This window comes from Microtus pennsylvanicus, chromosome 1 (assembly GCF_037038515.1).
Source record: "Microtus pennsylvanicus isolate mMicPen1 chromosome 1, mMicPen1.hap1, whole genome shotgun sequence".
Taxonomy (NCBI): Eukaryota; Metazoa; Chordata; class Mammalia; order Rodentia; family Cricetidae; genus Microtus; species Microtus pennsylvanicus.
This window is the reverse complement of record NC_134579.1, coordinates 27,043,482-27,187,660: the sequence shown is the minus strand read 5'-3', so window position 1 is coordinate 27,187,660 and position 144,179 is coordinate 27,043,482. Positions and strand designations below refer to the sequence as shown.

General features: G+C 38.0%; 11 protein-coding genes across 15 annotated transcripts; 5 read left to right on the top strand and 6 right to left on the bottom strand.

Moving 5' to 3' along the window:
- Positions 1-3,616: 3,616 nt before the first annotated feature.
- On the bottom strand, positions 3,617-5,805 carry LOC142854697 (keratin-associated protein 13-2-like). Its single transcript, XM_075984560.1, has 2 exons — positions 5,350-5,805; positions 3,617-3,658 (listed from the first exon to the last, which is right to left on the bottom strand). The coding sequence occupies exons 1-2, from the start codon at positions 5,803-5,805 to the stop codon at positions 3,617-3,619; spliced, it is 498 nt and encodes a 165-aa protein (XP_075840675.1).
- Positions 5,806-19,132: 13,327 nt separating this feature from the next.
- LOC142847909 (keratin-associated protein 13-1-like) lies at positions 19,133-19,750 on the bottom strand. The gene has a single exon (XM_075973115.1). The coding sequence runs from the start codon at positions 19,748-19,750 to the stop codon at positions 19,133-19,135; it is 618 nt and encodes a 205-aa protein (XP_075829230.1).
- Positions 19,751-23,613: 3,863 nt separating this feature from the next.
- On the top strand, positions 23,614-24,267 carry LOC142838517 (keratin-associated protein 13-2-like). 2 transcript variants are annotated; one of them, XM_075953991.1, is made up of 2 exons: positions 23,614-23,867; positions 23,958-24,267. In XM_075953991.1, the coding sequence occupies exons 1-2, from the start codon at positions 23,665-23,667 to the stop codon at positions 24,265-24,267; spliced, it is 513 nt and encodes a 170-aa protein (XP_075810106.1). In that variant the 5' UTR covers positions 23,614-23,664. The 2 variants fall into 2 exon arrangements, with proteins under 2 accessions (XP_075810106.1, XP_075810097.1); XM_075953982.1 differs by having other exon boundaries at positions 23,665-24,267.
- A 13,637-nt stretch (positions 24,268-37,904) lies between these two features.
- LOC142838501 (keratin-associated protein 13-1-like) lies at positions 37,905-38,564 on the bottom strand. Of its 2 annotated transcripts, XM_075953973.1 has the most exons (2): positions 38,317-38,564; positions 37,905-38,226 (listed from the first exon to the last, which is right to left on the bottom strand). In XM_075953973.1, the coding sequence occupies exons 1-2, from the start codon at positions 38,517-38,519 to the stop codon at positions 37,905-37,907; spliced, it is 525 nt and encodes a 174-aa protein (XP_075810088.1). In that variant the 5' UTR covers positions 38,520-38,564. The 2 variants fall into 2 exon arrangements, with proteins under 2 accessions (XP_075810088.1, XP_075810086.1); XM_075953971.1 differs by having other exon boundaries at positions 37,905-38,519.
- Positions 38,565-47,738: 9,174 nt separating this feature from the next.
- LOC142838491 (keratin-associated protein 13-1-like) lies at positions 47,739-48,266 on the top strand. Its single transcript, XM_075953961.1, has one exon. It carries the CDS (start codon positions 47,754-47,756, stop codon positions 48,264-48,266), a length of 513 nt encoding a protein of 170 aa, XP_075810076.1. The 5' UTR covers positions 47,739-47,753.
- A 12,831-nt stretch (positions 48,267-61,097) lies between these two features.
- LOC142838480 (keratin-associated protein 13-1-like) lies at positions 61,098-61,757 on the bottom strand. The gene is made up of 2 exons (XM_075953955.1): positions 61,492-61,757; positions 61,098-61,401 (listed from the first exon to the last, which is right to left on the bottom strand). Exons 1-2 carry the CDS (start codon positions 61,710-61,712, stop codon positions 61,098-61,100), a joined length of 525 nt encoding a protein of 174 aa, XP_075810070.1. The 5' UTR covers positions 61,713-61,757.
- Positions 61,758-70,739: 8,982 nt separating this feature from the next.
- Positions 70,740-71,222, top strand: LOC142838471 (keratin-associated protein 13-1-like). Its single transcript, XM_075953952.1, has one exon. The coding sequence runs from the start codon at positions 70,740-70,742 to the stop codon at positions 71,220-71,222; it is 483 nt and encodes a 160-aa protein (XP_075810067.1).
- Positions 71,223-84,717: 13,495 nt separating this feature from the next.
- LOC142838455 (keratin-associated protein 13-1-like) lies at positions 84,718-85,377 on the bottom strand. Of its 2 annotated transcripts, XM_075953941.1 has the most exons (2): positions 85,130-85,377; positions 84,718-85,039 (listed from the first exon to the last, which is right to left on the bottom strand). In XM_075953941.1, the coding sequence occupies exons 1-2, from the start codon at positions 85,330-85,332 to the stop codon at positions 84,718-84,720; spliced, it is 525 nt and encodes a 174-aa protein (XP_075810056.1). In that variant the 5' UTR covers positions 85,333-85,377. The 2 variants fall into 2 exon arrangements, with proteins under 2 accessions (XP_075810056.1, XP_075810048.1); XM_075953933.1 differs by having other exon boundaries at positions 84,718-85,332.
- A 5,415-nt stretch (positions 85,378-90,792) lies between these two features.
- On the top strand, positions 90,793-116,800 carry LOC142838437 (keratin-associated protein 13-1-like). 2 transcript variants are annotated; one of them, XM_075953913.1, is made up of 4 exons: positions 90,793-91,068; positions 91,159-91,326; positions 93,220-93,229; positions 116,685-116,800. In XM_075953913.1, exons 1-4 carry the CDS (start codon positions 90,838-90,840, stop codon positions 116,798-116,800), a joined length of 525 nt encoding a protein of 174 aa, XP_075810028.1. In that variant the 5' UTR covers positions 90,793-90,837. The 2 variants fall into 2 exon arrangements, with proteins under 2 accessions (XP_075810028.1, XP_075810018.1); XM_075953903.1 differs by lacking the exons at positions 93,220-93,229; positions 116,685-116,800 and having other exon boundaries at positions 90,838-91,443.
- Positions 115,260-115,766, bottom strand: LOC142838444 (keratin-associated protein 13-1-like). Its single transcript, XM_075953925.1, has one exon. The coding sequence runs from the start codon at positions 115,764-115,766 to the stop codon at positions 115,260-115,262; it is 507 nt and encodes a 168-aa protein (XP_075810040.1).
- Positions 116,801-139,175: 22,375 nt separating the features above from the next.
- LOC142838433 (keratin-associated protein 13-1-like) lies at positions 139,176-139,715 on the top strand. Its single transcript, XM_075953889.1, has one exon. The coding sequence runs from the start codon at positions 139,188-139,190 to the stop codon at positions 139,713-139,715; it is 528 nt and encodes a 175-aa protein (XP_075810004.1). The 5' UTR covers positions 139,176-139,187.
- The last annotated feature ends 4,464 nt before the right edge of the window (positions 139,716-144,179 follow it).

Below are 144,179 nucleotides of genomic sequence, written 5' to 3'. Positions count from 1 at the left end.
GGCTGGGAAGTGAACAAGTTGCCTCATACAAGAATCAGCAGATTGTCATCACCTCCAGAAATCAGTTTTTTCCCACCTTAGTGTCTGCAACTCTCCTTGCTTGTACTGGGAGATGAAGTACAGAGATATTCCCACAACTGTGGGAAGAAGAATACCGCCACTAATCCAACCAGAACATGTGTGTCTTTGAGGTGTTTAAGGGTCACATTTATCATGGCTGGAAGTTACACCTCGATACTAAACTCATACAATTTTGTCTATATAAAGACTTAACCTTGTGAACTATGATGTATCTTATTATAAATGTTTACATTTTACCTCAAATACTAATTATATTTGTTGTTCCGTGTTATTAGAAATACAAGGCCATGAATCTCGGGCAATTCTGATTCAATTGAGCTCAACCTGCAGATTTAAAGGCAAATAATCCTAGACTTGAATATTCCTAGTAAGAAACATAAACAAATACAGAATTATATATTTCCGAATACAGTTGCATACTCATATGGTAATTAACTGAATCCCATAAAACCCCTAAAAATAGTAAAGTGGGAAATATATTGAGGTATCAGATTACAGAAATTTATTAGATCAAAATTTTATTTTTAACAATTCTTGGAAGAAAATAAAAATCACATGCACATATCACTAGTATAGAGAGTAAAATAAATTTATTTTTAATCTTACAATTACAAGAATCTGCCCAAAATTGAAAATGGAGAAATTTTTAATGGAAGAATGAAAAGATAGTACTTGGGAATAAGCATCAAAACAATGGCTACAGGACATACAGACTGGTATGCATCTTGTGAGAATATATTTGCCTTAGCAGCCGAATCATAGAGGCCTAATAAACAGGTTTGCCTTTAACAAGAAAGTTGATAGGAACTTAGTAGGCTGGGCAACAGAATGTGATTCCATATCTCACAATAGGGAAATCAGACACTTCATAATTCAGTGGTCTGAGGCCCCCAAGAAGAAGCTTCTAGATCTATTGCCTAGAGACTAGTAACTGCCAGGCTAAAAGTCCAGAGACGCAGTATTTGTCCCCTGGCAGGAGATGCAAGGTGTGGAGCTCCTGGGGTAATAGCAGGGCAACAGGCAAGTGTTGAACATCACAAAATCTCTGGCAGCTGGTGGGCTCAATGCATGTCTCCTGACAGTCACTGTTTAGAGATGTTTCCTGCTGACAGGTTCTGCGAGAGAAGCAGTCAGGGTTGTAGACCAGGTTGCTGGGGTAGGAAGAGCCACAGGAGGAACCTGAAGAGGGCAGGCATCTCCTAAGTGAGCAGGAGGAGAAATTTTCAGAGCAGCAGCTGCAGGCCATGCTGAGAGGAGGTGTGAGCTCAGCTGGATGTCCCTGAGAGGACTCTTGAGTTTGAATGTCATCCTGTGGAGAGCTGGGTTTATATACTCTCAGCAACAGGTGTGGTACCCAACAGGGTCACCCTCCACACAGCTACAAGCTTCCTCCTTTAGGAAGGTACAGCTCGAGAATCTCTTTGTAATTACAGTTACATTTGCATAGTTCTCTGTACTGTATATTTATGGGTTTTGCAATTTCCTTGTTATAGCAGAAGGCAATGAGCCACAGATGTCAGAATTGCCATGGATGTTTTACATTAATGCTTACTTTGTCATGTCTGGGACCATCCCTCCTTTTCCTCTTGACAAAATTTTGTGTGTGTTGTCATAGAATATTATGAGGAATACATGCTTGTGTTTCATTGCATGGAATGAAAGTAGTGCACTTTTTCCATTTATTAATAAACTGTACACATTGCTTAGGGTTTCATTTGAAACCTGCCAAAGATTATCCATACATGTCTCCATTGCAGTTTTTCATAATTATTTTGAAATTAACTACACAGAATTAACTATGTGTTTTACCTTCTAGTAGCAAGGAAACACTATAATCCAAGATAAAATAAATATTAATGAACATAATAAGAAAACAAGGTAATGGTTAAATTTCTTTGATGGTAAAGGACAAAACTAAGATAGCCTCACACATCATGATATTTTGGACCATTATAAAAATTCAAGGCTTAGGGATCGGTTCAGAAAATGAGGTGGAAAACTGTGAGAGCCAGAGGTGATGGATAAGTGTAAGGAAACATTATCTTCCACAACAACAGAGAATGTGGAACCCATAAGACCTACACAGGTCCCAACTAGACAGGTTCTCATCACTGTGAGGGAGCAACGGGCAAAGGCTCCCACCCCTAACTAAGAATATGTTTATAATTGGTACCACTGGAAAAGGGAAAATCACCTTTCTTCAATGAAACTCTTAGTTATATCAACTACAGTCCAGGGCAGGATCCATGTACATTGTACATAGGTCATCGTAAGCCAACACAAAACCAATTCCATGGTTTTCCGTGGGCTTTTGGTTTCACTTTGGCATTCTTTTGTCTTATTAGCTTTTTGTTGTTATTTTTAGTTTTGGTGTTTTTGTTCACTTGTTTGAGAGAGAGACAGGCATGCACGCACATATGCACACGTGTACTTCTATACACACGGAGGAAGAGATAGAGAGGATGTGAAGGTATGTGGATATGCAGATGGGGAATAACTATTAAAGGACAAAATATCTAGGAGTAATTATTAAAGGAGAAAACATGATCAAAAATATTGCATAAAATGTTAAATAAAAAGGAACAAGAAATAATTAATATAGTTAAAGTGTGAGCCACACAAAATATGAGAGCATGAAACACATATTGGTATCAGAGTGTCTTCCCTGAGGTCCGAGGAGGAAACAGGTCTCATCTGTGTTTGGCAGTGTGGAGCATTTACATCTAGCCCCTTGAGGAAGACCTTTGTGGAAAACCTACAACTTGTATTCTGCTAAATGGGCACTGGATAAAAAGACTACTAATGAATTGCTATATACCCATACATGAATGTATGTTTCAACCCTCATTAGAGAAGTTTCTGTTTGCAGTAGAGACATCTTTGTCATGCTGTCTTATGTCAAGTCTCAGGGGTCATTCTCAAAGAGAATGGCAGGAAGAGCTGGAAGCAGTGGAACGACAAGAAAATGGGCTTTTACAGACAAAGCATGGCTTTTGCACATATGAACTCAGAATGGTTGTGACCACATACTCAGTGCCTGTGAGAGCTCTAGCCAGGCAAACCACAGTGTGGAGCAGAAGAGTGGGCATGAAACATCACCCCTATCTGAGGAGCTGTTAACAACTGCCAGCTGCTGGGTAAGAGGGTGTCAAGTCTTCTTTAAGTGGTTAGCCCCTAATACGTCAACCACAGCAAAACATTGAGCTTGATAGATTAATAAAATATAGTGCTAAAAGACAAAGTAGAATGGGTAGGGAGTGGGAACTGGAGAAGTTTGAGGGTTGAGTATAGTGAAAACATATTGCACGAAAGTTTTTAAGAACTAATAAAAATGAGAAAAAAAAGAGATTTCTTCATAGGATGTCATTAAATACGTTACTATTAATCTATCATTTAGTGTATTAGTTAATAAAATATCTTTAAAATGAGTTAGATTATTCCCTTTTAGCTCTTTGCCTAAATCTGCTTATTTTTATTCTTTATTTTGAGTTTTTCCTGTGAGGCTAATGAGATAGAGGCAATAGGTTAAACCTGTTCATGTGAAACAGTTTCCAGAAAGGCAGAACCGTGAAGATTCCTTGATTGCACTAGGAGCTCAATGTTTTAAATTAAGTGGTTCAGGAAAGAAAAAAAGTATGTAAATTCCTTTAAAAATTCAGCATCTGTGATTAGTGGATCTATAAAAATTGCAAAGTTTTAAGCACTTTGTGGGGCTCCTTTAAGCCTAAAATGGTTAAAACACTTTGTCTCTCTCATATTTGCTAGCATTAAATGGATATTCTATGTCAATATTACTGTGTTCTGTGCAGCATGCAACATGGATGACCCATTGACCCGTGTCAGGACTACAACAGAACACATGATATTTTGATTTTGGAAGGTTCAACATTTTGAATAAACTACCTTTGCTCTCCCTCTCTTTCCTCCTCTCAATATAAATATATATGCATATATATTACAGATAATTTATATGTAGCACATGTAAATGTATATTATAAATATAAAATAACACATATTTTGTGAATATATATATATATATATATATATATATATATATATATATATATATGATTTCTTTTGGTAAGTAGCTGGATATCTTAAAAGTTACATTAAACCAACATACAATAATACCTCCTATTAGTCTTCATTCATAAGATTGGGAGGATACAGGATGTCACATACCATCAATCACTAAAAGATAAAGCTCTCCCCTGGGAGTAAGAACCAGAAGTCCACAATTCCGTGAGTGACCTAAATGTCCTTGAAAGTCCCTGGGATTTAGAATATAAATTGCACCTTATAAATGCAACTCCAGAAAGCACTTCCTCATCACTATTTTTACCAGAATTTTCTTTCTAAGGCTAGATTTCTAAAATACTTGCCAAATAAATTATGGCTAAGCTTCTGAGTTCTCCTGTGTTTTGTGACTCAGACTAAGAATAATAAGACAAAGCTCTTTTCTACTTCTCATGTACATTGGAGGTGAGGCCTGGATAACACTGAAATGAGGGAGGCAGGGAAGTCAGCGTGCACATGAGCCAGGAGGTGTTTGGCTTTAAAGTTGTTCAAGGCTCACCTCTCTCTTGACTAAACATATATACTCAAATACTAATTGTAGATAATTCTGTCCACATAAAGCCCTTACATTATGAATCCTACAACATCTCACTCTTGATGTTTATATTTTAGACACATCCTAATTACTTTGTTTATATGGTTCAGCAAAAAAAAAAATCTGATGCTTCAATAACAAGAAGCTCTCACCTTGCTGCTGATTAACCCAGTCTTCAGATACATATGGCAATCTTTCTAGAACTGAATGTCACCTATAACTAAGGTGACAAAAGAAAAATTATACATTCTCAAATCCATCTGAATAATTATTTTGATCTTTAGTTAAGTTTCTTAAAAACAAATGAAAAAATATGTAAAAATAATAAAGTGGACAAAATATGGAGGCATCAGAATGCACACATTTATTAGACTATTTTTTTTCATTTTTAACTGCTCATAGATGAAATGCAAACAGCACATGTATATAGGTATAGAACAAAGAGCAAGACACAAATTACAGTTAAGCAAAATATCAGAATATTGAAGATGTGGAGGTTTGTCGATGGAAAGATGAAAAGTATCAGTGGCGTAAGCAGGGAAACAATAAACTACAAGCTTAGAGACATTGACATTGATACTGTAAAGATTTGACAGTTAACAGTTGAAAAGCCAAACCAAAATGTCTGTCTAACAACAAAGGGTGACAGGAACTGCCAAGTAGGTTGGGTAGCAGATTCTAGACCCATCACTCAGGGAAGGGAAGTCACAGAATCTGTAATTCATAGCTCTGAAGCCACTGCATCCACAGCCCCCTGAGTAGCAGCTTCTAGATCCACAGCCCAGGGATTGGCAGCTGCTGCACCCAAAGCCCAGAGATCCAGCATATGATCCCCGGCAGGGACTGCAAGGTGTGGAGCTCCTTAGGGAGTAGCAGGCTGTCTGGCAGGGCCTGAACACCATGCAGGACCTCTGGCAGCTGGTGGGCTCAATGCAGGTCTCCTGACATCTGGTGTTCACTGAAGATTCCACCCGGCATGGGCTGGGAGAACAACTGGTAGTGGTGTAGACCAGCTTGCTGGGGTAGGAAGAGCCACAGGGGGAACCTGAAGAGGTCAGGCTGTGCCTAAGGGAGCAGGAGGAGAAGTTTCCAGGGCAGCAACTGTAGGCCATGTTGAGAGCAGATGTGAGCTCAGCTGAATGTAACCTGAGAAGATTCTAAAGATTTTCATCACAATGATGGGCTTAAATAAATCAGAAAAGGGCGTGGTACCAGGCTCAGCCTTGTTCATTTTTTTGCCCTCTCTTTTATTAAGTAAGAATGCTGTCATCTTTCTGTAATTCTATAATTTCAATTATTCTTAAATACTTTCCTGTACCGTATATTTAGAGATGTTGTAATTTCCTTAACACACAGAAAAGCAATGAGCTACTCCTATCTTAGAAATGTCATGACTGTTTTACAGCAAAGCTTATCCCATCACATCCAGGAAAATCCCCTCTTCTCATATATATGAGAGAGAGCACTTATAAGAAATATGTTTGCCTTTTATTGTAGAAAATAACAATAATCTTCCTTTCTTGTTGTTAAGAGATTTGAAGCATTACTTTGGGTTTTGAATAAAATGTACTGAAGATTGACCATACTTGTCTTCATCTTTTCTGCTTTTTTCGTAATTATGTATCAGGGACACAGTGTATTGGCACATGGTTCATCTTCAATAGCAAACAGACAATGTATGTCAATAAAACTGAATAAGTTTGAGCTTTAAATGAGATAGGTTTCATTCAGTTTGCTGTATGGCTCAGAACTTCTAGATGTGGCCAACCAGTTACTGGTCTAACTTAAGGCCCGAGCCATGAGACACAATCCGTGTCTGACGGTGCTTGGATGGCCAAGAAATGAACACTAGGTGAGCACTAGATGGCTGAGACACCTAGGGTAGAACTAAACATGACTACCAAAAACAAAAAGTCAATGAAATGATTCCTAGCGATATTCCACTATACTCGTGGTTTGATGCCTAGCCCAATCATCATCAGAGAGGCTTTCTCCAGCAGATGATAGAAACAGTTAGAGAGACCCTGAACCAAACATTAAGCAGTTCTAGGGAACCCCAGAGAAGAGGGGGATTCAGAAGGATCAAAGGAATCAGAAGAACACAGCCCACAGGATCAACTAACCAGGGCTCATAAAGAATCACAGATACTGAAGCTGCAATCATGGAGTCTGCATGCGTCCACAATAGGTAGGTCCTCTGCATTTATGTTGTGGTTGTTTAGCTTGGGGTTTTTATGGAACTCCAGACAGTGGAACTATATGGTTTTCTAATTCTTTTGCTTGCTCTTGGGACCCTTCTCTCCTACTGGGCTGCCTTTGTCCAGCCTTGATATGAGGGCTTGTACTTAGTTTTATTGCATCTTTTTATGCTGTGTTCATTTTATATAACTGCCAGGCTGCTCTTTTCTGAAGGGAAAATGTGGGAGCAGTGGATCAAGGGGAAAGGGGAGGTAGGGGGCTGGAGATGTGAGAGGAGGCTGTGGTCAGAATTTAATGTATGAGAGAAGAATACAAGAGAGAAAGAAAGGTACTTTTGATCCTAGATCCTGCGTGTCTGACATGTGGCCTGAGGTTGTATGGTTCTCATCTATGAAAGCATGGGGGCTTCGGTTCTAACACTGCATGATACAGGAGTTTCCCTGACTGTGGATCACCCTGAAACCGTTTTCATAGACATCACTTTGCATGGGCTTCTGAAGGCAATAACTGAGGCTGGAGAAGATATGGGGATTCCTAGGAGAGTCTGACAACCAGCCTTAACACAGGGTTTTGGTGGGTAACTTGAAGCTACCCCTCCACATATGGGGAGGATTTGCTCTTCCTCCTGATCCATCTCCTATAGAAGATTTTGGAGATGAGAAATAAAGATGAAAAAAGTTTGGCTGGATGGTGATAGCACATGCCTTTAATCCCAATACTTGGGAGTCAGAGGCAAGTGGATCTCTGGGAGTTTGGGGTTATCCTGGTCTACAAGAGCTAGTTCCAAGACAGGCTCCAAAACTACAGAAAAACCCTTTCTCAAAAAACCAAAAAAAAAAAAAATCTGAATATATCAAATCATACTTACAGTGTTTAAAATAAAATCCAAGTTTGGTGAATAACAGAAAATTCAGGTGCTTTTTTCCCCCCTTGGGGACATTAGGTAGGGTTAATGAAGATATCATTTTACTTGTGTATGCACTTATTTCCACTTGCTTCTTCTGTAGTTATACAGCTTCTGTGACACCTGTTTCTACTTATTGTCTGCTAAACACAGCTAGAGTCCATTCTGGTATGGCAAAATAGAGTTTATCAGAGGTAAAATAAAATAAGTTGTCTTTGGAAGATGATCATCAGCCCCAGCAGAGGAAAAGATGCATCAACTCAGAGCTTACACCTACACCTGAAGCAAAGCTTTGAGAAACTAGCATGTGTCGGTCTTACCAAAAGCAGAAGAAAGTATCACTAAAGGAAGAATATAACTAGTTCCATGTCAGATTTTTAAAGTCATTCAAATACATAATTAATTCAGGTGATTTGATTTCTTAATCTGACCCAGACTGTCCAAATAATGCTTTATAAACCTTTATTGTTCCTGCAAAATTGATAATAAAGTTCACCATCTTGACAAAGGATGCTATCATAGTCAATAATATTGTATAAAGCAAGAATGACAATGCCAAGGTATTGTTGAGCAGAAAGTTTTTATTGACTATGCATATATCAGAGATAGAAGAGAGAGAGAGAGAGAGAGAGAGAGAGAGAGAGAGAGAGAGAGAGAGAGAGAGAACAGTCAGAGCCATCTGGAAACGTCCAGAGCATGGAGAGAAAATAGACTGAACATTGGACTTGGACACAAGAGGGAAGAGAGCAGGGAGAGTGAGAGGGGAAGAGAAAGAGATGGCCGTGAGAGGAGGGGAAAGAAAGCACAGAGCTGATACACAAGAGGGTTATAAGGGATGTGAACCTGGGGAAGGGAGGCCCCTGAGCTTGAGAGGCTTAGGATATGGACAGGGGAGAAGAGCCAGAATGCCAGCATGGACTCTGAAATGTGGAACAGGTTCTTGTGAAAGTGAGGGAGTCTGGATGCCAGCACTTTGGGAAGCTAGTAACCACGACAGACAGGCATTTTTCCCTTCTGCCTGTGATAAGGAAATGGCTTCTTTGGTATAGGGGAACCAGCTTCCTGAGGAATGCTGGCTTTTTTCTAACTGCTAGTATATGTAACTGACAAATATAAATTAAGAATCCTATAAAGAATGCATTTGTGACTATGCTAAATGCTGGAATTGGTATTATTCCCAAACAATTTGAATTATTCTACCATTTAGGGTGGAAATGTGTGTGTGTGTGTGTGTGTGTGTTTGCATGTGTTTAAACCATGTTAGTAAACCATGTTGGCAGGTATAGTATTCCTAGCTTGTCAATCACTGTCTTCATCCCTTCTGTGGCATCATTGCTATTGAAGGCTTATTTCATTGACTTTAAATTTATAATTGGAATAATCACATCCTACTTTTTTTCTTTTTCTTTATAGGAATAATTGTAAAATATTGTTTCAACATTAGAGTAAATGATTAAAACAATGAAAAGTTACAATCAAATCTGTACATCAACATATCTTTTCATTAGATAACACTAAGTGATCATCTTGAAATCAGCCATTTCATATTAATTTTTACTCTTTCAGAGTATACACTGCTAAATGTGGAGAGAGGACATTCAGATGTATGTTAAGCATACTATCTACAATTAAACACCTAGTTTTGACAAAATATTACACAACTGAATTAATTTTATTACTGAATCCACTTAACATGCTCAAGAGAAAATATCCGTCTTAATTCTCTAATATCTGACAACAATTGGTTTTATTCTCCAAACAATATAAACAAGATTTGACATTCATTTATCCTACATTTTTCTCTTCTAGATTCTCCCTAAAGAGGATTATGAAAACACAAAGACAACTCTGTCTGTTGTCTCTGTTTCTCTCTCTACATAGTTTCAAAGTGTTCAGTTTTCTTTGGCTTAGTTTGTGCCTTTGCTACTGCAGGTAAAACGTCATGGTAATGCTCTATAATCACACAGAAAAATTAGTAGAAAATGAGGAATCACATTGAGAAGCATGTCTTTAGTAGATTTCTTGGGAAACACAGAGTTACACTCCTCAACTTCAGTAAAGAAGTAAGGACATTGCTCTCATTCTATATCCAGTAAGACAGGTGTGTTCCTCAGAACATTGTAGCAGAACACTAGGATCAAAGTCAAGAGGAAAGGGAGGATTTCCTGGACATGATGAAATAAGTGTTACTTTAAAAGTTATCATGCATCTATATCAAGAAAGTTACAACACACATAAATACACTGTGCAGAAAATGATTCAAACGCAACTACAATTACAGAGATTGATGAATTGCACATTTGTAAACCAGGAAGCACGCAAATAAGGAAAGGATGAAAAAGCTGGGCACCACACCCATTTCTGAGAGTATAAAAAAATGCCTCTATCCACAGGGTGGCCTTAAAATTCAGAACATTTTCAGTTAATTCCAGCTGAGTTCAAATTTCAACACGGCCTGTAATTGTTGCTTTGGAAACTTTTCCTCCTCTTCCTATAAGCACTACCTATCCTCCTCTTGTTCCTCCTAATGCTGTTCTTGCCCCCAGCAATCTGGCATTACCAGCTGTTCTCCCAGCACCACCAGCTGGAATTATTTCTGCACAGGGGATGTACCACCAGCTGCCAAAGGTCGTCAAGCCCCTGCCAGATGTCCAGCTTCTACCACAGAGGCTGCTTTCTTAGTAGTCCCTGTCATCAGCCTATGCTGATCTCTGGGTTTTGGGTTCAGCCACTGTTACTTGCTGGCCTATGGATAAACTACTCAGCTTATCAAGTGTCTTCGGGTCTCTGAAGTATGGAGTCTCTAACTTCCCTTCCTTTAATTATAGATCTCAATCCTGCTAGCCAGTCTATATGGTTCGTGTATCTGCCAATGTTCGTGATAGAGACCCCACTTTGGTATTTGCTTCTATAGAATTAACTGTTGGGTTTTTAGGCTCTTATTGTAACAAAGTTGATTTTGTCCTGTAGCGTTGGTTTCCATGTTCAATCTCGATCTTTTTATCTTCTCTGTAATGGCTTCTTTCGTCCTCAACTTCAATTAATGTAAAACACCAAATTAAGCCTTACTGACTGTACTCTTTAGCTATACATATGTTATTTGGTTTTCTTCCAAGAGTTTTTGGAAATTAAATATTTAATTCAATCAATTTATGTGATCTGACACATCACTATATTGTTCCCGTTATTACTAGGTGGATTTTAGTTTCTGAATTTGCATATTTAGGAGACTTAATAAAGATGAATATATTGATTTTGGAACCAAAGTAACGAATTATTTGTTATTGGTTATGTTCCTTATTGAAGGAGTAGTTAATAATAGGAAGATTATTATTTCTATTGAAAATTATGCTCAAAAACAGTGACAATTGCCTAAAGATAAAAAGTATTACTTTTTGCTATCTAGGAAAATAAAATAAATAAGTCTTGAATTAAAAATTCCATCATCAAGAATAGGGTATATAATTTATTGGGTTATGAATAAATATAAGCAAAAAAATTTAAATGTGTTTGAATAGAAGTTCAACAGAATGGCCAATAGAAAAGTAAGATTGGAAACCTTCTCAATAAAGACATAGATTTGCACAAATGCTGATAGCCTCATCTGCCATGGTGTGGGCATCAACCTGAGCCTCATGTCCAAAAATGTGTGAGGAGAAGCATACTGATCTCAGGAGAAGAAACTCGGTTTAGGAAGTGTGATGACTTCCTACAGCTCCTTTGAGGCTGAGATGGAATAAAATCAAAACTGATGTAGTTTTTCCAGTAGCTTGTATTTTTCTGTCATAATTGGAGTATAACAGTCAAGTTGAAGTCAAAGATGAAGGTGTGGTTTATTTGAAAGAACTAGGCGAGAGAGAAACCAATCAATACAGTAGTGCACTTTCCATAAGTTTATCATGTTGGGCAGGAGGAAGTCATGGTTCAGGCATGCAATCAGAACTGGCCAGAGAGATGAGCACATATGTTGTAAGTTTGTCATAATAAAAATCATAGATCCAGAGTAGTGATCAGAGATAGCACAGAATGCTGGGACACAGACCAAGAGTTCTAAATCATAGAGCAGAAGCTGCGGACTCAGGGTGGAAGTAAGTTTTTCAGAGTTCAAAGTCTGACAAAAGTTATCAGAGTCAGGAGAATTGAAGATCAGAACAGAAAAGAGTCAACGTGTGACATCTATGGCTGGGAGGTGAACCAGAAGTCAATGGAGAAGAAGGCATGCCATCTGGGTACTGAATCTTGAGCACATGTAATAACACCCTCAAAATCCCATGGGGGATGGTGCTACTGAGACTAGTCAAAGCACTCTTGAGTGAAAATTATGCTAGAGAAGATTTTACACTAGCTATAGAGCCATATAATATGAAGAAAATAAGATTCTGTTTTTGCTTTTACACAAAATAGATACAAGATGAGACAGAATAGATGATGCAGGCTCATCCCTACAAGAATAGCTACTGAAGTTTTTACTAAGGTAGCAAAATCATGATTTTGAAGCCAAGGCAACATCTTCTACAAGTAGTACTGAGAATCCTGGTTCTAAACATGCAGGAAAAGAAAACTAGATTGTCCCTCATCTCCCATCCTGCATTTAACTCCATGTGGATCAAGGATATAATCATATAAGACCTGGTATATACTCTAAAACTCAGAGTATAACATGAGCATACATTTCAATTCATAGGCAAAGGCCTATATATTTTGGATAAGACATCCATACTGTTGACCCTGTGGTCAAAAGAGTGGGAGAGCTATCCCTGTCCCCTACCAGCTGCAACACTTTATAGGGTGGACACTGATCCCACCAGGGCAGCACAACGGAGTCACCGTTGTTATTGGATGTGTACGTGAACCAGCCCCAGATTCATGAGCATGGGACAGCTGTCTCTATTACCAATTTGCATTGTGGTGGCAGAGGAAAGTTGTCCCACCCTCATCCTTATAATGCCTAAGGCATGTGGGAAAGGTGGATCTGTAGTCATAAGTATTGGAGATCTATCTCTGACCCCCACCAGCTACAACGCTCAGGGGAGCAGCCCCTAAACCTTGCCAGGGCAACACAATTGAGCCAACGCTATTATAGTAGAAACTGTGACCATGAAGGAGCTTCTCCCATTACCCATCTGTCTTGTGGAAAGAGGGGCAAGAGAGAAGTGCTTCCCTCCTATCAATGCTGGAAGAAGGTAGGAGAGATGGCCCTGTGGTCATAAGAGTGGGAGAGCTATCCCTGATCCCCATCAGCTGTAACACTCGGAAGAGCAGGCCTTGCACCTCACCAGGGCAACACAATAGAGTGAACACAGTGCAGGTGTAGAAGATCCAGACCTGAAATTGTGACCATGGAAGAGCTGTTCCCATTTCCCATCTGGTGGACCTTCTCTATAGTTGCCCAGGGTTATAATTTAGAGTGTCCCAACATCCGCCTCATCTATGACCTGCTGGAGTGTGTGAAGGGACCTACCTGCATACCTAAAGCTGCAGGATCTTCACAACACATGGTGCCAGTAGAATGTCCAGGAAAAGTCCTAGTAGAGGCCCAGCATCAAAAGTGAAGTGGAGACCAGGGGACTAGAACCAGACCAAACACTCTTTGCAATTAACACTTGAAAGTAGATGTATAGACTAAGGGGTATATGTTGAGACTTGTTGGGTCACACTGAAGCTTCCATAATGAGCTTTTAAAATTCCTTTCCTTTTTTATTTTTTTCATTTTGTTTTCTTCGTTTCTTTCTCCTGAATTTTGTTTTCTTTGAGGTGGGAGAGGTACAGTGCAGGGGCACAGGCTGGATGGGGAATAAATGGGATCAAGATACATGGTGTGAAAAACATAGAAAAAATAAATTTTATTTTAAAAAAGACATCAACAGTGTAAGTTAACAATGTACAAATATGAGATCATGAAACTCAAAAGCTTTTGTTTAACAAAGGACAATTTCAGTTTAGTGAAGGAGAAGCCCACTAATTGGGATAAAATCAATGTCACCTATCCATCCGATATTTGATTAGATTCTATACAATAAAAAACAAAATATAATAAAACAACCAATTAAAACTGAGATGTGGAAATAAGAGGTTCAATACAGTAGGCAATGGAGAGCAAGGGAAAAGAAATGCTAAGGCGTTTGAAAGAGCCACAAGGAATCATATTTTTTGATTTACCTAAAATTGCATTTAATATATCTCAGTGTATTACATATATCTACTTAGATGTATAAATTAAACATAATATACCTAAGTGGATGATTATATTTATATATCACATGACCCTCAGGACTAGTCAGGAAAAACCCTCTTTTCCAAGAAACTCCCAGAACAATAGGGCTATTGTTTTTGTCCTTGTTTCCTTCCAAGGAGCTAAGTTCCTATTTCCGAAGTCATGATGAACTTTGGGCCCACAGCTTAGATAATTTGAGGAAAATCTTGCCCGAAAGTCTGTTCTGTGGTTATTGGCCTTCAGACCACAAGGAGATGCTATATACGTTGCTAAGAGAGGGAGAAATCCAATGTCCATACTCAGTTGGGACACCTATAAACTACATGAAAGACCAACATGGTAAGATGTCTCTAAAAGCTGAAATAGTGGCATTCAAATCGTGGTGACAATCAACAGCAGTCTAAGTGAACTTAATGTTTAGTAAGCAGAAGGGAAATCCTGGGATTGGTGAGGACTTGGTTCTTACAGGAAAATCTACTATTGCTGTTATTACTCCAACACAATTCCTAAAGCATTCTAAAACCTGACAGTAACCTCGGGCTAGTGTAGCTCTCAACCATCCTGAAAGAAATGTCTCATTGTAGCAGACAGAGACCATTACAAAAAACTACAATGAGTCAAAACATAGAGGATAACTGATTTTCGGGTGCCCTGGCTCAATGTATGATGTAGGATTTCCCTCTGTATGCTGTGATTACTATTAATTAATAAAGAAACTGCTTTGGACCTATAGCAAAACAGAATTTAGGTAGGCATGGAAAACTAAACTGAATGCTGGGAGAAAGGAAGGCTGAGTCAGAGAGAAGCCAAGGAGCTGCTAGAGATAGATACTGGGAACTTTACCTGGTAAGCCACAGCCACATGGCAATATACAGATCAATAGAAATGGGTTAAATTAATATAAGAATTTTCCAATAAGAAGCTAGAGCTAATGGGCCAAGCAGAGATTTAATTAATGCAGTTTCTATGTGATTATTTCGGGTCTAAACTAGCCAGGTGCCCGGGAACCAACAAGTGGCCTCCTTGCAACAAATGTATACATCTCCAACAAATCTCTTGTTACTAAGGCTTAGGAAATATCATAGAAGAGGAAGTGAAAAGATTGCAGTAGACATATGGATAACAAACTGCTCTTGGACCCTGTCTGAGATTCCTGAAACCACAGGGAAGCTATACCCATGACACCTCAACAATAATATTGCCCAAATAGGATCTGAACATTAATACTAATAGACATGCTACTTTAACATTCTTAAAAGAAAACATTCTTTATTTTACATACAAATCCCAATTCCCATTCCCTCCCCTCTTCCCATTCCCTCCACCTTCCCCTCCACCCCATCCTCTATTTACTCCTCAGAGAGGGTAGGGTACATTGCTTTTGGGAAGGTCCAAGGCCCTTCCTACTATATCTAGACGGAGAAAGGTATCCATCCAAAGAGAAGGGTTCCTAGTGTAGGAGGATCTTCTGTCTATGTGTTACTTTCATTGGTTAAATAAAGAAGCTGCCTTGGCCTTTTGATACGTAAGCCCTTAGGTGGGTGGAGTGAACAAAACAGAATTCTGAGAGGAAGAAGGCAGTGTGGCAGATGCCATGGCTTTCCTCTCTGAGATGGATGCTGGTTAGACTCATGCTGGTAAGCCACAGTCAAGTGGTGATACACATTAATGGAGATGGGTTAAACAAATATGTAAGAGTTAGCCAATAAAAGGTTAAAACTAATGAGCCAGACAGACAGTTTTTAAATAAATACAATTTGTGTGTTGTTATTTCAGGGTATAAGCCAGCCGCACGGCAGTACACAATCTACCGTTTGTCATTATAACAGGTTCCCAAAAAGCCAGTACAAGCAGTAGGGATAAATATTGCTGCTATCACCAGTAGCCACGCAATCTGCCCCAGCCATACAACTGTCACCCGCATTCAGAGGGTCTAGTTTGGTCCTATGCTGGTTCCTTCCCTCTCCAGGGAAGAGTTGGTGAGCTCCCATTAGCTCAGGTAGACTGTTTCAGTGGGTGAACCCATCACGATCTTGACCTCTTTACTCATATTCTCACTCCTCCCACTCTTCAACTGGACTTTGAGAGCTCAGCTCAGTGCTCCACTCTGGGTCTCTGCCTCTGCTATTTTAAAAGGGGGAAATCTTTTGGGCCCCAATCCCAGACAAAGAAATATAGGCAAACAAGGAATGTTGAGGCAGGGAGAAAGGGTCTCCCTCAGCTATAATATCCCTAACTGACTACCCAACACCAAATGATGAGTCCTGATAGTATACCTGCAAGAAGCATGCAAAGGACTAACAGGCTATATTTACATATTTATGAATTATACATATATATAATAATAATACAGTTTTAAAAGGCCATGGCTTTGAGTAGGAGCTAGGGAACTGGAACATGGAAGGGGTTAAAGGCAGAAAAGGAAAAATTTATGTAATTATATTTTAATTAAAATAAAGCAGACAGAGGGAGAGAGTACAGGGTGAGATGGCTGGAATAAGGGGCCATTTAGGGGTCGACGTGGAAACCTAGTACAGTAGATGGCCTGGAACCTACGAGGGTAGCACTAGCGCGAACTCTTAGTAAAGGAGGGTGTGGACCCGAACAGGCCATCTTCTGCAACCAGGCAAGGCTCCCAGTGGTGGAACTGGGACACTAATCCAGCCAAAAACCTTCCATCATACCTCTTCTGCCTGCAAGATGGCCTGGGGCCATGGTGGCTCAGAGCTTGTGGGAGTGGTTAACCAATGGCTAGTCTAACTTGAGAGCATGGCGGAAGAGGCAACCCATGTCTGACACTGCCAGGATGGCCAGGCACTGGAGGATGGACAGAACTAGACCTGGGATATAACCAAACACAATTGACCCTTCCCCTGCAAAAATCAATGAAATAATTCTTAACGATCTTCTGCTACACTCATAGATCTGTGCCTAGCCCATTCACTATTAGGGATGTTTCCTTTAGCAGCTGATAGGAGCCAATGCAGTGATTCACAGTCAAACACTAGGCAGTGTTCCTGCTGTGAAGGTGGAGGAAGAATTTTAGAAGCTGGAAGAGTGGAAGACACCAAAAGAACACAACCCACAGAATCAGCCACACAGGTCTCATAGAGGTCCACAGAAACTGACACAGTCGTCATGGAGCCTGCAAGGGTCTTCACTAGGCCTTCTGCATGCAGTTTGGTTTTTTAGCTTGGGGTTCTTATAGGACTCTTAATAGTGGGAGTTGGGGGTGAGTCAACTCTTTTGCTTGCTCTCGGGACCTTTTCCTCACCCAGCGTGGCCTCATCCAGCCTTGACAGGGGGCTTGTGCCTGGTCTTACGCTGTCTTGTTATGCTATGTTCGGTTGATATCTGGAAGGCCTGCTCTTTTTTGAAGGGAAACAAGAGCTGTAGAGCAAGAAGAGAGGGGAGGTGGGGAAGGGGCTGAGAGGAGTAGAGTTTACAAGACGCTGAGGTTTAGATTCACTGTTGAAAGAAGAATAAATAAAAAGAAAATAAATAAAATAAAATAGATGCATTTTGAAAATGTCATAACCAGAAACACAAATGACTAGCAAACACTTAAACAATTGTTCAGTGTGACCTGGGGTGAAGGTTCAGTGGCTAAGAGTACTTGCTGCTCTTGTAGATGACCCAGGTTCCATTTTCAGATCCCACATTGACACTCACAGCTATCAATACTTTGAGTTCCAATCTATCCAGTAGCCTCTTCTGCCCCTGCAGGTGCCAGACATCAGGTTGAGCAAATGCATACACACAGGCAAACACTCATACATAGACATAATCCAGCAAATTATATATGTATTTTTGATGGTGGAATTTTTAATCCAAACCTAATTGCTTTCTTTCTGTGGACCAACAGATACATGTGTTTTTCAAAATGCCCTCTGGGAACCCCTTTGATAATGCATTTCAATTGTTTTTTATAAAAACACTAAAATACACACTTTTTAAAAAAACAGATTCATTTCTTTTTCAAACCTTTTTAAACCTTTAATTCCCATAATACCTGTAATGCCCTTTCTCCCCCCTCAGGCGTTATTTCAAAAAAAATTGCACACAGGTGCGGAGCTTCAAGTCTTCTTTGAAGCTTAAGGTGACACTGAATATAAAATCAGAATTTTATAGATACACTGCTCTTTTGTTGACTGAAGTTGTGGGCCGGAGAAGCATCGGGCAATTCCAGATCCTTCTAAGCACAGTTCAGTGGATTTTTCAAACACCCATTTGAAGATGAGGTACAGGAATAATACCCCAAACTTGAGAAGCAGGGATACCAGCATTAACACAGTATGAGGAAACGTCCAGTGTCCTGAGATCTGTTTAAAACTCATGTTGTCTGCTGTCTAAAAATCTACATTCATATTCTAGAGCAACATAAATTTTTGCCTTTGTACAAATTTCACCCTTTAAATTATAGAATATAATATTCTTGATACTACTTGATACTTGCCTTTCTGGCTCAGTAGGAATTCATGTCCTTCAACCTGGGGCCATTCTCACTGCAGTTTGAGCCCTGTTTGCAGATGTCAATGAATATCTTCCCAGAACCGACTATTCCCAATAACTCATACTTGTGCACAAAAGGAGCACTATGAATCCAGATAAATAGTCCTGCTGGTTATTATATAAGACTTCCAAATACTTAATTTAGGACTATTAAAAATAATAACATAATAATAAATTGAGGGGTCAGATTGATTGCACAAATCAATTTTATTTGATTAAAGTTTTCAATTTTACATACTCTTGGATGAAAACCAAGTATATATTTGAGAGTACAGACAGTAAAGCAATTTTTTTTTTAAATTTTTTGAGACAGGGTTTCTCCGTAGTTTTTGGTTCCTGTCCTGGAATTAGCTCTTGTAGAACAGGCTGGCCTCGAACTCACAGAGATCCGCCTGCCTCTGCCTCCCGAGTGCTGGGATGAAAGGCGTGAGCCACCACTGCCCAGCTTAAAGCAAATTTTTGAATTATCCTTAATCTGAGAATCTGGCACAAGTTGAGGACAAGAGAAGTAGTTAGGAGAACATGCAGACAAAATGGGGAGGGCTGAATTTAGAAACAGCAGCTGCAAGACACGGAGACCTTCACATTCATAGTGCAGGACTACAGAGATTTAACAGCTGTATCCAAAAGGGCAAGACCCACAGGTTGAGGTATAGCAGTAAGGCTGAAATGCAGTAGAAGGCAAGTACAGTGGGTAGCAGAATTTGGACCCATAACTCAGGGAAGGGAAGCCATAGATTCCACCATTCAGGGATTTGAAGCCACCGGATCCACAGCCCCTTGAGTAGCAGCTTCTAGATCCATAGCCCAGGGAACGGCAGCTGCTGGATCCAAAGCCCAGAGATCCAGCATATGTTCCCCGGCAGGGACTGCAAGGTGTGGAGCTCCTCGGGTAGTAGCAGGCTGTCTGGCAGGGTCTGGACACCATACAGGACCTCTGGCAGCTGGTGGGCTCAATGCAGGTCTCCTGACATCTGGTGTTCACAGAGGATTCCACCTGGCATGGGCTGGACATCACGCAGGACCTCTGGCACCTGGTGGGCTCAATGCAGGTCTCCTGACACCTGGTGTTCACAGAGGATTCCACCTGGCATGGGCTGGGAGAGCAACTGGTAGTGGTGTAGACCAGGTTGCTGGGGTAGGAAGAGTTGCAAGAGGAACTTGAAGAGGGCAGGCAGGGCCTAAAGGAGCCGGAGGAGAAGTTTCCAGAGCAGCAGCTGTAGGCCATGTTGAGAGGAGATGTGAGCTCAGCTAGATGTACCTGAGAGGATTCTGAGTTTAAATGTCACCCTGTGGAGAGCTGGGTTTATATACTCTCAGCAACAGGTGTGGTACCCAACAGGGCTATCCTGACATATTTGTTTGCTTCCTGGTTTACAGATATGAAACTAAGTAATCTCTATAATTGCATTTGCATACTTTTCTGCACATCATGGTTGTGGGCGTTGTCGTTTTATTAAAGTAAAAGATGATGAGCCACTGCTGTGCCAATTGCGTCATGACTCCCTTGCAGTAATGACTATTTTATCACGTCCTGCAAAGAAATCGCTCCTTTTCCTCTTGACATAGCATTTATGTGTTTCATCATAGAATGTTACAAGGGAAATACTTTTCTCCTCATTGTCTGGCATGACAGTAATTTGATGTTCCAATAATGAATTGGAATCATTATATTGTGTTTCCTCCTGAAACCTCCTACGGAACCTCCTGAAGATGGACCTTACTTGTCCATCCTTCTTATTTTCCAACACTGTATGTGGGTTGTATCACACTCCCTATATGATTGAGTTCTAGTATCATGGGAACAACATAAGTCAGGAAATATCAAATTCTATAGAATCCATGAATAAAGAAAGGAAAACAGTGATTGGAGTTTTAGGATTGTAAGTGACAGATCTGAGGCTGAGCCACAATCACTTCACTGCTTAGGTCTCTGACTTTGTCACTTGGTCCTGAGTCTTCTCAAAGGGGAAGAGTCTGAAGATCAAAAACAATGTGCAAAACCTGAGTGCATCAAGTAATGCTTATACTACTTAAAAACAAAATCAGTTTCACTTGGGAGGCAGAGGCAGGAGGATCTCTGTGAGTATGAGGCCAGCCTGGTCTACAAGAGGTAGTTCCAGGACAGGCTCTAAAGCTACAGAGAATCCCAGTCTTGGAAAACGAACAAACTAACAAACAAATAAATAAAATCAGTTGTGAAATATTAGATAATTCAGATGGAGTCTTTTTCCTGGCCATATTTAATGAGGATGATAAGAAAATTTCATTCAGTTACATATATACTTTATATTTTTTCTTCACATTTACATTTTGAGAGAGAGAAAAAAAGAAATTGAAGTTAGATGAATAGGGCAGATCTGTTTGTAGGTGGGGAATAGAAATGATCAAAATATATTTCATAAAATTTATAAATAATAATTTAATTAATAAAACAAAAGAAAGGAATGAAAGTTTCACTTTGGAGCTTATATGTAGTCTGTAAATAAATAAAGTTTGTTTAGGTAAATTTGACCCTCTTCTCATCGCAATTGTACAATTCTTACAAGTAAAAATTAAATGAGAATGCTTTAAAAATTATCACTTATTTTATTAGAGGAGATAATGTATTGATATTTCAATAGAAATTTAATTGTTTTAAATCATTTTAAATGGTATTTTTTTACACCTTTACCTAAAGGAGAAATGAAACAATCTTCAGCCATAGCAAATAACACACCAGTCTACTAGTGGAAAATAATATCACCTAGGTTAATGTAAAATCAACTTCATATTAGACATAGAAAGTTTGTCAAAAGCATAACTCCAACAACTGATTTCATAATCTGGTCCAAGACTCCCAATAAGCTATTCAGAGCTTTACGACTGTTGTCAACATGATGACAAAGCAATCACACACCTTGATGGCAGATTTAAAATTCTGTGAGCACGTCTTGTGATTGTGTTACATATATTACCTCATGATATTGTCAGCCAAATGGCACCATTCCAAAGATTAACATGGAAAATAGTTAATCTGAAAAAAAAATGTGTATCCCAAGTAACATTGGAAACCAAGGTTTTCCATAGTTCATCAGTAACTACTTTCACCCCTGTCTGTTTTATCCTTATTAATATGTCTTGGTTTCATTGTCTTTTAACTTATAATTTGATTATATTTAATTATAATTAGCACTTTAGTCTAATTTTTAGGTATATTTATAGAAAACTTTGCATTGCCATGAATAAACATGATTTGAAACAAAAGCCATAAGCATCGAAATTGATACATCAACATGTCCTTTCATCTGAGAATATTTTACAAACTTTCTATATTATTTTTACTCTTGGATATATTCTTTAGTATGTGTGAGAGCAACAGAGGTGGGCTTCGTAGATCTTATTTACATGTAGCCTGCACACAGCTTCCAAAATAAAACTCTGAGATTTTACAAATAAGCAAACAATTGAAATACTTTTCTTTCTCAACTCTGTTTGACATGTTGAAGACTAAACGTATCAGAATTCGTTGATATCTACCAATCATCGTTTTTATTTTCAAAGCTATATAAGATTAGATACATTGAGACTTCTTGCATTTGTTTTTCTTTTCTTTATTTTTTTTCTTAAAGGGAAGACTACTTTTATTTTCTGGGGTGCAGTTTAAATAGCCTGTGGGAATGGTTTTTGACCTTTCCTGGTAAGGGGCCAAGGTTTGGCAGCATAGCCGGGGGCTGGGATTACAGAGGCCATGGGGGATTATTTCTTACTGACTTGCTTCTCAAGTCTTGCTCAGTTTGCTATCTTCAACCACCAGGTACTATTTGCCTGGTGGTGGTGTCACTGCCTACAGTGGGATGGAGCCTTCCACATCAGTCATTAATTAAGAAAATGATCCATAGACTTGCCTACAGGCCAATACGATAGGAGTATTTTCTCACTTGAAGTTCTGCTTCCCATATAAGGCCAACTAATATCAAGTTGAAAAAAAATAGAAGAAGAAGAAAAGAAAAGAAACTAGTCAGGACCACTCACCACTTCTCAGCTATTACTATCACAATTACTATTAACCTTCCCTTTCTAGCTTATCCCCAAGATCCATATTGATATAAATATCACAATATAAAATACATTTCAACTTTTAAGAGTCTCACATTCTTTAAAAATTCAAATACTTTAAATGTTCACTCTCTTTATGATTTCAAGTTTATTAATTGTAGGCTCCTGTAAAATTAGAAGTTTTGTACTTTCTATTGCAATAGGAAAGAACCAGGGCACAGTTGTAATCAATGTAAAAACCCAAGTCATCTCCGTTCTTGCAAACCAAGGTCTTTACAGAACCCACAGTGTAGAGGACAGTAGTCACCCAGACCTCCTGTGGTTTAAATTGTTAGAACTGACTAGTCCATGCTGCACGAACTCAGATGAGAACTCTTTGACCTCAGGTCAGATGCTAGATACACAGGCTATGAAATAGTTTACTTCTCTCATTTCTTTGACTATTCACGGGGGCCAAATGCCCTGATCTTGGGACTCTGCCTCAGTGCCGTCTTTGTTCTCACCACAGTTGCAATCACTCACTGCATTTTCTTTCTGATATCTTACATTTGATCTCATTCAATTTACTGTGCTCCTATTCTGCCTGGGATAGTGGTGGTGAAGTTTATGGGAAATGTTACGCATTCACAAATGATATTGGAAAATGAGAAATGATGGCAGAAGATAAGGTTACTTCAGTAGGCTTCAAAGGGAACGTAAGTGATGCTTCCAATTCATTAACAAATGATAGGAGCAAACTGTGGAAGAAAAGTATAATCTTCAGAATATTCTGACAAACACATACAAGTCAGGGAAAGAGGAATAAGGAGAAATTATCCTGGACATAATAAGTATCAGTGAAAAACAGTCATAGCATCTATGACATAGCAATAGCTTGTCGTCATAACTATAAGACAATTGCAACACCCATAAATACACTGTTCAGAAAACTATTCATATGCAACTACACATTTGTAAACCAGGAAGCACATAGAATTATCAAAGATGAGACAGTAGGGTACCACACCTGTTGCTGAGAGTATATAAACCCAGCTCTCCACAGGGTGACATTCAAACTCAGAATCCTCTCAGTCATATCCAGCTGAGCTCACATCGTGTCTCATCATGGCCTACAGCTGCTGCTCTGGAAACTTCTCCTCCCGCTCCTTTAGGCCCTGCCTGCCCTCTTCAGGTTCCTCCTGTGGCTCTTCCTACCCCAGCAACCTAGTCTACACCACTACCAGTTGCTCTCCCAGGACCTGCCAGGTGGCATCTTCTCTGAACACCAGGTGTCAGGAGACCTGCATTGAGCCCACCAGCTGCCAGAGGTCCCGTGTGGTATCCAGGCCCTGCCAAGTGGAATCCTCTGTGAACACCGGCTGTCAGGAGACCTGCATTGAGCCCACCAGCTGCCAGAGGTCCCGTGTGGTGTCCAGACCCTGCCAGACAGCCTGCTACTACCCGAGGAGCTCCACACCTTGCAGTCCCTGCCGGGGAACATATGCTGGATCTCTGAGCTTTGGATCCAGCAGCTGCCGTTCCCTGGGCTATGGATCTAGAAGCTGCTACTCAGGGGGCTATGGATCCAGTGGCTTGAGATCTCTGAATTGTGGAATCTATGGCTTCCCTTCCCTGTGTTATGGGTCTGGATTCTACTACCCAGAATACTTGGCTTCTGCAACATTCCAACCTTCTTGTTATAGATCAATCTATGGTATTGCCTTCTAGGAATTTGACTGCTAGGTCTCTATATTCCTGTAATATCAAAATCAAATTCTCTAAGTCCTGTAGATGATCTATTATTCTCATCTTCTACCATTTGTCTTTCCACTACCAATCATTTCATTCTCAAGTTCTGTTAGAAACTTAATGTGTAATCCCATATTATGCCTTAAATTTTGTGCTATTGATATTCTGCTTTTTGCTGTTCATTCAAACATATTTGACAACTAAAATTTTAATCCAATAAATTTAAGCAATCTGAGGCCTTAATTCATTGTTCTTACTATTATGATGTTGTTATTATGTTTGTGTTAATGGATACATGGGATTTATAAAGATCAAAATTTATGTAATTTATGTTTGAGAATAATTAATTTGGTTGGGGGAATACTCCTTATTTGTAGTAGTTAGTAATTGGAAGAGTGTAATTTGAATGCAAATAAGACTCATAAATATGAGCATTGCCTATGACTGAAGTATATGACTAAAATGTTATCCATCAAGAGAGTATTATTATATACTTCATGGAGTTTATGTATATTATCAGAGAAAAAACTATTTAAGTCTATTATGTAAATACGAATTTTAAACCAAGAGAATAGAATAGTCAATTTCCAAAGAATCTCAAGACAGATACTTCTATTTATCTGAAATTCTGATATCTCTTCCACCCAGAGTTTAGGCACTATTTCTGCCTATCTTCTCAAAATATTTGAAAGGAGAATGACAACTGTCTTAAGTGGTAATAACTGGGTCTAGGAATCAGGGTATGTTCTTGATGCTTCTCCAACTCAGCTTCAGCCAACCTAGAAACATTGCTGAACAGTTCTACTCATTTGTTTTAGCCTGATTGTCAACATTAAAGATTTGGGTGTAGTTTGCTTGCAATAAGAGCCAGGAAAAGAAAGCAATAGTGTATTGTCCTTTAGTGTGTCAGCTTGGTCCAGAAGGTAGTACTGGTGTCCCGGAACAGACCATAGATGACCAGGGACAGGTGCACACAGACTACAACTTTAGGGCTGTCTCAGTTGTGACCCAAAGGGAAGTGCCAGGGCTGGACCAGAGCAGGGATTCTCTAACAATAGAGTCCATGGGCTGGAGAGCAGGGTTAAAGTACTCAGACTTCAGGAGTTCCACAGCAGGAGATGGAGGGAGGAGAAGTGAGGACCAGATCATAGCTGCCTCAGCAAGGAGCATTCATATCTGGAAAGCCTTGGAAAAAAGCAGCAAAGTAGAGTGTCTGCCTATGGACTTCACCAAACTGGGCTCAATTTTTGCTTGTAAATTTGGTAGAATTTATTTCATGAAATTAGATTCATCTGCATATTGTTTTTGTTTGTTTGTTTTTTAAAAAAAATCCCAATCCTTTCACTTTGCCAATAAAGTCTCAGCAGCCAGATGTTATGCTGTAAACATGCTTGTTCAGAGAGGCAAAGAAATCACCCCGTTGACATTCCTCCTCTGCCAATGTCCCACAAAATGGGGCTTTCTCTTACTTCCTGTGGTGTCTCAAACCAGAATCCTCCAGCACAGTTCCCCTCCATTCTACTTCCTGTATATCTCTCTATCCGTCCTTCTGACTCCCTCTTACTATCTATGATTACTTCCTGTCATAGGGTTGATTGCTCTGCCTCTTGACCTGTAGAATGTTTTTTTTATTTAATCCTGTTTACAATAAGCAGAAAGCTCTTGGATTAAAGGCGTTTGCACTGGCCAAGGGATACTACAACTAGAAATAGGTTTTTCTAATAAATACACAACCTTAGAGTCCAGAATGTGATCAAACATCCTGAAACCTGTCTTCCGTTTGCTAAATGAAAAGGAAAGGTTTGAACTCTACACACTAAAACTATTTACAATAATGAAGCTATTCCTGCCAAGATTTCCACAGTGTCTAACTTGGTTGTATTTGGCAGTATAAGGATTAAGTATTTCTGAGTTCAAAGTACTATAAAGTGTTTATATTATCCTCATATGACTCAACTATTAGACTATTCTGAGCAGTTTGTAGGCAAAAGATGAACTTATGGCTGGTGTTTGTCAGCTTAGTGACAATGCAAGGTAGCACACAGCATTCAGCATCATGTGGTCCTCCATAGGAAGTGGCAGGCACTCAGGCAACATAGTGACATGGGTGCCAGTGCTAATCTCGGGCTCTGAGCTGGGATTTCAGGGCAATCAGCTGGAGGTTGGTGGGTGATACCATTTGGCCAGTCTACTCTTTTTCTTGGGATTTGTTGCTTGATGATTCACTTGTTCAGTGAAACATCTCTAATTTTTCTGGATTTCTTATCTTTATCTGGAATGATAAAAGCAAAACCCTGCCCCAACCCTAACTCTGGGGAGTTTCTTTTTTTTTTTATTTTGTATATTATATCTTTCCTAGGGCAAAATGATTTTGTCAAAAGAAAATGTATTATCTTTCAATCAGAAAAATTCTTCTGAAAGTTTGAAATTAAACATGCCATAAGTATGCACAGAAACATCCCCACACACCCCCACACCCAAACCCCCCATATATACATATACATATATATATATATATATATATATATATATATATATATATGCTCAAGGTTTAAGTGTATTTATTTTTAGACCACAGTGGACATTTACTTTGAATTTCAGCCTTCCTTTAACAGTGGGTTTTAAATTTAAAACACTATAATTCTTATGTGCCTGCTTCTGTTTGCCAAGTGTTGGGATTAAAGAAATTGACCACTGCCTACCTATGGTGTCCTTAAAATATTTATTCTCATAGAGTTGTCCTTGTTTAATTTGCTTCTCCATTTCCCCTATATTTCAGTGTTGTAGGGATAAGCCCAGCCCATTAGGGAGAGTGTACTACAACACAGTGTTAAGGGTAAACTGCCAACTTTCTCTAATGAGTAATCTGTCATTCTTAAAAATTTATTTTGAATTTGTTACCTAGAGAATTCAAATATGATAGTTTTAATTAAGATGATGAAACTCTGTCAATTATTTCATTATTTTCAAACATGATGTTGATCTTGCTTTTGTGAGCTATATAAAATTTGACGTCTTTGCTGAGTTTTGCTAGGGTGTGCCTTTTCCATTCGTGCCTCCCATGACCAGATATCCTTGTCCTTTATCTGCCAGTTAGTGCTTTTCTATTTTGATGATCATATATCCATACCATTGCACATGCATCATGAATTGGAGAAAATAGAGGTTTTTCCTTTTGTTTTTCTACTTGTTTCTCATATAGGCAAAAGTCCTTCTATTAGTTCAGTGTGTTGTGCTGATTTTGTGCTTTCTTCCTCTGTATTGGCCATTTCATCTTCCTGTGTATGGGCTACAATTTTTCATTAATTTTCGTTCTATCAGTGGTTGATAAACCATGCCTTAGCCAAATGTTGTGACCATTTCATTGATCCCCACAGTCCAATACGTGTCTATTTTGAGGAAGGGGTTGCTGGTTTAGGGATGAAGAATACAGGCAACTGAGCTATTACCTCAGTTCTCTGTGTGGGAGGACACAAACTTCTTTCTTGACACATCCTGGTGATAAAGAAATCCAGATAGATACCTGTTCCACTGAAATACCTTTGCATGGCTGAGCCTGCAAAAATTCTGTCTAAGAATAGATCCTATCCATCATTGTAAGGACCCTATAACCATAGTGTGGTTGACAATTGCTGAATATAAGGTACTCCATGCCTCATCTCAAAGAGCAAATACATTTTCTCCATATATGGAAAACATTTGCAATAGAAGCCAACAAAAAAGTGTTGGTGGGTTGCTTTTTGCTTCATGAAAAATTTCCAGTTGCCAATGCACCAATACATGTGATATCCATAATCAGAGTATCATCGTGTTTAATACTGGCCAGGGTTGCATGAGTGGAGAAGATCTTACCAGCACTCACAAAAGCTGCTCTTTTTTTCCTGTCCCTAGTAGAAATTAGCCGCCTTTCTAGTAACTTTGTAGGGGGCTTTTATAATAATCTGTAAATATGGCATGTGCTTTTTCTAGTGCACAAACATACCAATTAGGAACTGTATCTGATGTTTGTCCCTGGGTGTGTTGGGATAAAATCCTTGCCCTCCCCCACATTGCTCACTCTATCCCTAGAATTTAGAAAACAACTAACTTAGAGAGATGAACCAGTCTCTGTTGGTATTAAAGACATGAGCTACCACTGCCATGCTCAAATATTTTATCTTATCTCCAAATCACTCCAACACTTACAGATGTAGAAAACGTGTTTGAACTGTAGTAATCTTTAAATTTACTTAAAAGAATTTAAATCTCTTAATTTTTTAATACCAAAAACCAAAAATATGCTTTTTATTTAAGAAAACTCAAAAGCGGATGTCTATAATTACTCCTCCAGTGTGTCAGAAGAGCTTTTGTCTACCTCCTACACTGTCTCAAACAAGACTCCTCCAATTCCATGTCTCTCCATTCTACTTCCTGTGTATCTCTCTCTCCATTCTCCTGATTCCCTCTTCCACTGTTTGGTTACTTCCTGTCAACTGGTTGCTTGTTTCACCTGTTTACCTATGGAATGTTATTTTTTATTTAATACTGTTTTTCAATAAGCCAAAAACTCTTGTATTAAAGAAATATATTAGGGCTAAGACACACTATAACTAGAAACATATAACTAGAAACATGTAAATAATGTAATCTGTAGGTTCACAATTAAATTTCCAAATACAGTGTTTTTTGATATATTACAATTGTAATATCCTCTTGATGACATTTCTTCAATGAATATGGTGACCTTCATCTTCTAAAGAGCTTTAGTTTAAATTTTATTTTGTCCACTGTAAAGTTATCGACAACTGCTTATTTCACAGGTCCATATATTTGATAGACTGGTTTCTATCCTTTTACATAAATGTGATATCTATTGCTAATGGCAAGATGTAGTTACTAGAGGCAGAGAAATGATGGATTTTGTTTTTTAAGTCAATTGGCTTGCTCGTCACATCTTCTTTGAAAATTGGAGGTCAATGAACTATACCTGAGAGTTTTGCATTTTTATCATTTTGTTGTTTTTCAGGGGGGATGTCTCTTTGTACTTAAAATTTACTCATGTGTTATTGATTATTAATGGCTTATGTCCTTTTCAGTTCATCCTTCTCTGCAGTCCAACAAATTTCTTACAGCATGCCATGTAGATCAGGATTACAGATCATAAATTACTTTATTTGCTCTCTAATGTAGATGACTTGTGCTTTTCTTTCAATTGAATAGATAGTTTTCTGGTTGCAAGAGAATGAACTGGAAGTTCTTTTCTTTTAGAACTATAAATTGGATTACAGATTTCTAAGAACTCAAAGTGTTAAAGTTTTCTATGCAATAATCATGCATTATTTTAATGAGCCTCCTGTTATCCCTTACAGATTTTAATATACTTTCATTAGTCGGTTTATTTGGTGACTTACTTATGTCTCACGGTGCTTCTGTACTTATCTTGCATGCGTGATACTATTCAGTAGGCCTCTTGTACCTGTCTGTATAGGTATCTCATTATTAACATTTAAAAGAATTTCTGACTTCCACAGTGGTTGCACAAGATTGCATTCCCACCAGCAATGGATGAGGGTACCCCTTCCTCCACAGCCTCTCCAGCAAAGGCTATCCTTGGTGTTTTTGACTTTAGCCAATCTTACAGGTGTAAGATGATATCTCAAAGTTGTTTTGATTTGCATTTCCCTGATCGCTAAGGAGGTTGAGCATGACCTTAAGTGTCTTTTGGCCATTTGAACTTCTTCTGTTGAGAATTCTCTGTTCAGTTCAGCGCCCCATTTTTTAATTGGGTTAATTAGCATTTTAAAGTCTAGTTTCTTGAGTTCTCTATATATTTTGGAGATCAGACCTTTGTCTGTTGCGGGGTTGGTGAAGATCTTCTCCCAGTCAGTAGGTTGCCTTTGTGTCTTAGTGACAGTGTCCTTTGCTTTACAGAAGCTTCTCAGTTTTAGTAGGTCCCATTTATTCAATGTTGCCCTTAATGTCTGTGCTTCTGGGGTTATACCTAAGAAGCGATCGCCTGTGCCCATCTGTTGTAGGGTATTGCCCACTTTCTCTTCTATCAGATTCAGTGTTTTCGGGCTGATATTGAGGTCTTTAATCCATTTGGACTTGAGTTTTGTGCACGGTGATAGATATGGGTCTATTTTCATTCTTCTACAGGTTGACATCCAGTTGTGCCAGCACCATTTGTTGAAGATGCTTTCTTTCTTCCAATGTAAACTTTTAGCTCCTTTATCGAAAATGAGGTGTTCATAGGTTTGTGGGATAAAGTCCGGGTCTTCTATACGATTCCATTGGTCGACTTCTCTGTTTTTATGCCAGTACCACCCTGTTTTCATTACTGTAGCTCTGTAATAGAGTTTGAAGTCAGGGATGGTAATGCCTCCAGAAGATCCTTTATTGTATAGGATTGTTTTGGCTATCCTGGGTTTTTTGTTTTTCCATATAAAGTTGATTATTGTCCTCTCCAGATCTGTGAAGAATTTTGATGGGATCTTGATGGGGATTGCATTGAATCTATAAATTGCCTTTGGTAGAATTGCCATTTTTACTATGTTGATCCTCCCAATCCAAGAGCAAGGGATGTCCATCCATTTTTTGGTATCCTCTTCAATTTCTTTCTTCAATGCCTTAAAGTTCTTGTCAAATAGATCTTTCACTTCCTTGGTTAGATTTACCCCAAGATATTTTATGCTGTTTGTGGCTATCGTGAATGGAGAAGCTTCTCTGATTTCCCTCTCTGCTTCCATATCCTTTGAGTATAGGAGGGCGACTGATTTTTTGGAGTTGATCTTGTATCCTGCCACATTACTAAAGCTGTTTATCAGCTGTAAAAGTTCTTTGGTGGAATTTTGGGGGTCGCTTATGTACACTATCATATCATCCGGAAATTCGGGATCAACCTACCCCTGGACCCAGCAATACCACTCTTGGGAATTTACCCAAGAGATGCTCTATCACATGTCAAAAGCATTTGTTCAACTATGTTCATAGCAGTATTATTTATAATAGCCAGAACCTGGAAACAACCTAGATGCCCTTCAATGGAAGAATGGATGAAGAAAGTATGGAATATATACACACTAGAGTACTACGCTGCGGTAAAAAACAATGACTTCTCGAATTTTGCATGCAAATGGATGGAAATAGAAAACACTATCCTGAGTGAGGTATCCCAGGCCCAAAAAGACGAACATGGGATGTACTCACTCATAATTGGTTTCTAGCCATAAATAGGGTCCACGGAGTCTACAATAGGCGAATCTAAAGAAGCTAAGTAAGAAGGTGAACCCAAGGAAAAACATAGAGTTATCCTCTTGGATAAGGGAAGTAGACAAAATTGCCGGGGGGAAAAGTGGGATCTTGGGGGTGGGGTGGGATGGGGGTTAGGGGAGATGGGGAGAGAAAAGGTAGAAGGGAAGGAGGGTGGACTTGGGGAAACAGGAGGATCAGGATAAAGGAAGGTTGGATAGGGGAGCACGGAACCACAATTCTTAGTTAAGGGACCCACTTTAGGGAGGGCAGGAGACTTGACCCTAGAGGGGCTCCCAGGTGCCCAAGCTGAGGTCCCCAGTTAGTTCCCTGGGCAGCTGAGGATAGGGAACCTGAAATGACCCTACCCTAGAGCAATACTGACGAATATATTGCATATCATCCTAGAACTTGCATCTGGCGATGGATGGAGATAGAGACAGAGACCCACACTGGAGCACTGGACTGAGCTCCCAAGGTCCCAATGAGGAGCAGAAGGAGTGAGAACATGAGCAAAGATGTCGGGACCACGAGGAGTGCACCCACCCACTGAGACAGTGGAGATGATCTACTGCGAGCTCACCAAGGCCAGCTGGACTGTTACCAGAAAAAGCATGGGATAAAACTGGACTCTCGGAACATGGCGAACAATGAGGGCTGATGAGACGCCAAGGACAATGGCACGCGGTTTTGATCCTACGCAATGTGCTGGCTTGGTGGGAGCCTAGCCAGTCTGGATGTTCACCTTCCTAGATATGGATGGAGGGGGGAGGACCTAGGACGTACCACAGGGCAGGGAACCCTGACAGCTCTTTGGACTGGAAAGGGAGGGGGAGAGGAGTGGGGGGAAGGGGAGAGGGGTGGGAGGAGGGGGAGAAGAGTGGGAGGAGGGGGAGAAGAGTGGGAGGAGGGGGAGGGAAATGGGAGGCTGGTGGGAGGAGGTGAAAATTTGTTTTTTTTTTCTTTTCTTTATCCTCCTTTTATCAATAAAAAAAATCAAAAAAAAAAAGAAAAAAAAAAAAGAATTTCTGTTAGTAGTCTCCATCTTCTATGAACATAATTTGAGTGTTCTTCCCTCTTGTCTTGTTCCAAAGCTCTTCCATGCTCCATTTATATTTTTAAAAATTTTATCATTGAAGTCTACCATATGATCTATTTCCTACTGTTTGTCACTGATCCAACTTTATATTTTCACCTTGTTCTATTATTTAACGACAATTTTCACTGAGGTTTTAATGTAGCATATTGTGATTTTTTAACATCATTTCAGCCTAGATTTTCTCCAGAAATTCCATTTCTTTATTGCATTCTGCTTTCATATTTGGAATTTGATTTCTCATTCTACTCAAACATTTTCTTTTTTAACTCATGGAGTATATCTATTTCTTTATTCCATTGTTTCAACACAGCTGAAATTACTACACTGAATCTTTTCTGGAATTTTTACAGGTTTTTCTCATTAGGAAGTTGGTAATATTGTGTTGTTTAAGAAGGTAATATTTTGTTGCTTTTGATTCTGCCCTCAAACTTAAGCATATAGAACATTTTGTAGGATACATTACTTTTTACTTCCTTTTTAAAAGAATGTATTCTTCATGAGAGAGTCTTCTAGGACTTGTACTTTCTCACCAAATATAGGGAAGTCAAATAAACTTCCAATTATTTTACTTAATCACGATGATGTAAATTATCTAGATACAAACAATCATAGAACCTTAGAAAGTAAACAAATGGAAGGAGAGTGTACAGCAAACACATAATAATATAATAATTGTGACACTGAAGAAATAAATATGATAAAGAATCCCTACAATCACATTGTACAAAAACCCAGCTTGCCAATTCTTGGAACATAAAGGATACGCTACAAGAAATTATATATTACTATGTGTCAACATAATTTTTAACAATTTAAAACTATTAGCTTATTAATGTACCTTAGAGCTTTAGAAACAACAATAAAAAACTAAACTTAAACCTAAATGTAATATATTGAAAGATAATTAAAATTAGAAAAAATATATAGAAAAAAGAAAAATAACCATAAAATTCAATAAAAACTAAGTTAGTTATTTGCTAAAATAAATAGTGTTAACAAACTCTTAACTAATCTAAGAAAAATAAAAATAGAGAATACACAAATAAATACAATTAGAATTGGAAAGGGAGACATTTCAACAAATGCCAATGAGATCCAACAAGAAATACTGAGCACAAAAATATAGGACACTGTGCTCTATTTCACTGCATTGGAAAATCTAAAAGAAGTTAAAGAATTGAAAGGAACACATGACATATCAAAATTAAACCAAGAAGAAATAAATGATATTAAAAGATCTGTGACCAGCAATGAGATTGAGGCTATTATAAAAATTCCTCAAACAATTAAGGCATAAGACTAAATAGATTTATTGCAGTATTTTATCAGAATATCAAAAAAGTGTTAACAGCACTAATATTACTTAAATGGTTTATGAAATGGAAAAAAATTGAAGGTTACAAAATCCTTTTCTTTTTGAAGCAAGTGTTACAGTGACATCATAATCAGAAAACGTCACAAAAAACTTTCCTTTATGGTGAACATAATGATGAAGTTAAAGATGGGACTATATTTCAAAATAAAAATGTTCACATATGAGAAGCCTACACCCAACATATTTAATGGAGAGAGATGGAAAGCATTCACTATAGTCGAAAAAAGAGAAAGGTGTCCATCCCTTTACTCCCATTCAAAATAGTGTTTAAAATCTTTGAGCTATATGAAAATAAAAATAAATAGGAGGATGCAAATAAGAAGTCAGTCTATTCCTATATTCAAATAATATGATTCTACACCTAAGAAACACCCAAAGATTCTATATATAGTACCTTTAGTATAGAGCGGTAATTTCAGAAAAGTGACTAAGTAATAAAATAACACATGCAAATCAATATATACTTCCTACATACTGATCACAGAACACAGTAAAAATCATATGAAGTTGCCAACACACCCAGTTTCAAATTATACCACAAAGTCATAAAATATAAAACAGTTTGACACTGGCATATAAACATCTTATGGCAATACTGACGAATATCTTGCATATCACCATAGAACCTTCATCTGGTGATGGATGGAGATAGAGACAGAGACCCACACTGGAGCACTGGACTGAGCTCCCAAGGTCCCAATGAGGAGCAGAAGGAGGGAGAACATGAGCAAGGAAGTCAGGACCACGAGGGGTGCACCCACCCACTGAGATAGTGGAGCTGATCTACTGGGAGCTCACCAAGGCCAGCTGGACTGTGACTGAAAAAGCATGGGATAAAACCGGACTCTCTAAACATGGCGAACAATCAGGGCTGATGAGAAGCCAAGGACAATGGCACGGGGTTTTGATCCTACTTAATGTGCGGGCTTTGTGGGAACCTAGCCAGTTTGGATGTTCACCTTCCCAGATATGGACGGAGGGGGGAGGACCTCGGACTTTCCACAGGGCATGGAACCCTGACTGCTCTTTGGACTGGAGAGGGAAGGGGAGAGGAGTGGGGGGGAGTGGGAGAAGGGTGGGAGGAGGGGGAGGGAAATGGGAGGCTGGGAGAAGGCAGAAACTTGTTTTTTTTTTTTCCTTTTTTCAATAAAAAAAACAAACAAAAACAAAAAAAACAGAGGCAACAATCAATAAAAATTAAAAAGAATATTAGATGCAGTTTTTAATACAAACAAATACAGCCACCTGGGTTTTACGAAAGCAACAAAAACTAGAAATATAAGTACAACAAAAACCGAGCTATATAGTCAAGAGGCAGTAGCCTACAATAGAGATGGTTGCACATCCATATTCCCTGTGGTTTCATTCACAACTAGTAGGAATTCAAATCAGTCAGATGCTTATCAAATGATGGAAAAATACTGCACTTATACACATGGGACGATACTCAGCTGTAAATAGAATGACTATAAAAAGTCTGGATAAGTGGAAGAAAATGGGAACAAATCAAATAAAGGGTGAGAACACTGTGACACAAATATATAATCCCCATATGTTGTCATTCTGATTGACTCTAGCTTTGAAAATACTCTTTTATATACTTAACATACAGAATGCATGGAAGGCAAGGTACTCGAAAGGGATCATCTTGAATTGGCATGGATAAAATAAGTACGAATATTGAGGTGGCAGACTTGAAGAATAGAGAGGGGTATAGGCATGAGTAAATAAGACTTCATAACACTTAACCAAAATGAAAGGTATATAAGAAATCTTAATAAATAAATAAATTTAAGAAAAAGAAATCTTTATGAAAATCTAGGATCTTCAACCCAATGAAACAAATAGAAAAAATGCTATAAAAGATGATCATCTATATTAGAAAATGTAAAGAGTTGTTGACATACCACTTTGATACACATTTAATATGTTTTCCATCATTTTCACTCACGTCAACAAAATATCTTTTATTTACGTATTTATGAAGTAAATCAAGACAAAAAACACTACATAAATAAAACTCACCGAGTATATGTTCCTATGTTACTAGCAAAAGAAAAATATCACTGAGGATAAAATACAGTCAGTTTCACTTCAGGCTTGCCAAGCATGTTAAATTCATTATTTAATTCTAGCAATTTGGTTTCACAATCCAATCTTAGGAACCCTCATAAAACTCTCCAAAATTTTACTACTGTTGTTACAGTGATGATACTAGCCACACGTACTGATGATGTCATGGAAAATAAAGTAGTAATCTTACGATGGGATGTATTTACAATCATGACAGACACACTAGATGGTAGTGCTATTTCCAGCCAAGGTGCAACATTCTAGCAAAATAGAAAATAGAATTGTAATATAACACGTGTGTGTATGCTCCAAATAATGTTGGCAATCAAAGTTTTCCCTAGTTACTGAATCATTGACTTTACTGCACTCTATTGCATCACTGAATTTTTAGTCTATTTTATAGAGGCTGTGTAACTCCTACATAAGACTGTATGCCATTGCCTGTGGCTGATCATCTCTTAGAGCATGCTACATATGAAACCCCTAATGCCAAAAGTCTCTGAGACTTCAGCGATTACAAAAACTCTTCACGTGGCATGATTTACTGTATCACACCTATCTCATTAGCTTTAATGGAAATTATTTCACGTGGCATGATTTACTGTATCACGCCTATCTCATTGGCCACATTGGTTTTGTTTGTTTTGATTTGCATTTATTATGGATATATACTCTGTATAGCTTTGAGTACATATCACCTTATCTTAATTTTTACAAGGAGGATCTGCTGTCATTTCTCCCTTTAACAGTTGTGAATATCCAGGAAATTATAAATATCAACCAATAAAAATAGAAGATAAGGAGAAATGTCCTTTACTGTCTCAGACACAGTAGTAGACAATTCCAAGACTCTTTGCAAATGGCCCAAATGTTTCTAGAATGCTGCATTCCAGTAGTTCATTAAGATGCAAATTTTGAGTGATTTTTTTCCTCTTTTTCCCCTTTGAATGCCCATAACACATGTAATTTTAAATTTTCTTTAAGATATTACGTATGTTAACTGAACCCAACTCTCTTTGAGACACAGAAAAAGCCTAGTAAATTAAATCTCTTCATAGAAGTGTTGCCCTTCCCTTCAGTTGATTGGAGTTGAGCCTGGGAGGTGGTAGGAGGCTTGTCCTTATGTGCGCAGAAGAGGTGCAGGGTTCCTTAGGCAATCACAGGAGGCAGGAAGATTAGCATGTACACCAATATATAAATGTCTATCAGCCCTGAGAATTTTTAAAAGTTACTTTCTCCTGACTGAAAATCAACATTTAAATACTAGACTTGTTATTTTTCTTATATAAAGAATTCAGATTGTAAATTATGTAATATTGTTTTCTTTGTGTTGGCATTTCGAGGTCTGTTTTGTTTTCTTGGCTCAACAGAAATTCATATACTTTAGTCTCAGGCAATTCAAACTAGTTGAGCTTTATTGTTTGGACATGAATAATGATCATCCTAGAACTGACAACGTGCAAATGAAGAAAAGCAAACTAATGCCAGATCATATACCCCAAATTCAGCTGGACGATCCTACTGATCTTAAGTCTTCCAAACCACAAGCGCAGAAACAGAGTAAAGAAACAATATGTGAACAATGCATGAAGATATCAGATTGCCCAACTTTATTACATGAAATTTTCATTTTTCAAATGGTTGTAGAGAGAAAGCAAATAGCATCTGAATACATCATCAGTACAGAGAGTAGAGCATAATTTTGGGTGACCCACTGATGTCATAATCTGCTGAAGTTCAGAGAGGAAGCTGTTAAAGGAAGGATGATATGGTATCAGAAGGAGTTAGGCAGGGAAGCAAGAGCTTTAGAGCATAGATTTGACATAGGAAAACAAAGACTTAGCAGCTGATTCCATAGAGGCCTGATCCACAGATTGGTCTGTAACAAGGTTGACAGGAAAGAGAAACCGAGTAGCTTGGATAGCAATATCTACTTCCAAAACTCAAGGAAGGGAAACCAGAGACTCCACAATTCAGAGATCTGAAGCTACTGGATCCACAGCCCCCTGAGTAGCAGCTTCTAGATCCATAGCCCAGGGAACGGCAGCTGCTGGATCCAAAGCCCAGAGATCCAGCATATGTTCCCTGGCAAGGACTGCAAGGTGTGGAGCTCCTCGGGTAGTAGCAAGCTGTCTGGCAGGGCTTGGACACCACGCAGGATCTCTGGCAGCCGATGGGCTCAATGCAGGTCTCCTGACAGCCGGTGTTCACAGAGGATTCCACTTGGCAGGGCCTGGATACCACGCAGGACCTCTGGCAGCTGGTGGGCTCAATGCAGGTCTCCTGACATCTGGTGTTCAGAGAAGATGCCACCTGGCAGGGGCTGGGAGAGCAACTGGTAGTGGTGTAGACCAGGTTGCTGGGGTAGAAAGAGCCACAGGAGGAAACTGAATATGGCTGGCAATGTCTAAAGGAGCTGGAGGAGAAGTTTCCAGAGCAGCAGCTGTAGGCCATGTTGACAGGATATGTGAACTCAGCTGGATATATCTGAGAGGATTCTGAGTTTGGATGTCACCCTGTGGAGAGCTGGGTTTATATACTCTCAGCAACAGGTGTGGTACCCAGCCGCCTCATCCTTGATGCATTTGTGTTTCCTGGTTTACAAATGTGAAACACTAACCTCTGTAATTGTAGTTGCATTTGAATAGCTTTCTGCACCGTATATTTATGGGAGTTGTCATTTTGCTATAGTTAGGACAATGAGCTACTGCTATGTCAGAGATGCCATGAGTGACTGTTTTACACTGATGCTTATTTCATCATCTAGAAAAATCCCCGCTCTTCCTCTTGGCACAATTTTTATGTGTTTTGTCAGTTGTTATACAAAAATATTTTTTCTATGGTATTTGATGTTTGTAACATGCATCTCCTGTGTTAATAAACTGAGTGTTATTTTGAGAATCATGTGGAACCCAATAAAGCTAACCTTACCTGTCACCACTGATGTTTATTTTCCAAAATTATTCCACATAGATTACAAGATATTACCTGTATATTTCTCACAAAGATATGTTAGGCACAAAGGCCAAGAATACCCGTGAAAGATTGAAAATGGTCAGAACAAGGACAAGACAATGATGTGTCATGATTTTAAGGAGCCAAAATGTTAGAGAATCACAAGGCTAAGTGTTTGTGGAAATGATTCAACGTACAAAAGCACCGGAGAATAGAGGAGGGAACAAATGTCATAGCCAGTGTGTGATAGGCGGACTATGGCACTGGATCCCATCTGTGTGGGATAGGAGAATGGAGATACTGGATCTCATCTCTGTAGCTGACTGGAGGTTTTCAATCTCAATCATTTAGTCACAGGGGATTTATTCACTAGGGTTCTTCCTGCTCACATCTGAAATCCAGCCATATATGTTCATGACTGTGTTTTCCATGGTCTGTTCCAAGTAGTGACTAAGCCCAGAGAAGGCAAAGAAATTCCTAGTGGGCTGTGAAGCCCAACCTTTGCACAGGTTTTCCCCACCCCTAATGTAAAGATCCTGTATCTTTATAGGTCAGAGGGACCATTTCTCTTCTCTTGAGCCCTCAGTTTGAGGGAGAAACTAGTGAAGAAAATTAATCCAAAGACTTGGAATACCTCAAATTTGGTTATAATGTATTATAAAGAAAGCCTACTTATAGTGGACCGCACAAAATTCAGGCAGATGTATTCTCTTGGAAATGTCAAGTGGGGCTACCAAGAAAATGACTGAAATTCTGATATGTGTTCGAAATCTATATCTAAATCAGGTCTGCCAGATCCATGTTTGATCTTCTCCTTATTGATTAGGCACATTAAGTCACTTCAATTTTACTATTTCCTCATTGATTTTTGTTTAACACTTGCACATTCTCAACTGAAGTCTCCTCGAATATAAGCACTACCTCATTCCTCTTTTGTTACTTTCAGACCCAGTTATAAGTAAGGCATGGATTCTAACTGAGTTCTTCAAGTACTTTCTCCCTTTTAAATCATTTTGTGACAACCTTTAGTTTGGAAATTCCCTTTACTCACAATTTATTGCACTGTTTTAGTGGCTGTGATTAGGATCCTGATGAAACCCATCCATATTTTTTTCAAGATAGTTGCTTTATTTTTAGTTAAATTTAATTGAATTATTTTTATTTTCCCCACAAATTTCTCAATCATATCTTTTGTTCCCAGGTGTAATTATTTCTTGAACATAAAATGTTTCTGCTTCATATTGTTAGATTCTTCACATAGGTGTAGTCCTGAATGATGGGTGTGGGTTTTGGAAAATGTGCTGTTAGCAAGTTTCATAATTTCTAATATCAGGGTGTATTTAAACAAATATGGCTCCTTTATCATTAGGCAACATAATACGACAGGGTCCCCATCATCCATGCAATGTGCTGCTGACTGAATTAATGCAGTGTGAGACATGACTGCTCTTTGATGTTTCCTTCTGCTATACAAGAACCCTATGATCCACATTCTAATTTCTGTCACTCTCTTGTGTTTCAGGCTTCTTACACTCCTTCCATGCTCTGAGAAGCAACAGACATTCCACATGGAAAAAGACTTTGTCCTCCTCTAGAGATTGGTTGCTGTGAGTTCTGCCAGGCTGCTAGAATAAATTCTCCCATAGCCTAGATCATTTCAATCCCATCAATAACTGATACAGGTTAAACTTCAGTTTCTGTCTTGTGTCCTTATAAGGATCTTCCCATTAGAAATTCAGTTTTGCCTGTCAGAATTGGCTTTCTAAGATCTGGGGTATTTCTCAGAGCCCTAAGTCTTTGAAAGGCCCAGAATTCCAAGTTTGTTTTGTAGTCTCATAAATCTGTCGAAATTTCTTACAGCCTTAATCACAGATACCCAAATCAGGATATAACTTTAAGGGCATCCCAGCTTCAGGTTAAGTAGATCAGTTGTAGCTCATATAAGATTTTTATCATTCTGAAGTGTTTCAATATGTCCCTGATAATGTGTGTGTGCATTCACACATCTATATGAACATATGCATGTACATACATATTTATATGTTTTCTCTATTTTTTCTATTTTCTTGGAAAATTCAATTAATATTTTAAGCAGTCTGCAAGTAATCACTTTATAGAACCTTTAATATTTATTTATACTTACATGACATAGAAATGATTATTGCTGCCATCAATAAGCTGTGCTTAACTCTATTCTTTATTGACTTAATTACTTTCCAAGCTCTCTCAGGCTTTATGTAGATCCAGTTGTCTATGTGGGTGCCAGTTGTTGGAAGGGGCCCGCTTGTTCTTCCCAGCTGTCTGGATAGCTTAGCCCCAAAATAACCACAAAGAAACTGTTTTAATTAAAAAGACAGACTTCTATGAATTCAAGGTGTGGTGTCACACACCTTAAATGGAAGCACTTTGGAGGGGGAGACAGACAGATCTCCCTATGTTCAAGGACATCCTTGTCTACAGAGTGAGTTCCAGGACAAAGATTAACAGAAACCCTGTCTCAAAAAGACAAAAACTTAAAAATAAAAATAAAAGAAATATTTTAAATTTAAATAAAACCATGTAAAGATGGAAAGCACACAGAGAATCTGGGTACTGTATGTTGTTATATTCTTTTTGAATTGTTTCAGTGCTGAGGATGGATCAACAGCTACTAAAAGGTATTTGTTTATAAATGCTCCTGAATTGATCCAAGACAGGTATTTTGAAAATGCCTTGATTTCAAAATTGAAGTCAAAAGGTATTACTTTGGAGAAGAGGATTTGCTTTTGTTTCCACAGGAAATGAGAGGCTGTAGATTCATTCTGAGTTAAGAAAAATCAGGTTTGATAAAGGATGACCACCTGAGAAATCTCTGGTAGGAACAGATGGCCCAGATGTCTGAGTTGTATATCCAGAACAGATTTAAGACTGCTGCCTGTGAAGATCAAGACTCACAGGATATTTCAGTCAGTACTTGATCATAACCTAAATAATTTTATTTAGGTTTCCATAAGATTATCAACACCTGAAACCAGCAGGAAGTAGCTTGAAAAACTATGCCCACATTCCCAAATATGGACTATGGATATTTTCCTTTGTTTACAATGTTAGTTACAAGCTGTTATGGCTAATGGTAAGAGAAAAGGTAAACAAAGGATAGTAGATTTAGAGTTCTTGTTTTTAATTTTTTTTTTAAAAAGAGGAGGAAGTGGTGTGGGACAATGGTCTGTATTCTGCCAATTATATTTCAAATAAATGCTGGTTGGCTAGTAGCAAGGCATGAAGTATAGGAAGGACCACCAGACATGAAGTAGAGGTGGGACAATGAGAACAGGAGAATTTTGGGAAGAAGTAAGTCCTAGTCTGTAGTGGTGACTTAGCCACAGAAGAAGTAAGATGTATCTGACTTGCTGAATAAGGTACTGAGTCAGGTGGCTAGCATAGGGAAGACTAATGAGCTAATATAAATTATAAGAGTTAATAAGAAGCCTAGGCTTATGGGCCAATCAGTTTATAACTAATGTAGACCTCTGCGTGATTTCGGTGGGACTAAACAATTGCAGGAATCGGGCAGGACATAAAATTCGACAACAGATTACAATGAGGGTGCAAACTCAAAGTCTACCACCTTAAGTTAATGACACATTTTAAGATTGGACAGGTTCAGATGCTAAGGCTATGAGTGTCTGGCTTCTCTGTCTAATGCAAACTATCATCCTTATGCCACATATCTCTGCTTTCCACAGAGATACACAAGGTCTAATTTCATGGTTTCACATTATTCTTTTTCCTTGTCATTCTAAATTATCCTTACATCTTTCCTTAATTTTTTCATATTTATTGTAGTTGTGAATTTCATAATACCATCTCACACCTTCACAACCAACATATCTGTTAGCATATCTGTTGCTGGTATCCCATGAGATGTCTTAAGTATACCCTGAACACTGAGACTTCTCGAGTACACCCTCAATACTGAGACATCTTGAGTACACCCTGAACACTGAGATGTCTTGGTTACACCCTGAACAATTAGACATCTTGGGTATACCCTGAACACTGAGACAAGGTAAGTACACCCTGAACACTGAGACATCTTGGGTACACCCTGAACACTGATATGTGTTAAGTACACCCTGAAAACTGAGCTGTCTTGTTTATACCCTGAACATGAGATGTCTTAGGTATACCATGAAGACTGATTACAAAAATGTCTATACAATCCTTCCTAAACATCTTTACCTTCCTCAAAGTATACTGAAACCTAGTAAAAGAGTTTATTGGAATTGAGCTCAGGTGTTGACAGTAGATTTGTTTCCTTATTCCTAGCACATGTCCTGTCTGTAGAATCATCTCTCAAACAAATAGTGTGGATTGGAATCCATGTTTTAAAAATCACTGTTATGTTTGCCTAAATATCTGTGCACCAGGTACATGCCTGTGGCATTCAGAGGGCCAGAAGGTGATGCTGTGAATCTATGGAACTGTGGTTACAGAGAGTTGTAAGCAATCATGTATGTCCAGAGAACTGAACTCTGTCCTTTGGAAGAGAAAAAGTGTTCTAAAACATGACCAATCTCTCTGGCTCTGGAATCCCTATTTACAACTTACTTTAAAACAAATTTAAGAAAGCACAGAATGTCTTAAGATTAATTTTTATTTTAGTTGATATGTTTATATATGTGAGCATGTGTTCTTATGCTTGTGCATGTGGGTAACCCTCTAGGCTAGAAAAGGGTGTTAGATTCCCTGGCACTAGAGCTATTAGTGGTTGTGAGCTGCCTGACATGGGTGCTGGAAATCAAACTAGTTCTCTGGATGACTAACAAGTGTTCTAACTGATGACCTGTCTATCTAGCCCAAGAATTTATTAATGGGTTTATTAGACACCAAACAGTATATCTCTGGTCTCATATAAATTTTTAATAGTGGTAACTTGAGAAAAATATTAAGAATTTATTAAAGGGGGAAGTAGGCTTCAGAATGGCATGTAGGAATGTTTCTGTCATGAGCAAATTTTGATTACATGGAGTCAAATGTTCTTTGAATTACAGAGTTCTAATTTAGTGAAGTATTATGAAAAGAATACACTCTGTGACCCTTACTAGTGTTAAAATAGAATGTCAATACAAGAGATAATAGCTTTGCTTATGGAGATTCCAATCTAAATCAGCTTTAAAAGCTAGATCCTGAAACTGTGAGTGACAGATTCATTGACATTTTTTATAGGTATATTAAAAGCCATGATTTTCTATGTGAATGGGCTTCTTTGGAAATACCTCAAAGATCAAAAGACATATTTTCTTCATCTACTGGTGAGAATACAAACTCAAATATAAGAGACTTTTGTTTGAGCACCCTTCCAAGTCTTACATTTTATGTGAATTATTCTAGTTTCTCTGTTTCTATGGATAATTAGGTAAAATAATCATAGAGTGCTATACAGATGAAACAATTCAATCTCAGGTAATTTAGTTCAAAGGTAGGGATTTTTAAAAACTTTAAACATTCTCTCAAATTATGAGGGCAAAATTATATATCTACAAACACAAAAGTAAGATATACTAATCATATTAACCAGTTAACCTTGAGGTTATCTGATAAATAAGGTAACAAATTATTTCTCACCTTATAAAATTACTATTTGTATTTGACACCTATTTGTTCTCAAGAATAATTAAAGAGTTATTTATGGAATAACAGTGAAAAACTAAGTGGAAAAGAATACTTCCATCGTAATCTTATTGATAGGCTCTTCAGCCTGAAACACAAAATAGCAAAATATGAAATTTATTTAAAAAATAGAATATCTAAATTTTTATCTTCATATCTTCCCTCCTTGAATTTCATAAAGTCTATATTATCGTTACACTATTTTCCATATTACTATACACTGATCATTATGAGTATTGCAAATGGATTATGTTTAATAGAGAAATGTGAAAAAAATGCCATAAACTGTAGTAGTACATCCACATTCTATCTGAATATTGTTTCTATATAGTTTAACACAGAATATTCTATCAGTGAGCATAAGAAATGCTGGTTATACAGTGAGAACTTAATAATATTATTAATCATATTTTCAACTTTAAGTCTATGAAAGAACAAATGAGCAAATAATAGTAAAAGAAAGTTATGATGAAAATAGAGAGCAAAGTAAAATTAAGCACAGAACAAACAAAAAAGAGGTAGGAGGGAGGAAGAACACATGGGAAAAGAAAAGGATTACATGAATAAAGAAAGCGAGGAAGAGGAGGAGGAGGAGAGAACTTCCCCCATTCATGTACTTCATACTTGGGCAGATAAATGTTGATGTATACAGGGATATAGTCCTGAAAATGTTCCTAGGATATCCACATACCATGAGAAATGGTAGCATTCTGCAAAGGCTAGAAATCTCAATGAGTATGAATGCAGGTAATGGAAGGAGAATAAGAAACTTTAAGTAAGCTTAATTTGCAAAAAAAAAAAATATTCGGGCATTGAAACTAGACAAATCAGTGTGTAAAGTGTAGTAGAAAAGATGTCATATATGTTCAGTCTCATCACTGAGGATGAGAGGGCAGAGGAGAGAGAACACATTCCAAGACAGCCTTACAATATTCCAAAATCATGTAGGGCGGTTGTGGCACATACCTTTAATCCCAGCACTCAGGAGGCAAAGGCAGGAGGATCTCTGTGAGTGTGAGGCCAACCTGGTCTACAAGAACTAGTTCCATGACAGACTCCAAAGCTACAGCGAAACCCTGTATCAAAAGAACCAGAAAAATAAAAAATAAAAAAATTTCCAAAATCTTCCCTTTAAAAATACAAATAAACCTTTTACGGTCTAGTTTCTTGTTTTCTTTATATATTTTGGAGATCAGACCTTTGTCAGTTGCGGGGTTGGTGAAAATCTTCTCCCAGTAAGTGGGTTGCCTTTTTGTCTTAGTGACAGTGTCCTTTGCTTTACAGAAGCTTCTCAGCCTCAGGAGGTCCCATTTATTCAATGATGCCCTTAGTGTCTGTGCTGCTGGGGTTATACGTAGGAAGTGGTCTCCTGTGCCCATGTGCCCAAGTACTTCCCACTTCCTCTTCTATCAGGTTCAGTGTGTTCGGACTGATATTGAGGTCTTTAATCCATTTGGACTTGAGTTTTGTGCATGGTGATAGATATGGATCTGAATGGATGAAGAAAGTATGGAATATATACATATTAGAGTATTACTCAGCAGTAAAAAACAAGGACTTCTTGAATTTTGCATACAAATGGATGGAAATAGAAAACACTATCCTGAGTGAGGTAAGCCAGACCCAAAAAGAGGAACATGGGATGTACTCACTCATATTTGGTTTCTAGCCATAAATAAAAGACATTGGGCGTATAATGCATGTTCCTAGAGAAGCTAAGTAAGAAGGTGAACCCAAAGACAAACACATAGGCATCCTTATGAATATTAACCTGCATCAGGCGATGAAAAGAGACAGAGACAGAGGAGCACGGGACAGAAATCTCAAGGTCCAAATCAGGAGCAGAAGGAGACGGAGCACGAGCAAGGAACTCAGGACCGCAAGGGGCACACCCACACACTGAGACAATGGGGATGTTCTATCGGGAACTCACCAAGGCCAGCTGGCCTGGGTCTGAAAAAGCATGGGATAAATCAGGACTAGCTGAACATAGAGGACAATGAGGAATACTGAGAACTCAAGAACAATCTCAGTGGGTTTTTGATCCTACTGCACGTACTGGCTTTGGAGGAGCCTAGGCAGTTTGGATGCTCACCTTAGGAGACCTGGATAGAGGTGGGCGGTCCTTGGGCTTCCCACAGGTCAGGGAACCCTGATTGCTCTTGGAGCAGATGAGGGAGGGTGACTTGATCGGGGGAGGGGGGGGGAAATGGGAGGCGGTTGCGGGGAGGAGGCAGAAATCCTTAATAAATAAATAAATTTAAAAAATACAAATAAACCAACAAAAACACAATCAAAGTGCTCAATGGAAAGAGTGTGAATCCCTCCCTGTTCCTTCATTTTTATTATTATGGATATTTCCTCCCTTCATTGAACAAGTGGAGCTCTTTCATTTGAGATAATTTTCAACAACCTCCCTGTGAATACCCAATACCTGCCCCCAGTTTCCAGCTCCCCTTGTTAGTATGCTGCTTTAATCTATTTTGTATCTTTAGCTATTCAATTTGATACACAATGTGTAACGGTAATCCACGGTAAAATTGTGTTCTTTTCCCCCACACTGAATTACCATAAGGAAATTTGACAGGATGGCAATAGAGGTTGATAAGATGGAACAATCTTGTGAATGTTCTCATTCATATAGAAACAGATCCAGTATCCAGATGACTAACATCATCTCCTTCTCCAGTTTTAGGGAAGAAGCATTCACTAGCAGAAGCAAGAATATACCACCAAGTACAAGCAGGTAGCCCATGGTAGAGGACTGGGAAGGGCTGCTATAGCTATGATGGGAAAGGAATTAATATAAAATAGTTATAGCATTTTGTAGATAGGAGTAGCTCTTTGACTTTTGTTACAACACTCATAAATATACTGTGCAGAAAACTATTCAAACACAACTACAATTACAGAGATTACTGTTCCACATTTTAAAACCAGGAAACACATAGATGCATCAAGGATGAGACTGTTGGGTACCACACCTGTTGCTGAGAGTATATAAACCCAGCTCTCCACAGGGTGACATCCAAACTCAGAATCCTCTCATTGCATCCAGCTGAGCTCACATCTCCTGTCAATATGGCCTACAGCTGCTGCTCTGGAAACTTCTCCTCCAGCTCCTTTAGACGCTGCCTGCCCTCTTCAGGTTCCTCCTGTGGCTCTTCCTACCCCAGCAACCTGGTCTACACCACTACCAGTTTCTCTCCCAGACCCTGCCTGGTGGAATCCACTGTGAACACTGGCTGTCAGGAGACCTGCATTGAGCCCACCCGCTGCCAGAAGCCCTGTGTGACATCCAGGCCTTGCCAGAGAGCCTGCTACTACCCGAGGAGCTCCACACCTTGCAGTCCCTACCAGGGAACATATTATGGTTCTCTGGGCTTTGGATCCAACAGCTGTCATTCCCTGGGCTATGGATCTAGAAGCTGCTACTCAGGGGGCTGTGGATCCAGTGGCTTCAAATCTCTTAATTGTGGCGTCTCTTACTTCCCTTCCCTGTGTTATGGGTCTAGATTCTACTACCCAGCATACTTGGCTTCTACAACATTCCAACCTTCTTGTTATAGATCAATCTATGGAATTGCCTTCTAAGAATCTGACTTCTAAGTCTTCATATTCCTATAATATCAAAATAAATTTCTCTATGTCCTGTAGATGATCTATTATTCTCATATTCTACTGTTTCTCTTTCTACTAACAATCATTCAAATTCAACCTCTGAGAGAATCTTAATGTGTAATTCCTATTATACCTTAAATTTTGTGCTATTGTTATTCTGCTATTTGCTGCTCATTCAAAGTGTCTGATAACTGAAATTTTAATCCAATAAATTTATGCAATCTGAGGCCTTAGTTCATTTTTCTTACTATTATGATATTGTTATTATGTTTGTATTTATGGATATGTGGGCATCATTAAAGATCAAAATTTATGCATATTATGTTGAGAATAATTAATTTGGTTGGGGAATACTCCTTATTTGTATTAATTAATAATTGGAAGATTGTAATTTGAATGCAAATAAGACACAGAAATGTGAGCATTGCCTATGGTTGAGGTATATGACTAAAATGTTATCCATCAAGAGTAATTATTATATATTTCACAGGTTTTTGTATATTTTCAGAGAAAAAAACTATTTAAGTATATTATGTATGAATTTTCAGCCAAGAGAATAGAATCATCAACTTTCTTTTTTTTTTCCAAAGAATCTCAAAAAAGGTACTTCTTTTTATCTGAAATAATGAAATCTCTTCTACCCAGAGTTTAGGCACTATTTCTCCCTATGTTCTCAAAATATTTGAAAGGAGAATGACAACGGTCTTAAGTGGTAATAACTGAGACTAGAAATCAGGGCATCTTACTGATGCTTCAGCCAACCTAGAAACATTGCTGAACATTTATAGTCATTTGTTTTAGCCTGATTGTCAACTTCAAAGATTTGGGTGTAGTTTGTTTGCAATAAGAGCCAGAAAAAGAAAGCAATAGTGTATTGTCCTTTAGTGTGTCAGCTTGGTCCAGAAGGTAGTACTGGTCTCCTGGAACAGACCATAGATGACCAGGGACAGGTGCACACAGACTACAACTTTAGGGCTGTCTCAGTTGTGACCCAAAGGGAAATGCCAGGGCTGGGCCAGAGCAGGGATTCTCTAACAATAGAGTCCATGGGCTGGAGAGCAGGGTTAAAGTATTCAGACTTCAGGAGTTCCACAGCAGGAGATGGAGGAAGGAGAAGTGAGGACCAGATCACAGCTGTCTCAGCAAAGAGCATTCATATCTGGAAAGCCTTGGAAGAAGGCAGCAAAGTAGAGTGTACTTATTGACTTCACAGGCCTAGGCTCAATTTTTGGTTGTAAATTTAGTTGAATTTATTTCATGAAATTAGATTCATCTGTATATTGTTTTTTTAAATCCCAATCCTTCCACTTTGCCAATAAAGACTCAGGAGCCAGATGTTATGGTGAAAACCTGCTTGTTCAGAGAGGTAAGTAAATCACCCTATGGTTACTTCCCAGTTGATTCCTCTGCCTCTTAACCTATAGAATGTTGTTTTTATTTAATCTTGTTTACAATAAGCAGAAAGCTCTTGGATTAAAGGCATTTGCACTGGCAAAGCCACACCAGAACTAGAAACAGGATTTTCTAATAAATAACACAACTCATGGCCCAGAGTGTGATCAGACGTCCTGAAACATTTCACCGTTTTGTCTAAATGAAAAGGAAAGGTTTAAACTCTAACACTGTAGCTGGAGCAACGGGCCCCTTCCCGCCGCACGGCTCCCACATGGCTGGCTAGCTTATGCCCCAAAATAATAACACGGAAACTGTATTCTTTTAAATACTGCCTGGCCCGTTATCTGTAACCTCTTATTGGCTAATTCTCATATCTTGCTTTAACCCATATATAGTAATCTGTGTAGCACCACGAGGTAGCTTACCAGGAAAGATCTTAACCTGCCTCTGTCTCGGGTGGAGGAATCATGGTGACTGCCTGACTCAGCTTCTTTCTCCTAGCATTCTGTTCTGTTTACTCCGCCTACCTAATTTCCTGTCCTATTAAAGGGCCAAGGCAATTTCTTTATTAACCAATGAAAGTAACATATAGACAGATGACCCTTCTCCATCATAACACAGTAAAACTATTTACAATAATGAAGCTATTCCTGCCAAGATTTACACAATGTCTAACTCGTTTGTATTTGGCATTCTGAGGATTAAGTATTTCTGAGTTCAATGTACTGTAAAGTGTTCGTATAATTCTCATAGGAACTCAAACATCTGACTATCCTGAGCAGTTTATAGGCAAAAGATGAACTTATGGCTGGTGTTTGTTAGCTTAGTGGCAATGCTGGCTAGGTAGAACATAGCATTCAGCATCATGTGGTCCTCCAGCAGGAAGGGGCAGGAGGCACTCAGGCAACATAGTGTCATGGGTGCCAGTGAAAATCTGGGGCTCTGAGCTGGGATTTCAGGGCAATCAGTTGGAGATAGTTAATACCATTTGACCAGTTTACTCTTTTTCTTGGGATTTGTTCCTTGATGATGTTTCACTTGTTCAGTGAAACATCTCTAATTTTCTGGATTTCTTATCTTTATCTGGAAAGATAAAAGCAAAATCCTGTTTCAACCCTAACTCTGGTGAGTTCCTTTAAAAAAAATATTGCTTTATAAATAATACCACTCAAAATTTCCACTTCCTCCCTTTCTTGCATTTTCCTCTTGCTCCCCAACTCACCCTACCCATTCTCCTCCAGTCCCGAGAGAAGGCAGTGGACCCTGTACTGTGGGAAGTCCAAGGCCCTCCCCCCTCAATCCATGCCGAGGAATGTGTGCATCCAAACAGACTAGGATTGCAAAAAGCCAGTACATTCAGTAAAAACAAATTCCAATGCCATTATCATTGGCTTCTCAGTCAGCCCCCACTGTCAGCCACATTCATAGTGTCTGGCTTGATCCCATGCTCGTTCAGTCCCAGTTCAGCTGGCTTTGGTGTGATCTTATTAGATCAGGCACACTGTCTCAGTGGGTGGACCAACCCCCTCGCAGTCCTGACTTCTTCTCCGTATGCATGAGGTCTCTCCTGTTCAAATCTAATATACTTCAATCTTGATGGTATCCACAGCTTTTCTTCTCCTGTGGAAACAAAGGCAAAACCTCTTCCCCAGCATAACACATATCTTTGTTTCCATTCTAAAGTCAAGATCTCTTTAAAATATACAAGATGATTTAATTCAGCAATTTTTTTCTACTATTCAATGTCTCTCCATAGCTGTTTTTACTTTCTCATTAGCATTTAAAATATTTTAAGTTAATAAAACACTGTGTAATCTATCACTGTGTTTTTTTTCTGTTTATTAAGTATATCTTAAAGTTCAATTAGTTCTTTCTATAACTGCTTGCCATGTATAACAGTGTAGTATGCCTGTAATATGCTTTATATTGTAATATGTGAAAAACTACTTTATTTTACTGGAGACATATGCTAGAATATTGTCAGTTTTAATTTGTGCATATATCTCCATGATGGCCATAACTTCAAATAAATGTGTAATTGCAGAATCACAATTTTCAGAAAGAGACGTTGTCTATTGAAATCTTCAATATGTATGGTATGCTGCAATTTAATTTTCCAAACTCTGCAAACAAATTGCCTTGCCTGTCCATTGTTGATCTGCATTCATTAGGCCAATGCTGGCTTTTTCCATACCTTCTGCATACTCCAAAAACCTCAGGCCTTCTGTTTGGATTATCACTAGAAAAAGCATTGTCTCTAGAAGTGCCTTGCCTACAATCCCTTTTCAAATGACCTTGCTTATTGCAATTTATTTATCTGACATTTTGATGTTTTTGTTAAAACTTTTAGAAATTATTTTTCCTTACAGAGTAGCATCATAAATATGATACCCGCTGTCAGATGTAACTCCAATCCATTCACCTATTGGGGCTGGTCTCGCCTTTAAAGGCCTAATCACCATTTTGCATTCTAAATTAGCATTTTCAAAAGCCAAAGATTTAATTAATATTTGACTGATTTCTAAATCTAATACAATTCTATTCACAGATAAATATGTCTTTGCAAAATATTACTGAAGGCTTTTTTGGCCTTGTAATGTTCTAGTAAATGACTCAGACCTCCTTCCTAATTCTTCAACCATGTCCCAAATGTTTAAAGGGACTAATCTACACAGTGCTAAGGAACGGCCATCAAATGAAAGTTGCCTTTGTACCTCAGCATATTGACTTAAACCTAGAAACTTGTCCTGGGAAAAACTAACACCTCTAACCCTATTTTGTCATTCTATGGTCTTAGCTCCCTCTTTTAAAATGTTCACTGTTTTAAATGAAGACTAGCTCACAATATTGCTCTTGTCAATTCTTGTAAGAGTCGGGGAAAATTCTATTCTGAGTTATTCATGAATTTGACATCTGTTTAGCATAGAGTGGATGAATACCCTATAAAATGACCACTTGCTTAAACCTCCTAAAATCTAATATTTCTAAGGGACTCCATTCAATTTCCGTTTAAGCTCAGGGTTATTTATAATCTGCTGATAGTTTCTGTATTATAACTGGATAAACTAAGATTTCTCTTCTAACCTTAAGCCACCCCTCTTCAGTTTTTTTTAAAAAGGTAGATTCTTGTCTAATTTCGTCTGTCTGTGTCCAAGAATTTTTCTTATTTTCATTTATAATTCTTTCTAAGGCTTGAATCTTATCAGTCCATCTTTCACTTTTTGAACAAAAAAACACTATGGCTATTAGGAATGAAGTATGAATTACCAGATTGGTAGTAATTATAATCGATATTCTTTCCAGCACTGTTTGTCATTCACCTCAGTTATGTCATGGTTGATTTTTATTCACTTTCTGCTATTTTTACACCATGTAAAGTAGCATTATACAGTATCCTCACACACTGTATAATATTTCCTATCCTAAACATGGGAAAGTTTTCCTTTTAATTTTACTTAACTTTCTCCTTGAGAACTTTTTACCAAATCCAATGGCTTCTCAGTTAGTCAGTGTGATTCATCTGTCCATGTAATAATAACATGCAATTGTGTTATTTGTTTTTAATGATATTTCAATCAGTGGGATGAACCAATAAAGAATATTCAGCCAGGTGCTATGGTGAAAACCTGCTAGTGCAAGGAGACAAGGAAAGCACCAGGCTGACCTTTCTTTTCTTCCAGTGTGTTAAAAGAAGTATAGACTCCTACACTGTCTCAAACAAGACTCCTCCAATTCCATGTCTCTCCATTCTACTTCCTATGTATCTCTCTATTCTTCCTCATGACTTTTTTTTACTCTGTTTGGTTACTTCCTGTCAACTGGTTGCTTGCTTCACCTCTTTATCTATGTAATGTTATTTTTTTATACTGTTTAAAATAAACCAAAAACCCCTGGATTAAAGAAATGTGTTAGGGCTGAGACACACTGTAACTAGAAACATATAACTAGAAACCAGGTACTCCCCATCAGGAAATAATGTAATCTGCATGTTCACAATTTGATTAAATATCCTAAAATAATGTGTTTTTATATGCTAGAATTGTAATATTCTCTTGATGACATTTCTTCAATGAACGTGGTGACCTTCATCTTCTGAAAAGCTTTAGTTTAAATTTTATTTTGTCCATTGTGGAGATATCGAAACCTGCTTATTTCACAGGTCCATATATTTGATAGACTGGTTTCCATCCTTTTACTTAAATATGATATCTATTGCTAATGGCAAGATGCATTTACTAGAGGCAGAAAAATGATGGATTTTGTTTTTTAAGTCAATTGGCTTGTTCGTCACATCCTCTTTGAAAATTAAAAGATCATTGAACTATACATGAATGTTTTGTATTTTTTATCATTTTGTTGTTTTACAATGGGAGATGTCTCTTTGGACTTATGATTTACTCATTTGCTATTGATTATTAATTGCCCATGTCCTTTTCAGTTCGTCATTCTCTGTAGTCCAACTAATTTCTTCCAGCATGCTGTGTAGATCAGGATTACTAATTATAAATTACTTTATTCGGTCTTTATTGTAGATGATTTGTGCTATTCTTTCAATTTAATAGATAGTTTTCTGGGTACAACAGAATGAACTAGAAGTTCTTTTCTTTTAAACTCTAAATTGGATTACCGATTTCTAAGAACTCAAAATGTTAATGTTTTCCATACAACAATCATGCATTATTTTAATGAGCCTCCAGTTATCTCTTACAGATTTTAATATACTTTCATTATTCTGTGTATTTGGTGACTTATGTCTCACGGTGTTTCTGTACTTATCTCGCATGTGTGATACTATTCAGTAGGCCTCTTGTACCTGTATAGGTATCTCATTATTTAGATTTAAAAAAATTTCTGTTAGTAGTCTCCTTCTATGAACATAATTTGAGTGTTCTTCCCTCCTGTCTTGATACAAAGCTCTTCCATGTTCCATTTATATTACTTTAAAAATTTTATCATTGAAGTTTACCGAATGATCTATTTCCTACTATTTGCCACCCATCCCTGACTTTATATTTTCACCATCTTCTATATTTAATGACAATTTTCACCGAGGTTTTAAGGTAGCATATTGAGATTTTTTAACATCATTTCAGCTTTGATTTTCTTCAGAAATCCCATTTATTTGTTGAATTCTGCTTTCATATTTAGAATTTGATTTCTCATTCTACTCAAACATTTTCTTTTTTTTAACTCACGGAGTATATCTATGTATTCATTCTATTGTATCAACATAGCTGAAATCACTACTCTGAATTCTCTGTCTGGAATTTTTCCAGAATTTCTCATTAGGTAGTTGGTAATATTAAGCTGGTAATATTGTGTTGCTTTTGATTCTGTCTCAAACTTAAGCATATAGAACATTTTGTAGGATACATTTCTTTTTATTTCCATTTAAAAAGAATTTATTCTTCATAAGAGAGTCTTCAAGTGCCTGTACTTTCTCAACAAATGCAGGCAAATCAAATAAACTTCCAATTATTTCACTTAATCACAAGGATGTAAATTATCTAGATACCAACAATCATAGAAACCTTAGAAAGTAAACAAATGGAAGGAGAATGTATAACATTCTATTATATGATAATTGTGACACTGAAGAAATAAATATGAAAAAGAACTTTTTGAATCACATTGCAATGAAAACACAGTTTGCCAATATCTTGGAACATAAATGATATGCTACAAAAAATTATATAATACCATGTGTCTACATCATAATTTTCAACAATTTAAAGCTAATACTGTATGAATATACCTTACAACTTTAGGAACAACAATTTAAAACTAAATCCAAATGTAATATATTGAAAGATAATTAAAATCAGAAAAAATATGTAGAAAAAAGTAAAACAACCATAAAAATCAATAAAAACTAAGTTAGTTATTTGTTAAAATAAACAGCATTAACAAACTCTTAACTAATCTGAGCAAAATAAAAATAGAGAATACACAAGTAAATACAATTAGAATTGGAAGGGAGACATTTCAACAAATGCCAATGAGATCCAAAAAGAAATACTGAGCACAAAAATATAGGACACTGCATTGAAAAATCTAAAAGAAGATAAAGAATTGAAAGGAACACATGACATATCAAAATTAAACCAAGAGGAGATAAGTGATAATAAAAAATCTGTAGCCAACAATGAGATTGAGGCTGTTGTAAAAATTCTTCCAACATATAAGCCACAAGACTAAATAAATTTATTACAGTAATTTATCAGAAAATCAAAGAAGTGTTAACAGTACTATTACTTAAATTGTTTTATGAGATGGAAAAGGATTGAAGGTTACAAAATTCTCTTGAAGGATTGAAGGTTACAAAATTCTCTTGAAGAAGCAGATGTTACACTGACATCATAATCAGAAAAAGTCCCCAAAACCTTTACTTTATGATAAGCATAATAAGGAAGTTAAAGATGGGGGACTATATTTCAAAATAAAAGAGCTCACATATGAGAAGCCTACACCCAACATATTAGATGGAGAAAGATCGAAAACATTCACTATAGTCGAGATAAGAGAATGGGGTCCATCCCTTCACTCCCATTCAAAATAGTGTTTAAAATCTTAGAGCTATATGAAAATAAAATTAAGAAGTCAGTCTAATCCTATATTCAAATAATATGATTCTACAACTAAAATACCCAAAGATTCAATAAACAGTACCCTTAGTACTGAGAAGAAATTTGAGAAGTAATTTCAGAAAAGTGACTAAGTAATAAAATAACACATGCAAATCAATAACCTTCCTATATTCTGAGCACAGAACATAGTAACAACATATGAAGAAGCCAACATACCCAGTTTCAAATCATACCACCAAGTCATAAAATTTAAAACACTGGCATATAAAGTTTGGCCTGGCATATAAAAGGTGCAATAGTCAATGAAAAATAGAAAAGGATATAAGAATACAAGATGAAGTTTTTAAAACAAACAAATATACCCACTACTTTTTTAGAAAAGCAACAAAATAATACATTGGCACAAACTCAGCATCTTCAACTAGTGGTGCCTGAAATCCTGGTTTAAAACTTGAAGAAAATTAATACATACCCTATATCTCACTTTTCACAAAATTCAGCTTCCAATGGATCAGGGACCCCCAACATATAGTCTGATACTCTGAAATTAATGGATAAAGTAAGGAGTGGGTTTTAACCTAGATGCACAGGAATTGACATTCATCATAAACTCCCATTATACTAACACTCAGCTGACCAATCAGCAGATGGAACCTTATAACTTTTGCACAGCAAGGAGCATCATCAGCAATTGAAGAGGCAACTTAAAAAATGGGTGAAAATTCTTTGCAGTAGCAGTGCCTACATATCTGATAGAAAGATATAAAGTATATAGAGAACTTTAAACACCAAGGAAAACAACTGATATAGGAGTTCCTTCTGTCTATGTGCTGCTTTCATTGGTTAATGAATAAAGAAACTGCCCGGGCCTGTTGATAGATAGGGCAGAACTTAGGTAGGCAAGGAATACAGAACTGAATTCTGGTAAAAAGAAGGCAGAGCCAGAGAGATGCCATGGATCCACTGTCAGAATAAGACATGCTGCCGAAACTTAGCCAGTAAGTCAATGCCATGTGGCAATAAACAGATTAATAGAAATGGTTTCAACTAAGATATAAGAGTTAGCCAATAAGAAGTTAGAGCAAAGGGCCAAACAGTGTTTTAATTGTATTTAGTTTCTGTATGATTATTTCAGTTCTGGGTGGCTGGAACAAACAAGTGGCTTCCTCCGCTCTTACGAACAACCAATCAATTGAAAATTGGCCATGGTAAACATGAATTCTCAAAGCAAGAAATACACATGGCTAGTTCAAACTTAAACAACAATAACAAAGACATAACTATCGATATACTTAACAATCAGGAAAATACAGCATAAAATCACTTTAAGATTTAATCTCACCCCCTTTCAGATATGGTGGGATTAAGAATAAATGACCATAAATGCACCCACATGGATAGATCTAAGCTAAACCATTATACACCGATGGTCCTGGTGTCACCTAGTACAATCACTGTGGGACTTGGTATGGAGATTTCTCAAAACCTGGAAATAGAAGTACAACAGAACCCAAGCTATGATCATTCCTGTGCATATATTCAAGAGGCAGTAGCCTACAAAAGAGACAGATGCACATCCATATTCCTTGTGGTTCCATTCCCAACTAGTAGGAACTCAAATCAGTCAAGATGCTTATCAAATGATGGGAAAAATACAGCACTGATACACATGGGACATTACTCAGCTGTAAATAGAATGAAATCATAAAATGTCTGGGTAAGTGGAAGAAAATGGGAACAAATCAAATAAAGGGTGAGAACACTGTGACACAAATATATAATCCCCATTTGTTGTCATTCTGATCTATTCTAGCTTTGAAAATACTGTTTCTATATTTAGGCTAGAGAATCCATGGAAGGCAAGATACTCGAAGGGAACCACTGGAGTGAGCATCTTGAAATGCCATGGATAAAATAAGCAGGAATATTGAGGTGGAAGACTTAAAGAATAGATAGGGATATAGGTATGAGTACCTAAGATTTCATAACACTTAACCAAAATGAAAGGTATATGAGAAATCTTTATGAAAATCTTGGCTCTTCAACCCAATAAAACATCTCAATTTTATGGAATAATAGATCACAGTTCCTGTTTGTTCTTTAAAAGAATAAAAATAGAAAAATTGCTATAAAAGATGCTCATCTAAATTAGAAGATGCAAAGAGTTGTTGACATACCACTTTAATGCACATTTAATTTGTTTTCCATCATTTTCACTCATGTCAATAAAGTACCTTTTATTTAAATATTTAGAAAATACTAAGGCAAAAAATGCAAAATAACAAAAATGAAGCTCAATGACTATATGTTCCTATGTCACTAGCAAAAGAAAAATATCACTGAGGATAAAATACAGTCAGTTTCGCTTCAGGCTTGCCAAGCATTTAAAATACATTATTTAATTCTAGCAATTTGGTTTCACAATCCAATCTTAGGAACCCTCATAAAGCTCTCCAAAATTTTACTACTGTTATTACAGTGATGATAATAGCAACAAGTACTGATGATGTCATGGAAAATAAAATAGTCAACTTATGATGGGATATATTTACAATCATGACAGACATACTAGATGGTAGTGCTATTTCTAGACACATTGCAACATTCTAGCAAAATTGAAAGTAGAAATGTACTATAATATATGTGTGTATGTCCAAATAATGTTGGTAATCAAAGTTTTCCCTAGTTACAGCCTTTACTGTACTCTATTGCATCATTGTGTTTTTAGTCTTTTTACAGAAGCTCTGTAACTCCTACATAACACCACATGCCATAGCCTGTGTCTGATTATTTCTCAGAGCATGCTACATAGATCAAGGTAATACTACCTGAATGATTCTCACTGAAACATTAGATGTGTGTGGGGGGTGGGGGGAAGACTTTGCCTTTCAGACAGGAGGGGAATGGGATGAAGTACAAAATGAATTGAAGTTTGTCAAAGATTTAGATCAAATCCTGGCAAAATTTCTTGATCATGTAAAAATACATATGCAACCCCTAATGCCAAAAATCTCTGAGACTTTGACTATTATTACATAAAGCCCTTCATGTAGCATGTTTTACTGAATCACATGTGTCTCATTAACCTCACTGGTTTTGTTTGTTTTGATTTGCATTTATTATCAACTCTGTATATCTTTGAGTTCATACCACCTTATCTCATTTTTTTAATTTATTTATTTATTAAAGATTTCTGTCTCTTCCCCACCACCGCCTCCCATTTCCCTCCCCCTCCCCCAATCAAGTCCCCATCCCTCTTCAGCCCAGAGAGCCATCAGGGTTCCCTGCCCTGTGGGAAGTCCAAGGACCACCCACCTCCATCCAGGTATGGTAAGGTGAGCATGAAAACTGCCTAGGCTCCCACAAAGCCAGTACGTGCAGTAGTATCAAAAACCCATTGCCATTGATCTTGAGTTCTCAGTATTTCTCATTGTCCGCTATGTTCAGCGAGTCCGGTTTTATCCCAGGCTTTTTCAGACCCAGGCCAGCTGGCCTTGGTGAGTTCCCAATAGAACATCCCCATTCTCTCAATGTGTGGGTGCACCCCTCGCGGTTCTGAGTTCATGCTCTTGCTCTCTCTCCTTCTGCTCCTGATTCGGACCTTGAGATTTCTGTCCAGTGCTCCAATGTGGGTTTCTGTCTCTGTCTCCTTTCATCACATGATGAAGGTTAATATCTCAATTTTTACAAGGAGTATCTGCTGTCATTTCTCCCTTTAACAGTTGTGAATATCCAGGAAATCATAAATGTCAACCAATAAAGGATAGAAGGTAAGGGAAAATGTCCTTTCCTGTATCAGACATAGTAGTAGAAAATTCCAAGACTCTTTGCAAATGGCCAAAATGTTTCTAGAATGTTGCATTCTGGTAGTTCAATAAAAATGCATATTTTGAGTGGTATTTCCTCTTTCTCCCCTAGAATGCTCATAATCCATGTAATCTTAAATTTTCTTTAAGATACTATGTCATGTTAATTGTACCCAACTTGCTTTGAGACACAGAGAAAGCCTAGTAAATTAAATCTCTTCATAGAAGTGTTGCCCTTCCCTTCAGTTGATTGGAGTTGAGCCTGGGAGGTGGTAGGAAACTCCTAGCACCAAGATTATTGCCCTTTTCCTTATGGGTTTGGATGAGGTGCAGGGGTCCTTAGGCACATGAGGCAGGAAAATTAGCATGTACACCAATACGTAAATGTCTATCGGTTCTAAGAATTGTTTAAAGCTACTTTCTCCTGACTGAAAATCTACATTCAAATACTAGACTTGATATTTCTCTTATATAAAGAATTCAGCTTGTAAATTATGTAATATCGTTTCCTTGGTTTTGGCATCTCTATCTTTGTTTTGTTTTCTTGGCTTAACAGAAATTCATGTACTTTAATCTCAGGAAATTCACACTAGTTGATCCCTGTTGTTTGGACATGAATAATGATCTTGCTAGAATTGACAACTTCCAAATATAAAGCAAAGCAAAATGCCAGATCGTATACCCCAAATTCAGCTGGATAATCCCACTGATCTTATGTCTTCCAAACCACAAGCCCATAAATTGAGTGAAGAAACAATAAAGTGGGCAATGCATGAAGATATCAGATTGCACAATTTATTAGATGAAATTTTCATTTTTCAAATGATCTTTGAGAGAAAGCAAATAGCATCATCAGTATGGAGAGAAGAGCATAATTTTGGATAACCTACTGATCTCTTAATCTGCTGAAGTTCAGAGAGGAAGCTGTTAAAGGAAGGATGATATGATATCAGAAATAGTTAGGCAGGGAAGCAAGAGCTTTCGGGCTTAGATTTGACATAGGAAAACATAAAGACTTAGCAGCTTATTCCATAGATGCTTGACCCACAGATTGGTCTGTAACAAGGTTTAAAGGAAAGAGGCACCAAGTAGCTTGGATAGCAATATCTACTTCCAAAACTCAAGGAAGGGAAACCAGAGACTCCACAATTCAGAGATCTGAAGCTACTGGATCCACAGCCCCCTGAGTAGCAGCTTCTAGATCCACAGCTCAGGGAACGGCAGCTGCTGGATCCAAAGCCCAGAGATCCAGCATATGATCTCAAGCTGGGTCTGCAAGGTGTGGAGCTCCTCGGGTAGTAGCAGGCTGTCTGGCAGGGTCTGGACACAACACGGAACCTCTGGCAGCCGATGGGCTCAATGCAGGTCTCCTGACAGCCGGTGTTCACTGAGGATTCCACCAGGCAGGGCCTGGACACCACGCAGGACCTCTGGCAGCTGGTGGGCTCAATGCAGGTCTCCTGACATCTGGTGTTCACAGTGGATTCCACCTGGCAGGGGCTGGGAGAGCAACTGGTAGTGGTGTAGACCAAGTTGCTGGGGTAGGAAGAGCCACAGGAGGAACCTGAAGAGGGCAGGCAGGGCCTAAAGGAGCGGGAGGAGGAGTTTCCAGAGCAGCAGCTGTAGGCCATGTTGACAGGAGATGTGAGCTCACCTGGATATATCTGAGAGGATTCTGAGTTTGGATGTCACCCTGTGGAAAGCTGGGTTTATATACTCTCAGCAACAGGTGTGGCAGGTGTGGTACCCAACAGCATCTTCCTTGATGCATTTGTGTGCTTCCTGGTTTACAAATCTGCAACAGTAATCTCTGTAATTGTAGTTGCATTTGAATAGTTTTCTGCACCGTATATTTATGGGTGTTGTCATTTAGTCATATTTATGACAATGAGCTTCTGCCTTTTCAGGGATGCCATGATTGACTGTTTTACACTAATGCTTATTCCATCATGTCTAGCAAAATCCCTGATATTTCTCTTGACACAATTTTTATGCATTTTGTCGATGTTATACAAATAATTTGTTTCTATGATAGTGGATATTCGTAACATGCATTTCTCAAGTTAATGAACTGAGTGTTATTTTGAGAATATTTTGGAACCTACAAAAGGCTAACCTTGTCTGTCACCATTGATGTTCAGTTTCCAAAATTATTCCACATAGATTACAAAGTTTTACCTGTATTTGTCACACAAAGGCACATTAGCCATAAAGACCAAGAAAACATGACTAGGATTGAAAATGGTCAGAGCAAGTGCAGGACAAGGATAAGTGTCATGATTCCAAGGAGCCAACATGTAAGAGAATCACAAGTGTAAACCTTTGTGGATTTGAATCAATCTATAAAAGACACTGTAGAATAGAAGAGACAACAAATATTGTAGCCACTGTGTGATAAGGGGACTGAAGTATTGTGGATCTCATCTGTATGGGATAGAAGGGCTGAGATACTGGATCTCATCTGTGGGACAGGAGGACTAGGATCCTTGATCCCATCTATGTGGATAGGAGGAATGAGATACTGGATCCCATCTGTATGGGATAGGAGTACTGAGACACTGGATCTCATCTGTGTGGTAGTAAAAATGGGACCCTGGATCTCATCTGTGTGATAGGAAGATGGAGATACTGAATCCCATCTGTGTGATGGGAGGACTAAGATACTGGATCTCATCTCTGTAGCTGACTGGAGGTTTTCATTCTCAATCACTAAGTCACAGGGGATTTATTCACTAGGGTTCTTCCTGCTGACATCTGAAATACAGCCATATATATCCATGACTGTGTTTGCCATGGTCGGTTCCAAGTAGTGACTAAGCCCAGAGAAGGCAAAGAAATTCCTAGTGGGCTGTGAAGCCCAACTTTTACACAGGTTTTCCCCACCCCTCATGTAAAGATCCTGTATCTTTATAGGTTAGAGGGACTATTTCTCTTCTCTTGGGCCCTAAGTTTGAGGGAGAAGCTAGTGAAGAAAATTAATCCAAAGACTTGGAATACTTCAAATTTTGTTTATAATATATTATAAAGAAAGCCTACTGATAGTGTACAGCACAAAATTCAGGCAGATGTATTCTCTTGTAAATGTCAAGTGGGGCTAACCAAGAAAATGACTGAAATTCTGTGGTGATTTATTACAAAAATGACTATAGGTTTTGTTTTTGAGCCTGTTCGAAATTTATGTCTAAATCAGGTCTGATAGGTCCATCTTTGATTTTCTCCTTATTGATTAGGGAGATTATATCACTTCAATTTTACTATTTCATCATTGATTTTTATTTAACACTTGCACATTCTCAACTGAAGTCTCCTTGAAAATAACCCCTGCTTCCTCCCCCTCTTATTACTTTCAGACCCACTTATAAATAAGGAGTGCATTCTAAATGAGTTCCTCACATGCTTTCTCCCTTTCAATCATTTTGTCACGACCTTTAGTGTGGAAATTCCCTTTACTCATAATTTAGTTCACTGTGTTGCAGCTGTACTTAGGATCCTGATGAAAACCATCCATATTTTTTTCAAGATAATTGCTTTATATTTAGTTAAATTCAATTGAATTATTTTTATTTTCCTCTGAAATTTCTCAATCATATCTTTTTTCCCAGGTGCAATTATTTCTTGAACATAAAGTGTTCCCGTGTCATATTGTCAGATTCTTCAGATAGGTGTAGTCCTGGATGATAAGTGTGGGTTTTGGAAAATGTGCTGTTAGCAAGTTTCATAATTTCTAATATCAGGGTGTATTTAAACAAATATGGCTCCTTTATCATTAGGCAACATAATACGACAGGGTCCCCATCATCCATGCAATGTGTTGCTGACTGAATCAATGCTGTGTGAGACATGACTGCTCTTTGATGTTTCCTTCTGCCACACAAAAATCCTATTATCCACATTCTAATTTCTGTCACTCTCTTCTGTTTCAGGCTTCTTACATTCCTTCCATGCTCTGAGAAGCAACAGACATTTCACATGGAAAAAGACTTTGTCCTCCTCTAGAGATTTGTTGCTGTTAGTTCTGTCAGCCTGCTAGAATAAATTCTCTCATAGCCTAGATCATTTCAATCCCATCAATAACTGATACAGGTTAAACTTCAGTTTCTGTCCTGTGTCCTTATAAGGATCTTCCCATTAGAAATTCAGTTTTGCCTGTCAGAATTGGCTTTCTAAGATCTGGGGTATTTCTCAGGGCCCTAAGTCTTTGAAAGGCCCAGAATTTCAAGTTTGTTCTGTAGTCTCATAAATCTGTCGAAATTTCTTACAGCCTTAATCACAGCTGCCCAAATCAGGATATAACTTTAAGGGCATCACAGCTCCAGATTAAGCAGATAAGTTGTAGCTCATATAAGATCTCTATCATTCTGCAATGCTTCAATATGTCCCTGATAATGTGTGTGCATTCACACATCTACATGAACATATGCATTACATACCTATTTGTAAGTTTTTCTCTATTCTTTCTGTTTTCCTTAAGAAAAGTAATCAATATTTTAAGCAATCTGCGACTGATAACTTTATGGAACCTTTAAATATTTAATTATATTTACATGACATAGAAATGATTATTGCTGCCATAATTAAACTGTGCTTAACTCTATTCTTTTTTTTTTTTTTGGCTTAATTACTTCCCAAGCTCTCTCAGGCTTTATATGGATTCAGTTGTCTATGTGGTTGCCAATTGTTGAAAGGGGCCCATTTGTTCATCCCAGTCGCCCAGATAGCTTAGCCCCAAAATATCCACAAAGAAACTGTATTAATTAAAAAAGACAGACCTCTGTGAGTTCAAGCTGTGATCGCACACACCTTTAATCACAGCACTTTGGAGGGAGAGACATGCAGATCTCTGTGTGTTTAAGGACAGCCTGGTCTACAGAGTGAGTTCCAGGACAAAGATTAAAAGAAACCCTGTCTCAAAAAGATAAAAACTTAAAAATAAAAATAAAAGAAATAGAGTTTAAAATAAAACCATGTAAAGATAGAAAGCACACAGAGAATCTGGATACTGTGTGTTGTTATATTCTCTCTGAATTGTTTGAATGCTGAGGAAGAAGCAACAGCTGCTAAAAGATATTTGTTTATAAATGCTCCTGAATTGATCTAAGACAGGTATTTTGAAAATGCCTTGACTTCAATATTGAAGTCAAAAGGTATGAAACTTTGGAGAAGAGGATTTGCTTTTGTTTCCACAGGAAATGTGAGGCTGTAGATTCATTCTGAGTTAAGAAAAATCAGGTTTGATCAAGGATGACCATTTGAGAAATCTCTGGTAGGAACGAATGGCCCAGATGTCTGAGTTTTACATCCAGAACAGATTTAAGTCAGCTGCCTGTGAAGATCAAGACTCACAGGATATTCCAGTCAGTACTTGATCATAATCTAAATTTTATTTAGGTTTCAATAAGTTTGTCAACACCTGAAACCAGCAGGAAGTAGCCTGGTAAGCTATGCCCACATTCCCAAATATGGACTATGGATATTTTCCTTTGTTTAGAACATTAGTTACAAGTTGTTATAGCTAATGGTCAGGATAAAAACTAAATAAATGATATTAGATTTAGAGTTCTTGTTTTTATTTAAAAAAGAGGGGGAAGTGGTGTGGGACAATGATCTGTATTCTGCCAATTATATTTCAAATAAATGCTGATTGGTCAGTAGCCAGGTAGGAATTGTGGAACGGACAACCAGACAAAAAGAAGAGGTGGGTCAATGAGAACAGAAGAATTCTGGGAAGAAGAAAGTCCTAGTCTGCAGTTGTGACTCAGCCACAGATTAAGTAAAATGTAACTACCTTGCTGAATAATTTACCGAGCCAAGTGGCTAGCATAGAAAAGACTAATGAGGTATATAAGTTATAAGGGTTAATAAGAAGCCTGAGCTTCCCTGATCCAAAATGATGAATATGGTATGTACTCACTCATAAGTGGATATCCTAGAGAAGCTAAATAAGAAGGTGAAGCCAAAGAGAAACTTATGGTTATCCTCCAAGATATTGGAAATAGACAAGATTCCCAGGCAAAAAATGAGAACTTGGCAGTGGGGGTGGGGTGAGGTTAAGGGGAGATGGGGAGAGAAAAGTATGAAGGGTAGGGTGGGGAGAGCTTGGGAGAATGGGAGGGTTGGGATGGAGGAAGGGTGAATATGGGAGTAGGGAAGTATATCTTAATTAAGGGAGCCATTTTAGGGTTGCCAAGAGACTTGACTCTAGAGCTGTTCCCAGGTATCCAAGAAGATGTCCCCAGCTAGTTTGTTGGGCAGCTGAGGAGAGGGAGCCTAGAATGGCCCTATACTATTGCCACACTGATGAATATCTTGTATATCACCATAGAACCTTCATCTGGCGATGGATGGAGATAGAGACAGAGACCCACATTGGGCACTGGACTGAACTCCCAAGGTCCAGATGAGAAGCAAAAGGAGGGAGAACATGAGCAAGGAAGTCAGGACCATGAGGGGTGTACCCACCCACAGAGATGGTGGAGTTGATCTAATGGGAGCATACCAAGGCCAGCTGAACTGGGACTGATGGAGCATGTGATCAAACTGGACTCTCTGAACATGGCAGACAATGAGGGCTGACTGAGAAGCCAAGGACAATGGCACTGGGTTTTGATCCTACTGCATGTACTGACTTTGTGGGAGCCTATTTTGTTTAGATGCTCACCTTCCTAGACCTGGATGGAAGGTGGGAGTACCTTGAAGTTTCCACAGGGCAGGGAATCCTGACTGCTCTTTGGACCAGAGAAGAAGGGGGAGGGGGTATGGGAGGGGGAAGGAAATGGGAGGAAGGGAGGAGGTGGAAATTTTTAATAATAATAATAATAATAAAAATAATAATAATAAAGCTAAAGAAGAAGCCTGAGCTTATGGGCCAGTTAGTTTATAACTAATGTAGACCTCTGTGTGATATCTGTGGAATTAAATAATTGCAGGAACTGGGCAGGACAGAAAACCCAACAACAGATTATAATGAGGGTGCAATCTTAAAATACATCACCTTAATGTGATGAAACATTTTAAGATTGGACAGGTTCAGATGCTATGGTTATGAGTGTCTGGCTTCTCTGTCTAATGCTAACTATCATCCTTATGCCCCATATCTCTGCTTTCCACAGAGATTCGCAAAGGTCTAATTTCATGGTTTCACATTATTCTGTTTCCTTGTCATTCTAAATTAATCTTACATCTTTCCTTATTTCGTTTCATATTTATTGTAGTTGTGAATTTCATAGTAGCATCTCACACCTTCACAACCAACATATCTGTTAGCATATCTGTTGCTGGTGTACCATGAGATGTCTTGAGTACACCCTGAACACTGAGACTTCTCGAGTACACCCTGAACACTTGCACATCTTGGGTATACCTGAACACTGAGACGTCTTAGGTACACCATGAAGACCGATTACAAAAATGTCTATACAAACCTTCCTAAGCACCTTTATTTTCATAAAAGTATGCTGAAACCTTGTAAAAGAGTTTATTGGAATTGAGCTCAGGTGTTGACATTTGCTTTGTTTCTTCTTTCCTAGCATGTGTACTATCTGTAGAATCATCTCTTAAACTAGCAGTATGGATTGGAATTCATGTTTTAAAAATCACTGTGTTTTATCTTTTGAGTATGCTTGCCTAAATATCTGTTCACCATGTACGTGCCTGTGGCATTTAGAGGGAGAAAAGATGAGGCTGTGAATCTATGGAACTCTGGTTACAGACAGTTGCAAGCAATCATGTGTGTCCAGAGAACTGAACTCTGTCCTTTGGAAGAGAAAATGTGTTCTAAAATATGGCCAATCCCTCTAGCCCTTCAATCCCTGTTTACAACACACTTAAAACAAAATTAAGAAAGTTTAGAATGTTTTAAGATTCATTTTTATTTTAGTTGATGTGTTTATATGTGTGAGCATATGTTCATATCCTTGTTCATGTGTGTAGCCCTCTAGGCCAGAAAAGGGTGTTAGAATCTCTGGCGCTAGAGCTATTAGTGGTTGTGAGCTGCCTAAAACGGGTGCTGGGAATCACACTGGTTCTCTGGATGACTAACAAGTGAGCTTACCTGATGACCTGTCCATCCAGCCCAGGAATTTATTAATGTGTTTATTAGATACCAAACAGTGTATCTCTGGTGATCTCATATAAATTTTTAGTAGAGGTAACTTGAGAAAAATGTTCAGAATTTATTAAAGGGAGAAGTAGGCTTCAGAAAGACATGTAGGAGTCTTTCTGTCATGAGCAAACTTTGATCACATGGAGTCAAATGTTCTTTGAATTCAAGAGTTCTAATTTAATGAAGTATTATGAAAAGAATACATTTTGTGACCCTTACTAGTGTTAAAATAGAATCTCAATACAAGAGATAATAGTTTTGTTCATGAAGATTCCAATCTAAGTCAGCTTTAAAAGCTAGATCCCGGGACTATGAGTGGCAGATGCATTGACATTTTATAAAGGTATATCAGAAGCCATGACTGTCTATGTGGATGGGCTTCTTTGGAAATACCTCAAAGATCAAAAGACATATTTTCATCATCTACTAATGAGAATACAAAATCAAATATAAGAGACTTTTGTTTGAGCACCCTTCCAAGTCTTACATTTTATGTGAATTATTCTAGTTTCTCTGTTTCTATGAATAATTAGGTAAAATAATCATAGAGTGCTATACAGATGAAACAATACAATCTCAGGTGAATTTAGTTCAAAGGTAGAAATTTTTTTAAAAACTTTAAACATTATCTCCAATTATGAGGGCAAAATTATATATCTACAAACACAAAAGTAAGATAAACTATTCATATACCAGTTAACATGCAGGGTACTTGAGACATACAGTAACAAATTATTTCTCACCTTATAGAATTACTATTTGCATTTAACACCAATTTGTTCACAAGAATAATTAAAGAGTTATTTATGAAACAACAATGAAAAACTAAGTGGAAAAAAATACTTCCACCATTATCTTATTGAAATGCTCTTCAGCCTGAAACACAAAATAACAAAATATGAATTTTATTCAAAAATAGAATAGCTAAATTTTTATCTTCATGTCTTCCCTCCTTGAATTTCATAAAGTCTATATTACCATTACACTATTTTCCATATTACTATACATTTGATCATTATGAGTATTGCAAATGGATTGTGTTTAATAGAGAAATGTGAAAAATTTGCCATAAACTGTAGTAGTACATCCCCGTTCTATCTGAATATTCTTTCTATATAGTTTAACAGAGAATACTCTATCAGCGAGTATAAGAAATGCTGGTTATACAGTGAGAACTTAATAATATTATTAATCATATTTTCAACTTTAAGTCTATGAAAGAACAAATGAGCAAATAATAGTAAAAGAAAGTTAAGATGAAAATAGAGAGCAAAGTAAAATTTAAGCACAGAACAAACAAAAAAGAGGTAGGAGGGAGGAAGAACACATGGGAAAAGAAAAGGATTACATGAATAAAGAAAGCGAGGAAGAGGAGGAGGAGGAGAGAACTTCCCCCATTCATGTACTTCATACTTGGGCAGATAAGTGTTGATGCATACAGGGATATAGCCCTGAAAAGGTTCACAGGATATCAAAATAACATGAGAAATGGTAGCATATTGCAAAGGCTAGAAATCTCAATGATTATGAATGCAGGTAATGGAAGGAGAAAAGAAAATTTAAGTATGCTTAACTTGCAAAAAAAATTATTAGGGCTTTGAAATTAGACAGATCACAATGCAAAAGTGCAATAGAACAAGATGGCATATACGTTCAGTCTCATCATTGCGGAGGAAGGAAAGGACAGAGGAGAGATAACACATTCCAAGACAGCCTTAAAATATTCCAAAATCATGTTTTTAAAATACAAAAAAAAACCAACAACAACAAAAACACAGTCACAGAGCTCAATGGAAAGATTGTGAATCCCTCCCTGTTCCTTCATTTTTATTATTATGGATATTTCTTCCTTTCATTGAAAAAGAGGAGCTCTTTCAGATGAGATACTTTTCAACAACCTGCCTGTAAATACACAATACCCGCTCCCAGTTTCCAGCTGCCCTTGTTGGTATGTTGCTTTTATCTGATTTGAATCTGTCGTTATTCAATTTGATACAGAATATGTAACAGTAAATTGCAAGGTATAATTGTGTTGTGTTCCCCACACTGAGTTACCATAAGGAAGTTTGACAGGATGGTAATTGAGGTTGATAAGATGAAACCTTCTTGTGAATGCTCATTCATATAGAAATAGATCCAGTATCCAGATAATTAGCATCATCTCTTCCAGTTTTACAGAAGAAGCATTCACTAGCAGAACAAGAGTAATCCACCAAGTACAAGAAGGTATCTAATGGTAGAGGATAGGGAAGGGCTGCTATAGCTATGATAGGGCAGGCATCGATATAAAATAGTCATAGCATTTTGTAGATAGGAGTAGCTCTTTGACATTTGTTACAACACTCATAAATATACTGTGCAGAAAACTATTCAAACACAACTACAATTACAGAGATTACTGTTCAACATTTGTAAACTAGGAAACACAGATTCATCAAGGATGAGACTACTGGGTACCACACCTGTTGCTGAGAGTACATAAACCCAGCTCTCCACAGGGTGACATCCAAACTCAGAATCCTCTCATGTACATCCAGCTAAGCTCACATCTCTCAACATGCCCGACAACTGCTGCTCTAGAAACTTCTCCAGCCGCTCCTTTAGACATTGCGAGCCATATTCAGGTTCCTCCTGTGGCTCTTCCTACCCCAGCAACCTGGTCTACACCACTACCAGTTGCTCTCCCAGCACCTGCCAGGTGGAATCCTCAGTGAACACCAGATGTCAGGAGACCTGCATTGAGCCAACCAGCTGCCAGAGGTCCTGTGTAGTGTCCAGACCCTGCCAGACAGTCTGTTACTACCCGAGGAGCTCCACACCTTGCAGTCCCTGCTGGGGAACATGTGCTGGATCTCTGAGCTTTGGATCCAGCAGCTGCCGTTCCCTGGGCTGTGTATCCAGTGGCTTGAGATCTCTGAATTGCGGAATCTATGGCTTGCCTTCCCTGTGTTATGGGTCTGGATTCTACTACCCCGAATACTTGGCTTCTACAACATTCCAACCCTCTTCTTATAGATCAGTCTATGGCATTGCCTTCTAGGAATTTGACTGCTAAGTCTCCATATTCCTATAATATCACAATCAAATTCTCTATGTCCTGTAGATGATTTATTATTCTCATCTTCTACCATTTGTCTTTCTACTGACAATTCTTTCAAACTCATCTTCTGTTAAAATCTTCATGTGTAATCCCATATTATACCTTAAATTTTGTGCTAATGTTATTCTATTTCCTGTACATTCAAATATGTTTGATAACTAAAATTTTAATTCAATAAATTTATGCAATCTGTTTCTTTAATTTATTTTTCTTACTATTATGATATTGTTATTATATATTTATGGATATATGAGACTTCATTAAAGATCAAAATTTATACAATTTATGTTTGAGAATAATTAATTTGGTTGGGGGAATACTCCTTATTTGTAGTAGTTAGTAATTGGAAGAGTTTAATTTGAATGTAAATAAGACTCATAAATGTGAGCACTGCCTATGATTGAAGTGTATGACTAAAATGTTATCCATCAAGAGAGTATTATTATATACTTCAGGGGTTTATGTATATTTTCAGGAAAAAATATTTAAGTCTATTATTAAATACGAGTTTTCAACCAAGAGAATAGAATAGTCAACTTCCAAAGAATTTCAAGACAGATACTTCTTTTCATCTGAAATAATGATATCTCTTCTACCCAAAGTTTATGCACTATTTTTTCCTATCTTCTCAAAATATTTAAAAGGAGAATGACAACCATCTTAAGTGGTAATAACTGGGTCTAGGAATCAGGGCATCTTCCTGATGCTTCTGAAACTCATCTTCAGCCAAACTAGAAACAATGCTGAACGGTTTTTATTCATTTGTTTTAGTCTGATTGTCAACATTAAAGATTTGGGTGTAGTTTGCTTGCAATAAGAGCCAGGAAAAGAAAGCAATAGTGTATTGTCCTTTAGTGTGTCAGTTTGGTCCTGAAGGTAGTACTGGTCTCCCGGAACAGACCATAGATGACCAGGGACAGGTGCACACAGACTACAACTTTAGGGCTGTCTCAGTTGTGACCCAAAGGGAAGTGGCAGGGCTGGGCCAGGGCAGGGATTCTCTAACAATAGAGTTCATGGGCTGGAGAGCAGGGTTAAAGTACTCAGACTTCAGGAGTTCCACAGCAGGAGATGGAGGGAGGAGAAGTGAGGACCAGATCATAGCTGCCTCAGCAAGGAGCATTCATATCTGGAAAGCCTTGGAAGAAGGCAGTAAATGAGAGTGTTTGCCTAAGGACTTCACTGAATTGGGCTCAATTTTTGGTTGTAAATTTGGTAGAATTTTTTTCATGATATTCGATTCATCTGTATATATATATATATATATATATATATATATATATATATATATATATACATATTACTAAAATCCCAATCTTTCCACTTTGCCAATAAATACTCAGGAGCCGGATGTTATGGTGAAACCCTGCTTGTTCAGAGAAGCAAAGTAATCACCCAGTTAACAATATTCCTTCTCTGCCAATATCCCAGAAAAAGTTACTTTATCTTACTTCCTATGGTGTCCTAAACAAGACTCCTCCAGCACAGTGGCTCTCCATTCTACTTCCTGTGCATCTCTCTATCCATCCTCCTGACTCCCTCTACTCTCTATGATTATTACTTCCTGTCGTCAGGTTGATTGCTCTGCCTCCTGACCTATAGAATGCTTTTTGATTTAATCCTGTTTACAATAAGCAGAAAGCTCTTGGATTAAAGGCGTTTGCACTGGCAAAGCCACACCAGAACTAGAAACAGGTTTTTCTAATAAATAAAACAACCTCTGGTTCCAGAGTAAGATCAAACATCCTGAAACATGTCCCACTTTTTCTAAATGAAAAGGAAAGGTTTGAACTCTAACACAGTAAAACTATTTACAGTAATTAAGCTATTCCTGCCAAGATTTACACAATGTCTAACTTGGTTGTATTTGGCAGTCTAAGGATTAAGTATTTCTGAGTTCAAAGTACTGTAAAGTGTTCATATCATTCTCATATGACTCAACCATCTAACTATTCTGAGCAGTTTGTAGGCAAAAGATGAATTTATGGCTGGTGTTTGTTAGCTTAATCACAATCCTGGATAGGTAGAACACAGCATTCAGTATCATGTGGTCCTCCAGCAGGAAGGGGCAGGCCCTCAGGCAACATAGTGTCATGGGTGCCAGTGCTAATCTCGGGCTCTGAGCTGGGATTTCAGACCAATCAGTTGGAGGTTGGTGGGTGATACCATTTGGCCTGTCTACCTTTTTTCTTTGAATTTGTTCCTTGACGATCTTTTACTTGTTTAGTGAAAGATCTCCAGCTTCTTATCTTGATTTCTTGTCTTTATCTGGAAAGACAGAAGGAAAACCCTGCCCCAATCCAAACTCTGGGGAGTTTCTTTTCTTTTTGGTATATTTTATCTTTCCTATGGAATAAAGATTTTGTCAACAGAAAGTATATTATCTTTCAATCAAAAAATTCTTCTGAAATTTTGAAACTAAACATGCCATAAGTATGCATAGAGAACAGAGAAATGTACATATATATATATATATATATATATATATATATATATATATATATCAAAGTTTAAGTGTATTTCTTTTTATTCCACAATAGACATTCACTTTAAATTTCAGGCTCCCTTTAACAAGTGCATTTTAAATTTAAAACACTATAAATATTATATGCCTGCCTCTGTTTCACATGTTTTGTGATTAACCTCTTTCTACCTATGGCATCATTAAAATCTTTATTCTCATAGAGTTGTCCTGGTTTAATCTGGTTCTCCATTCCCCCTGTTTTTCAGTGTTAGGGGTGAACTGTCAACTTTTTCTAATGAGTAATCTATCATTCTTATGGATTTATATTGAGTTTGTTCCCTAGAAATTTTGAATATTATAGTTTTAATTAACATGATGACACTCTGTCAACTATTTCATTATTCTCAGACATTTTGTTAGTCTTGCTTTTGTGAGCTATATAAAATTTGACATCTTTGCTAAGTTTTGCTAGGCTGTGCCTTTTCCATTCATGCCTTCCATGACTAGATGTCCTTGCCACTTATCTGACAGTTAGTGGTTTTCCATTTTGATGATCATACATCCATACCATTGCACATGCACCATGAATTGGAGAAAATAGAGGGGCTTTGTTTGTTTGTCTTATAGTTAAGAGTCCTGCTATTAGTTCAGTATTGTGCTGATTTTGTGGTTCCTTCCTCTGTATTAGCCATTTGGTGTAGGAGGATCTTCTTTCTACGTGTTACTTTCATTGGTCAAATAAAGAAACTGCCTAGGCCTTTTGATAGGGCAGAATTTAGATAGGTGGAATAGACCGAACAGAATATGGGAGAAAGAAAGCAGAGTCAGGCAGACACCATGAATCTGCGACTTGAGACAGACGTAGGTTAGGATCTTTCCTGGTAATCCACAGTCATGTGGTGATACACATATTTAATAGAAGTGAGTTAATTAAGATGTGAGAGTTAGCCAATATGAGGCTAGACATGATGAACCAGGCAGTGTTTAATTTATACGATTTCCATGTGGTTATTTCGGGGGTTAAGATAGGCAGGCACTGGTAATGCAGCCCCCTTCTCACTACAACAGCCATTTCATCTCCCGGTATATGGGCTGCCATTTTTCATTAATTTTGGTTCCATCAGTGGTTAATAAACCATGCCTTAGCCAAATGTTGTGATCATTTCATTGATCCCCACAGTCCAATTGGTGTCTATTTTGGGAAAGGATTTATTGGTATAGGTGATGTGGGAGTGTCATATATCAATCTGTTGATTTCATTGGCTAAGCAATAAAGAAACTGCTAGGCCCATTTGATAGGCCCACCCTTAGGTGGGTGGAGTAAACAGAACAAAACGCTGGGAGGAAGAGGAAGTGAGGTCAGACTCGACAGCTCTCCTCTCCGGAGCAGACGCAGGAGAGACGCCATGCTACCGGCTCCTGGGCAGACACACGCGATGAAGCTCTGAACTAGAATCTTCCCGGTAAGACCGGTGCTCACAGATTGTTAGAGATGGGTTGATTGGGATATCAGAATTAGCCAGTAAGGGCTAGAGCTAAGGGCCAAAGCAGTGTTTAAAAGAATACAGTGTCTGTGTAATTATTTCAGGGCATAAGCTAGCCGAGCAGGCGGCTGGGGTGTTGGGGATGCAGCCCCGCCGCCACGTCCATATTACTACATATAGGGATGGGGATTACAGGCAACTGAGCTATTACCTCAGTGCTCAGTGTGGGAGAACACAAACTTCTTTGTTGACACATCCTGGTGACAAAAAAATTCAGATAGATATCTGTTCAACTGTATTACCTTTGCATGGCTGAGCCTGAAAAAATTCTGTCCAAGAATAGATCCTATCCATCATTTTATGGACACCCTATAACCGTAGTGTGGTTGACAATTGCTGAATATAAAGTACTCCATTCCTCATCTCAAAGAGCAAATATGTTTTCTCCATATATGGAAAGCATTTGCAATAGAAGCCAACAAAAAGTGTTGATGGGCTCCTTTTTGCTTTATGAAAAGTTTCCAGTTGCCAATTCACCCATGTAATATCTATAATCAGAATATGATTCTGTTTAATACTGGCCAGGGTTGCATAAGTGGAGAAGATCTTACCAGCACTCACAATAGCTGTTCTTTTTTTCCATCCCCAGTGGAAATTAGCTGTTTTTCTAGTAACTCTGTAGAGGGTTTTTATAATAATCTGTAAATATGGCATGTGCTTTCTCTAGTGCACAATCATACCAATTAGGAACTGTATCTGATGTTTGTCCCTGGGTGTGTTGGGATTAAATCCTTGCCCTCCCCCACCTGTTCACTCTATCTCTAGAATTTAGAAAACAACTAACTTAGAGAGATGAAATAGTCTCTGTTGGGATTAAAGACATGGGCTAACACTGCCTTGCCCAAACATTTTATCTTATATCTAAATCACTCCAACACTTACAGATTTAGAAAACATGTTTGAACTGTAGCAACCTTTAAATACATTTAAAATAATTTAAATCTCTTACTTGTGTTTTTACTACCAAAAGCCAAAAATATTCTTTTTATTTAATAAAACTCAAAAGATAATGTCAAAGATGGCATGGGCCATATGGCAATCTATCATCTAATATTCTGACATGAAATTAAGACACATGGGTTAAGAAAACCTATTTTCAATTCATGGCTGTAAAGTTTGTGTGTTTTTGGTAAATTATCATTTGAAAATATTATCTTTTTATTTTTTCTTGTCTGAATGAAAGAAAGCCAACTGTTAGTCTTTATAAGTTAGTTTCAACTGAATTACCAAGCTGTCTGATGGAATATTTCTCTTCCATATGCATTTAGTCTCTCCTGTACAAATCTAATAGTTTTCAATCTTGATGGTATCCACAGCTTTTCTTCTCCCATGGAAACAAAGTCAAAACTTCTTCTCCAGCTTAACACATATCCTGCTTTCCATTCTGAGGTCAATATCTCTTTAAAATAAACAAGATGATTTAATTCAGCAGTTTTTTTTCTACTATCCAATGTCTCTCCATAGATGTTGTTACTTTCTCATTAATAAAACGCTGTATAATCTATCCTTGTGGTTTTTCTGTTTGTTAAGTATATCTTTTAAAGTACAATTAGATCTTTCTATAACTGCTTGCCATGTAGAACAGTGTGTTATGCCTGTAGTATGCTTTATATTGTAATATGTGAAGAATGGCTTCATTTTACTGGAGACATATGCTGGAATATTGTCAGTCTTAATTTGTGCATATATCTCCATGATGGCCATAACTTCAAATAAATGTGTAATTGCAGAATCACAATTTTCAGAACTTAGAGAAGTTGTCTATTGAAATCTTCAATATGTATGTATGGTATGCTGAAATTTAATTCTCCAAACTCTGCAAACAAATTGTCTTGCCTGTCCATTGTTGATCTGCATTCATTAGGCCAATGCTGGCTTTTTCCATACCTTCTGCATACTACAAAAACCTCAGGCCTTCTGTTTGGATTATCACTGGAAAAAGCATTGTCTCTAGAAGTGCCTTGCCTACAATCCCTTTTCAAATGTCCTTGCTTATTGCAATTTATTCATCTGACATTTTGATGTTTTTGTTAAAACTTTTAGAAATTGCTTATCCTTTCAGAGTAGCATCATAAATATGAGAACCACTATCATTTGTAATTCTAATCCATTCATTGTAGTAATATGGGTGGCGGGGCTGCGTCCCCAACACCCTAGCCGCCTGCTTGGCTAGTTATGCCCCGAAATAATTACATGGACACTGTATTCTTTTAATCACTGCTTGGCCCATTTCTATCTAGCCTCTTCTCGGCTAACTCTCACACCTGGACTAGCCCATTTCTAATATTCTATGTAGCACAGGTCTTCCTGGAAAGATTCAGCATGTCTTACCTGGCTGCTTAGGTGCGCTTACCGGGAAGATTCTAGCCTAAGTCCATCCTGGGTCGGAGCTTCATCGGGTGCATCTTCCTTGGAGGGGGGAGCATGGCGTCTCTCTGAGGTGTCTGCTCCGGAGAGGAGAGCTGTGGAGTCTGAGCTCACTTCATCTTCCTCCCAGCGTTCTGTTCTGTTTACTCCTCCCACCTATCTTCTAACCAATGAGGACCGAGCAGTTTCTTTTTATTTAACCAATGACCTTCCTCCATCAATTCATCTATTGGGGCTGATCTTGTCTATAAAGGCCTAATCACCCTTTTGCAATCTGAATTAGAATTAAAGCCAAAGATTTAAATAATTAATATTTGTCTGACTTCTAGATATGATACAATTCTATTCAAACAGGAATCTGACTTTGCAAAACATTAGTGAAGGCTTTTTTTAGGCCTTGTAATATTCTAGTAAATGACTCAAACCTCTTTCCTAATTCTTCAACCTTGTCCTAAGAATTTAAAGGTTCTAAATGACTTAGTGCTAAGGCATGATCATCTATTCAAGCTGCCTTTGAGACTCAGCATAATGATTTAAACCTAGAAACTGGTTCTGGGAAAAACTAACACCTCTAGCCCTATTTTGTCATTCTATAGCCCTAGCTCCCTCTTTCACAATATTCACCCTTTTAAATGAGGACTATTTTCTAATATTGCTCTTGTCAATTCTTTTAAGGGTTGGGGAAAAATTCTATTCTTAGTTGCCCATGAATTTGACATATGTTTAGCATAGGATGAATGAATACCATATAAAATGATCACTTCCTTAAATCTAACAAAATCTAATATTTCTAACGGACTCCATTTAATTTTCATTTAATCTCAGGGGTGTTTATAATCTGTTATAGTTTCTGTATTATAACTGGATAAACTAAGGTTGCTCTTATAACCTTGGGCCATCTCCTTTCAGTTTCTTTATACAGTGGTAGACTTGTCTAAATTCCTCTTTCTATGTCTAAGATTTTTTCTTATTTTTATTTATAATTCTAAGGCTTGAATCTTATCAATCCATCTTTAACTTTTGGCACAAAAAACACTATGGGTATTAAGAATAAAGTATAAATTACCAGACTGGTAGTAATTATGGTCGATATTGTTTCCATTTCAATTATATTATTTACCTTGGTTATGTCATTTTTTTTATTTTCTGCTACCTTCACACCATCTAAAATATAATCTTATACTGTCATAACACACTGTATTATGATATTTCCCATCCTAAACATGGGAAAGTTTTCCTTTTAATTTTACTTAACTTTCTTCTTGAGAACTTCTAGGTATCTTACCAAATCCAATGGCTTCTCAGTTTGTGCACAGCTGGTGTGATTAATCTGGCCATGTGATCATGACATGCATTTGAGAAATTTTTTTAACAAAATTTCAATCATCGGCTGTACCAATAAAGATTATGGAGCCAGGTGCTATGGTGAAAACATGCTAGTTCAGAGAGACAAGGAAAGCACCGGGCTGAGCTTTTTCCTCCTTCAGTGTGTCAGAAGAAGAGCTTTTGCCTACCTCCTACACTGTCTCAAATAAGACTCCTCCAATTCCATGTCTCTCTGTTCTACTTCCTGTGTATCTCTCTCTTTCCTCCTGACTCCCTCTTACTCTCTATGCTTAGTTCATGTCAACTGGTTGCTTGCTTCACCTCTTTACCTATGGAATATTATTTTTATTTAATACTGTTTACAATAAGCCAAAAATTCTTGGATTAAAGAAATGTGTTAGAGCTGAGTCACACTATAACTACAAACATATAACTAGAAACAACTCCCCCCCCCCCCAGGAAATAATGTAATCTTCAAGTTCACAATTTGATTAAATATCCTAAAACAGTGTGTTTTTATATGTTAGAATTGTAATATCCTCTTGATGACATTTCTTCAATGAAAGTGGTGACCTTCATCTTCTAAAAACTTTTAGTTTAAATTTGTTTTTGTCCACTGTGAAGTTATTGACAACTGCTTATTTCACAGGTCCATATAGTTGATAGACTGGTTTCCATCTTTTTACCTAAATGTGATATCTATTGCTAATGGCAAGATGCATTTATTAGAGGCAGAAAAATGATGTATTTTGTTAGTCACATCCTTTTTGAAAATTGGAGATCATTGAACTATACCTGAGAATTTTGCATTTTTATCATTTTGTTGTTTTTCCGGGGGGGGTGTCTCTTTGTACTTATAATTTACTCATTTGCTATTGATTATTAATAGCCCATGTCCTTTTCAGTTCATCCTTTTCTGCAGTCCAGCTAATTTCTTCCAGCATGCTGTGTAGATCAGGATTACAGATCATAAATTACTTTATTCGGTCTTTATTGTAGATGATTTGTGCTATTCTTTCAATTTAATAGATAGTTTTCTGGGTACAACAGAATGAACTAGAAGTTCTTTTCTTTTAAACTATAAATTGGATTACAGATTTCTAAGAACTCAAAATGTTAAAGTTTTCCATACAACAATCATGCATTATTTTAATGAGCCTCCAGTTATCTCTTACAGATTTTAATATACTTTCATTATTCTGTGTATTTGGTGACTTACTTATGTCTTACAGTGTTTCTGTACTTATCTTGCATGTGTGGTACTATTCAGTAGGCCTCTTGTACCTGTATAGGTATCTCATTACTTAGGTTTAAAAGAATTTCTGTTAGTAGTCTCCTTCATCTATGAACATAATTTGAGTGTTCTTCCCTCCTGTCTTGTTCCAAAGCTCTTTCATGCTCCATTTATATTCCTTTTAAAATTTATCATTGAGGTTTACCACATAATATATTTCCTACTGTTTGTCACTTATCCCTGACTTTATATTTTCACCTTGTTCTATTATTTAACGACAATTTTCACTGAGGTTTTTAGGTAGCATATTGTGATTTTTTAACCTCATTTCAGCTTTGATTTTCTTCAGAAATTCCATTTCTTTATTGAATTCTGCTTTCATATTTGGAATTTGATTTCTCATTTTACTCAAACATTTTCTTTTTAACTCATGGAGTATATCTATATATTTATTCCATTTTTCGACATAGCTGAAGTCACTACTCTAACTTCTTTGTGTGGAATTTTTCCAGGTTTTTCTCATTGGGAAGTTGGTAATAATGTATTGGTTTTGATTCTGCCTTCAAACTTAAGCATATAGAACATTTTGTAGGATACATTTCTTTTTATTTCCTTTTAAAAAGAATTTATTCTTCACATGAGAGCCTTATAGTACATTACTATCTCAACAAACACAGGGAAATCAAATCAATTTCCAATTATTTCATTTAATCACAATGATGTAAATTAGTCATCAACAATCATAGAAAATTTAGAAAGTAAACAAACGGAAGAAGAGTTTAGAGCTACTATTATATGATAATTGTGACACTGAAGACATCAATATGAAAAAAAATTCTTAGAATCACATTGCAATGAAAACACTGATTGCCAATATTTTGGAACATAAAGGACGTGCTACAAAAATTATGTAATACTATGTGTCTACATTATATTTTTCAACAATTTAAAACTAATAAGTTATGAATGTATCTTACAGCTTCAGGAAGAGCAGCATACCACCTTATCTCAATTTTTATAAGGAGGATCTGCTGTCATTTCTCCCTTTAACTGTTTTGAATATCCAGTAAATTATAAATGTCAACCAACAAAGGAAAGAAGGTAAGGAAAAATGTCCCTGTATCAGACACAGTAGTATACTACTCTGTAGACTGGAGAAGGAGGGGGAAAGGAGTGGGGGAAGGGGAGAGGGGTGGGAGTAGGGAGAGGGAAATGGGAGGCAGGGAGGAGGCAGAAATTTTTTCAATAAAAAAAAGTCAAAAAAAATTTTTTAATAAAGAGTTAGCCAATAAGAAGTTAGAGCTAATCGGCCAAACAGTGTTTTAATTATTATAGTTTCTGTGTGATTATTTCAGTTTGGCTTGCTTGACGAACAAGTGGCTTCCTCCACTCCTACAAACAACCAACCAATTGAAAATTGGCCATGGAAAACATGAATTCTCAAAAGAAGAAATACACATGGCTACTTTAAACTTAAACAACAACACAGACATAACTGTCAGTATACTTAACAATCAGGAAAATATATGTTAAAATCACTTTAAGATTTGATCTCACCCCCTTTCAGATTTGGTAGGATTAATAATAAATGACCATAAATGCACCCACATGGATGGATCAAAGCTAAACCATTATACACCGATGGTCCTGGTGTCACCTAGTACAATCACTGTGGGACTTGGTCTGATGATTTCTAAAACCTGGAAATAGAAGTACAACAAAACCAAGCTATGATCATTCCTGAGCATATATTCAAGAGGCAGTAGCCTACAACAGAGACAGATGCACATCCATATTCCTTGTGGTTCCATTCCCAACCAGTAAGAATTCAAATAAGTCAAGATGCTTATCAAACAATGGGAAAACTACAGCACTTAAAAACATGGAAAATTACTCAGCTGTAAATAGAATGAAACCATAAAATGGCTGGGTAAGTGGAAGAAAATGGGAACAAATCATATTGGGTGAGATCACTCTGACACAAATATATAATCCCCATATATTGTCATACTAATTGAGTCTAGCTTTGAAAATACCGTTTCTTTATTTAGCCTAGAGAATCAATGGAAGGCAAGATACTCGAAAAAGACTACTGCAGTGATCATTTTGATTTTCCATGAATAAAATAAGTAGGAATATTGAGGTGGCAGACTTGAAGAATAGATAGGGGTGTGGGTATGAGTTCCTAAGACTTCATAACACTTAACAAAAATGAAAGGTATATGAAAAATCTTTAGTAAAATCTAGGATCTTCAATCCTATAAAGCATCTCAATTTGAGGAAATAATAGATCAAGTTTCTGTGTGAACTTTAAAAGAATTAAAATAGAAAAATTGATATAAAAGATGGTCATCTATATTAGAAGTTGCAAAGAGATGTTGACATACCACTTTGATACACATTTACTTTATTTTTCATCATTTTCACTCACGTCAATAAAAAATGGACATATTTAGAGAAGTAAACCATGACAAAAAAACACAAAATAACAAAATGAAGCTCACTGAGTATATGTTCCTATGTCACTAGCAAAAGAAAAATATCACTGAGGATAAAATACAGTCAGTTTCGCTTCAGGATTGCCAAACATTTTAAATTAAATTAAATTTAAATTTAATTCTAGCAATTTGGTTTCACAATCCAATCTTAGGAACCCTCATAAAACTCTCCAAAATTTTACTACTGTTGTTACAGTGATGATAATAGCCACACGTACTGATGATGTCATGGAAAATAAAGTAGGACTCTTACGATGGGATGTATTTACAATCATGACAGACACACTAGATGGTAGTGCTATTTCTAGACACATTGCAACATTCTAGCAAAATTGAAAATAGAAATGTACTATGATATATGTGTGTTCCAAATAATGTTGACACTCTATTGCATCATTGCATTTTTAGTCTTTTTTACAGAGGCTGTGTTACTCCTACATAACACCACATGCCATACCCTGTGTCTGATCATTTCTCAGAGCATGCTACATAGATCAAGGTAATACTAGATGAATGATTCTCACTGATCCATTAGATGTGTGTGGGGAAAAAGATTTTTCGTTTCAGACAGGAGGGGAATGGAATGAGGAATAAAATGAAGTTTGTAAAAATTTTTAGATCAAATCCTGGCAAAATTTCTTGATCATGTAAAAATACATATGAAACTCCTAACTCCAAAAGTCTCTGGGACTTCAATTATTACAAAAAAACCTTCATGTGGCATGATTTACTGTATCACACCTATCTCATTAGCTTCACTGATTTTGTTTGTTTTGATTTGCATTTATTATTGATATATACTCTGTATATCTTTGTGTACATACCACCTTATCTCAATTTTTCCAAGGAGTGTCTGCTGTCATTTCTCTCTTTAACTATTGTGAATACCCAGGAAATTAGAAATGTCAACCAATAAAGGATAGAAGGTAAGGGAAAAATGTCCTTCCCTGTATCTGGCACAGTAGTAGACAATTCCAAGAATCTTTGCAAGTGGACAAAATGTTTCTAAAATGTTGCATTCCAGTAGTTCATTAAAAATGCCTATTTTGAGTGATTTTTCCCTCTTTTCCCTCTTGAATGCCCATAATACATGTAATCTTAAATTTTCTTTAAGTTACTATATCATGTTAATTGAATCCAACTCTCTTTGAAACACAGAGAAAGCCTAGTAAATTAAGTCTCTTCATAGAAGTGTTGCCCTTCCCTTCAGTTGATTGGAGTTGAGCCTGGGAGGTAGTAGGAAGCTCCTAGCACCTCTTGATCCAAGATTATTGCCCTTTTTCTTATGTGTGCAGATGATGTGCCGGGGTCCTTAGGGAGTCAAATGAGGCAGCAAGATTAGCATGTACACTTCTATGTAAATGTCCATCAGTCCTGAGAACTGTTTAAAGCTACTTTCTCCTGACTGAAAATCTACATTCAAAGTATAGACTTGATATTTCTCTTAAATAAAGAATTCAGCTTGTAAATTATGTAATATCGTTTTCTTGGTGTTGGCATTTCTATCTTTGTTTGGTTTTCTTGGCTCAACAGAAATTCATGTACTTTAATGTCATGCAATTCACTCTAGTTGATCCCTGTTGTTTGGACATGAATAATGATCTTGCTAGAATTGACAACTTCCAAATAAAGAAAAGCAAATTAAGGCCAAATTATATACCCCCAATTCAGCTGGAAAATCCTACTGATCTTACATCTTCCAAACCACAAGCGCAGAAGCTGAGTGAAGAAACAATAATGTAGAAAATGCATGAAGATATCAGATTGCACAACTTTATTAGATGAAATTTTCATTTTTCAAATGGTCTTAGAGAGAAAGCAAATAGCATCTGAATACATCATCAGTATAGAGAGTAGAGCATAATTTTGGGTGACCCACTGATCTCATAATCAGCTGAAGTTTGGAGAGGAAGCTGTTAAAGGAAGGATGATATGATATCAGCAGGTGTTAGGCAGGGAAGCAAGAGCTTTCGAGCATACTTGAAATAGGAAACATAAAGACTTAGCAGCTGATTCCATAGAGGCCTGATCCACAGATTGGTCTGTAACAAGGTTGACAGGAAAGAGGCACCAAGTAGCTTGGATAGAAATATCTAGATCCAAAGCTCAAGGAAGGGAATCCAGAGACTCCACAATTTAGAGATCTGAAGCTACTGGATCCACAGCCCCCTGAGTAGCAGCTTCTAGAACCAAAGCCCAGGGAACGGCAGCTGCTGGATCCAAAGCTCAGAGACCCAGCATATGTTCCCTGGCAAGGACTGCAAGGTGTGGAGCTCCTCGGGTAGTAGCAAGCTGTCTGGCAGGGCTTGGACACCACGCAGGACCTCTGGCAGCTGGTGGGCTCAATGCAGGTCTCCTGACAGCCGGTGTTCACAGAGGATTCCACCAGGCAGGGCCTGGACACCACGCAGGACCTCTGGCAGCCGGTGGGCTCAATGCAGGTCTCCTGACATCTGGTGTTCAGAGAAGATTCCACCTGGCATGGGCTGGGAGAACAACTGGTAGTGGTGTAGACCAGGTTGCTGGGGTAGGAAGAGCCACAGGAGGAACCTGAATATTGCTGGCAACGTCTAAAGGAGCGGGAGGAGAAGTTTCCAGAGCAGCAGCTGTAGGTCATGTTGAGAGGAGATGTGAGCTCAGCTGGATATATCTGAGAGAATTCTGAGTTTGGATGTCACCCTGTGGGAGACCTGGGTTTATATACTCTCAGCAACAGGTGTGGTATCCTATTGTCTCATCCTTGATGCATTTGTGTGCTTCCCGGTTTATAAATGTGCAACACTAATCTCTGTAATTGTAGCTCTAATTTGAATAGTTTTCTGCACCGTATATTTATGGGTGTTGTCCTTTTGTTATAGTTAGGACAATGAGCTACTGCTATGTCAGAGATGCCATGAGTGACTGTTTTACACTGATGCGTATTCTGTCATGTCTATGAAATACCCTGCTCTTCCTCTTGACATAATTTTTATGTTTTCGTCAGATGTTATACAAAATAATTTATATTTATGGTATTGAGTGTTCATAACATGCATCTCTCAAGTTAATGAACTGTGTTATTTTGGTCATTGTGTGCAATCTATTAAAGGCTAATTTTACCTGTCACTATTGATGTTCATTTTCCAAAATTGTTCTGCATAGCTTACAAAGTTTTAGCTGTATATTTCACACAAAGACACGTTAGCCTTAAAGGCCAAGAAAACCTGAGTAAGATTGAAATAGGTCAGAGCAAGAGCAGGATAATGATAAATGTCATGATTCTAAGGAGCCAACATGTAAGAGAATCACAAGTGTAAACCTTTGTGGATTGAATCAAAGTAGAAAAAAACACTGTAGAATAGAAGAGAGAGAAAATTTTATAGCCATTGTGTTATAGAGGGACTGAAGTATAGTTGATCCCATCTGTGTGGGATATTAGGTCTGAGATAATGGATCTCATCTGTGGGATAGGAGGACTAAGATACTGAATATCATCTTTGTGTGATAGGAGGACAGAGACACTGGATCTCATCTGTGTGTGGCTGAGCAGAGGTTTTTGTTCTAAATCATTGGGTCACAGGGGAATTTATTCACTGTGATTCTTCCTGCTTACACATCTGAAATCCAGCTATATTTATGCATGACTGTGTTTTCATGGTCTGTATCATGTAGGGACTAAGCCCAGAAAAGGCAAAGAAATTCCTAGTAGACTGTAATGACCAACCTTTGCACAGGTTTCCCCGTACCCCTTAAGCAAAGATCCTGTATCTTGCATATGTCAGAGGGACCATTTATCTTCTCTTGTGCCCTCAGTTTGAGGGAGAAGCTGGTAAAGAAAATTAATCCAAAGACTCTCAACACCTCAGATTTTGTTTATAATATATTGTAAAGAAAGCCTTCTGATGTGGAAAGCACAAAATTCAGGCAGATGTATTCTCTTAGAAATGTCAAGTGGGGCTAACCAAGAAAATGGCTGGAATTCTATGATGATTTGCTACATGATGATGTTGGTTTTGAGCCTGTGTGGAATCTATGTCTAAATCAGGTCTGTCAGGTTCATCTTTGATCTTCTCCTTATTAACTAGGCACATCAAATAACTCCAATTTTATGATTTCATCATTGACATCATTGATTAACACTTGCACATTCTCAACTGAAGTCTCTTCGAATATAATCCCTACTTCATTCCCCATCTTGTTACTTTCAGACCCAGTTATAAGTAATGCGTGCATTCTAATTGAATTCCTCAAGTCCTTTCTCCCTTTTCAATCATTTTGTCACGACCTTTAGTTTGGAAATTCCCAGTACTCATAATTTAGTTCACTGTGTTGTAGCTGTGCTTAGGATCCTGATGTTTTTCAAATTAGTTGCTTATTTTTAAAATTTTAGTTAAATTCAATTGAATTATTTTTATTTTTCCCCTCTAATTTCTTAATCATACCTTTTGTTCCCACATGTAATTATTTCTTGAACACAAAATGTTCCTGTTTCATATTGTCAGATTCTTCACATAGGTGTAGTCCTGTGTTCCTGAAAGATGGGCGTGGGTATTGGAACATGTGTTGCTATCAAGTTTCATAATTTAATGTCAGGGTTATTTAAACAAATTTGGATGCTTTATCACTAGACAACATATTCTGACAGGGTCCCCATCATTCATGCAATGTGCTGCTGACTGAATCAATGCTGTGTGAGCATCTTTTAGCACCTTGCTAGTGTCCTATGAGATGTCTTGAGTACACCCTAAACATGAGCTATCTTGGGTACACCCAGAACAATGAGGCATCTTGGGTACACCCGAACACTGAGACATCTTGGGTATACCCTGAACAGTGACTACAAAATGTCTATACAATTCTTCTTAAATACCTTTACCTTCATTAAAGTATGCTGAATCCCTGTAAAAGAGCTTATTGGAATTGAGCTCAGGTGTTGACAGCCGCATTCAGAGGGCCAGAAGATGATGCTGTGAATCTATGGAACTGTGGTTACAGACAGTTATGAACAATCTTGTGTGTCCGGAGAACTGAACTCTCTCCTTTGGACAAGAAAAAGTGTTCTAAAACATGACCAGTCTCTCTAGCTTTGGAATCCCTGTTTACAATTCACTTTAGAACAAATTAAAGAAAGTAATGATGTTTTAAGATTAACTTTTATTTTAGTTGATGTGTTTATATGTGTGAGCATATGTTCACATGCTTGTGGATGTGGGTAGCCCTTTAGACCAGAAAAGGGTGTTAGATTCCCTGGTGCTAGAGCTATAAGTGTTTGTGAGCTGCCTGACATGGGTGCTGGGAGTCAAACTAGTTCTCTGAATGTCTAACAAGTGCTCCTACCTGATGACCTGTCTATCCAGCCCAAAGTATTTATTAATATATTTATTAGATACCAAGCAGTATACCTTGGATCTCATATACAATTTTAAAGTGGTATCTTGAGAAAAATGTTAAGAATTTATTAAAGGGAGAAGTGGGCTTCGGAATGACATGTAGGAGTCTTTCTGTCATGAGCAAATTTTGATCACATGGAGTCAGATGTTCTTTGAATTAAAGTGTTCTAATTTAGTGATAAATGATGAAAAAATATATTCTGCAACCCTTAAAAGTGTTACAATAGAATCTCAATACAAGAGATAATAGTTTTGTTTATGGAGATTCCAATCTAAATCAGCTTTAAAAGCTAGATCCTGGGACTGTGAGTGGCAGATTCATTGACATTTTATATAGGTATATCAGAAGCCATGACTTTCTATGTGGATGGGCTTCTTTGGAAATACCTCAAAGATCAAAAGACATGTTTTCATCATCTACTTTAATAGAATACAAAATCAATTATCAGAAGTTTTTGTTGAGCACCCTTCCAAGTCTTACATTTTATGTGAATTATTCTAGTTTCTCTGTTTCTATGGAAAATTAGGTAAAATAACAATAGAGAGCTATACAGATGAAACAATACAATCTCAGGTGAATTTAGTTCAAAGGTACGGATTTTTAAAAAATAACTTTAAATATCTCAACTTATGAGGACAAAATTATATATCTACAGAGACAAAAGTAACATAAACTGTTCACATTAACTACTTAACTTTGAGGTTACCTGAGAAAGAACTTACCAAATTATTTCTCACCTTATAGAATTACTATTTGTATTTAACCCCTATTTGTTCTCAAGAATAATTAAAGAATTATTTATAAAAAAAACGATGAAAGACTAAGTGGAAAAGAATATTTCCATCATTATCTTATTGATAGGCTCTTCAGCCTGAAGCACAAAATAACAAAATATAAATTTTGCTCTTGAAGAACAGAAATCAAATCTAAAATAGCTATTTTTATCTTCATATCTTTCCTTCTTAAATTTCATAAAATCTATATTGCCATTGCACTATTTTCCGTATTACTATACATTTGATCTTTATGAGTATTGAAAATGGATTGTGTTTAATAGAGAAACGTGAAAAATTTGGCATAAACTGTAGTAGTATATCATCATTCTCTCTGAATAATTTTTCTATATAGTTTAACACAGAATATTCCATCAGTGAGCATAGGAAAAGCTGGTTATACAGTGAGAATTTAATAAGCCTATTAAACATATTTTCAACTTTAAGCTTATAGTTTACCAGGAAAGAACAAACTAGCAAATAAAAGTAAAAGAAAGAAAAGATGAAAATAGACAGCAAAATAAAATTTAAGCACAGAGCAAACAAAAAGGTAAATAGAGGTAGGAGGGAAGAAAGAACAGATGGGAGAAGAAGAGGAGGAGGAGGAGGAGAAGAAGAAGAAAAGCAAGAGGAGGAAGAGGAGACAACTTTACACATTCATGTACTTCATACTTGGGCAGATAAGTGCTGATAGATACAAAGATATAGCCCTAAAAATGTTCACAGGATATCCAAATACCATGAGAAATGGCAGCATACTGCAAAGGCTAGAAAACTCAGTGATTATGAATTAAGGTAATGGAAAAATAATAAGAAAATTTAAGCATGCTGAATTTAAAAAAAGATTATTCAGGCATTGAAAGTAGACAGATCACAGAGTAAAAGTGCAGTAAACAAGGTGGCGTATACGTCAGTCTCATCACTGTGGAAATATTCCAAAGTCATGCTTTTAAAAATACAAACAAAACAACAAAAACAAATAGCTCAATGGCAAGATTGTGAGGTCCTTCCCTGTTCCTTCATTCTTATTTTTATTTTTTTTGAAGATTTTAAATTTCCTTTATTATTTTCTAATTATAGACTTAAAAGGTGTTTTTATTTTATTTATTTATTTATCTATTTATTTATTTATTTATTTAAGATTTCTGCCTCCTCCCCACCACCGCCTCCCATTTCCCTCCCCCTCCCCTGATCAAGTCCCCCTCCCTCATCAGCCTGAAGAGCAATCAGGGTTCCCTGACCAGTGGGATTATTTCCTCCCTTCACTGAACAAGTGGAGATATTTCAGGTGAGACACTATTCAACAATTTCATTGTAAATCAGCAATACCCACCCCCAGTCTCTTGCTGCCCTTCTGAGTATGCTGCTTTTGTCTATTTTGAATGGGTCTCTATTCAATTTGTTACACACTGTGTAACTGTATTCCATGGTATAATTGTGTTGTGTTACCCCACACACTGAATTACAATATGGAAGTTTGACAGGATGGCAATAGAGGTTGATAAGATGGAACATTCTTGTAAATGTTCTCATTCATATGGAAACAGATCCAGTATCCAGATAACTAACATCATCTCCTTTTCCAGTTTTAGGGAAGAAGCATTCACTAGCAGAAGCAAGAATATACCACCAAGTAAGAGAAGGTAGCCCATAGTGGAGGAATGGGAAAGGCTGCTATAGCTATGATGGGGCAGGCATTAATATAAAATAGTCATAGCATTTTGTAGATAGGAGGATCTCTTTGACATTTGTTACAACACTCATAAATATACTGTCCTGAAAACTATTCAAACACAACTACAATTACAGAGATTACTATTCCACATTTTAAAACCAGGAAACACATAGATGCATCAAGGATGAGACTGTTGGGTACCACACCTGTTGCTGAGAGTATATAAACCCAGCTTTCCACAGGGTGACAGCCAAACTCAGAGTCCTCTCAGGTACATCCAGCTGAGCTCACATCTTCTCTCAACATGACCTACAGCTGCTGCTCTGGAAACTTCTCCTCCACCTCCTTTAGACGCTGCCTGCCCTCTTCAGGTTCCTCCTGTGGCTCTTCCTACCCCAGCAACCTGGTCTACACCACTACCAGTTGTTCTCCCAGCACCTGCCAGGTGGAATCTTCTCTGAACACCAGATGTCAGGAGACCTGCATTGAGCCCACCAGCTGCCGGAGGTCCTGCGTGATGTCCAGCCCATGCCAGGTGGAATCCACTGTGAACACCAGATGTCAGGAGACCTGCATTGAGCCCACCAGCTGCCAGAGGTCCTGTGTGGTGTCCAGACCCTGCCAGACAGCCTGCTACTACCCGAGGAGCTCCACACCTTGCAGTCCTTGCCAGGGAACATATGCTGGATCTCTGAGTTTTGGATCCAGCAGCTGCCGTTCCCTAGGCTATGGATCTGGAAGCTGCTACTCAGGGGGCTGTGGATCCAGTGGCTTCAGATCCCTGAATTATAGGGTCCATCACTTTCCTACGAGTTTTTACAGATCCTCTGTCTGTAGTCCACTCTATTTTCCTTCTAGGGGTTTCTATTCATCTTGTTACCAACCATTCTATACATCTGACTTCTGTTGATTATTCTGTTGACTTTCCAATGCCAATACTGAATGCTGATTCTGTAGTAAAATATTGTCTTTTCATTTTATCCTTAAGAAGTATTGATATTTTCTTGATCTTCTGCTGTCTTTCTTTTCAAATCCTAAAATTTTTCTCTGTCAAACTGAAGGCTAAGGAAAAATTTAACTACATTCCTGATAAAATTGATAATTTTTCACTTCTCCTAAAATTACGAAGTCAAATAATTTTATCTTAATAAAACCTTCTTCGTGTTGCATAAGTACATGTTTAACGTTATTATGTAAATCGAATGCATTATGGTTTGGATGACAAATAGTATTTAAGGGCTTGTCTTTTCTCCAGTTGGTTTCACAATGAAGTTATTACTTTGGAAATTTGTGGAACCTTTACAGGGTAGAATCTAACTGGAAAAATGAGATTATTTTGGAGGAAGAGCTTGAGGTTTCTTGCCTTGTCCTGTTTCCTGTTCTGTGTATTTCCCTGGACCACCAAGATGTGATCAACCAGCCTCCCATGGCAGCTGCTGTGATGTTTTCCTAACTATGGTGAAATGGATCCTTTAAGCATGGGTCAAAATAGCTTTTCTTCATGGTGTTGCTCTCTTTTTTGGGTCAGACATTTGGTGTAGGCATAAGAAAAAATTATTCAATCCCTTAATTAACATTGATTGTGATTTCTTTGGCAAATTAGGTTTGGAAGGCTAAGGGGGCTGTCACACTAATGCCACTGTTCTCTAAGTATGTTTCCTTCTTGCTGCAGATATTCCTGAGCAGTCTGAGTTTTTACATGAAGCTTTTCTCTAACTAAAGATGAAAAGAACTGACAATCCTAGTTAAATTAGTTTCTACAGCATGCATTTCAAAGGGCAGAATGTGTTAGATATTTGAAGAATGCAAGAAAAATATAAGTTTACATGGTAAGGTCAATGCATGAAGGACATTAACAGTAGAGATTAATATCTGTATGATAATTCTCAACTTTGTGAAGTTAGCATGCAGGAGTATCACTTTTTAAAAAAAAATTAGTTCCCATAGCCCAATTAATATTTTCAATCTGTTAAAATTATTCCCGTTTATATAAGCAGGAAGACAACAGATGTAAAAATAGCTAGGTCGAACAGGTGTGAAGTTCTACCTGGGTTCTTGGCAATTATGCTAATTAAATCTAAGAGAAAACACTAGATCTTTAAATATTATCGAAAATGACTTAATGATCCCTTTAAAACACTTGAATAATATGGAATTATGCCATCCTCTTCTTTCTAGCTCAAATACTTAGAAAAAAGAAATAAAAATCACATGAACTATAGCAAAAATATTAGCTTTATAATTAATTTAAGGAATCAATATTCATATCAAACAACATTCACATGTTTTACCTAGCCTTGTTCTTTGAGATCGTTAAACATTCTCTGAAATTAGGCGTGGAGTGCGGAGTATTGGACACCTGTCAAATACTAATCTTATGTGTATGTCCCACCCATTTCATCATTTCCCTTCCTCTTTGCTGGTGCAGTAACTAAGTGTAAACTATGAAAGCAGTGGCAGGCAGAGTTCCCTGTATTCCATGCGCTTATTCTGCAGTGGCAGAAACAGAAACAGAAGAATTACATCAATGTTAAAAGATTACAATTAGGGTTATTGTAGTGTTTTGCTTGGTTGTCCACTGATTTGATTCACCTAGGATTCTCTCTGATGTCCTTTATTCCACAACTGACACTTTCCTTCCACTATGACCTTCTCCCCTTCCTTCTTTCATGACTATTTTTGGCAGATTGGTTGTGGTGTCTATATAGTTCCAGGGGAAATTTAGGTAAGATTGGGGGAAAGAATTTACCACTATTATCATGAAAGTTGTGATGGGAAATAGTTATCTCAGTCCTTTGCATAATGTCTCTAGGTTTTCATGATTTTGCCACTCTACATTTATAATCATTACCTAAGAGAAATCGTCAGGTTCCCTTCCTCAAAGCACGGGCAGCTGTAAGATTTGGAGAAATGCTCTTGTGCTTCCTGGCCAGCCTGAGGTTAATCGGATATTGTCCCAAGATTTCAGACACAGGTGCGGCTTTCTGCATTTCAGAAGAATAGTATAGGGAGTCCATAATACACAATCTTTGAATTATAATCATTTTATTAAGAGAATATAAAAGGGATATGCATTCAGTAAAACTCCTGCTTTGAATTTTTAAAGTATTATTAGAATATAGTCATTATAGAAACTTTTGCCTGTTTGTTTTGTTTACAACGAGTGTAGAAGACTGTTGTGCCAGTCAGGACACGTCAGCCATATCTTAGTATGTTATCGCTGCCACCACAAATTAGACCAAACTAGTACCAGCAATGTGATTATCTTTCAGTTCTGTAGGACTAAAGTAGCATACAGAACTTAGTCCCTTTCTATCCCAGCAATTAAATGCATGACAGCGAACTGCGGTCTGCTAATTTGTAAGTTAATTCCACCTTCTGCATTTCACAGGAAGCCAGCCAGCAGTTTTCAGGATTGTAGCTGGTCGCTTCTACTCTTCCAGCATCCTCCTAATGCGCACGGACACACACACACAGGCACGGCCAAAGATTTTGAACATGGAGCCTCGCAAACAAAGCATTGGCTGCTCTCAGTTATAATCAACCGCCAAGGCTAACGGTTGTCTGTTAGCCGACTGGTTTTCTGTGCAGGTTTCCAAGAATTACTGCGACCAGTTTCCAGAAATCCTCTCATGAGTAATTTCCAGACATTGCTCTTCTACTCTTTCTACCTGTCGAGGTTAGGTTATCAGTGACTACCAACGCTCCTTTGTCGTCTTCCACCATCGTGCTAAACTATTTGCACCTTTTGCTAGGTATGCCTTTAAACTACTTCCACTACCACACCCCACCACCACTACCATTATTATTATTATACAAATTAGCATCACTACTCTGAATTTCACTCCTGATACTTCTCAGTGTCACCATGATGTCCCTGAACCTACAGTCGATGTACAAATGACCTAAAAATGTTGCATATAAGTTACCCTCGATCTGTATTATATAACGCAAATAGGAACATAATTAAATTCATGCTTCAACCGGGAATTTCCCAAGATATTCTTATATTGTATATGTAAATACTTTGAAATCTGAGAATTTTTGAAATCTAAAATGCTTCTAATTCCAAAAAACATTTGATAAGGTACAATCAAGACACACCCTCATTTTCACCTCAGCATGGGAACTTTACCATTATATAGGATCTCTTTTATACAAGAGATTTAGACATATTTTTGTAAATGATACCCACTCCTCTCTCTATGAAATGAAGAATAGTGTTAGGAAAATGTGGCATCTTTTTGCTAATCAGACAAAGACTCTACTAGAAGAATCAAGTACCAAGCAAATAGTTATTCTTAACAAATATCCATGAGTTAAGTCACTGGTGCTGAAAGAGGTTACAAAAAATGAAACTCTGAAGTCTTAAAGGTCACATTCAGGAAAAAAAAAAACCAAAACACCCAATAGATGTAACAGAACAAATCTGGTTTTAAGGAGCAAGATTTGACAATATTGAAAATTGTATGCCTTTGTCTGTCAAGGTACAGGACCTCACCTAGGACCTTCATTCCCTTGTGCTTCTATCTCAGTGCCCCCTGCCCTCACAGTCAACTACTATGCAGTCTTTTTTGTGCATGTGAGGCCCCTTGAAGGGGAGTCCATGTGCTATATTTGTGGGTATGTGCGCAAGTGCATCTGCAGAACAGAATTCAACATTGGATATTGAATTCTATCTCTCTCCACTTTATTTTTTAAAACAGACTCACTGAATTTGAAGATCTCTATTTTGATTAAAATGACTTTGAAGACAGACAGTACCTCATGAGGTTGTTTCTTTTTGTTTATTCTGAAATAATATCTCACCAAGTAGCCCATAATTGCTTTAAACTCAATACATAAAAATGGTCTGGAACTCATGATTATCCTGCCTCAATCTCTCTATGTCATAATGATAGGCAGGCACCATGAAGGTCAACTGAAATGTTCTTCTATGCTGAGGATGGCTCATTACAGGCTTTATATTCTTGTGATTCAATAATTATTTACTTAAATAATACTAATGCTGCTAAGTGGTATGTTCAGGGAAACATCAGGTACATTTTAAAATGTTTTAATTTTGTCATTTTAGACTAATATGTGAATGAACATATTTTCTTGGAAAATAGTAAAACATTTGCTCGTATGCATTCTCTAGAGCAGCATTAGATGAATGTTGTTGGGAATACTGACTGAAACTGATAAGAAATTTGACAATGTGTTACTGAAGCATGACTAATGCAAAATATGGGAGTTCAGTTCAGGGGGAGTAAAGCTGTTATCTGTAATCTCTAATGTGACAAGAATGCACAAATAGAAATTGTGAAATCCCTTGAATAGAAATGAATCAGGCTGTTTCCCGGAAAATGTAGTACATGCATTGTTCCCTAGAAGCGGTTGCGGGTTTCCCAGGAACAAGAGGATTAGCCATTCCTGGAATCACTGCTGCCTGGGTAATAGCAGTTTAAGACCTGAACCACTGGGTTTGAGATTCACAGAACTAGTAAGAGTGATAAATGCTAGAGAAGATGGGAGAAAGTTGGAGGCCTGGTAGAGAGAGGACCTATTGGAGGTGGAGTGTCTGGTTGCAGCAAGGCTACATTTTTCTAAATCTGAGCACCCAGATTCATAATTTATAAAGAGAAACATATCTTCATCCTGGTGAAGTTAAAGTAATGCTAAACCTTGAGATCTAAGAGCTAAGAGTACATCTTAGTAGTGTAGAGGTATCTGATCATATATATAACCCTGGATTTCATCTGTAGAATAAAATATAGACTATAATGAAGTTTAAATCATTGGAACAAGGCTAGGGTTAGCTATTTCTCAACAGATGCTTATGTGAAAATAGAATTTCATTTATCATAAGATGATGATTTTATTACAAATTGCATATGGTAGTGTGTCATTTAACTGCAGTATCAATTGAGATGATACATATCCATTGTCCACAGTACTATAATTATCATTTGTCTAGGAGGACTTTATTATGGTACTATGTGATTACTATTCCATCTACTTCTCCAAAGGAATTTGATTTTTCTCACTAGAGTTTTCCATAGGCCAACAAACCACTCTAATGTCTGGTGTAAGTTTAACCATCAGTGATGACTCCCATTTAGACAAAATGTATTCCTTAACATTGATGCAGTATTTTCAAGATTGCTTTGAAAATGTTCACAACATATTACCACACACAGAGATAACGTATCTTTTTGTAAACATATATGTTAAGAACAAAATAAATTTTAGGTCACAGGGAGGTTCCCGGTACTGTTGTTTCAATTTCTCTTGGGGAAAGTTAAATGGAATTTTCTCATCATTTCAGTCCTTTTATATTTTCAGTAAAAGTGTAGAAATGGTCACTGTGGATTGATTATTGCTGTTGTTGGGGGAGATGATGATTGAGAAGAAAATAAGAAAAAATGGGGAGAAGGGAGATGGGCTCAATTGCATTAACAAAACCATGTCAAGATGAAATTTAGGAACCAGAATGGTTATTCTTAGCTTTCTTCATGTCCAAACATAGAAGTGTCTCAGTCTCAAGGGCCTCATGATTACTGCAAGATTAAGTTTGTGATCTCTAAGTCACCTATGTCTCTCTTGACTAGCATAATCATTCCCGTACCTTTTCAATACACAACATTTTTCTTTAGTACTTCTTTCTTTTATTTTTAAGATTATAAAATCATTACCTAACTTCTTCCTTACTTGTCCTCCTTCCAAACCTTCCCATGTACCCTGCCTTGCCATCTTTCAAATTTATGTCTTATTCCATTAATTTCTGTTACATACATAGATGTATATGACTGCACATATATATTCTTAAATTTAATCTCAGTATGTATAAATTCACTTACATGCATGCTTTCAGGGATGGCAATTTGGTGCTGAATGACTAATCAGTGATCAAAGCCTGTTTATATTATATAACGCTTTGGTCTCTCTTGCCTTTTGGTCAATGTTTGAACAATTACCAATGGTTATTTGCAACTGATGGACTGTATTTTCAGAGGAGTATACTTGTGATTTAATAAACTGGGATAAGAGTAATCATTGGCATATTATCAAGGGTGATGTCTGTATTTGCTCACTCTCATTTTCTTGTAGAAATTTAAGTTGCACATATTTGTTGATATAAGCATTTGCAATTCTCAGGTACATTGTTTAGGTGACTAGAGAGAGTACCATTAAATTGTCATTAATGTTGATCCAAAATTCTTATATAAAGAATTTACTGGCTTCTTTCTTATAAATTATAAAAATAATCCCCAGACAATTGTTCAATGTGCTTTAAGAACTTATTTATTTTTGTAAAGCAACATCAGGTTAACTAAATAAATAAAACTTGAAGCTAATAATATTTTTCCTACCCCTGGGAAAATATAATACCATGATGAGATTTTTTTTCAATCTTTGTAAAAACAGAATTTCTGTTTAACATAATTACTTCTTTCTGTGTTTCACACACACACCTACCCACTTTTTATTTTTGGTCTATGAAGAGTGATGTAAATGTGAATATTATTTTAATAGTCTTGGATACCAAAGCTGGAGAATGTGACTTTACAGTTTAGGGGTTTCCTGCTCTAGAATAAGACCCAAATTCAGTGGCCAATACTCAAATGCCTCCCAACCATCTATAACTCCAGTTGTGAGGGCAACAGTATGCATGTGCACATAGAGACACACATGTGTACAGTAAATAAATTTTATATGAATCCTTAAACTAAAAAAAAATAAATACTTGTTACTTTTTAGCTATTGAAATGCTATGCACAATTTTTGGCAGTTCTGTTTTATATTGGCTTTTTGAGAATTTCATAAATATATTTTTATCGTATGTACCCCTTCCTTTTACTCCATTCACAGACACACATACCTTCTTTTCCCACCTAATATTGTATCCTTTTTATTTTAAAATCCAAAATGGCCAACTGGTGCTGCCCATAAATTCTTGGATGTATTCCTTTCCATTGGAGCATGACAGATTTATCATGGGCTATACTCTTAATGAAAATTGACTCTCTCTCTTCCAGACACTTTTAATTTCCATTAACTGCTCAACCGTGGGTGGGGCTTCCATAGCTACCTTCCTGAACAATGTTAGACCTTGCTTTCTGGAGCTTGTACAGTCTTTTTATATGTCTGCTATCACTATGCAATTGCCCTGCTGTTTCTGAAATAATAGTGCTTTTTTTTCACATCCACAGTTTTTGGCCTCCATAATCTGTCCAGTCCTCTTCAACAAGGATCCTTAAGCCATGGAAAAAAGATAAAGGTGAAAACCTTATAAAAGTAGAAAAAAACATTAGAGACAAAACAAAATACCAATTTAGACACCTCAAAGTTTATAATTATCAAGATTGCATTACGACAAAATTTAATAATGTATGCACACATGTACATTTTAATTTTCTTTTCTTTTTTCTATTTATACTATTTTCTTTATTGGTGCTGCTCTTGGTATTGTTATTTTGAGACAGGGTCTTTCTATGTAGCCCATACAGGCCATGAAACCTTGCTCTTCCTGCCCCTACATCTTTAGACCTGTCATCTAATTTTCTTTAGCACTTAGTTTTATATTCTGAACAATGATGTTTTGGGGGTCATAGAATGAGTATGTACTTCATTTTTGGAAAGGGTGAAGGTCATTGCTTCTAGTGAAAATGAACTTATTATTGCCTTTCAGCTATTTGGCTATAAACAAATAAAAATAAAATTGTTGACATTTCTATGTAAGATTTGGATACTAGTGTGTTCACCACTAGAAGTGAGATCATAGGCTGATTGGTCTCAAGATGGCTGGAAATTATAATAAGCAAAGAAGTTGAGTGACAGAAACAGAATTCATAGTTCAAATAAAGTAAACTACTGATTCCAGCATTATTATGCAAAACAATTAACTATCCTCTGTCAGAAATATCATGACTATTTCTATTAATCAATTTGTCAGTCTGGCCAGAAATACCCCTCCTCTGGTGTGCTGTCCATGCTTATCGTCCTCCTGCTTTTGGGGTCAGAAATTCCTTCTAAGAATACACTGAGATTGCATTCCTTTTGTTTCACATTATAGAAACATGTTTTTCTTGTTTAAAAGGCTTCATGGGGCAGAAGAGATGGCTCAACTGTTAAGAACACTGGATGCTTTTTTAGAGGACTCAGGTTCAATTCCTAGCATCCACATAGTGACTCAAACTGTTTATAACTCCACTTCCAGAGATCTAACATGCTGTTCTGGCTTCTGCTGACAACAGACATGCATGTGGTACACAGACATGTATGTAGATAAAATGCTCATATTTGTGAAATAAATATACAGATAAAAATAATTTAAAGGCTTTATAAAGATTAACCCACTCATTCCCATTAAATTCTGGTTGAGAAAAAGCATATGTTTGTTAGGTAACTTAATTCAGGACAAGCTGAGGTGTAACTGACTGGTAGCTTCATGTGAATTGTAAATAAGTAGTGTGTGTATGTGTGTGTGTGTGTATGTACGTGTGTTTGTCCATGTGTGTCCATGTGTGTGTTTATGTGCGTATATGTGTGTTTGTGATACATTAGCATAAGCACATATATAGCAATTCAATGCATTGAACAGTTAACCCTAACCCCAGGCTTGCAGGAATATATCATCACATTGTCTTAGGAGAAAAGATCTGGTACTGTCTATTTCACAGTTCGTACCAGCTTTCCAGAATACAATCAGCGCTAATAGACACCAGTTCTCTCTTCTGGCTCATTCAGTTTTAGCTCTGAAAATTTCATGATATGCTCTGTCTTCCTTTTGGCTTTGCCAATCAAAGAGTTTCTAAGCTTCAGAAAAATTTTAGATATTGACTTTAGAATTGAGAACTGTGAAGACATTTGATATACGATGAGTATTTATCTCTAAAATTGTTGGTCATGGCAGACACTTTGCTCTTTGAAAGGTGAATTTAGTAACTGCCTTTGTTTTTCACGATCATTCATATTTTCATGTGTCATACAGGGTTTCTCACCTCCAGAAGACTAAATAAAAGTGTGACTTAAAGAATAGGTAGCGCAGAAATCCACACTCGCCTGATGCAGTTCTGCTCAGACCAAGACTAGATAGCTACAGGCCAGCAGGGTTCCTCAAGGCCCTGACTGACAGAAGACATCCATGGGCCCCCCTTGTGCTACTGGTCAGGTGGGCCCCATTATGATAAACAAATATGTGGTAGAGAAATGGGAGACAAAGAGAAGCAGAATGGTTCATGCTCTGTGAAAAGAGGCAGAAAGGAAGAAATGAAGGCTGTGAGGCTCATGGGGAAGGTCTGTTTGCTACCAGGTTATATGCTGATGTCTGTGCTGCAATACTGCCAAGGGCCATGTCTTGGTCCATGTTCTAGATGTAACTGCAGTCTTTGTTGAAGTCTGTGACCCAAGTTGTCACTAGGGCCCACAAAGAGACCCAGGATCTTGGAAGCAGCCTGGGGCCTTATTGGAGCCTGGGGCTGTGCCACAACAGGGGTCAACAGATCTGGGTGGCCTGGGTTGATATCCAGGGCCATGGTGTCTCCCAGGACCAGTCTGATGTCAAGAGCCATGTCTGAGTTCATGGATTTAAAGTGGCCATGGTCTGAATGAACGTATGTGGCTTCTGTTTGCCACTGAAGGCCATGAAGATGCCCAGGGTCAGGTCAGCCATCTTAGTCCTGGCTTGCGTCCAAGGGCCATGATGCATGCAGATCTGAGTTTCCTGCACTGTTACCCAATGTCCGGTGACATCTGTTTCAGAGCTGCAGCTGAGGACCTTGTCTGAATTAGTGGTCCAGATGCAGTAGCAGTCTGTGTTGAGGTTTGTGGCCCACGTCACTCTGGGAGTCCTTAGGAACCATGTGATACCACTTAGGAACTTAGATACCACTCAGGCCCACAGCTGGACCTTGGGTTGACCCATTGTAACATCTATCCCAACTAGAACCTGCTGGAGCTTGTGAAGGTCATGGTTCTGTGGAACAATACCAGCAGAATCTCCAAGACTCAGGGCATCCATGGGTAGTTCTGGTGACGATCTGGTGATGATTGTGTGTACCAGAAACCAGTGGCCTTGAACCAGACCAGTAACTCGCTCCAATGAACTTTTGCTAGTAAAGCTGATAGAGAAAAATAATATGCTGTATGACACACTGAGGCCCCCGGTGCCATGAGAGAGAATAAGAGATGCTGAAGAGGTGAAAAAGAAGGAGAAATGAAGAGGTTTGTTTGTTTGCTTGGTTGCTTGGTTGCTTTGTTTTGTAGTCTTTCATTGGGGGGGGGGGGCAGTGCTGCAGGTGTGAAGGGGGCTATGGGAGGACCAGGAGATGGGTAGAACTGAGGTGCATGGCATGAAATTTCCAAAAATCAATCAAAAATTTAAATTAAAAGAAAGAATAGCAAGAAACAAAAGAGTCAGAGAATCATGAAAAGGCAGTCTACACGCTAAGTAACTCTTGTTTTCGACTTCTAAAATGATGGATTTTCTTCCTACTTCAATTCTTTTTTTCTTAATTTTCTCCTTCCAAGAGACTCCTGTAAAAGCCCGAATAAACTTACCTGGCAGTATCATCTTGTGCCCTTGATATTTTATGTTCTCTTCCACAGTAGATACTCCAGTAAGCATTGGAATGAAATATGAAGATTTTATTTTGTGTCAATTCCATTGTATGTATCTATCTCACTGTCTCTCTACCTGATTTCCTCATGTCAGTATTCTAGTATTCTCTCTCCCGTGTCCTGAAGGAGCTTGTCAGTTCAATTTCCACTTTACAGGAATCTACATGTGCCATCAACTGGAAACTCATGTTCAGTTATTCCAAATTCATAACACAGTGTTCAGTATAAAGCTTCAAGCACAGAGAACACATTTCTCTCATTGCATTATTTAAAGACAGTCACATTAAACAGAGTTCATCTTTAAACCTAGCTGGGATGTTTTATATTCTCCTTCAGCTGGTTATTCAAGACTTTTAAGGTTGCTCACATATGAGGATCTGGGCTTCTGTTCTTACATTCTGATTTCTTGTTCTGTCTTGAAACTAACTCTACTAGGCAGCCAGATGAATTTATGACATGCGGATTGAAAAGATCAGCAATGAGAAGCAGTTAGAAATAAGTGTATAGATAAATAGTGTCCCTTGATCAAGTTTGGATTATCTACAAGGCCCCCTTAGTATCTCAGGGATTGACTTCTCAAAGATAGATTAATTTCCCTCTGCAGAGCATAAGACTTCCTTCTATAACTGTATTTGACTGTACTATGATTCTTTTTTGAGACTTAACATAAATTACAGCTAGACGATTTGGCACCCAGGATGCACTCACTATCTTAACATTAGTTAGACTATTCTCCTGAAAGCAAGGCTTGTTTATAGTAATTATACACATTAAAATGTTGCTCCACTTGGTCCTGAACTAGTTCCTAACTCAGCAGAAACAGGGGGAGAACATACTTGACTAATAACCAAGAAATTTCCAAGTCTTCTAATACCTTATCTGTCATGTGTGGTACAAGGATTTTAGTATCTACATGGATACATATTTTTACATCAGAGCAAATTACAAGTTGGCAGGAACATTTATATTGATATTAAATAACTTAATATTGTTCTAAATCTAATTTATATGGTATCTGGTAAAATTGGCTTTATAAAACATATGAAGATATTTACAGAGATAAAAAGTAAGTTGAGACTGGTCAAATAGAAAGCAATTTTAGTAGCAAAGGAATACAACCTGGTAAGGTATAAGATGACTGTGACATATAAACAGAGATGCTGTGTCCCGAGATAGCATCTCTGGGCTGACTTTTTGCTATGATATAATTCCAGTATAATTCTCTGAATTTGTTGTTTACAAATATCTTTATACTCCTCTGGCATGGTAGTAGGAGTCTGATTGTGTGTTCCAGTCTCCCTAGACTCCCAAAGTAATCACACAGAAACTATATTAATTACAACACTGCTTGGCCTGTTAGCTTATGCATATTCCTAGAAATCTCTTACATATTAAATGAACCCATTTCCATTATTTTATATTTTACCACGAGGCTCGTGGCCTACCTAGTGGTTTGTGTCTTTCTCCCCTCACAGCTGCATGGAGTCTTCCTCTCAGCATTTGGTTTAATTTTTCATGCCTAGCTCTATTATGCGAACCTCTGGCCAAAATGTTTATTCATTAACCAATAAAAGCAACACATAAACAGAAGGACTTCTCACACCACAATATGTCAACTTTTCATTCACAATTTCAAAATTCTCCTTATTCTTTCTCATTGCATTGATATCTTTGCTTCCTACAAAATTCTCCCTCTCTCATAGTCTTTGATGGTGTCCTCACAGGACTGGGACCAACTGTGAACTCCTGATCTCCCTTGAGTTTTCATTTCTTCTTGTTTGAAGTTAGTTCAGTTTGTCAGATTTCTTTGTCATAATTCCTGTGGGGCTCTACACATTGATGGATAGAGAAATTCTTTGTGCTATGTTTTTTTCATCTGTGTACAAAGATAATTATTTTGTAACTAACTATAAATATAATCAATATGCTACTGATCATGTCAATTCCCTACTTTCTATATTAAATATATAAATCACATGAATCACAAAATAAAATGCTAAAATGAAATTTACAAGTCTACTTTGAAATAGCAAACAAAAAATATGAGATTTGATTTAAGTACTTTTATTTCCAGCCATGTTTAATATAAGCATTAGATCACATAAGATGAAAGCTTATGTTCCTCAACTAAAAGTAATTCTTACAAAGGATAATTGACTTCCTCCTTATACATATACAAAAGTTAGTAAGAGGTGAAATACTTAAATAAAAGGGTATTTTTCCTTTCACCCACTCAACACTAAATCAGGAAAGCTACTTTTGATTTTGTACAAAATGTTCATATGACCAATTTTTCCCACTTGTATTTTCCTGGTGTCCTGTTTTCCTCAAAAACATAAATGTTCTATATTTAACGAAAATATAATACATGCTTCTCTTGACATTATTCACAGAGAGTCTGCTTTGTAATATAAATAGAGACAGAAACCAGAAGTTTTAGAGAGAGAAAATATTAAAAGTCTAAGACAAATACATCAATCTGTCAGATTTTACAAAATTTCTCTAAGAGGCCTAGCAAGACTAAACATAGCTTCCTAGAACAAAATAAGAAACACACACACACATGCTTCCCTCGATACAACTAAGAAACTAACAATGTATTTTGAAGCCAGAATGTATGCTTTTTAAGCTAATATTTATTTGTTTTTTTCAGCTATTTGTGAATAAGATGTATGAGTATAAATTATGTTATTTCCCTAAAGTTAATTCACATTGTATAAGCACAATTTTTCACTGAATGGCTTAACGATTTTATTCCACTAATTCCATTAATTTACCAAACAGATCATTCACTAAGCTCTATGTATTTTCCATGCCTTTTTTTTTGCTAATAGTTTGCAACTGAAGAAAAAGTAAGTAACAACTGTTTAGAAGATACCAGGAGGAGTATTTTTCTCAAAACAGTGAAGCTAGTGATATGCTTAGAGGTTAGACCTGTAAGGGTTACTTAGAAGGTCTAACCTAATGTGAGTTTCCCCTCTCTGTGTACTGAATACGTTTTATTTCCATTGGTTAATAAAAAATCTGCTTTGGACCATGGCGGTACAGAATATAGACAGGCAGGGAAACTAAACTGAATGCAAAAAAAAAAATAATAATGTGCAACTCAGGCAGATATCATGTAGTCACCCAATAAGCGAGATGTGAGGTAACAAACAATGAGCCTTGTGGCAAAATATAAAATAATAAAAATGAGTTAATTTAAGATGTAAGAGGTAGTTAAAAGTATGCCTAAGCCTTGGGTCAAACACTGTTGTAATTAATATTGTTTTGTGTGATTATTTAGGTCTGCATAGCCAAGAAATGAAAGCACAGTCTCTACTTTAAAATAGTACCCATCGTCAGGCATAGATCCACATAAGACCTAAAAAAGCTTAAAAAAAGTAAAGAAGGTTTCTAGACCCACAAAGGAGCCAAGTGCAGCTCCTTGGTAGCTTCATTTTTTTCCAGATAGGCTCTGCTTGTTGGTGATAAATAGATGCCTGGCTCTTTTTAAAAATGACATCCTGCTTCTTGCTGGCTGCAAAAAGGACTTTTTTGAACAGTCCTGCTGTGAAGCACTTGAATGGGGTTTGTTGGCAGCTTGCTACAAGTTACTGGGTGGTAGTGAGAGCCAACTACTTCCCAGAGTTGGGGTGGTAATCATGGCTCCCAGATCTGTCAGTAAACCTACCTCTGCCATATTGAAAAGCCAAGCAGGGTGGAACCAATGGCTAAAGTGGCCACTCTTGTTCTAGCCATTCGGCTTAACAGTTTACACCAGTGATCACAAAAGGATTACATGTACAAAACAAAAACAGATTCAAACAAAAGTCAACCTCTAAATAAGTCATAGTGTGTTTTAAAAATGTTCGTAGGCTTAAAAATAGGTATAGACAGTCTTTAAAAAAATAGTTTTTAAAATAAAACAAATAAAAGTCTTTGAATAAAACAGTAAAAAGAATATAAAAAGTCAATGAAAATATAAAGTCTAGATTATGTATAGTATTGTGTTTTCTTCCAGACAAACGTCTGATTGTGGGGACTGCTAAGCTAAAAAAAAACATAAAGGTGTCTTGACTTCAAAGTTTGAGTCTAAGGCTATGTTACTTTGGAAAAGAAATTCTGCTTCTGTTTTCACAGAGGTTGGGAACCTGTGGATTCCTTCCAGGCTAGTGTGGTTTGATAAAAAAAAAGAACCCCTAAAATGTCTCCATTTACCCTAAATGTACTTCGTCCAACAAATGGCAGAAAACAGTTTAAATAGAACAACACCCAAATTGCCAAAATGATTATTTATGGACATTTGTTTTTATTTAAAGGGAGCTGATTATAAGTGGTTAATGGTCACATCAATCTCTTTCTAGAAAGGGGAAATATGATATAGAAATGAATACTTTACATTGATATGGACTATGGTTTATTGGTACAGATTTAAGATCAATTTTGTTATATGTGTATTTCTATTTTTATTTATGATATTATGCTTATAAAACTCATTTAAAAATGTAATGTATATTAAAAATTATATATTAATAGTTATTTATTTTTTTAAAGATTTATTTATTGTGTATACAACATTCCTTCCATGTATGCTTGTATGCCAGAAGAGGGCACCAGATCTCATTACAGATGGCTGTGAGCCACCATGTGATTGCTGGGAATTGAACTCAGGACCCCTGGAAGAGCAGTCAGTGCTTTTAACCTCTGAGCCATCTCTCCAGCCCTAGATAGTTATTTATAATAGTCAGACTTGTAGTTATGTTAGTTAGGTTTCCTAGATGTATAGAGATATATTTCAGTTAGATAATCTTCAACACTTCAAAGATCTACAGACTATGGCATTTTAAATGTTTTAAGAACTTATATGATTTTCAACAGTGAGACGTGTCTCCTTCTGGCAGTACCAATTACATCAGAGAGGTTGGTGGACATTAAGGAAACTCATTATGAAATTTCCCTTCAATGTGACAAGGCTAACCATTTGGTCAAGAAACTGCTCTTGCCTAGACTTGATGACATGCTGTATGACCTGGATATGTAGGACCCACAAAAGAGTGATTGCTAAACTTCCCAAAAGAAGGTGAGAGAGTCAGTCCTTCAGAGTTCCTGCTTTGTAAAAATGTCTGCTGAACGTTCAGCAGGACACAGAAGAAAGTAACTGACAAACAGCCAATATAGGCAAAACAGTCTTTCAAATTTTGTGCTTCATGGAAAAGTCTGCCAGATACTATGGGACTTTAGGCTTAATATGGATGCTGCAACATTACAGAATAACTTTGGGTGATGGTACAGGCAGCAAGATGTCTCTGTCAATTCTAGAGTTTTCAAGGTTGCTTAGAAAGTACTTCCTGTTTACTTAGGTAATATTATATCCTTCTGGGGTCTTTGATGAAGTTGAAGACAGATAGTTATAGTTTTCCTTAGTTATGATAAACTAAATATAAAACTTTAGACTCACAAAGACAAAAGAGATGACAGAATATTTTCTTTAATTTTGCCAGATACAAATGGACTAAATATTATAACTGTAATTCTTTCTTGATATCTGTTTTGTATATGTAATTTTAGTATGTTAAAGATAAAATCTTTCATTTTATTTAAATAGAAAAGGGAAGATGATGTGGGATTCCCCTCTGTATGCTTTTAACAAGTTTTATTACCATTGATTAAAAAAAGAGGCTATTTTGGCCTATGGCAGGGTAGAATATAGCTAGGTGGGAAAACTAAGCTGCATGAAGAAAAAAAGAAGGTGCAGTCAGGAAAATGCCATGTAGCTGCCCAAAATGCAAGATATGTGGCAACAAACAATGATCCTCATGGTAAAATATAAGATAATAAAAATAAATTAATTTTAGATATAAAGCTAGCTAGAAATATGCCCAAGCCATTGTCCAAACTGTGTTATAATTAATATAGTTTTCATGTGATTATTCAGGTCTCGGTGGCCAGGACATGAAAGTCTCTGTTTACATTAGCCTGTTCACATACTAATTCATAGAAACTAGATCCACGGGTTGCCCTGGGGAAGTCTGATAGCTTCTAGAGGCAGGTAACCCTTGAGAGAACAGTGTGGTCATAGATTGGGGTGAAGACAGTATGTGGTGTGGGAGGTCCTTCTGCCAATGTGGTGCTTTCATTGGTTAATGAATATAGAAACTGCCCTGGCCTGTTGATAGGACAGAACTTAGGTAGGCTGGAAAGATAGAACGGAATTCTGGGAGGAAGAAAGCAGAGTCAGATAGAAGCCATGGATCCTCCACCTGAGACAGATGCTGGTTAGATCTTTGTCAGTAAGCCACTGCCATATGGTGATATACAGATTAATATAAATGGGTTAGCCATGGACAATGGCACTGGGTTTTGATCCTACTGCATGTACTGGCTTTGTGGGAGCCTAGTCTGTTTGGATACTCACCTTCCTAGACCTTGATGGAGGGGGGAGGACCTTAGACTTCCCACAGGGCAGGGAATCCTGACTGCTCTTTGGACTGGAGAGGGAGGGGGGAAGGATATGGGGGAGGGGGAGGAAAATGGGAGGAGGGGAGGAGATGGAAAATTTTAAGTAAAAATAAATAAATTACAAAAAGGAAAAAAAAAGAATTAGACAATAAGAAACCAGAGCTAATTGGCCAGTGATTTAAGTAATACGGTTTCTGTGTGGTTATTTCAGGTGTAAGCTAGCCAGGTGGCCAGGACTAACAAGCGGCTCCTTCCCCTGCAACAAGTATGTTCTCTGTGATTAAGAATCTGAAGTCATGGAGCTGGGAAGATGGCTTGGAGGTTAAGAGCACTGGCTATTCCTCCAGAGGTCCTGAGTTCAATTCCCAGCAACCACATGGTGGCTCACAGCCATCTGTAATGAGATCTGGTGCCCTCTTCTGGCCTGCAGGCACACATGCAGGCAGAACACCATGCACATAATAAATAAATAAACCTTAAAAAAAAAAGAATGTGAAGTCACGTTTTGCCTCCTTTTGCTCCTCATTTGGACCTTGGGAGCTCAGTACGGTGCTCCAGTATGGGTCTCTGTCTCTATCTCCATCCATCGCCAGAAGAAGGTTTTATGGTGATATGCAAGATATTTGTCAGCATGGCTATAGGATTGGGCCATTTCAGGCTTCTTATCCTCAGCTGCCAAGGATCTACTGGGAACATCACCATGGACACCTGGGAACCCCTCTAGAGTCAAGTCTCTTGCCAACCCTAAAATGGCTCCCTTAATTAAGATATATACTTCCCTGCTCCCATATCCATCCTTCCTCCATCCCAACCCTCCCATTCTCCCAAACTCTCCCCGTCCTCCCCTTCTCACTTTTCTCTCCCCATCTCCCCTTACCCCCATCCTACCCCCACCCCCAGGTTCCCAAATTTTGCCTGGCAATCTTGTCTACTTCCAGTATCTTGGAGGGTAACTATATGTTTTTCTTTCAGCAGAAGGAGGGAGAACATGAGCAAGGAAGTCAGGACTGCGAGGGGTGCACCCACCCACTGAGACAGTGGGGCTGATCTATGGGGAATTCACCAAGGCCAGCTGGACTGGGACTGAAAACCATGGGATCAAACCAGACTCTCTGAACGTGCAGGTCAATGAGGGCTGACTGAGACGCCAAGGACAATGGCACTGGGTTTTGATTTTACTGCATGTACTGGCTTTGTGGGAGCCTAGTCTGTTTGGATGCTCACCTTCCTAGACCTTGATGGAGGGGGGAGGACCTTGGACTTCTTACAGGGCAGGGAACCCTGACTGCTCTTTGGATTGGAGAGGGAGGGGGAGGGGAATGGAGGTAGGGGGAGGGAAATGGGAGGCAGGGAGGAGGTGGAAATTTTTAATAAAAAAATAAATAATAATAAAGAATCCCAATGTGAATTTGACTTTTAAAACTTAATAAACTCTAAAGCTAAAAAAAAAATCTGAAGTCACTCAAACTTTAGGCAACTGAGCAGATGCTTTTAGATCAATTGTCTAGGGAACTGCAGTTTCTGGATCCAAAGCCCCATGACACAACATACCTCAAGATCTATGAGTGATAGTTACTGACAAGCATGATGATTAAACCAGTTGAGAGTTTTAAGTTCTATCTATTAATGGATTGACTAAAAACTGATGTGAGCCTCTGAAAAGTCTCCCAGTGCCAAGTTCAAGCATAGTTTTTAAAGGAAAAACCCACAAGGATATATCAAAGTTAGATGAGGGTCAGCATAACCTTGAAACTTGTGTTCCTGGCAGAGCTTAGTAGTCATTTCAGAGATAACTTGACAATTATTTGGATTAGTACATGAGTCATGTACTAATCATGGTGTAGGCCATGGAAATATCAAATGTCAAATGTGTTGCCAAGGCAGACGCAAGTGTTTGGAGGAGGGAGCCGGGGTTGAGAACTGTCTTAGTAAATACAAAATGGAATCAGAATAGAATGGTATGATCTTAGTCATGCTGAGCAGATGTTCGTGCTGTAGACCAGGTTGCTGGGGTAGAGAGTACCTCTGGGGGAACCTGAGGCAGCCAGGGAGTATCTAAGGGTGGGGGATATGTAGTCTGCAGATTAGTAGTTGTATGACCTTTTGAGAGGAGGGGGGAGCTCAGGTGGATATAACTAAGATTCTGAATTTAATGACTTCTTCTGAACCAGGACTCACTTATGGTCTTAACCAGAGGTATGGCCTTGCATTATTTAAGTTTCCTTTCTTTATTTCTGTGTTTCTTCCTTCCTTTTTTCCTTCCTTCCTTCCTTCCTTCCTTCCTTCCTTCCTTCCTTCCTTTCTTCGTTCGTTCTTTCTTTCTGACAACATCTCAATATTTATCCCACAAAATTTATTATAAACCAATATCCTTCTATCCCTGTATTCCAATTATGGGTTTAAGGTACATGCTATCACATCTGATATGTGATTTTTCATTTCTAAATGTGTCCCTCAGTACATTTTCTGAAATAGCAGATGAATAGCATCCTTGATTTTTTACATATGGGCCAGTTTATTGTTTAAGCACTGATCCAACTAGCTGCTCCTAGGCCAGAACCATTGGTACTTTATAGCTTCAATGCTACTCAGTGATAAAAAATAAATGTCCCTATAATGTCCTTGATGAAACCTGGCTGAGTATTTATCTATCTTGTGACAAAAGGGTTGGTATGCCTACAATGAAGACTTCAATGATGTCATCATTTTTATTTGAGATGAATAAAGACATTCCATTTGCCACCAACAATGATTTTCCATTTCTAAAGCATGTTTTATGGCTTACATTATGTGAATATATTTTTTCTGGAAACCAGTATAATGGAGAAACAGATAAGAAAAAATTGAATGAGAAACACGGTGGGTCACAGTTATAAACAAATACGCTTTAAAGGCAAAATGACTAAAGACTTTTGACCTGAAACAAAGTCATTTGGTTATCAGTTTGAATATGGATGATTAGACTCAAAGAGTCAGGTAGAGGGAGAGAAGATATACAGTGATTTTAGGGGTTCTTTCATTTGTGGGAAATTCAAAATAAGCTGGTTTAATTTTTAAATAACATAGTGTTTCTTTTACTTTTGATTTTTTTTTTTGTTTTTGCTTTTTTAACATAGGGTCTCACTTCGCAGACCAGTTCTAAACTCACTATGTAGCCAAGCTTGTATTGAATTACTACAATTCTCTTGCCTCAGTATTTCTGTGTTGGGAACACAGATATGAGCCACCATGCAGAAGAACTATTTTTTAAAATTTGGATTTCACTTTTTTTGTTGTTTTGAGTCTTAATGCATGGTAGATACTCCCGTCATTTTACAGTGCTTCTTACTAAGAATTTTATATATAAATTATAAAGATGTCTCTAAAGTACTTACACTATTTGTTTTTCTCTAGGGCTGTTTTGGTAGATATAATGGAAACAACCACTCCTCCCCAACCACAGGCTCTTGTATTTGCATGCTTAGTCCTCAGGTGAACTGTTCTGAAGGATTAAGAGGTGTGTCCTTCTTGGAGGAGATATGTCACTGGGAATAGACTTTGACGTTTCAAAAACCCAAACTAAGCCCAGTCTCCTCTCTCTCTCTCTCTCTCTCTCTCTCTCTCGCTCTCTCGCTCTCTCTCCATTCTGTCTACAGATATGAATATAAAGCTCTCAGCTACTTCTCATGCACCATGACTTCCTGCCTGGATGACAGGCTGCCAGCCATGATGATAATAAACTAACCATCTGAAACTCTAAGCAAGCACTTAATTAAATGCTTCTTTGTGAGAGCTGCTTTGGTCATAGTGTCTCTTCACAGCAATAGAACAGTGACTAAGACAGCTATATAGAATAAAGGAATAATGGTGGAGGCATTTATGGGAACTTGTGTGAATCACCTATTTTGTCAGTTACAGGCACCTTATCTAAATTTACCTATCTTCCCATCTGTTTCAGGGATTCCTTCACCCATAAATTAGAGAACATTACCATGAAAAAAGTGTTTTTTGCTCAAATGTATATTAATTGGTAATGATATAAATGGCACTATCTTCAACTTTGTTAGGTAATAATTTAAATGAAATCCAAAGAGGACACACCTTTTTGTAATTGTAATTTTAAGATTTAACAATATTCTATGTCTCAGATTTGGTTATCATTCAGTGAAATGCATCATGAAAAGCAATTTTTCCTGTTTATCAAATTGTAGGCCATCTTCCATTTTAGTGTGTTCTTCCTTTTCTTCTTGTCTATCACTTCTAGATCTCTGATTCTAGGAGATCAACATTTTCAGATTCTACATGGAATCTTTCCAAGTCTTGTCATTTTATTTACTAAAATATAGTCTAATTCCATCTTTGTTGACTGCAAATGGTGGAAATGACTTCTCTGTATGCATTAAAATTTGTTTTAAGTGTTACATGAAGTCTGTGACGTTCCCCAACCCTGTAGATGTTTCCATTTGGGATGGGCTTCCCACAGTCATTTGCTCTCTGCATTTTGACCAGTTGTCCATTTCTGTGAAAGTCTTGGTCTGCTTCAAATAAATGTCTTTGATGATACATGGAGAGACGTACACTTATTTTTTATATAAGTGTAAATCTTTAGAATACAGTTGGGAATTATAGTGGTTTAGGAAACTGAGAAAAGGAAGTTCTCTTCTAGAGTCCATGATTTCATGATCAGCCATGTTTGCAGCCCCAGGCATGAATTTCCTATTAATTTACAGGCTTTAAATAAAAAAATAAATGTATGATTTATAGTGTATATGTCTACATACATGAATCATTTAAATGAAATAATAACCTTTGGGTTAATAGGCTCTCACACAGAGCCCTAGACTAATAAACTTGCTGGTTCCAGGCAAGGTAAGCCTCCCTTTGTGTTGCTAAAAAAGTATAAGAGGACACTCCTGAAAACCATATATCACTAATGCCTTTGGTCGCCTTCCTTAATTTGAAGGTAAGAAGTAATTGCTTAAGATGCTTCAAGTTTCAGACACAAGATTTAGAGGAAATGCGATGGAACTGACCTGGAAGTCCTCTCTCCGAAGACTACATCTCATAGTAGGTCTATCTGCCAATGGAGGAAAGCAATCAGGATCCCACTTAGCAGTACAGCTGATGGGCACAAAATTACCACCACACAAGATCAACCCAGCTGTGCAACAGTGGCACTCACGACTTAGGGGTAACTAACAACTATCGAATTGCAAACCAGACTTTCATAGCTTACCAAATTGTAAATTAACATGTGGTTAACCTTACCATATCTGGCTCCCCACCCCAACCCTTCCCTCCACAATCTCTAGGAATTTACTGTGGGAGCAAACTTTTCAGATTGCACATGCAAATGGCCTCATTCTGGACTTGCTTTTCTGAGTCTGACATACATCATTTAGCATACTGATCTCCACTTTTATCCATTTTGTTTCAAGGATAGGGTCTCATCATTTTAATGGCTAAACTTCAACTGTGGATATATACCACATTTTCTACAGCCCTTTATTGGTCTATCTTTCTATTCTGAAGCTACTGTGGACAGTATTGTGCTCAGGACTTCCATGCACACTATTGTATCCTCTTTGCTAAGCTACAGAACTGGTTGTGAAATTACTAAACCATGGGGCAGTTTTAACATTTCCGACAATCTCTACTGTTTCCCATAACGGTTGTAGTAATTTTCATTTCCTCTGTATTTATATTAGTGTTGCCATGGCCAGATATCTGGCAGAACAATGCGTGGGAAAGATTCACACAGACTCACCATTTCATAGGGCTGTAAACCCAGCATCGCAGGGAAGCACAGCAGAGGGGGTGGACCTGCGGTGTTAGGAGTATGAGATGGTGAGTATGCTCATTGTGGAAGACAAGGAAATACAGACAGCAGAGATGACACAATTGCTGGGCTACGGTCTTCAAAGGCACATCTTCAAGGTAGGCCCCACTTAATAAGGTTTACGCAGCCTCCTAAAATAGATTATCACCTGGTAAACTGGCACTCAAAACACAAGCCCATGGTAGTCATGTCAGATTCAAAGTAAAACATTGTCAGCACACAAGGGAACCCATAGTCATAAAATCAAATACATTTTGACTTCTGTCTTCTTAATAGAACTTAGTAAGACCAGTTGGCATAGATTTGAAAAAACACTACTTATGGAAATTAATTTACTTTCTACATCTGGGATTTCTTTAATAGAAATCTATACTTTCAAGCAGTAAGGTTTTGCTTGATGTTCTTAAGTAAGAAAACTCTGAGGCCCAGAGGACTTGTATCTAATTTAGAGCTGAATGGAACTGCAAACCCTACACTCCCACACCTGCTGCTCATTCAACATTAGTCAATTACTGTTTCACAGTCTCAAAAGCAAGCATGCACATCACAACTCACAAGAGTGGGCATAACCGGATGTCAACTCCGTACATTCATTAGATTGAAATTTTAGTATTCATAAATTTGGCAAGGAATTCAACACTACAAATTTAATTTGCAATGCATACTTTATTCTTGAGTTAATAGATTAATGACAGATTTCTCAATGGACCCGCATCAGCCAATATCTGAGGTCAGAGGGTAAGTGAGGAATTGACAATCAGGAAATGAGAGGATAATTCTTCCTGGTCAAAGGGAAATAACAGTGGTCAAAGATCCCAGACTGGGTGACAGCCGTCAGCAAGACTGGACATCTAGAAAGAAGATCAGTAGAATCCACACCCGGTGCCACAGCTCGGTCTGTAGCAAGAAGACTGGCAGGTTCTATGAGGAACATAGGATGGGCGGCAGAATCCTGATCCGAAGCCCAGTGACGAGAAGCCTTGGGGTCTAAAGCCGCTGGTTCCACAGCTCAGGGAGTAAGAGCTTCTAGACCCGTAGCCCAGAGAGTGACAGCTGCTGGACCCAAAGCCCTGAGAGCCACTGCACGTGGTCCTGCAGGGGCTGTAGAAGCTGGAGACCCTGGAGCTGTAGCAGGGCCGCTGGCAGGAAGTCTGCACTACATGGGAAGTCTGGCATCTGCTGGGCTGGAAGTAGTTCTGATGACAGCCGCTGAGGAGAGAGGAGCCCCGATGGCAGGGCCTGGGAGAGCAGGAGTTCGTGCTCTGGATCAGGTGCCTGGAGTAGGAAGAGTCACAGCAGGGGTAAGGGTAGTTCAGGTGATCTCCACAGGAGCGGGAGGAGAAGTTTCCAGAATAGCAGCCGTAGGACATGTTGATGGCAGGTGTATGTTGAGCTGAGTATAACAAGATTCTGAATGTGAAATCACTCCTTTTCTGGGACCTTTATATACTCTCAGCAATGGGCGTGGCTTCTTACATGATCATTGTTTCTGTCTGTGGCCAGACTCATCTGCATGTCTGGACCTCAGCAATTTTCTTCATAATTGCAGTTAGCTAACTCCTTTTATCTTACGTTTAAGGCAGAACTCATTTTTTATATGTCTGAGTCAATGAAATACATTTATGTTACAAATGCTATGACTGTATTTAATTAGTGCCTCTACCATTATAGTCAGGAAACCCCCTTTATTTTCTCTGTCTATGACTTGTGTATGCTCTTGTGTTGGGAGGGGAAATAATATCAGGGATGACAAAGTCGTTATCCCCAATTGGTCATTGGATACAAGTCAGAGTTTTGTACTGACAAGAAGCCATTTCAAAAAATGGCTCCAACATGAAATCATGGGCTCACACTCTCCAGGATAGTGTTCTGTTTCTTTTACATTATTATCAGTGGTTATTTTATCCCGTCAATATGAGCTATATAAAATAAGTCAAAATAATTGAGACATTGTACAAAATCATCCTAGTGCTGAAAAACTGTGCAGAGAAAGTGATTATTTAGAATAATGAAATAAAAAAAAATATTGGCCACTATGGGGCCCTGTGGAGCAAAACAGCAGACATGGCATTAGTGTGCGAGGGTCAATGGCAGCAGGAGGGGTTGTGTGTCGATTTATTTTTGATTTGACCTATTGACGGGTACTCTCCTCTTAGTTTACCAACCCAGTTCATATTACTAAACATCATTTCAAATTGAAGGATGCTTCCAAGCTTATTCAAAGCTCAGTCTCCCTGTCCTGTCATGGGAATTGGTTTTCTCTGGTTAGGCGATTGGATAAAACTGAGGCTTCTCGACACTGGGCTTCGGATCAGGATTCTGCCGCCCATCCTATGTTCCTCAGAGAACCTGCCAGGCTTCTTGCTACAGACCGAGCTGTGGCACTGGATCTGAATTCTACTGATCTTCTTTCTAGATTTCCAATCTTGCTGATGACTGTCTCCCAGTCTGGGATCTTTGGCCACTGTTATTTCCCTTTGACCAGGAAGAATTATCCTCTCATTCCCTGATTGTCAGTTCCTTATTTACCCTCTGACCTCAGATATTGGCTGCTGCCTCCATCCTCACCTATAAACTTGCCAATGTATCTCTGTATTTAATATCTGAGTGAACAGTCACATCTATATACAAGAGTTTTCAACATGCTTTCTGCAGGAAGAATGGCTTCCATCACTGAATTATGAATCCATTTAATGAAAATGTGATAGGGTTAAGTGACAGATACTGAAATCAGCAGAGCCTGTTCTGTAAAATCTGTTTAATTGTAACTTGTTTAAAAACCTCACTACATGATTTGAGTGACAAGAAACTTCAGAGACACCCAACAACTATTATTTTAAAGTTTATTTTATAAGATTCTAAATCTTTAAATGTCTTTCTCTGGGATCCTAGTAGCTGGAGTAAAAGTCTTTTATTATTATTATTATATTTTATTTTATTACTTTAAAAAATACCAACCCAAATTCCCACTTTCTCCCCTCTTCCTATTCCTTCCACACACCCTCCCACCTCCCCCAAATCCTAAGAGAGCCTAAGGTACCCTGCCCTTGGGAAGTCCAAGGCCCTCCTCCCTACTACATCTCGGTTGAGCGAGGTATGCATCCAACGAGAATAGGACCCAAGAAGCCAGTACACGCAGTAGAGATAAATCCCAGTGCCACTGTCAGCGGCCCCTCAGTCTACCCCATCTTTCAACCACATTCAGATGGACTAGTTTGATCCCATACTTGTTCAGTCCCAGTCCAATTGGAGTTGGTGAGCTCCCATTAGTTCAGGCAAACTGTCTCAGTAAATGAACCCCTCATGGTCTTGACTTCCTTGCTCATACTCTCACTCCTTCCACTTTTCAACTAGACGTTGGGAGCTCCGTCTAGTGCTCCGATGTGGAAATCTGTCTCTGTTTCCATCTGTTGTTGGACAGAAGTTCTACGGTGATATTTAAGATAATCATCAGTCTGATGACTGGGCAAGGCCATTTCAGGCACCCTCTTCTCTTTTGCTTAGGGTCTTAGCTGGGGTCATCCTTGCAGAATCCTGGGAATTTTTCTAGAACCAGGGTTCTCGCTAACCCCACAATGGCTCCCTCAATCAAGATATCTCTTTCCTTGCTCTCATATCTGTTCTTCCTCCATCTCAACTATCCCGTTTCCTCAAGTTCTCCTCAACCCTCCCCTTCTCCCCTTCCTTCTACCTCCTGCCCCCATGCTCCCAATTTTGCCAGGCAATCTTGTCTGTTTCCAGTTTCCAGGTGGGTTTATATATGTTTTTCTTTGGGTTCACCTTAGGTTTATTGGTAGGAGCAGAATTTTGTTTACAAATCAGCACTTTCTAAAATCCTTCTGAAAGCAAATATTCTGTCAGGTGTAAGTTTCAATCATTGGAAGCAAGCACAGTGTTAACCAAATTAATCAAGTCAGCGTCATTGCCCGTCATGGCACAACATTATGGCTATCTTCTCAGGTATGTGCTGGTGTCCCTTTCATCCTACACACACCCTGTCCTCCATCCAGCATGATGGGCGGATAAGAGCACAATCGTATGCTCTATCAAATCCAGCCCACACAGTCTATGTCTTATACATATAGTTCCTAAGGACATTTTGTCAAACTCTAAACAATACCAACCCCTAAAAGTTGAAAAGAATACACATGAGACATGGACTTCAGACTTCTTTTAAAACATGCTAACCAGCTGCTATCACTCATGGTTGTCTGGAGCCAAGCACAAGCAAGAGGGTGTGAGCATCATCACTCCTAGCCACTCTAAGCTCTCCTCATTGTCCTCAGATCCAAGACTCCACCCCATTCACGGTTAGTCACTGTATTCATTAGCATTTCTATTCTTAGCAAAAGAATCAATGGCAGAATGAAGGGACTTGTGTTTTACCAGAACAATAAAAAAAGAAATTGTAGAGAAAGAAACACAAATACTTCTTTTTTTCCATCTTCCTTGCTTAAAACAAAATGCCGGCATTGATGGATTAGGATAGGAACCAACAGCCTTAATACAGATTATCTGTCCATCTGTCGGCTTTGCTTGTATTTACAAACTGCTCCTTAGACCTTTTAGTTATACTCTGACTTAAAATGGTTCATAAACCAGTAGAATCTGAGTTGGAAAACATTTATGTCATTAGTAGTATTTACCTTGGGGTAATTTAGGTTATAAAATAAGCCAAATATGAGAAAATAAATAAATCATAAATAGGGACCTTAAAACAAAGTGTGACATTTTCACCTACTATCACTGCTCTACTTGTGGTGCTGATATTTCTCAGTGGTTGGAGATGACTTGCATCATTCTGTTATGTCATAGGGTCAGCATCTAGCCTGTAGCCCCATAAAAGAACCCTTATAGTGCAGACATGACACTCTGTTCCTGACTCTCTAACCACACCTGCTCAGCATTTGTCTATCCTAGACAGTAAAATACAAAGTCAAAATTTGAAATAATGCATCTAATTTCCGTTTGTAACAAGGCGATTCCGTTGTAAAGGGCAGTTCTCTATATCAACATGGTACACCCACTGCTGCTGTGGCTGTGCGGGTCTAACAGTTAATAACCATCTTCTTGTTTGGGGAATGTGGAAGATGGATGTATAGTGTTAATACCCATTCTGAGAAATCTAATATCTTGGAGCTAAAACAGGGGCTGTGTGTCAGTACCCAATGACACTGTGCAGATGGCCCCCTGATGGCAAGTAATGACTCCTTTAGCCATACATACCAGAGAGAAGAATAGCAGTTTTGACACACTGTGACAGCTGAGAATGGGAGGCAGAATATAAAGAGCTTTGGGGTTCTAGGTCAGATAAATAGTATTTAGAGTGCAGGACTGATACATAAAGAAATCCTGGTGTACAGTAGGCTTTCCAGGGATTCATGGAACAAAATGGGAAGACTTGCAGGTGTCTCAAGTGACATAAAGCATGATGATTCTCTCGATATCGGGTATTTTGCATTTCTTCATCCCGGTTGGGCAGCTGAGGAAAGGTTGGCTGTATCTAGTAAATGTGTTTATAACTTCTGTTTAGAAGCAAGATGCTTGAGCAGGGGTTATGGCAGAACCATGAGTTGTATTCTACTTGGTCTTAGAAGAAGCAATGACACATTGCTTGTCTGAAGGCCTTTCATGCTCTGACACTCTGGGGAATCTGACCTTTTCCTGACACTGGGGTGTCATCATCTGCTCCCCTTTTTAAATGCCATTGCGTGGAATTGTGGCAAGTTTCATCAGCACAGAGAGCAAGTCCATGTTTAGTCTGCCCGTGTTTATCACAGGAAGATAGGTGAGCTTAAAGAGAGTGGTGGAGGAAGGAAGGAGAGGGAAAGGGAGAGAAGTGGGAGGAAGAAGAATAAGAGGAGAAAGAGGAAGATGAAAAGGAGAAGGAAAATGTGGAGAGAACTAGGGAGTATAGGGAAAGAGGAGGGAGAGAGCCGGAGGAGGAGGGAGAAAGAGAGGGAGGAAGGGGAGATGAGAGAGTATATGGATGGGAAAACAGAAAAAATGTGGTGCAGAACAAGAGGGAAGGACTTTTCAAGATAATTCTGGGTTTTAGGAGGGTTGAAATCAGAAACCTCAGCAGGATGCTTCCCATTCATCTCTTCCTAGATTGGAATAGCTTCAGGGAACAGAGCTCCACTTCCCCTACATTGGGGTATTTGTCTTCCTGCTCCACTGACAGAGCTTTGTGGCAGGTAGGAGAACAGAGGTGGAGGCACTTCTGTTGTAAGAACACTCCGGTGTCTGTTGAACACCGAAGACCAAGAAAAGCTTCAATAGCCAGAGCCTTCCACTGTTGAAATTCACTTATTAATGGCTTATTTTTAGTTTTTGTTACGATCAAATTTATTTTCTTATAAAAAGCATATATAGTAAAATGTTTGACAAAATCATTTTATTCAGATATATCACATATTTTAAATTTAATTAACATAACATTTGCACATATCTATGGGGGTGCAGTGCAGTTTTTCGCACAGGTATATAATGGATGATATTCAAGTCAGGGCTATTAGCATAACAACATCCTTAAGCATATATCACTTCATTTTGTTGATTACATTTTGAATTCTTATTTAGCCCTTCTGCATGCAGTATATTATGGATAATAGAGTCATTCTACTCTGACTTTGTGCTGTGTGCAACACACAGATTCTATTCCTCTTCTTTCATAACTGGGAATCTGCCCTATGAGTTAAAGTTCTTGTTTTAGCTTTCTCCATGATAAACAGCATGAACTCCTGACCTCAGTAGTCTATGTAATTGATAATGACCTTGGTGCAATTATGTATGACTGGCCCCCATAAGTCTAAGTTAGTTTATTCTTGGCCGTGTCAGGGACTTTAGCTTTGCATTTCATCTTCACTCTCCACAAGGTAAATGACCTCATAGGAAAGGGCAATCTCTTCGTCAATACAGGGTCTCAATAGACTTTCAATACATTTATGAAAATGATAGATGCAAACATTTTCTATATTAACATCATATTTTTCCCTTGCTAATAGTTGGAAATAAGTATTATTACTCTGTGAACTGTGAGATTTTGTTGCCTGGTTCCCAGAAAAAAAAAACATTAACACCCAAGTATCTTATTGCTACATATGTCAGGAATAGCCAGTGAAACTCAGAAACGTTGCATATGGAATGCTTCATTATTAATCATGAAAACAGCATTGTCACAAACTACACAAGATATAAGGTTTTTCTGTCTCCTAACTAAATGAAGAAGATGCATTCAGCCAAATCTTCAAATGAGAAAATCAATTTCAATTCAATGATATGAGTAATGAAGCATCAGAGACCCCCAGGAATCCTATCATGCATTCCTCACATAACACATCTAGTGATAAACATTCGTAAAGCTCTTTATGACAAAATTTATGGAAAAAAAATATGAAAAAATTCATCACTAAGTTAAAGAAAAATTAAAACTGGCGAATAGTATCTAACTAACGTCCTAAAGCATTTCTTTTCCTAATTTTAAATAACTTTTTTTATAATTTTAAAACAAATCATGTTTTATCAAATTTTAAGTTCTTTATGCTCAAGTATTTTTCCTGGTATCTCAGGCTACAACATTATTTATTTATAAAAGGTATTAGGTTAAATGTTGGTCAGTAGATGGGTTGTTATACAATATAACCGTATTTCTAAAAGAGAAACATTTTAACACAGAGAAAGACACACATAAAAGAAAACCTGGAGGAACAACTAAAGAGATGGGCAGTAAAAGTCAAGTCCAAAGATGCAGCACAGAACCAATCCACAATTCCTTGAAAAAGGGGAACTGTAGACATCTTGATCTCAGACCCACAGACTTTTCAATTAAGAAACAATTATTTGTCTAATTTATCATCTTCTATGGCAGTCCCAGCAACCTGTTGCATATTCTAATTTCAAAAAAAATGACTCCTTATTGAAAATATTGTGGGCTCTATGATTTCTGTTATATAATATTTACCAAATCTCTGTTGCTAACCAACAAGTCTATGTTCCTATGTCCTGTTTGACCTGATCCTGCATTGTGAGATCTTTCTGAATGCATGTGATAAGCAAGGAGACCTCTCTCATGAAGGGTTATCTGCTGCCTCTAAATACTCTTTTGACTAAGGTCCATTAACATAATCTTTTACAATTTTTTAAAATTTACTTCTTGAGAATTGGATGCCTTTGATCATCTTTTCTCCATCCTAACTACGCCTAGATCCTTCCTACTCCATCTCAATTGATTCATGATCACAGGCCTGTATGTCAGCTTGACACATTTCTAGGTCCTCACTTCTGTTTCCTTAACTTTATTTCTAAGGATATTGTAGACATGGTACCCCTGGAGTATTCTATCAATTTCCAAGAAGCAGACCTTTTACAAGCCAATTTCAAATGCCAACCAGAGCTTTACAGTCCACTAGTAACCAGTGCCACAACTAGAAATCCGCAGCTTATCCACTCTAAAGAGCCCACCTCTCTCTTTCCACCTAGCTTCCCTTTCTTCCTCATCTCCCATCTGCTTTGCCTTTCCTACAGCAAGGCTATAATAACACCTTCTGTATTTTTTTCATGTATACCATAAAGAAATAGAGAATGTTGCTTTGTTTTAAAATAAGCTCTTTAACAAAGAAATCAGCTCTCAGTATTTAAGTGTGCTCTGTATAGTTTTAGTGAGTTGCCCCGACAGGAAAATCGCTGGTTCCATCACCCAGACGGAACACCATTTACCTGCAAAGTACAGACCATTCTAATGAGGCACTCCAGATTCTGAAATAACTGCTGTCATCAGATCCTTAATTAGCTCTCCTTTGGCTCCTGTGTTTTCTTTGCTCTTGGTCTTCATCCAAACTTGGAGTCCCAAGGATGACACTTTGTAAAGAGCCCTACAATGATTTCTTGTTTCTTCCCATCCCTTGTAAGATGAAGCAAAGGGTACAACAAAGGAACTTGCTGACAAAAGATCTTTCTCTCTGCCAGCTGTTCCACTTGAGGACTAAGTGTTATCTCAAAGAAGCAGAAGCCAAATTCAACTGGCAAAATGTAGCTCTTCCAACCCAGAAATATATTTCTGCCTCCTGAAGGAATCAGTATTTGCAAGAATCAGAAAATGAATTTTCTAATAATAACTCAGACAGAGTAAACTCAGAGACCTTGCTCATTTATTCACCTTTAAATCATTTCATCTGCCTATAATGCCTATTCAGGATACATAATTTATATACTTCATACTTAGAATCAGAGGTAGTAGATGACTACAAGGAAACAGTGTTTTGGGGGACTAAATAGGGCAATTGCACATACATCTAGACAAACTCAAGGCAGACAAATTCCTCGCATGGAGAGGGTAAGTGGCATGAACGTATTGGTAGTGGACAACTTCTGAGAAAGGAAGAGTTAGTTTTATTTAAGGGTGTGATCCTTGGTAGGACTAACAAGCTCCAGTGAATGATCACACACTCAAGAATCTAGAAGAAGTAGTAAAGACAAATGATGGCTTTAATTTTGATTTTTTTAGAGGTTACAATGTTGGATGCATATGGAAATGCAGAAATGGAGGGGGGAATATTATCAAAATAGAATATAAAAAATTCTTAAAGTATTAATAAAAATATGTAAGACAAAAAATCGAACACTCATACTCAGAAGTCTAAGTACAGGAGAAAGAAAGAGTGAGGGAGTATCAGAAAAGAAGTTTAGAGTGGAAGTCTGAAATTGAGTGTTAATTTCATAACTTATAGGAGTTACTGCATACGGACTAATAATTATGGTGTTTCTCTACTTCTACAGTTGAAAAATCCCCCCCCACAAAAACACGTAACCACCCATTTATATTCATTTATATTATATTTTAGGAGAATTAGATGGTATGCATGTCAAGTTACTGGTACACTGTAACAGGAAGGAGCAGGCTGTTTGTCCTCTTGACTGTCCAGCTATCTTGATCTGAAATAATCACAGAGAAACTGTATTAATTTTCTCTTATTGGCTAATTCTTACATCTTGATTTAACCCATTTCCATTAATGTGTATTGCCACATGACTGTGACTTACTGGCAAGATTCTAACCAGCATCCATCTCAGGCAGGAGATCCATGGCATCTGCCACTCTGCCCTTCTTCCCAGCATTCAGTTCTGTCTACTCTGCCAACCTAAGCTCTGCCCCATCAAAAGGCCAAGGCAGTTTCTTTATTCAACCAATGAAAGCAAAACATAAATAGAAGGACCTCCTACACCATTTCCCCTTTTCTGTTTAAACAGAAAGGAAGGCTTTAACATAGTAAAATTAATACAACAAAACAGTTATCAAGCAAGAATTACAGTTACAATATTCATATCTATTTTATCTTTTATCATAACAAAGGAAAACTCTAACTATATTATTCTTCAAATCCACCAAAGACTCCAGAAGGTTATAATATTACCTAAGTAAACAGGAAGTACATTGTAAGCAACTTCTAAAACTCTAGAAATGACAAAGACACCTCACTGCTTGGACAGGTTACCCAAAGTTCTTCTGTACCATTGGGGAATCCATCTTCAGCCTACTGGCCCATAGTATCCAACAGACATTTCCATGAAGCAGGAAATTTTAAAGAGAATCCACTCACTTTCTTCTGTATCCTGCAGAATGTCTCACAGTCTCTTTTATGAAACAACACCTAAGGATCATCTCACCTTTAGGCAAGTTCAGCAGTCATCTCTCTGTGGGTTCTTCATGTCTAATTTATGCATCAGTCCAGTTTCATGCCTAAATGGCTAACCAAATCCATAAGGAGCCTCTTTGATGCCCATCTTCCTCGGAAGTAGCTTGGTGCTGCCAAGAGCAGACATGTCTCATTGTCATGAAAAGTCCTAAGTTATTAAAACATTTTAAACGCCATATTCTGTAGTCTTTGAAAGATAGGAAGAATGCCTATCTAACTGAAATATATCTCTATATATCTAGAAAATCTAACTAACATGACTACAAACTTGACTATTACAGATGATTATCTATTAACCTAATTATGTTTCTTAATTATACATTACATTTTTAAATTAACTACACAATCACAATACCTTAATCAAGAGCAGAAATACATATACATATAGCAAGATTGACCTTAAATTTATATTAATAAACCAACATTTATACCAATGCAAATTATTCATCTCTATATCATATCTCCCTTTAAATGTTAAAGAACATTTATAAACAATATTTGGGAATATTGACAGAGTTTTTTCTCTCCAAACTGCTTCATGCTGTGTGGGGGCACTGTTAATCAGGTCTTTTATGGTGTATCCTGTATGCTAGATTCATCTCAGTCAGCAGTTGAGTGAAGTAATTTTTTGAGGGTGTTTATGGCGACCTTTCTGGAGGACCTGGTCTATAAAATCATATTGGTCTAGAAGCAATCCACAGGGTCTCATCCTCCATGGAAACAAAAGAAGAACAAAAGCATCATATACTTAGACCCAAATTCTGAAGTCAAGATACCTTTATAATATACATGGTGGATTATTTTATCAGCACATACTATGAAAAGTCTCTCTGTATTTAGCTCCTTCACAGTCTAAAAATTTAAAGAAAACACAATAATATACAGAATCCAGACTTTGTAAATTTTTCATTTTTATATGCCTTATTTTTTTTACTTCCTTACTCTGTCTCTTTAAAGCATTAACTTTATTTTATGACTCTGTATACTGTATCTTTTCTCTCAAGCCTACGTACATTTATCCAATACTGTGACCCATTTAGAGGTCTTTTATGTCTGCATCTGTCCTATTGCATTTTCTTTAATTTTCTACTGTCTTAAAGAGCTTTTAAAATGCTAAGCAACTTGGTTGTAGCTGCTCTGGATGTTGGCTCCACCTCTCTCCAATTTCAAACTGGTGGAAGTACCATTCCTGCTAGCTCTGGGGACACCAGGTAGGAGCCGCACTCAGCACTTTAACTCTGAGAATGAGTGTGCAGTCCATAAACCCTTTTTATTTGAGTTACAGCCAAATCTGCCATGCAGAGCACGGTGCAGCCTGAAAACATCTCTATGTATGGCAGCAGGAATCCACCATGCTCTCTTGCCTGCCCAAGCCTGATCCTGCTGTCTGCCCAGGCAGGAAGAGCTGAGCCACAGGCATGATCTCAGAGTACTTTCCTCCTAATCTTTGGTAGGCATACAAATACCCAGGCCCACAAATGCTCCATAGCCAGAGTTTGCACCAGCGGCAGGGCCCAGGAAGCCTTTTTAAAAAAAATATCGCAGTTTTTTTCTGCTGCTATTGCTGAGTCAGGAAAATCTCTCTGTGGCACCCTGCCAACAAACAGAAAAGAGCTGTGTTAAACTCTGTATTTGTGTATAGATTTCTTTTAAAGCCCCCTCAGGTTTTATGTGGAGTTAATTTACCATGTTGGGCACCACTCTGTAACAGCAGGAGGAGAGGGCTGGCAGCTCCATGGTGGCTCTCCCTCACTCTACTTTCTTCCTCCCAGAATTCAGTTCTGTCTACTCTGTCTACCTAAGTTCTGCCCTATCAAAAGGCCAAGGCAGTTTCTTTATTCAACCAATGAAAGCAACACATAACCAGAAGGACCTCCTACACATTTGAAATAGGTATTTGTTAGTTATATTGTCCTCTTTCCCTTCTGTCTACCTTGATACTGCTGTTTCATTGCCTTGAAGACATTTTTTTCACCCATGCAGCTCATTTGTATTGATATTTCTCAGCATAGCATTATACTTGCTTCCTCCTTTGAGTTTAATTTTGTTAGTTTCTTGCTGTTCCCTTTCTATGACTTGATATAATATTCATCATCCCACAGCATCAAACTGTAGATTAAAGGAGGTGATTTTCAGAAAGAAATGTCAGAAAATTGCTGGAACATTTTTGTTGATATTGAAGTTTAAGTCTATGATGGTAGCATGTAGCAGATCTAAGGCACTGATTTTTCTGGTCTTGGTTCATCATACTTGGACAACAGAGAAATTCAAATTTTTTGTCAATAATGAATAGTAAAAGCCAAAAATATGCTTGAAATCTCAAATAAAACTATGGTGGAACTTAGCTTCTGTTTTATTTCTTTCCTTTTAAGGATAGAAAATGATTGCATTATTACTGAAATTCAAATAGAATATATATATATATATATATATATATATATATATATATATGCACTGGGATGTTTAGTGCAATGTTTGACCCATGGGAATTTGGTTAAGTATACATTATTCTTGTGATTTTTTTTTAAGAAAGAATATTTCAATTCTGTATTCTGCTCTAAAATTAAGCAATAGTCCACAAAATCTATTTTACTTAAAATTTTAGAAGAAGGAAGAGTACTAAAAGAAATTTTAATAATTTTGGCTCCTCAGTGATCTCCAGAACTTTCAAACTCCCTAAGTTAATAGTGACATCATGGTTAAAAAGTTAATAATAGCCAGAAGTTCAGCAGTGAAAACTCACATTGTATGGCAAATACAATCTCAACTTTAACTCAACCAATATTTCCTGAGGAAATGTGGCTTCTCATTACTAAGATCCATTGTCTCATGCATCAAGTCAAAGAGTCCTCAGAACTATTACCATAAACATTTCAGTGTTTTATGAAATCAATATGTGCTTTCCTGTACATAAATTTTGACAGTATCTCAACATTACAATGAAGCATAGAACATTCACAGGCTTAGCATGCTTTCAATTGGACTGGTTAGTGAATACTCTGTAATGATCTTTCTTATAAATAAGACCGATGCTTTCCCCAGATGGTGCTTTTACTGTTTAAAGCACTGTGTTAATACTCACTTATTATTTTATCTTGTATGTGTTATTGAAACTTTTATTCTTCTACAATTTCTTATGCTCCCTCCAAACAGCAGGGTGTGTTGTGGGGGGGCAGGAAGAAAATGAGCTGGAAGATGGAAAAGAGTGTTATAAAATCACGTCTTCTGACCACCGTGTGACTGTTACCTCAATAAACTCATAGCATCAGTGGTCACTTCCACAAATCCTGCAATGAGACTGGGCCTGCCAGGACACATAGCAAATGGGCTCAGGAAGCATAACCAAGAGGGGCTGAACTCAAGGCAGAGTGGCCAATCACCCACTCAGGGGTGATTTGCAGCTAATAGTTGCTAAGAAAGTGATGTTCTTCTCTTCAGCAGTAGATAGTCACTAGTGTGTTGCCTATACTCCAATAAATATCCCTCCCCTATCCAGCAAGGCTCATGAAAGCTCATAAGGTTTTAAATTATGTAAATAATAGCTAATATGGGATGATTCAAAGACACAGATATATCTAAATGTTATTGAACCAAAATGAAGAAATAATCCAACAAAAGAGTATATAATAGAATTACTGTTTAAAGCACTGTGCTAATACCTACTTATTATTTTATCTTGTATGTGTCATTGAAACTTTTATTCTTCTACAATTTCTTATGCTCCCTCCAAACTGCAGGGTGTGTTATGGGGTATGGGGGGCGGGCAGGTAGAAAATGAGCTGGAAGGTGGATAATATTTTTTTATTAAAGGTTATTTGTAAAGCTGTTTATTGCTGACCTTGCTGACACCAAGTTACCACCTTCAATGGCTGTCATATATAGTACACAACTTCATCTGCCAATCAGCAGAGAAAATGCATCTGTAAAACTACTTCTAAAATATGACTCACTTTTAAATCACTAGACAGTTTCTAGGGCATAGTTGCAACTTATAACGCACACCAGCCTTGAGTTCAGACCCTCTTGATTATGCTTCCTGAGTGCGGAATGCAGCTGTGAGCCACCGTCTTTCATTTAAATTGCTAAGATTTTGATAATGTCAATTATCTTTCCTTGTAGTGTAAGCTTCACCTTATCAGTTAGTTTAGAAGCTGTGGGTGATTGGAGCTGTTGTGTATATTGTTTGTGCACAGGTATATATGAGGACGTGCCATGGGTGTGAGTACAGAGGTCAAAGGAGAACATCTGGGACCTTCCTCTAGCACTCTCAATCCTATTTCTTTTCCAGTTTTTTTTTTTAAAAATCACTTCTTTTGTTTATTTGTAATTACAATGTGATTACATCATTCCCTGTTTTGTTCTTCCCTGCTAACCTACATACCTGTCCTTGTTCTCCCTCATTAATTACTGTGAGCATACATGTATACATGTGTACATACAATACAGTCTGCATCATGTTACTTGCAAATATGCTTCATGGCTGGCCAAACCTGAAACTTGTTGGAAGATGTAGCTAGGCTCCATAGAAAGGGAACACATGAGATGATCTGCCTGTCTTTGTCCCATGCTGCTAGGATTATGGGCTCATATTTCACAAGAATCCTGGGGATTTGAACTCATGCCCTCTTGCTTTTACAGCAAGCACTATTATCCATTGATCTACTTCACATCCCTCAGTTTAAAACCTTAAGAGTAAGATTCAATTTCCTGAGAAAGAAGGGATTCTCAGTACTGTAACAGAAACCTGCCAAGTCCCCAACCTTTTCCTCTCGTCCCAGCATGCTGGGCTGGCCTAAATTGCAGATTTCTTATTTGACATTTCTACAAGTGTATTGCCAAATCCTTAAAATGACTCTCTGAACATATTCTTCCTGCCTCCTCCCCGTGCCTCTCTGTCTCTCCTCCCTTCTTCCCTCTCTCCACAGTGAATTGTCCTATTTAGCCTAATAGAACAAAGTAATGCCATTTGCAGGATATGGAGTCAACTGGAGATATTCACATTAGGGGAATTAAAGTCTTCTCTAAAAGACAAATAGTCGTGGTTTTTATGGTTGTGTGTCTTAAATTGTATATAGATACATAAAATCATGACTGTATAAATGACATGAATGTAGATGCAAACTGTCCTAGGAAGTAAAAGGTCATATAGGAGGGGAAGAAGTGATATAATGGAAGTTGTGTGCATGAGAAAAATTTATTCAAGGTATATAATTGCATAAAAAATCTTTGTGTAACATAGAACCATGTGCAAAGAATGCACACAATGAAACTTTCAAAAACAAGAAAATAATGATGTGAGTCACAGTTGGACAAACATATTGAAAAAGCCCATAGTCAATGATTTGAACCTTTCTTGTGTAAGAACTGATAGACTTCAAGGGTAAAGAAAAAAAAAGGCAAGGGACTTTAACAAGCAGAAGAGAAATAACACATGGAAAATACACAGCATTATTACTCTTCACACAAAGGCAAATCAAAACCACAGTTGTTTTGCCATTACATACCAACTTGAAATAAACCAAACAGTAATTATATTATTATGATAATCATTTTGCCATGCAAGATGCTGAGGACTCAGAATAACAGGAACTTTGAGGCATTCCCATTGAGAATGTGAAATGTTACATTCCTGTGGAAACCAGTCCCTCACTTCCTCAAAGTGTGAAACCTTATGAGTCCCCAGTCTTGTTTTGAGGTGTTTACCTAAGATAAGTGAAAGTGTATGTCTACGAAAATAACTATGTGGAGCGATTTGTATCCTTAATAAGGTTAATCAGTAAATCACTAATGTTCATGTCATAATTAGTATGCAATTAGGCCATACAATGTATAGCAAATTAAGTAGTAGTAGTAACACAACAAAATGCACTACTGAAACATGCAACGAAAAGATGCATCTCAAAATATTCTGGTGGTTGCAAGATCCAAACCAAAATATCTTCATGAGTTATAATTGCTTGCAATATGGAACTATAGGAATGGGTTTTAATACATCAGCAGCGACACAAAGGAGTCTGAGAACATCTTTTAGTAAGGAAAAAATTTATCTTGTTTAGTTTTTGATTATATAACTACATATGCTTCTAAGAACACAGTGGTATGTCTTTAAAAAGTGAAATTTTCACTGGGGAGTAAATTGCTACACAATCAAGAGGACCAAAGTTCCTTCACCAGATTCTATGCAAAAAGCCAGCTTTGGTGACTTGCATCTGTAATTCAAATGCTAAAGAGACAGAAACTGGATGATTGGGGGCTCATAGCTAGCCATTCTAGCCTCATTGATGATCTCTGGGTTTGGTGACTGTCTCAGAACAAGAAGAAGAGAGATTAAGAAAGACACATGACAGCTGTCAATGTCTGGCGTCTATGAAGATGCAACCCCACAAGCACTATAGAAAAACACACAAATACACATTCACGCACACACATACACATAGTCAATGCCAACTTTCACTACATGGGAATTATATCTAAAGAAACAGAATAAAATTAAGAGTTAAATGGGTGACTAGAAAAGTACACATATGAGAAACAAAGTCATGGAACAAAGAAAACACAAATAATGTCCTTGCAGAGGACCTGGAGTCTGCTCCCAGAATCCACATTGCCACTCACAGAACTCTGTCACTCTAGTTTCAGAATATTTGACCCCTGTTCCTGGCCTCCACGAGCATCAGATATACACATCCACATGCATGCTGTTACTATAACACATGTCACTGTTGTAGGAGCTGCGGGCTGCATTACGCCACCCAGCTCAAGCCACTGGCTAGCTTTACCCGAAATAACAACACACAAACTGTATTCATTTAAACACTGCTTGGCCCATTATATCTAGGTTCTTCTTGGCTAACTCTCGCACCTGGACTAGCCCATTTCTAATAATGTGTGTAGCACCCCAAGGTGCACTTACCGGGAAAGATTCAGCATGTCTGACCTGGGGGCTTGCTTCATTGTGTATGCCCAGGAGAGGAGAGCATGGCCTCTGAGCTCACTTGCTCTTCCTCCAAGCATTCTGTTCTGTTTACTCCTCCCACCTATGTTTTAACCTATGAGGGCCAAGCAGTTTCTTTATTATAATTTACCAATGACCTTCCTCCATCATTTCCCCTTTTTCTGTTTAAACAAAAAAAGGAAGGCTTTAACTTAACATTGCAAAAATACATATAACAAAACAGTTATCAACTAAAAATTACAATAATCTTTATCATAACTAAGGAAAACTATAACTAACTATTCTTCAACTCTATCAAAGACTCCAGAAAGATACAATATTTCCTAAGCAAAAAAGAAATAAGCAACTTCCAAACTCTAGAAATGACAGAGACATCTTGCTGCCTGGACAGTCACCCAAAGTTTCTCTGTACCATTGGGGCATACATCTTCGGCCTACAGGCATATAGTTTCCAACAGACATTTCCATGAAGCAGGTAATTTCAAAGGCAGTTCAATCACTATCTGTTGTATTCTGCAGAATGTCTCACAGACTCTTTCATAAGTCAGGAACCCTGAAAGATCATCTCACCTTTAGCAAGTTCAGCAGTCCTCTCTCTGAGGGTTCTCTGTGTCAAGTTTATGCAACAGTCCAGGCAAGAGCAGTTTCTTGCCCAAATGGCTATCAAACTCAATAAAGATCCTCTTCGATGCCTTCTTGAAGTAGATTGGTTTTTCCAAAAGCAGACATGTCTCATTGTCATGAAAAACCCTGTTATTAAAACATTAAATAGCATATTCTGTAGTCTTTGAAAGATATGAAGAATGCCGATCTAACTGAAATATATATCTAGAAAATCTAACTATCATGACTACAAACTTGACTATTATTAATGATTATCCATTAACAACCTATATACATTACATTTTTAAGTAAACTACACAATCACAATACCTTAATCAAGGTCAGAAATACATATGCATATAATAAAATTGACCTTAAATTTAAATCACTAAAGCAAAATCCATATCAATGCAAATTATTCACATCTATATCATATCCCCCTTTAAATGTAAAGGAACATTTATAAACAATTTTTGGGAACATGGGCATAGTTTTTTCTCTCCAAACTGCTTCCTGCTGAATGGGGGCACTGTTATTTAGGTATAACCTGTGTGCTAGTTTCATCTTAGTTGGCAGTTGAGTGAAGCAATTTTTTGAAGATGTTCACAGAAACCTTTCAGGAGGCCATGGTCCATCATAGCATATTGGAATAGAAGAAATCCACAGGGTCTCATCCTCTGTGAAAACAAAAGAAGATACTCCTTTCCAAAGTATCATATCCTTACATCCAAATTCTAGAGTCAAGGTATTTTCAAAATCTCTATGCTGGATTAGTTCAGCAGCATTTATAAACAAATATTTTTTAGCAGATGTTGCTCCTTCCTCACCATTAAAACAATTCAAAGAGAGCATAATAGCATACAGTATCAAGATTTTTTGTATATTTTCCATCTTTGTGCGGCTTTATTTTAACCTCTATTCCATTTATTTTTACTTTTAACTTTTTGCTTTTTGAGACAGTTTCTCTGAATATCTTTGTCCTGGAATAATTCTGTAGACCAGGCTGTCCTTGAACTCTCAGAGATCCACCTGTCTCTGCCTCCCAGGCACTGGGATTAAAGGTGTGTGCTACCACACCTTGAAGTCACAGAGTTCAACTCTGAGGTCAATCTACCTCTGCCTTCCAAGTGTTGGGATTAAAGGTGTGTACTACCACACCCAACTACTCTTTCTTCCTTTTTTTTGTTTTTTTACTTTAAGTACTTTAACTTTTAGCCTATATAGATTTTTTTTATTTTTTTTATTTTTTTTTATTTTTCGAGACAGGGTTTCTCCGTAGTTTTTTTGGTTCCTGTCCTGGAACTAGCTCTTGTAGTCCAGGCTGGCCTCGAACTCACGGAGATCCGCCTTCCTCTGCCTCCGGAGTGCTGGGATTAAAAGCGTGCACCACCACCGCATAGTAAACCATTTAGACGTTTTCTTTGACTTTGAATCTTTCTTTTACTGTATATGTCTCTTTTGTGACCACAAGAGTCTTTAATTTACCAAGCAATATTAGTAGGACTGAAGCCGTGGCTTTGGTGGCTGGATCCAGCCCATTCCTTAGCTTTCCAGTCTCATGGCTGAGATACCGCTGGAGGCATTTTTATTGCCACAACTCTGTGGCGTTTCAAAGTCCCTGCCAGCAAGTAAGATGCAGCATTATGTCCACAGACAACACTCAAGTCCTCTCGCTGTAGTCGGCCCTCCTGCCTCAAACAGTCAGAGTTTGCCCTGGCAGGATGGCCCAGAAAGCCAGCATTTTAAAGCAGCACAACTTTTTTCCTGCTACGGCTGAAAACAAACAAGCATTCAGTCGGCTTTTATCAACACCATTTAAGTGTTTCGTGGCAGGACCTCTTAAGAGCTGCAGGGTTTGCAGCTAAAACTGAGTAAGGAAGCCTCTCTTAGATGAGAGCGCTTGCTTTCTTCTAGCAAGCAGAGCAGACCCAAGAAATTGCTGCCACCACGTCGGGCGCCATTCTGTTATAGGAGCTGCAGGCCTCTTCCCACAGCCTGGCTCCTGGCCACCTGCTAGCTTTACCTGAAATAACAGACAAAGTGTATTCTTTTAAACACTGCTTGGCCCATTATATCTAGCCTCTTCTCGGCTAACTCTCGCACCTGGACTAGCCCATTTCTAATAATGTGTGTAGCACCCCAAGGTGCAATAACTGGGAAAGATTCAGCATGTCTGACCTGGTGGCTTGCTTCATTGCGTCTGCCCGGAAGAGGGGAGCATGGCCTCTGAGCTCACTTTCTCTTCCTCCCAGCATTCTGTTTGTTTACTCCTCCCACCTATGTTTTAACCTATGAGGGCCAAGCAGTTTCTTTATTATAATTAACCAATGACCTTCCTCCATCAGTTCACACGCACAAAAGAAGAATAAATAAATCTTTTAAAAGATGGATTAAGGAAGGGGTGAGTTTTGAAAAAAATGCATAAGACTAAAAAAACAAAATCTCAGTTGTTTGTAGTAGTGTTAGCATTCAAATTGGAAAGTCTAAGTCCATGGCCACCATCCTTTTGTTAGCAACAACACAACCTTTAAAATCACAAACACCCAGCAATCTCAGGCTGATGTACATATCTACCCAAAGCAGAAGATCCAGGCACCCATGCACAAGCACAATCTGTAACAGGGAGTGTCAAAAGCAGTAGGCTGATAAACACATGGGAGATCTCTACACAGCAGAGACTGGGAGAAGCTGTATCTACCAATGCTGCTCTTTGCAAAAACTGCCCACATTTCAGTATCTGGGTTCAAATTCCATCTCTGCTACTAACTATGCAAGGTGACCTTAGGAAACTTACCCAACCTGTTTATGTCTCGGCTTCTCCAACTATAAAATAACAATAAAATGGTACTCCTCTTGTAGGATTAGTCATGGAAATTAATTGGCCTATGATTAATAATAAAGTGTTAAGTGATTATAGATGACTCTTAAATATGACAGTATAATGATGAAAAATAAATGTAAAATATGTAAGCACACATATTTTAACTGTGCTTACAATAGTTTCAATATGAAATGAAAGTTACATATGTATAGGGCACCATTATTATCAAGGAAACAATAACAGCAATATCAGCTGTATGAATCTATGTATGTTTGTAAAATAAAATCCTGGGAGTACATTTAAAAACAAATATGTTACTATTATTATGCCCTTAAAAAACTGAGAAAGAATCATACTGAAGTTGCCCTACACAGAACTTTTCCTCTGATGTCTAATCCATTGTATTTCAAGGAGAGATAAGAAATGATGGAGTTGTAGCAAAATGCTGAAGATTTTTACAGAAAACTATAGATTTTTGTTGTGTTACACCGTGGGATTCTATGCACACCCCTGAATTTCTTCAAGTGGTTTGCTTGAGAAAGTGTAGGCTCTTAGAAGCAGATGTGCAAAAAGAGCAACTTGGACACCAGTTACATTTTCACATCAGACACACTGTGAGTGGAGTGGGACTGAGGCCTTAAACTGAATCTGCTCTAAGCTAGAATGGCTACTGCAAGGGGAGTTATGGGTGCCAAGGAGAATTAGAAAGGACCTTGGAGAAAGCCCAGGATGGATCTGCGAGGGAGTACAAGGGCAGGGCCCTGTGACTCTGCATCGAGACTTCTGCCTGGGATCCTTCCTTCCATCTGTCACCAACGTTCAACCCATAAATCCCAGGGGGCAAGCATGGAGAAAGCACAGTAGGGAACCAGATTTATTATGAGAAAGAACCTCCCTAGCTTGGGCAGCAAGAAGTTTCTCTAGCCCTGAGAAGTCAGTTTTGAGGAAATAAAAGTGAACACGAGGGAAATACACAGGGATTTGAGCACAAATATTATATTCTTTTCATTGTTGCAGAACTTTGTTTAACTTGAAAGTTTTTTTTTTAATTTATAGTTAATTCTACAATAAGAAAGGGTTGGATTGTGCGGTGATTTAGAAAGGCTAAGTGGCTTGTGTAGTTATCTGGGAAACAATTTTGAAAGTAGTTCAAATACCAGGCAACTTTCAACCAGCAGCACTGTCCAGAGTGTTAGTGTTTCCTTTATTGTAGTATATTGGCATTTCTCCAAACATGGGGGAGAGGTGAGGAAAAACTAGTAAATAGGGAGGGAGAGAAGCAGAAAGCATCTTAACATTGCTCTTTATTTTCTGAGCATTTCGTATTATATACAGTGTGCTTTGATATATACCTCATTATCCTGCACTCCCCAGATCTCCTTCCATCCCCCTCTCAACATTATGTTCAAAGTTACATGCCTATATATAACTATATATTGAGACGGGGAGGGAGGGAAGGAGGGAGGGAGGGAAGGAGGGATGGATAGATAGATAGATAGATACATAGATAGATACATAGATAGATACATAGATAGATAGATAGATAGATAGATAGATAGATAGATAGATAGATAGATAGATAGATAGATAGATAGATCGTTAAGTCCAAAATGAATGCTACCCAGATGTAGCATTTTCCCTTTCCTATCTAGACAGGGACTATATTTCCTAAACATCTTGCCTGTGTATAGAGGAAGTGTAGAGTGCCTTAGTGTTTCCAGGATCCGTTTTGGAGCTGTTAAAACTGCAATGCTTGGTCCTGTCCTTACTTCCATTCAGAAGGACATATTTATTAGCATTGATGAGTTGTTTATTAGCATTTCTACCCAGTGTGCACATAACTCTAATGAAAAATAATAATGTAATTACAAATGGGTAGAGGCAGCGTCAATTAGGATTGATTTATACCCAAGTAATCCTAGTGTTTATTCTCTGATATCAGTAACTGGCTTGGAAATCAATAACTTTGAGATATCAAGAAAACTCTCTCTCTCTCTCTCTCTCTCTCTCTCTCTCTCTCTCTCTCTCTCTCTCTTGTGTGTGTGTGTGTGTGTGTGTGTGTGTGGTGTGTGTGTTTGTATGTGTGTGATAACTTCTAATATGAATAGAGAGATACTTCTAGATCAATTCAGTTTACAGCTGACCTTAGAAGGAGGGCCACCTGCTGAGAATGGCATCACTGCTTTGGGAAATTCAATAGGTGTCCGTCCATAAAGCACAGCTTACTTTACTTAAGTGAGTCAGTAAAAAAGCTTTACTTAAGCTTTGCACAAGGTCACTTTGTGTGATGCATGCCACCTTTTGGATTCTGCTTGGAAGAGATTATCATAAAACAAAGTAAGTAAGAGCTTTGAGGAGCATGCATGCTTAGCATAACCCAAGTTAATTTCTGGGCATTTAAGGGGCCTGCTATACAATGACAGTTGGGAATGTCATCTCCCTTAGTTAAGCCCCATAAAATGTCAGGCTCAGAAGAAGAAGAATGGACACTAAGCAAACACGAAGCTTGTGTCCCCATTTATCTGACTATGGATTTTCCAGCCATTTTCTGTCTATGGCTAGAAAATAAACTATTCTTGACATGTGCAAAGACAACTGAGGCATTAGAACCCCCTGTTGGACACTATCCGGTGCAAATATTACCAGGAGGGGTAATAAAACTTTTCTAGATTAGTATAATCAAACATTATAGTTTACTTTCAGAGACAAATTAGAGTTGAGTATGCAGAGTTTGAATATTGGCTCTGGTTAAGGAAGCCACAGCTAAGGATTAAGTCTTCTGCCATGCTGAGATGCGGGGCAAGAGCAGTTTAGGCTATTCAAACACATGGTTAGCCAGACTTTGCTCAACTATCTAGCTCTAAAACCTGGTCAGTAACTTTAGAAAAGAAATAACAATCCCTAAAACTGCATTTTAAGTATACATAAATGATACCATTTAAGAATGTCCCCTTCTACCAAAATAATGAAAAAAAAGAGATTTCCACACACACACATGATAAATATTACAGTTGTCAGCTACCAAGCAGGCTCATCAGAAAATCTATGAAGACATTTCTTTTTAAGTCCCACCCAAATTGTGGTGTTTATTGTTTTTGAAGTGAACATGGTATAAGAAAGCGCTGCGCTGAGGAAAATCACTGATAGAAATTCTACAGCTGACATTCTTAATTGTCCGCTCAACAAGGCAGAGGGGGGCTCAGCTAATGGCTCATTAAAACACACGAATAAATCAAACAAAATACAGGATTTGAGGAATTCCATTACATGTGCTTGTGGTAAATCAAAGGGACAACTGATTTTGAGTAATAGCCTCTGAGTACTTTTAGTGTCTCAATAAAATGAAGAAAGAGTTCATGTAATTCTTCTATTGGGCCAGAGTCTCAGTAAATTCTTGAGTGCTTACAGGAAGATACTTGGGGATGTAATAAAGTATAACACTGAAAATCAAACCACAGCAAATTCCAGGGCAAAGAAACGATGAGCATCTTCTTACTATATGCCACAAGTGATTAAAGTGCAATTAATATATGAATGTGTTATAAATTAAACTTAATAACCCAGGGAAATATTTTCATGGGAAAGGTGAGTGAGGTGAATGGAGCCAATGGCATGTGGGCACACCCAACGTGAGGATATATAACTTGAAGTTCAGACCATGACATTCAAACGCACAGCATTGTCTCACTGACACCTAACTGATCTCACATCTGTCAAAATGACCTACAGCTGCTGTTCTGGAAGCTTCTCCTCTAGATCCTACGGGGGTCAACTACACTACCCCTACTCCTCCTGTGGCTCTTCCTACTCCCGCCACCTGATCAACAGCTCTAACTTCTGCCCTCCCAGGATCTTCCATCTGGGCTCCTCTCTCCACAGCGGCTGTCGTCAGAACTGCTTCCAGCCCATCAGATGCCAGACTTCCCGTGTGGTGCACACCTCCTGCCAGCGGCCTTGCTATCGCCCAAGGGTCTCCAGCTTCTGCCGCCCCTGTAGGACCACATATGCTGGCTCTCTGGGCTTTGGGTCTAGCAGTTGCCATTCCCTGGGCTACGGGTCAAGGAGCTTCTACACTTCAGGCTGTGGCTTCAGTGGCTTCAGACCTGTGAGTTATGGAGTCCGTGGTTACCCTTGCTCTGGCTATGGATCTAGATTCTGCCACCCAACCTATGTGATTTCCAGAAACTTCCAGTCTTCTTGTCACAGGCCCATCTGTGGATCAGCCATCTACAGATCAGGTTGCTGAACTTCCTGATTATAAGTGAATTGTCTGAGTTAACATAGTGCTTTCCTAGTAAGACTAACTAATCTCTCTCTGCATCTTTTCTCTGGAAAGGCTGGATCTATTGAATTAAGAAATGAATGAATAACCAAAATATAAATTCAAATGTCTTTTGAAGCAGTTGACTACCTATTCATAAATTCTTAGACTGTTTATGGAAGTACAGTTATAGTTGACCTAATAAAATCATTTTTTTCCTTGCATAAGATACCGTCTTTTGATTCTTTGTTGACTCTCAAGTTTTGATTTGTGATCTATCTTTGAGACTAGATGCTCTCCGACTACCTTCCCTAGGAAATCCATTTACATAGGACATATGTATATAGAGATATATACATATATACATATCTCATATATATACACACACACACACACACACACACACACACACACACACACACACACACACACACTAAGCATTCCACTGACTATAATGTGATGGGTAAAAGCCTGCTGGAATTTTCAGCAGTATCATTGAAAATATACCCACAGGAGAGTCAACCAACTCCTGTTTTCAATGAGACATTATGCTGGCAATCATAGCTGGTTTTTAGCTTACATGTTCTATACAACATTGAGTTAGAGCTTCCTCAAGAAGATGTGAACTAGATGGCAAAACCTTAAACAACAACAAAAAAAATCATTCAGTTTTGAAAGAAACACCATGATGTACTGACATGATCAGATAAAACATGGAATGTAGGGCAGTAGAAATTATTATGTTTGTCTTTAAATATATGAGAAAATGCATTTGCCAGGGCATGTGAGACAGAGATAGAGGGACAAAGACAAGACTGGCGGGCTTTCTGCACATAATTCAAGGATACTTGAAAATCGACAAGATAACAGATTATGCAATACCACCTTTGGTTCTAGGACTCGAACTCTGAACTTTGCACATGCTAGGTGAACACACTGCTACTGAGTCACATACCCAGCCTCAGATGTTATAAATACAACGAGAAGATTAGGATTTCAGGCATCAGACAACATTGTGATACTTTGTATCCTCCGATCTCTGCGTACCTAGAAGCTCCCGTTTGCATAGTTTTCCTCTAATGCACAATGCTTTCCTGATCTTTTTCAACTCTTCTTTTAGTAAATCAATCTCTCTCTCTCTGTCTCTGTCTCTGTCTCTCTCTGTTTGTCTCTGTCTGTCTCTCTCTGTCTCTCTGTTTGTCTCTGTCTGTCTCTCTGTCTCTCTGTCTGTCTCTCTCTCTGTCTTTCTCTGTCTCTCTCTCTGTCTTTCTCTGTCTCTCTGTCTCTCTCTCTCTCTCTGTCTCTCTCTCTCTCTCCACATCTGTGTTCTCTCTCCTCTAGACTGCTATTGTTTCACTGGCTGATTGGATGATGGTGACAGGAATGTAAGGATCCGTCACTCACCCAGGAAAAATGTTTGCAACCCCATTTAAGTTGTCTGCTCTGACTCTGGCACTCATTTTCTCAATACATCAAGTGATGTAAGAGCACTTTGTTCTGAACTCAGCTCCTTGCCTAAGTTTTGACTTTTAATTTTGTATGTGAATCTTTTATGGAAAATGTGGGGTGTTGAACAAAACAAAAGGTTTTCTCTTTAAAGAATTATTTCATGTATGAGAGAAGAATGGGTTTTGTCCTATGATTTTGGTATGAAACATGGTGTGGAAAGAGTTGGTGTAAGCAGCCACTGCACATGACTGAGCCCTAGAAGAACATCCTGTGTCATGGGCAGGATATGCCATGCTCCTTTTTTATTTTACTGAACTATGAAATCTGGACAGCCAGATACAATCAAGGTGTGATTTCCCACACAACAGACGGATCTGTGAAATGTCTGCCAAGTTGTGATTCCTCCTTTCACTGTCAAAAGCACACCAGCTAAGAGCTGCACCTGGCACTCCTGCAAGGCTGCTGGGTGCAGGGATATGAGGGGCTGGGTTTCCAACATCCTCTTCAAGCGTATACCCCCAGTGATAAAAAACAGTGGCTGCTAACTTTGGAATTGTTTGCACTTACCCTTTCTTCTGAGATGATTTCCATTCAGATTTGACTAAGATTCTGAATTATGAAGAGATACCAAATCAAAATTTATCTGTTAAATTTTATTTCTTTGGATTTGAACATCTGGTGACTTTCAGAGAATAACAACACATTTATTAATTCTGCTCACTAACTAACCAAGCCTATATATTTTTGTGTGTTTTCACTTTTAGAAAAAAATCGATAAATTAGGTTCTAATCTACATGGGAAGCAGAAAAACAAAATATCCTGAGTAAATTGGGAGCATGGGGACCATGGGAGAGGGTTGAATGTGAGAGGAGTGACGGGGGAGGGGGAGCAGAGAAAAAATGTATAGCTCAATAAAATCAATAAAAATCCCAGAAAAAAAAAAGATTGTGGAAACTTGTTTCAAGAACATCCAAGCTATGTGGCTGACTCCTGCTAGAACAAGAGAATGGATGTTGAAGCCCCTAACCAGGATGTTGTTTTTCTGGCCATTGTCTCTCATCACCTCCTCTGCCTGCCTCCAGAAGCCTACTGCACTCCTGAGTTAAAGATAGACAATTGCCCTAATTTTTTTCAAGAAGGAAGATCATAATTAAATCCAACACCTTCCAATCAGCAATCAACTCACTGCCTGAATACTGGCCTGTGAGTGGTGAGCAACCAGGACCGGGGCACATAACATTAACCCCCTTTCAGCAAGCCACAGTTTTCAAAGGTTACACCAGCTTCCCACAGCACCAGAGGAGGGCAATGAGCACACACTTTTGTGACAGACATGTTCTATTTATAGAGGTAATTTTCCCTGTATTGATTCTACTTTTACTACCTAATTTGCTTACTTCTGAAAATTATTTGCAGGTTTTGTCAGGCATGCTGCTTATGTATTGGTTGTCAGGCACGCTGCCTATGTATTGGTTGTCAGACACACTGCCTGTGTATTGGTTGTCAGGCACGCTGCCTATGTATTGGTTGTCAGACACACTGCCTATGTATTGGTTGTCAGGCACGCTGCCTATGTATTGGTTGTCAGACACACTGCCTATCTATTGGTTGTCAGACACACTGCCTATGTATTGGTTGTCAGATGTTCTGCCTATGTATTGGTTGTCAGGCACGCTGCCTATGTATTGGTTGTCAGACACACTGCCTATGTATTGGTTGTCAGGCACGCTGCCTATGTATTGGTTGTCAGGCACGCTGCCTATCAATTGGTTGTCAGATGTTCTGCCTATGTATTGGTTGTCAGACATGCTGCCTATGTATTGGTTGTCAGACACACTGCCTATGTATTGGTTGTCAGACACACTGCCTATGTATTGGTTGTCAGATGTTCTGCCTATGTATTGGTTGTCAGGCACACTGCCTATGTATTGGTTGTCAGACACACTGCCTATGTATTGGTTGTCAGACACACTGCCTATGTATTGGTTGTCAGGCACACTGCCTATGTATTGGTTGTCAGACACACTGCCTATGTATTGGTTGTCAGACACACTGCCTATGTATTGGTTGTCAGATGTTCTGCCTATGTATTGGTTGTCAGACACACTGACTATGTATTGGTTGTCAGACACACTGCCTATGTATTGGTTGTCAGATGTTCTGCCTATGTATTGGTTGTCAGACATGCTGCCTATGTATTGGTTGTCAGACACACTCCCTATGTATTGGTTGTCAGATGTTCTGCCTATGTATTGGTTGTCAGACATGCTGCCTATGTATTGGTTGTCAGACACACTGCCTATGTATTGGTTGTCAGACATGCTGCCTATGTATTGGTTGTCAGACACACTGCCTATGTATTGGTTGTCAGGCACACTGCCTATGTATTGGTTGTCAGGCACACTGCCTATGTATTGGTTGTCAGACACACTGCCTATGTATTGGTTGTCAGACATGCTGCCTATGTATTAGTTATCAGACACACTGCCTATGTATTGGTTGTCAGACACACTGCCTATGTATTGGTTGTCAGATGTTCTGCCTATGTATTGGTTGTCAGACACACTGCCTATGTATTGGTTGTCAGACACACTGCCTATGTATTGGTTGTCAGGCACGCTGCCTATGTATTGGTTGTCAGACACACTGCCTATGTATTGGTTGTCAGACACGCTGCCTATGTATTGGTTGTCAGATGTTCTGCCTATGTATTGGTTGTCAGACACACTGCCTATGTATTGGTTGTCAGACACACTGCCTATGTATTGGTTGTCAGACACACTGCCTATGTATTGGTTGTCAGGCACGCTGCCTATGTATTGGTTGTCAGACACACTGCCTATCTATTGGTTGTCAGACACACTGCCTATGTATTGGTTGTCAGACACACTGACTATGTATTGGTTGTCAGATGTTCTGCCTATGTATTGGTTGTCAGGCACACTGCCTATGTATTGGTTGTCAGATGTTCTGCCTATGTATTGGTTGTCAGACATGCT

Bases quoted from the DNA above. Each gene is read 5' to 3' on its own strand.
- LOC142854697 (XM_075984560.1), bottom strand. From the start codon at position 5,805: ATGGCCTACAGTTGCTGCCCTGGAAACTTCTCCTCCTGCTCCCTTAGG. The intron at 3,659-5,349 runs GCAGTTCCTGTC...AGTGCAATCAAG, and splicing joins TCTGCTACCCAACCTACTTG to GAATCTTCACGGTTCTGCCT.
- LOC142847909 (XM_075973115.1), bottom strand. From the start codon at position 19,750: ATGGCCTACAGCTGCTGCTCTGGAAACTTCTCCTCCGGCTCCTTTAGG.
- LOC142838517 (XM_075953982.1), top strand. From the start codon at position 23,665: ATGGCCTACAGCTGCTGCTCTGGAAACTTCTCCTCCCGCTCCTTTAGG.
- LOC142838501 (XM_075953971.1), bottom strand. From the start codon at position 38,519: ATGGCCTACAGCTGCTGCTCTGGAAACTTCTCCTCCAGCTCCTTTAGA.
- LOC142838491 (XM_075953961.1), top strand. From the start codon at position 47,754: ATGGCCTACAGCTGCTGCTCTGGAAACTTCTCCTCCAGCTCCTTTAGA.
- LOC142838480 (XM_075953955.1), bottom strand. From the start codon at position 61,712: ATGGCCTACAGCTGCTGCTCTGGAAACTCCTCCTCCCGCTCCTTTAGG. The intron at 61,402-61,491 runs GCCCTGCCTGGT...TGTTGTGTCCAG, and splicing joins AGGTCCTGCGTGGTGTCCAG to ACCCTGCCAGACAGCCTGCT.
- LOC142838471 (XM_075953952.1), top strand. From the start codon at position 70,740: ATGCCCGACAACTGCTGCTCTAGAAACTTCTCCAGCCGCTCCTTTAGA.
- LOC142838455 (XM_075953933.1), bottom strand. From the start codon at position 85,332: ATGACCTACAGCTGCTGCTCTGGAAACTTCTCCTCCCGCTCCTTTAGA.
- LOC142838437 (XM_075953903.1), top strand. From the start codon at position 90,838: ATGACCTACAGCTGCTGCTCTGGAAACTTCTCCTCCACCTCCTTTAGA.
- LOC142838444 (XM_075953925.1), bottom strand. From the start codon at position 115,766: ATGTCCTACGGCTGCTATTCTGGAAACTTCTCCTCCCGCTCCTGTGGA.
- LOC142838433 (XM_075953889.1), top strand. From the start codon at position 139,188: ATGACCTACAGCTGCTGTTCTGGAAGCTTCTCCTCTAGATCCTACGGG.